Source organism: Abramis brama, assembly GCF_963993115.1.
Source record: "Abramis brama genome assembly, chromosome: 5".
Classification (NCBI taxonomy): Eukaryota; Metazoa; Chordata; class Actinopteri; order Cypriniformes; family Leuciscidae; genus Abramis; species Abramis brama.
This window is the reverse complement of record NC_139967.1, coordinates 21,009,194-21,120,278: the sequence shown is the minus strand read 5'-3', so window position 1 is coordinate 21,120,278 and position 111,085 is coordinate 21,009,194. Positions and strand designations below refer to the sequence as shown.

Genomic DNA, 111,085 nt, shown 5'->3' with positions numbered 1-111,085 from the left:
CATTTGGGCCACCCGCCCTTTACAGAACTCAACCAAACAAGAATTACATATAAGGTTCCCATATGGTCCAAATATTGTTTTTAGCATTTGGCTTACTTTGGGTGGAATTATGGCACTGTTTTGGTTTAGTTCCGGCTAAGAAGTGGACCAGATTTGGGCAGGCAAACACAATCTAACTTGGGCCACACTTCAGCTGTTTATTTGGGCCAGATCTATGCCAAAGCAAATTTCCGTTGCAAATTCTGCAAGTGCAATTTTTTTACTTAACGTGAAATTCTAGATCGCATGGATTCCTTTTAAAATTGCTGGATTGCCTCTGTGCAAATTTACCAAACAACAGTAAATCTTACCACACCTTAAAACACTATAAATTCATCACAATATTCACTGTGAATGATTTTGTTCCTCCCACAAGAAACCAACAGCATTAAAATTTTCACATAATTGAATGCTTTATTTTTTAGAATGTACATTCATATTTCCAAACAGAATTTCCATCCACAATGATAAAAATAAGGGTGATTCTATAATATAATTATATTATAGTTTTTCCCTGATAATGATAGAGTAGGAACTAAATTGGGTTATTGCTCAAATTGGAGTAGGAACTACATTGTGAAACATTGTGGACATAATGAGAGCAGAACCCTTTTCACATAGTCAAGACACAAGGTTTAATTCGGGCAGACTAAGGCCTTGTCCAATGCATATTTTTCTCTCCGTTTTGGCCTTCTGTCCACACTAAAACAGCGTTTTTGTCTGGCAAAAACAGAGCTTTTTGAAAACGCTTTCCCAAGTGGATACATTCGAAAATGCCGTTTTCGTGTTGTAGTGTGGAACTGTGTTCTGGGAAATAGCCTGTAATGTGCTATTCACTTTCACAGTTATAAAAAGATATGTCACTTTGTACACTCTTCATATCATAGATAACAGAAACTGTACTGTCCGCAATTGCTGTCCTGTGACAAAACATGAGAGCAGTTTGATTTTAGACCAAACATATAGCCTAATGGTGACTGAGTGCGACCTGGATGCATCAGTGAATGGTGAGATATCTTGCCAAATAAAATGATCCTGCCAGAAGAATAGCGTGATAAATTTATATCTGTTCCATCTGTATCATCTCAGTGAGCTATTATGAGGTTTTACGCATGCACAGCAAGGTGAATATAGCGTTTTCCGGTGTTTCAGCGTGGATGAAAAACTTTTGGAAAACACTAGTGTGGACAGAGAGCGTTTTGAAAAGAAAATGTCGTTTTCAAATGTATCCGAATTAATATAGACGTGTCATGGCCTCAGCGTATTTCATTGACATTAGGTGAGTGACTGAATTTAAAGCCAAAGGGAATGGCAATATTTGGCAAAAGGTGTCAGTAACCTGCAATAGTACAAAACTACAAGTGTCAACAGTCTATTCCGAGATAGTCCGAGGAGGAGGACGAGCTTGTATTTGTGATGTCATCGCAGCAGTCCTCCGCGTCAGAGAAAGAGGAAGTGTAGTGGAGGCCTGAGAGTCTGTGGTAGTCCTGCTGAGAATTCTCTGGCAAATGGGACATGTCCATCGATGTTTGGCCTCTTTGTGAGGCAGAAACACTCCACATATCAATCAACTGCGTGCAAATAGCACAACCCATTGTTGAGAATGTCGTCAGATACAAATTGCTTAAAAAACTTTCTTCCTAAATGATATAACCTTTTATCAGGTACACACTGAAGCACATGTCTGCAGTGTAGAGGCCTTTACTCATTCAAGCACTGGCTGTCATTTAAAGGAGCTGTATGTAAGAAATGTATTTCAATTAATCATAAAATGGCCCTGATATGTCACTAGACATTAAGAAATGATGTTCATTTCAAATACTTATATCACTGACAACAGTAGTCCGGCCAGGATATTGTCATTTAAAAAGTGAAGTTGCAGCCCTCAACTGATGTTGATGTTGTCATGTTGTGTTTTGGCCTGAAGCGCCACCCTCCACCTATCTACCAATCACGAAGTCAGTTGTGTTTCGGCATCCGGGTTGCCAGCTCAGCTCTAGTTACCACAGCTGCAGCTACAAACGTGTCAGCCTACGTTCCTGCTGGATCCTGCAGCCTATCTGGCAACCTCGAGTCAGGGGGGAGGGGGAGGGGGAGGGGATACACCGCTCTACAGTAATTTGAAAGTGATTGCAGTACCAGTTTTGGCCACAATCTTACATACGGCTCCTTTAAGGATTCAGTTGGAGTCAACATATGATGGCAAATAGAGAGAGCGTGTCTGTGTGAAAAGAGAAAGAAAAAGAGAGCGTGAGAAAGTAAATTTAGACTTAGGTCTGTCTTTCCTAGGAATGCTTTGTTCAAACCCTCGCCTGGAGGTAGTGACAATTACAAGGTGGAGTACAAGCTGAAAACTGAAAAGGAAACATTGAGACAAGAAAAGGCAGAGGGACTATGAGTCAAATTGTTGTAGCATGTGCATTGCAGACCACAAATGGATCAGAGCTAGACTGAGGTCTGCAACAGAATTACTGAAAGGTCACTAGGTTACAAGGTCAATAGTAAGTGTAGTGCAAAATATTGAAACATGGTCAGTAATATTTCTGTCAGATTCTTAGTGTTGGTTAAAAATATGACAAAAAACTGGAATATGGTATCAGTGATGAGTGTTTATCTAAAAAATGCAGTACCACACCTTACTTGCTTTGCTTTGAACTCACATTATCAACAGATAGAATATCAGAAGCTAATAAAGTCTCCATTTTGCCCTAATCAAAGATCAGTGAAGCTGTATTCTCCCACCCTGTGAATCCTGGGTGTGACTCTGATCATTGTCGCTATTGTTGCTGAAGCCTCGGTGGTGTCATGAGTACATCTCTCGGACCATTATCCAGCCTGGGGAAAGAAACATAACACATTCAGCAGTGTCGTTTGATGGCATCACAGATAATCTGCACCTCATAACAATTAACTTTACACTAATGTGGACTGCGGTTTACAAGAACTCTGGGTAAAAGACTTGTATCAAAATACCTAGGTGTGCAGTCAGATGATGCTGACTGTACTAAAAGTCATGCTACAAGTAAATTTGAATGTACAGTATGAAAATTGGATTTGCTGAAAAACTACATTTAACTGTTATTAAATAATTTGTGTTTTTAAAGATAACTTTAGATGACAGCAAATTTGATCTAAATGTTAAAAAGGGGAAAATGAGAATGCACAATTAAACACCCAATATCGACCGATTCAGTCTTTAATATCGATAACATTTTATACTCCATTACATGGATATAAATGTAAATCATTAGATCCTTACATAACTGTGTTTACATGCTCTGAACTCATTGTTAACGCCTCTTGCCTGCATGCCTTTGTGTCTGAGATAACTGAAGGGAATTTGAGACATTTTAGCAGACATTTGAGGTTTGGTGATGTACTTCTGGGAGACCGCAGACTTACCTCCTGATTACATGGATAAGTTGATTGATTCATGCAATTACTTTAAGCAATTAAATTAAATGAATATTGGTGTATTTTATAAGATAAAGCCCATTTCAATACACTCATATATGAATATGAAACTTTCAAAAACAGCACAACAAACAGGGTGTTCACAAGCATCAAATCTGAGCAGAAAGCACAGCAATCTTTTGTTTAGTAAAGATTTCAACTTTATATTAGCCCTTTCTGGATATACCTCTTGAAGTGTTAATAAAGCAGGAGTGTTTTTTTTTTGTGAAAATAGTGAAAATGTTTTTTTTACCTCTGTGTACAGTAATTTTACTCTCATCACATCAGTTTAAACTGGCATTCAATTATTATTATTGTTTTAATGGTTTTATGAACCAAGGCTGTGGTTCACATGCTATTATCATTTAAAATAAGCACACAGTAAACAGAGTCTTGACTAACAATAACCATATCATTTAGACTCAGCAATTCAATATTTATCTATTGTGTTAAATAAAAGAGCTGCCAGATGTTTCTGCAGCCCAGCTAGTACCACACATGCTAATGTTTACAGAACCAAACCAGAAAGATGTTAGACGTCATACACAAAGCATGTTTATTTCCTGAAATGACCCTAATGAAAGCCAGATGCAGCAATTGCGCAAAAACAGAGGAATGATGACTCACTTTGGGCTGAAAATTACAATCCTTTACGGCAGCCAAGACAGCCGCTCAGATGGGTGGTCTGCAGCTCTCCGCATCCTTCTCTCCTCCTCCTCCTGCGCTCCTTTCTTCAGCCTGCAGACAGAAGGAGGACTTACAATGACATCAACAATGATAATGAGCTCTGTCACATAAATATTCACTTTACTGTGAGATTATTTGGTTTATACAAGGCAGTTGAAGCAATATTCCAGGGGCCGTGTGAGGACAAAGAGAGGACGGAGACGAAGGATGGGGGGTTGGGGGCATGCAGGGAGTGGTGATTAAGATGAACAGAGCCTCGAGCATGAAGGTAACATTGAGTAGATGTTCCTCAGCATGCTTAAAGAAAGCCTGGGGCTCCGGGAGCCAAATATGGATCCTTGAACATTTTAAGACATAGTTTGTAACCATAAAATAGCTCAACTTAAAAACTAGGCTTTTTTTTCTTATACATAGTAATAGCAAATACATAATTTTTTTATAGGTAGCTAGTAGAGAATAAAAGGCATTAAGAAAAACAGAAAAAAAATAAAAAATAAAGAGTTTTCCAGTTTATGTGGTAGATTAGTGTCATTATTGTTAACTAAAGCTACTAAACATTTTTTTTAATTGACCATTAAAACTTTAATGATTAATTAAATAAAGATTAAATGAAATATAATATGGAAAAACTTAGAAATAGTTAAGATGAAGTACTAAAATAACTAAAACTGAAATATATAATAAAACAACAATTACAAAAGCACAGCAAAATTACTAAAAACTTAAATTAACATTCAAATGAAAACTGAAAACATAAAATGAAAGCTAATTAAAATGTTAAAAAAACATGTTAACAAACACTGGGTATATTGACAATGTCCATTACAAAACAATTAAAACAATAATAAAAAAATAAATAATAATAATAAAAAAAATATTAAAAAAAATATATATATATAAAAATAAAAAAAAGAAGACGATTATGATTCTGGTTAAGAAACAACTTAACAAGTGTGGGCATGGCTTTAGGTTACGCAAAACGGATCTGAAGTTTATAACTGGATCAAGCTGGTCTGGGAACCAAAGTTATATGATCACAGAACTATATAAAAAGTAATAAAATAAAGAAATAGACACTGTGGAGAAAGAACAGGCTTTATTTCTATTTATTTCTTTATTTCTAAGTCAAATCAGACAGAACTTAACATTTAAATCACTTAAGTTAAAAAGGCATTACATCAGAAGTTACCTTGGAAGTTCCTGCAACAAAATATGTAACAGACCCTACTGTCCTACACACAAGCAGTTCTCCACAATTCTGACCGTTTGCTTATGAGAGAAGAAGACATTCATAAATAAATACTGTTACATTTTTTTATGTAAAAAGAATATGTTCGAAATGACATAGTTAGGCTAGCTTATCGGCATTCTATTAGCATTTCCAACACATCTGATTCACCTCATTGCACGTTCCCTTGGAAAAATAGTTTAGTTTCATTTGAGACTGTGGAGCTGCATCATTAAACCATTGTGACATATAAATGATGCAGATTTCAACAGACAGTACACCAAGCAGTTGAGTAAGCAGTTACTGTAAGTTTTTGCCAGTCTGAGGAAATTGTGAAAAATGTAAAGACCATTTATTAGTGAATACGTCAAACATAGTAGCTTACGCAACCCTGTGTCAGAGCTGGGGCGCCGAGATGGGGATATCCGTGAAGGATTCATTTCCTTCTTTTGGGACAGAGCATGGAGCTATGTCAAAACTGAGGATTCTAAAGTGCATTAAAACAAAATGTAATATTAATGGCAAACACATCCTGAGCTTTTAATATTGAAATCTTATATTGTGTAATGACAGTTAAGGTCGAATTTCAGTAGCATTGAGTAAACAGCGCTAGATTCAACATGAAAAGGCAAATTCACCCATGGCATCACATCCTGTTGCTACTTAGGATGAATTATTTTAATGCCTGAATTATAACTTCCAAAGCAAAAGTGCTGGTACCGGCACATATCTGTAACATCAAATCGTACCCCTCCTGTGTAGTTTCCAGAGAACATGATTTAGTGGCTAGCGTGAACATAAACATTTGATTGTTGAGTATTGATGGAAAAAGTTTTCGTAGATCCCGGAGGTAGGAATGTAAACACAACTCGCTGTAAAATAATGCTGAAAAGATTAAGCCTTCAACATCATCATGTTTCAACTATTCATTAAAAAAAAAAAAACCTCACAGTGCCAACATGCTCAATTTCATCACATTTGCACTGTGAATTATTGTGATATAGTGGAGTTGGGTGACAAAGAAAGCTTCTTTGAACATGCAGATACTAAGTTCAAGCCTTATTTTTCCTAGGCAGATGTCAGTAAAGAGCTCTAACAAAAATTTTGAGTGAGAGTTTGAATATGTCCTGCTTGATGCATCATGTATTTACCTCTGCACTACTGAGAAAGGCTTACGTCACTGCCCTTAATCCCAATGACAACAGAAACAAGCATATCACCAGCGCACATGTATGAAGCTTCTTCATGAATGTTAAATATGTTTTATGTGTTTGTCTGATAATATATTTATTCACCTAATAAATAAGGCCCTTTCCTACACTAGGAGAGCTCTGTCAGTCACAGATAACAGATCCACAGAAATGCTCACGAAGTGCTTGTAAGACAGTAAGCGCAGTGCGTGACTGTCATCCACACGTTGGTCTTCATCACCTACAGTAGAGCAAAGAAACAAACAAAACCTATCAATAACAAGTGAATGTTTCATTCCTGTATTCAAATACATGGGTGATTTTTCAACAATGGTAGTTGTTCTGTCTTCTAGGATGATTTAAATATAAAAAACTTTTTCATGTAAAATCATCTAGGGGACAGAGAAGCTGCAGTTAAACATTTTAAAAAAATCAATGTAGTGTTAAAGGATAAATTATAATATAATAATATGGGGGGCGCGGGTTAAAACCAGCAATGCAAGTTTGAGAGGTGGCGCTCTGACAAATCTCGCGAGAATCACGACTTGCTTTAAGGCACGAAGTCACATGCATCAACAACATATGAAGCAGCCTCTATGGAAGACACTAGCACAGATTTCAAACATGAATTGTGGCATCCGAAATTTTCACATGTTAAAAAATAAATACGACCTCACGTTATGTCAATCATGCTTGCACACTGCCTCCGAAACTTTCGTCCGTCATAAAAAAATTCGGATCAGGATCGATTTTCTGCATTTTTCACATTCGTAGCAAGCATTTTGAACGGTGTTTTGACAATACAGAGCCACCGAATCACAAATACAAAAATAAAATTTCTGACTCAGTGTGCAAGGACCTTAACATTAAACACAAGTACTCCACAACGACTCTAGGGGTCGCTGTTTGAGAAAAACGGAAAATGCATAGTGTGCCTTAACCCTAATTTTTAAATATTTTTAAAAGGTTACTTTTAGATGAACCATTTTTGGCCGTTTCTTATTAATTGATTTTAAAGAAAGATATTTTTTTCTAAAGTGTTTAACAAAACTGTTCATTTCTTGAACAATTTGTATAAAAAACTAAATAAAATAAAAAAAATAACGAAAATTCACTTTCCCCAAAACTACTGCAAAGTTTCTATTTGGTCATGATATACATAAATAAAATGAGTAGAAATGTGAAGCAAGGGTAGCAGACAAACACTATAATCTTAATTTTATATACGTTTTACACTTTGATCTGAGATCAAATCAAACCATTACTAATCCAGTTATTTGAGAATTTAAATTTGTATTTTATTTTCATTTCTGAGGTTTTGTTAATTTGTAGTTTAAGTTAACACAATAAGTTAGTTAGTAGCTTATTAACAAGTCCAAAGCTGATTTCACATTTGTTGAATATGTCACCATAGTCATGTCGTTACAAATGACTAGATTACACATTATACCCAAATCCACCTGAAGCTTCACCAAAACCTTGATCAGATCTTTATTGCACGACATGTGATAAATAATTTCATTAAGATTTTTTTATTTTTTTTTTATGAACTTGCATTTTTCAGGATTTCAAGTAGTAAAAGTGCCCCTAATTGAAGAATCAGCCAAACACAAGGCCGATGTACGTAGATGTGATTAATCAGCCGGTCTGGATCATACCAGTCTGTACCATATGCTGACGAATGTCTGGAATTAATGATGCTTGAGCTTTTCTCAGAACTAACTTCACTTTCTCAGACAAGAGGGTTTATTAATGGTTTACACAGGTTCCACAGAAGAGTAGGTATAGTTCAATGCTTTAACTACAGACATATTCTATATATTCTACAAAATCTATAATAAAAACAAAAAAAGTGTCAAAATACTTTTATTAATTTTAAACAATATATCACTTTTAACCAATTTAATGCTTCTTGGCCCAATCTTATTGGCCCAAACATACATACAAGTGTGGCTTAGTGTTCAAATCGTTTTTTGAGGCCACTCTTACCATTTCAGAGGGCTCTGGTCTCTGCCTCTATCTTCCTCTCACCATGCGTGTCAGTGTCTGGGGGGCTGATGGTTTGCCGCACTGCAATTTCTGGCCCACCGCCATAAATACTTAACAAGTACTGCCACGTTTCTTCAGATATCTGTCCGTAGTCTGCTCCTGCAAACCAAACCGTAGATAATGAACTATATACAAAGACACGCACATGCGAGTCAGACAAAATTTTGACGCAAGATGAGTCAAAGAAACGTCAATTTTTGGACAGGAAATACCCTGTTTAAGCTGGATATGTCCGCCTTTCATTACTGCAATCTTGCTGTTGTCAATGGGGCCGGGCGGCTCTAAACCATCAGAGAGAGAGGGGGGGGGGGAGGAAAAGAATAATGACCTTTACAGTGCATAAGCAAACATTCCCTTGAAAATACAGAGGGTGGTCTTGGCCGAGCTGACAAGAAATCCCGCCATTGGTTGAGTCAATGTTGGAAAGTCAGGCTGGTCGGAACACTCAAACATACAGAGGGATGTTTTGAATGCGTTTCAGAGCCACAGTGTTTAAAAATTTTAGGGAGAACTATAACATCAGATAAAAATTACACACATCACCTAATGTAACATGGACTTTTGTAATGTATTTTACACAAAGTCTTAAAGGGATAGTTCCCCCAAAAATGAAAATTCTGTCATCATTTACTCACTCTCATGTCATTCAACTTGTATGCATTTCTTTCTTCTGTGGAACACAAGAAAAAGATAAAGAAGATATTTTGAAAAATGTCTGTGTTTTTTGTCCATATAATGAAAATAACTTTTTTTGTGTAAAGAAAAAAAGAAAGTCATACAGGTTTGTAACAGCATGACAACACATTTGAGGTAAACTATCCCTTTAAAGTCAGCATTAACTGGAAAATGCAATGGAATTTTCTTCCCCTGTGACGTAAATGCAAGTAAAAGGGCACCTTGAGCAAGAAAAAACTTCATTTTGTCCATCGGGAATTGATTGGATTGTTGCCATTTGCTAATTGCTGCGATTGTTTCATGTTAGTGACAAATTGCTGGAGGGGAGGAATTGAAACTCGTCAGGCCATTGGACAACCTTATTGCCAAGTCCTTGTGCTGGTTTACACGTCAACAGAGAAGAGATGTCATTGTAAGGGGAAGGGGATGTTAATGTTTTTGATTAAAGATTATGAGGGTACATGAATAAAAAAAAAAAGAATGATGTGCATGGATAAATTACTTTTATTGAATACTGCAATTTTTCATTAAAAATAATAAGAATTGTCCATGTTGATTTCATAGTGACCATAGTGACTAGTGGTGCAACTGATCACTAAACTCACGGTTCGGATCATATTACAGTTTTTGAGTCACGGATCGTATCATTTTGCAGATCAGCAAAAAAAAAAAAAAAAAAATATTGGGGGGGGGGGGGGGGGGGGGGGTTGGTGTAATGTAACTTTCCTTTTGATAAATTTTTTTTAATAAATACAATATAACAAAGTTACAAATAAAGTAAGGTCTAACAGTAGTATTCAGCTACAGAAATGTAATCATTAAATGTAAATTAACACTATAGTGTTCACTGTATAGATTAAATATAGATTAATCTTTGTTTCAGATGTGTTTTGTTGTTTGTTTAACATTAATGACATAGACATCAGTAGATTTTTATAGGCTGCTGTCACTTTAAGACCTAATGAACGGATCCAATATAATGATACACATCTGAATTCTTTCTCAACTGTTTATATTCACTTAAGACATAACCGACTGTGTTTACGAGAATACTTGCCAAGACGGGTATTTTAACATCATTTTGTGAGTATGTTTCCGTTCAAGCGCAAGGAGACGTGAAAGAGGAATCAATTCTGTGTTTGCGCGTGGTCTACAATGCGCCTCTCTCTGTGTGTGCACGCTTTGGGTGCGTGTGGCTGTGCGCTCAGAAAACAGTGCATGATCAAGTTTTCTTTCGCCTCTTCTCTGAATGGTTTAAATCACTTGAATGTGTAAACTGTCAAGAAAAAAACACATGCAAATGATAAACTTTCAGTCTATGATGGTTAAACTTAGCAAATAATCCACGTATCACATGCATGCCTAACCGTGAGGCCTGGTCCGTTCACGGATCCATTGCACCCCTATTAGTGACTGTTTTAATACAAATATAATGCTTAAAAATAGCTGTGCAATATAAACAGACATTTAAATTCCTCCCTCAGGTCAGTGAACTAAATGCCACAGATTGACATTATTATTCATTTTGCTACATATATTTTTTTTAAATAATAAAATAAGCAGTATCACATGTTTGTGAGTTTGTATAAGAGTGTACCGTTGTCTTTGCCCTTGACAAAGTTCTCCCATTCTCTGAACCACTGCATGCTGATACACAGGATAACCGTAGGTGCTTCTTCAGCCTGAAACTCTTTATTTAACTATAGACAGACAGAGAAAAAAAGAAACAGAGAGGGATATGACCACTATCACCTTCAAACTCCCTCTAAACAATCTGAGTGTTTCTGTACTCTTTAGTATAACAGTTATAGCTGCATTTAATATTGATGCGCCCGTTTAAAAACTGTTGAGTTTCAAACATGACATCCAAATTTTTCCAAAGCTTCAAAACATGTCTGTTTTAAAGCTGTTGATGCACCTGATAAGATGCTGCACTCCTGATAAGATTCCAGTAACAGGTCACATCCTTGATCTGTTCAGTATGCAGTCTGTTTTTCATCAGTTCTCTGGCTTTACGAGCAGCAAACGCTTCCAAGAACATTATGCTCCTTCCAAGAGGAGTTTCCGCACTACGTTACCTAAAATGCTGTTTATCTGAGTGGATAACCTAGAAGAACAGTATTCAAATGCACTCCCTCCTATCTGTGATTCACAATGAGTGTTGTGGTGATGGACAGCATCTCATTGTTTACTTTTAATTTGGCAACATATTAAACCCGCAAGAGCAAACTAATTTGTCTGTACAGGAACGGCACTTATTTTTGCAAACATTAGAGAACTCTTATCTGTCTGTGTGAAGTCATTTTTTCACCTTGATGAAGGTGTCTATCTCCAGCTTCCGACGTTTGGCTAAGGTCTCGATCTCTACTTGGCAGATGGCACACACATATAAGTGATTCACGGCTGGGCCTCCCCCAAACCTGTGAAAGGCATGAAGAAATGTTCAAAGTATGGCCAGTGAAAAGCGCAAACACATAACTCAACAATGTTTACATTGCACTGCTGGTGTAGTTCTTTAAACATAACATCAGGTGCCTCGAACCGACGGAACGCCATACACATCTTGTGAGTTCAGGGTTGGACTGAGGTTTTGTTGACTTCAACAGATTAAAAGCTCAAAACTAACACATGTTCCACTGAGGTGATAAATGTCCTGAGGACTTCCTAAAGGTCAAAAATGTGCATTGCTATGCATGACTCACCTGTTGTAGAGATATTCCCAAACATTCTGAGGAAGGATCACGACCAGATCGTCCACATAATGGTACTTAGTAGGAGGGATTCCTGTATAAAATCATACCTGAATTAAGTTTTTACTGCTACAGCAAGTGAAAAAGATTCAAAAATATCTACCAATGTGCAAACCATAGTGGGGCATATACTGGGTTGAAAATTAGCTATTTGCGAAAAGTGCGGGTAAAATGAGTAAAATAAAAAAGATTAATTATAGGATTATTATTTTTGCTATAAACTGTATCACTTGTTGTAATATACTTTCTACGTGAAATGTTGTCTCTCATAAAAACATTTACACGGCTAGATTCGGTGGCTTAATGCAAATTAATAGTTCACATATGAGTCATCACATGGAGCTCTAGAAGAGGAAAATAAAAAAAAACTTCAGGCCATCCTAGATAAACTTTGGTGGTCATTTTTCCACTGAGGAAAAAGTTGTAAGAAGATGTGCGAGTTGTGACAGCCACACGAGTCTTTGCATGCTTGCATACAAATTTTAAGACTGTATGTCACTTATGTCAAGCAAAAAAACAAAAAACAAAACTGTGAGGGTCAGATAGGGGTGTGTGATTATGTATTGTCTACGTTAATCTCGTAATTGTTGTTTTAATGATGTGTGAGCTAACACTGTTGAGTATGTCACTCATTTTGCAAAAACCGAACAAAATCGTGCCTTGAGTGTGCATGCTTTCACTGTGTGATGTAGCCTGTTAGAATGCAGCTAAATTGTCAACGAAAATAGTCTAAAACAAAGCCTACCTGAGCAGAACCATTGCTTGTCTCTGAGAACAAGACAGTGGTGTTTCGTCATCGTACAAATTTTCAGTGTTGAATGAATCATTAAAGTGAATCATATGGATTCACCATTTTGAACAAATCCTTTAAAATAATGCAATAATGCAATGGCTCACCCATTAAGTCAGCAACTTACTGCTACCTACTGGTGGTATTTATTTCATATTTAAAGTATCATTTCATTTTTTAAACCATTTCATATTTCATAACTCAAAATGTTATTTTTTAAAATATTACCCTCACAGAATTATTTATGCAATTGTAATTGCGGTGTAAATGCATTTATGAGCTGCATTAAACAGAAAAAAACTTCTAAATGCCACAAAATATTGAGATATTTTTTGTCAATATCACACACCCCTAGGGTCTAGCAATGTAAGCAATCTATTATGTGGCAGTTTACAAACTGCAGCCACATACCACATACTGTAGCCGGTAAATCCATTTACTCACCCACTAAAGTCAATTTCTCACATTCAACTCTTCATACTTACACAGTAATCACAGTACAGAGAAGAAAATGTGTGCTTTCATTAGAGCAGCAAACTTTATGACAGAGTAAGGCTCAGAAGTGCCCCCTGGCACCCCCTAAACTCTTCTGAACCTATGGTCTGACAAAACCTTGATGTAGGTAAATTAATATTACAGTCATGTAATTCATTCAACCTAAATTGGTCCAGTTTGGATAGGTTTTAGATATATACGACAGTATTTGTGTGCGATTATACCTCCATGCTGACAGAGGAAAGTGTGGTTGGCGATGGGTCCAGGCTCAGTGAATGTGTTGAACTTGTTGAGCCATTCTCTGGAAATGTAGAACTGAAGCAGACTGGGCTCCTTTAAATTAGCCAGTGCAACAATCTTCTGTCTCTCTCTCACAGATTCTTCACTGCTCTTCCTAAAAGAAAATTAATATGAAATTACAACCATTTAAAAGTGCACTCAGCACTATATGTCCCAATAGTATTGGATTTCATTCTGATATCTATTGGCATGGAACCTAATGAACTTAGCATACATTGTTTTAGTCATTAAAATTTTTTTTTTTAAATTCTATTAATTTAATTATATGTAAAACAGTTGCAGAGTAACAGAAGTAGCGACAGATCTTTTCTTACGTATCGTGACGTACATACAAGAGAAACAGATTCTCACAAAAATGTAGGCCAGGGACTTGGTTCTATCCATCCGTTGTTGATTGGATGGAGGCAGATCTAAATGTAAGCCTGTGATTGTAAGAAAAGGGGTGGGTTTATGCGGACTAAATGATAAGTCTGGCATACAGTCAGGTCCATATATTTGGACACAGGCAAAATTTTTGTTATTTTAGCCATTTGCCAAAACATATTCAAGTTACAGATATTTAATGAATGGGCTTAATGTGCACACTCTCAGCTTTAATTTGAGGGTATTCGCATTACCCCTTTTCAAGGGACCACAAGTAATTAGACAATTGACTCAAAAGCTGTTTCATGGACAGGTGTGGGCTATTCCTTCATTATTTCTTCATTGCTTAAGCAGGAGTTGATTCTAAGTGTACGTTTACACGACAACGATACGCTTAAAACGGGGACGTTTTTCCTTTGAGTGTTCGGCGTACAGACGAACGGATCCCCCATTCCCCCATTCACACGTATCCGCGAAAACGACTAAAAACCCTATATTCTGCTACCAGGCCATTAGATGGCGATGAAACACTACAGACTGAACACGTAATACATGTGCATGACATCACTGTCTTCAGAGATTCGCGTTTTAGGCTGGATCCCAAATGGCACACTTCATGTGGACTCATGGTCTCGTGGCCTTAAATTGAGCGTGCTCGGCAAGTGTAGTCCGTAGGGTGTCCCATTTGGCATTTTAGCGCTCAGAAGTGTGCTCGCGAGCGCCGCCTTTGAGCCCTTGATGCGGACTTCGGCGAAGCCCGCACTTTCGCACCCTCCACACGAGTTACCTACCCAGAAATCATTGCGAATGCCCAATCAGATAAATGAGGGGAGGAGTTTCGTGGCTGTTTGGCTTTCGGTGGTATGATGTCATCAAGCCTGTCCCAAAATACACTCTCGCTTGCCCTCGTGGACTCGAGGCTAGCGCCCCTTAGGTCTGCACTTCCTGACGTCACCAAGTGTGAACTCGAAGGAGGTCCACAAGGCCGGAGTGTACCATTTGGGATCCAGCCTTTGTTGTTTACACCGAGACATAAAAAGTTTTACGTTTTTAGTTGAAAATGGTGTTGTGTAAACAGCCCCTAAGAGTGGCATTTGCATTTGGATCATGTGGTCAAAGTAGCTCTCCGTGCAAGTGAAACAGGCCATTATTAGGCTGTTTCAAAAACAAAACAAACCTATAAGAGAGATTACATTAGGGAACATTAGGATTGGCCAGCAGTTTGTTACATTCTGAGAGAGAAAAAAGAATGCACTGGTGAGCCCAGCAACATAAAAAGGTGATGTCCATGGGTTCCAGACTTCAGGCAGTCATTTCTCAACAAAATATAAAAAATTAACAATTTATTTATTATTTGTCCAATTACATTTGAGCCTTTGAAAATAGAGGGCCTGTGTATAAAAACGGTTGCAATTCCTAAACGTTTCACATTATATTTTTGTTCAGATATTAAATCTAAAAGTCTGCACTTCAATTTCATCTTGATAGTTTTATGTTAATTCTATTCTGTGGCATACAGAGCCAAAATGCTGAAAATTGTGTCGGTATCCAAATATATATGGACCTAACTGTACATCACCAGAGAGAAGTCTGCCGTTTGACTGGAAGATTGAGTTATAACATTTTGATTAAAAATTATGAGGTCAAAAAAAATTTTTTTTTTAATGAAATATGCAAGGATGAATCATAAACAATAAAGTGCGTAAAAAAGGGTGAATTTTCATTTCAAGCCAACTTTAATAAGAAAAACATTACTGTGTGCTCTTTAAACAAACATTACAAAATCAATAAAATATCACAAAAAAGTACCTGTAGAAAAGGACATACGCTTCAGCATTCTGCACTACTGTCTCGTGCACTTCTGTTACATACTGATCATCAAACTCGTACCACTGTCCATTGATCACATTCTGACAGTACGCTATGTAGTGACCACCTGTTCAACAGGGGGAAAAACCTTTTATTTCACTCAAATAAATCAGACAAAATAATATATTTTTTCTCATCTGGGAAAAGCGCCAGCAATTAACAAATACCAGGCCATTTATCAAAACCTCAAAACTCCAGCTATATTTCACAATATTACACAGAAGTAACTTACTCCCAGCAGTTCCGTGATGACAGATGACAGACAGCAGGTCATAGGTAGTAATCTGCGACGGGCTCTCCTTAGCCAAGAAGGGCTTGAGATCCAAACCCTCCAAAGGAAATGACACATGGCTATTTATCTTGAACGAGTACATGACTTCATGCCTGAAACGCTTCAGGTGAACGCACAATATCTGCAAAGGAGATCACACATAAACAAACAAACTAGGAATACGAGCTGTATTGAAAAGAGCAGATCGAAATGGATGGGTACTTACTTCTGGTAGACGCAGAACTTTACAATATTTCACACCATTTCTCAATCTGGGAAGCAGGTAGAGTAAATTAGCATGTTTCTAAACAAGTAAACCTAACAGCTACAGTATGGTTTTGGCTGTAAAACCATAATTACTATTTAGATTAGATTACATTTTAGCCTTTTTTTTTATATATAAGAAATCTTACTTTTTACATCGTTCACAGCTGTACATGTTGTCTCCTGTTTGGCGGAAAGAAAAAAAACATCAACCAAGGGTTTCCAAACAATACAACATTGTGGAAAGTGAATATTATTTTTTTTACCCTTTGCTGTCACATTCATAATTCCACATTCATAAATGTCAAACATGGTGTGCTTACCTTTCAGCTCATCAGCAGCAAAGAAGGCTGCCAGGCAGTCCTCCAGCGTTACCATTGGACCCCAAAACCAACTAGGAATACAAGACACTACAAACCTGCAAAAAAAAAAAAAAAAAAAAACACACATTAGAATCTTAAAAACATTTTTTAGCAAGGTTTCAACAAAAATACTGAGCAGCACAACTATTTTAAACATCAATAATAATAAGGTCTTGAGCACCAAATCAGCATATTAGAATGATTTCTAAAGGATCATGTGACACTGATGACTGGAGTAATGGCATCTAAAAATTCAGCTGTCATCACAGGAATAAATTACAATTAAAAACTATATGAAATTAGATAACAGTTAATTGTAATAATATTTCACATTGACTTTTTACTGTATATTTGTTCAAATAAATGCAGCCTTGGTAAGCATAAGAGACTTCTTTCAGAACTTTTGGACTGTAGTGCAATACATTTTTCCATTAGTTAATTCTCAGCCTCAACCACACTCTCACTATACCTTCTTATAGAATCCATGATGTAAGAGATCCAGCCTTGTGCCGCATAGGCATCCGTGCAGACACCAGCTTTAACTGGAGCGCTCTGGTGGATAGAGGAATGGAGTTTGGCCAAATCTTCTTTCCCCGGAATAGGCAAGGACAGGTCCTGAAAAGTCTCCACAGTTGTTGAAACCTACAAAGGCAGATATTTTCTTTAAAACATTGCTATTTCTGCAGTCTTACACATACTGCACCATTGAAATATATCCTTCTAGTTACATAACATTTGGTTTATGTGATATGAACACAGTCTGTTTTGTGCAGCTATGAATTGCTGAATTCTTCTAGAATGACCTGTAGTGAAAGTGGAGGACCTCAGAAACCACATGGTGCATCACTGACTTCCCTGCAGTACATTGTAGGTTTGATCATAAACGATTTGTTTATTTTGAACAACTCTTTAAATTGACTCGGGAACGAGTTGCCTCAGAGAGTGATTTGTTCATTTTGTGTTGACCGCACATGCGCAACATCCTATTGGTTCTGTACAGGAAACAGAAATGATTAGTTAGGTTAGTCATTTATTCTTTTGTCACATGACGTGACAGCCGTATTGGATAAAGAAATTAGTTAATTCCCAAACTTCCCTACAAACAAGAGCGTAGTCAGTTTTTTTCCTCTTACAGTTAATGCTGCGTTTCTGGTCTCAAATTGTAGCTTTCTTATTTCTTACAATTTATAAATTTGTGCATTTCTGTTATGATGTTTCTTTTCCATAACATTGAATGTGGTAAAGAGCTGGTTAATGCTTTAAACGTTATCTTTACCGTATGATGGGTAAAATCACTTTGATAAAGCAAAGATACCTACATATAATAACAACATACAGTTACGTGACAAAAGAGCAAACGACTCAAACTCGAAGACTCGAGAGGTAAACTAATCATTACCTCAGCTTCTGGGCTGTCACGGGATGAACGAACGACTTGAATCTGAAGACTAGAGAGGTGAACTAATAAATTCTGTTTCCGGTAGACTGCACAGCTCAGCTTATGGGGATGTGATGTGACAAAAAAACAAACGACTTAGATCGGAGGGTGAGGTAAACTAACTGAATGCTTTGCCTGAAGACCCAGCTAAGCAATAAATTAATTATTTTCTGTTTCTCAGAATTTGGTTGCATTATAGGTTTTTTTTTTATAGTAGATGTGTTGGGGTATTTGCCCATTAACATGCAACATTTGAATTATATTCTGCTGAAATGAACGAAATGAATTGAAAAAAAGGTTCATTCATTTTGATGAAAGAGATTCAAAGATTCAGGTCAGTAAAATGATCCGAACTTCCCATCACTACTGTAGTGGTATATTTTCAAGTGTAATGAATGTGATTTGATGCTTGGTGCCCTCTAGAGACAGAAAAACTCCTTGCATCCTTCCTCACCCGGTCACATGTCAAACACTGAACCAGACTCAGAATGGATCCGTCAAAGGTATCCGAAATAACACTGCGGAAACAGGACTGCTTCTTCTTCTTGGTGCTAAGGAGCATCTGAGCTACAAGACAAACAAACATAATGGTTATTTAGTGTAAAGCAAAATCCAACTTTACAAAAAAAATATGATATGCTGTATTTGTCTATATGGGAGAAGCAAACCTTTCTTGAAAGTATAAGTGGGTCCAGTTCTGAGGGGGCTGGATCTTGGTGGGCTGCTGGAGAGTCTGGAGTGAAGCTCCTGCAAACTGTGAGCGGGGCTAGAAGGATGAGAGGACGGACAGTGCATGGAAGCTTCATTATCAGGTTCTGCAAGAAAAAGAGGGATCAGGAAGTGAAAAGATTTGTTTTCACATCATGAACTCTGTTAACATACTCTCTACTGTTTAAAAGTTTGGAGTCAGTAAAAAGAGAAATTAATACTTTTATGCAGCATAAATGCTTAAATTGATCAAAAGTGACAACAGTTTGTGTCTTTTGCAAGACTAAAGACTTTTGCATTATTCCAAAAGAAATCGAAAAATAGTATCATGGTTTCCACAAAAATATTAACCAGCACAACTGTTTATACATAGATAATAATAAGAAATGTTTGTTGAGCATCAAATCAGTATATTATACTCATTTCTGAAGGATCATGTGACACTGAAGACTGGAGTAATGACCGATGAAAATGTAGCTTTGTCGGAATACATCTTAACAGTTCTTTAAAAACATAATAGCATTTCTTAGTATTACTGTTTTTGCTGTATTTTTGATCAAAGTGAACTCTTTCAAAAACACAAAAACATTAGTTGTCCCCAAACTTTTGTTAGTGTAAGGTCACGTTCACACAGCAGCAGAATACGCTTGTCAGTCCTGTATTTAAGTCCTTAATACGGTTATGTTCACAACCGCATTCTATAACCGAACTCACACCCATACAACTGCATTCTCGGAAAAACCTGTGCTGTGTGTGAACGGAACCGGACTGGACAACAAGTTATCCCTCACATCAAAGAGCCGCTCTGCGCTTCACAAATGTGTGTCTACTGTGTGTTACGGGTTTTCATGAGTGGTTTCGGTAGCTTACAGCGATGCAGATGTGAGCTGTGTGTGATCTGAGGGTTTTAGATCCAGTCACTGTTCTCCAGTGGAGCTGCTCGTATCAGTTTTGTGTTGTACGTGCGACTCAAATTCCCCGCTCTCCATCCAGATATAAAAGCTGCTGTCAGTTAATGAAGATTTGACGGGTGAACTCGCGGCTCGATGGAACTCTTGTCGTGTCAGAAGTGATAAGACTTTTCAGTTTTATGGACGTTGCCATCTTTAATATTACTTTGGTCACTGTCATTATGGTTACTGGTAAGAGAATACAGGCTTGACTCACGTTGCACATTCATACAGAGAGTATTCGAGACGCTACTGTAAGTAAATGTGGTGGGCAATCCCAAAAACTGACAGTGTGAACGTACCCTAAGATTATAAGAACATCATACCTGTATTTCCTGATGTCGGCACAGTTGTGGTTGTAGTGGTTGCCTCTGTTTCTCTCTCTGCCTGTCCCTCTTGTGCGGCCGTATCCACATCTGCATCCTCATCCATTTCCCGTGTCCTCTCTTCTCCTCTTCTCTCCTTCAGCCTCTCTTTCTCTGAGATCCCTCCGCTTCCTCTCACTCCAACGCACTCGTCTTGGATTAGCAGCTCTGCTTCTCCTCCTGCCCTCTCTACATCTCCTTTCTCGCTTCCTGATCCAGAGTCACACGACAGGAACTCGTCCTCAGAGGGGCTTCGGTCTCCATCGACATGGTTAAGGTTGTCAAGGTTGTGATCAGGGTCGACATCTGAGATCACAATGCTGCAGTCGGTCAAAGGCTCCTTCAGCTCCTCATGAAGCTGGTCCATCAGACATCGCAAAAACTCCTGAGTGTCCTAAAAACACAGAAGCAAGAAGTGTGTACTTTATGGGGCTTATATGAGAAACACAACTACAGTCTTGAAAGGTTGCATAGTAATCTCCATATTTACATTTATATTTATGCATTTGGCAGATGCCTTTACCCAAAGTGACTTACATTTAATTTCAAGGTACACATTTACATTCTTATCAGTTCTTGCTTTCCCTGGGAATCGAACCCATAACCTTGGCGTTGCAAGCGCCAACACTCTAGCGCCAACTGCAAGCGCCAACACTCTAGCGCCAACTGCAAGCGCCAACACTCGCCAACACGGCTCCGGTGGGAAGAACCCCGGAAGTAAAGATAAACAACAATGCTTTTGGACTACCAACCTGAAGCTGCTGCCGCGATTTACACTATTGGATGTTAATATCCAATATAGGATATGTATATAGTTCATTCCTGCTTCTTTTTTTACTTTCTGAATTATATAAAAAAAATATTTTATTTATAATTGAATTTCACTGTATATAGTCTAAAGTATGAAAGAAATGTATGTACAGTTTTAGAATTGACACAACATCATTAAACACAACAATACGCCATCGCATTCACGACTCTCCTGTGATTAAAGGCGACACTTCCGGTTTTCTTCCCACCAGAGCCTCGCTTTCGATTTCAAAATAACGGCTGTGTGAAATCAGCGTATAGGAAAGCATTGTTACTGTTAATCAAAACTAAACTATTGTTAATTGAAATAAAGCTAAAATTAAATTAAATAAAAATATTAGGAAAAATGTAAAATATTAGGAAAAACGTAAACTTATAAATATTGAACGAAAATTAGCAACTTGGCAAATTACTCAAATAAAATAAGTTGAAGTTGACGTACTAAAATTACTGAAGTAAAAATAAAATAAAGCTAAATAGAAACTCAATATAAATGACAAAAGCACATAAAAAAAATACTAAAATAAACAAAAATTGCAATGAAAACTGAAAATAAAAAATAATGCCAATTCAATAAACGAATAATTACTATATAATATTATATAAATAATACTAAAATAACACTGCTTTATATACCTGTTGAGCGTAGCCGCGAAACATGGGGTTCACCAGTTTGATTCCATGAAACAGACTAGTGGGAATAACATAGCTTGGCCTAGACAGAAAGCAAAAGAAAGTACAGAAGAGGGAAAAAGAAAACCAACAGAGAACGGTATGGTTCAGATAATTAGGACCAAGCTCAATAGTTTAAAATTAGGCTCGCTAGAACTGGACAGATCTAGTTTAGCGGTTTGGCAAGTCAGTGTTTGTTACCGTTTCTTGTGCCAGAGCTCAGAGATAAGCTTCTGAAAGCTTTTACACAACGCCGGCTTCTTATCCGTACGCACCAACCCACTGCAATCCAGGAAAAACTGAGTCAAAGGAGGACTGAAGAGAAAAATAAAAATAAACAGGAAAACCATCGTCAATTTAAGGGGCATGATGCACAGAACTGAAAAACAAATCAGTTGAATCAGTCACGCTTCCAATCTGTGCTGTCTGGATAATGCCTATTTATGCTGCACAAGTTGTGAGCTCACCAGTTGGACAGGGCCTGCAGCGCAGCGTTCATGTAACAGGAGTTCCCAATGTTCTTCATCCCTGTGAGACCTGAGATAGAATAAAGAGTATTAAGTATAACGAGTAATGCAAACACCAGCCTACAACTTTGCTAAATATTGCTTTTCGGAAATGACAGATGACCCTCAAATTTTGCAATGTGGAATAGAATCTTAGTCATTACACATAATCAATGACAATGAGATTCAATTTAATTCAGGCTATGTACTTCCATATTTTCATATAAAAAAACAGAAAAGGAAACTGACTGGTTATTCGTTCATTATTGAATCCGCACATTTAAGCTGTTGTATAAACAGGGCAAGATACACATCTGTTGGTAAACACAAATGTAGAAGTTTATATAAAAGGTCATCAATAAGATTTTTTTTTATATAATATCAATAATAAGAATTCATACTTTTATTTAACAAGAATGCATTAAATTGATCAAATGCCAAAAAATTATATTTAAAATAAATGCTGTTCTTTTTATCTTTCTATTTATCAAAGAATCCTGACAAAAGGTATCACAGTTTCCACAAAAATACTACGTTTTCAACAAATTGAGCAGCAAATCAACGTATTAGAATGATTTCTGAAGACTGGAGAAATGGCAGCTGAAATTCCAGCTCTTTTAAAATATATATATATAAAAAAAGAGAAAACGGGTATTTTGAACTGTAATAATATTTCAAAATATTACGATTCTTACTGTGTATTTAATCACATAAAAGACTTCCAAAAACATTTAAAAATCATACTGATCTCAAACTTTTGAATAGTAGTGCATGTGTCCCCATCAATGCCCTAGGTGGGTGTCCTGGGATTTGAAATGCCATGCAATATGTACTGGCTTCCTGTCTACATGATTATACCTCTAGGTTTAAGCTCATCCTCCTCAGATTCTGAGCCTTCCTCATCCGCCACTGCGATAGGAACCGCCTTCAGTGGGTGATATGTCTGGGGAAGATGATCCTTAAAAATGAGTGAATTGTGTATTTTGTGTTGTACATGTGCTTTATAAATTCTAAATGAGATCTTCAGACTGATATTAATAATGAAGAAACAGGAAGTACCATCTTAATCATGTTTATACAGTCTTAAACAACAGAAAGTGTAGATTTCTTAAATATTCAGATGAATTTACCTGTTCATGTGGTTTGCAGCAGTGAGCTAATGATATAGGAGTAACAGGTTTTGGTTCCAGAAACACCTCCCTCTCACAGACATAACACCACACCCTGAATGTGGTCAAGTTTACTGTCAGATTGTGTTTTCTGGCCTGGAAAAAGAAGATGCACACATGTACAAAAGAAAAAATATATATATATGGAAGATACCTAGATAGAAATCGAATGAATGCTTAGATAGAAAGAAAGTGTGCACAAAATATTTAAATGATTAAGCAAACTGTAAGAAAGTCACCTGTGCGTGTATAGTACTGTGATCAGAATATGATTCTCCGCAGCCTACATAGGGACAGTCACACTGTGGGCAAAACAGGACAAAGAAATTAATGATTTTCAAGAAATATATGATTTACTTTGAAGTCGACATGAAACAGAAGTTGCAATAGTCTTTTGTTTCTTTTTGTGACGTATATCTGAGTGAAACTGCCTCTCAAAAAAGAAAAATGCAGGGCGGGACTTGATTTTGTCCATCGGTAATTGATTGGACCGTTGTTGTTTGCTAATGCTGCAATCTAATATGAGTTACAGGTTGTCCTGTTTAGATCAAGAGAAAACAACTTTCATGTCAAGAACTTGCTATGCCGAGATCATGAGAAAACAAGAAGGAAAAAATAATAATGCATGGCCTCTTAGGGCTTCCGTAGAATGCCGCTGCCCCAATTCAAGAAGAATCTTACCACCATTAAGACATATGTATGAACTTGGACAGAAAACTTTCTTGTCTGCCATACCATTCCCAACACAGCCCGTTTTGAGTGTCTTTGTTCAGAGAGGGCCAACAACAGCCAATCACAACAGGGGGACATTGTTAATGTAATACAAACAGCCAATCAAAATAAGAGTTCCAGAGAAGGCCAGCCGCCAATAGCATTGTTAACACAAAGGTTTGGAAAACTGATTTGTGTGCACAATCATATTTTTTTGTGCTTGAGTTTGTGATTTGTGATATCTTTAAGTTTTCATTTTACGTGCGAGCTTTTTCACTGTGCTCACACTGCTGTAATTCACTTGTGTCCTGGTGTTCATGCACTTGCTCTGTTTTGTCCATCATTTAAAGCCATAATCAGAGAAGAGAAGAAATGTTGTTGCAAGAGAAAGGGAAGTTATTTTGAATTAAACTAATTAAACAAATAATAATGTGCACGGTTAAATAAGATACTGAAATATTCCATTAAAAATATGAACTGTGAATATTTGATTTCATGCTGATTTTAAAGACATGTTCTGGACCTAATCTTAAAGATTGCATTCATAAATCTTTCTACATGCTTAAAGTCTATTGTGCTTGTATGTTTGCTAGAGAAAAGGCTCCTTACCTGTAGACATGCCCAGAGGTTTGGTCCACCTACCCCACATGACTGACACGTGCCCTTGAGTAAAATTAACATAATACAATTCAATACACAGCACTCATAATACATTTAAGACTTAAATATCAGCAAAAGCAATTCTAACCTTTGATTTCTGAATAAGTTCCTCCTTAGTTACTTCACCAATAAAGTCCAGGTGAGGACAAAGATCCCCGCTGTCAGTCATCTTGATTTTGACGTCACTCTATTACAAAGCACAAAGAATTGGCAACTACTGATACAACTCTGCACAGCATCAATACAATAAACAGCTGTGAAGTTGTGGGGTTAAAGTACACCCCAAAAAAGGAATGAAATCATCTATTTAGCCTCAAATTGTTTTTGACTTTCTAACTTCTGTGGTAAACAAAAAGAAATACTAAGTCAGTCACCATTCACATTTATTCTATGCGCACACACACACACACACACACACACACACACACACTCACAAAAGATTCTGCCAAACATCTCAAACAGAAGAAAGAAAAATAAGCAGGTTTGGAAAAATATGAGGGCGAGAAAATTATGACAATTAAATTGTTTGTTGAACTGTCCCTTTAACCTTCTAAAATAAACTTACACTCTCAATATCAGTGTGAAAGAGAAAATCTGCCATCATTGAATACATTATTTTAAATAATAATTATAGAAGAAAACAGGAATGATACTGATTTCTAGTACATCTGCTTAATATGAGATGGCAATGTGAGTCGGTGCCTGAAACTCTCAGGACTGAGGAGCCCAAAACTGCTGTTTCATGCGCCTAGCACGACTGAATGATGAATTCATCGCATATCACTCCATCCATTGTTACAATGCACAATAATACATTATACAAATAATCTGTAAATCTGCTTTTCGCACGAAAAGTAGCTTTAACTTATCCGAAGAGAAACTGAAAAACAATAATAATATGAACCAGAGTCTCCGTCTTATTAGAAAAAATAATCTCAAAACATACGGATACTTTCTGCGGCTTCGGTAATTATCTTGTTCTTCAACACAATACAATTCCACTAAATGTCATCGTCAGCCACTCAAAAGCTGTTTAACATCACACGATCTTGCAGAATAAACAGGCCATATTTCCACTCGGGCTGTAAGACACTTTTCATACGCTCAGTCGACATGATGTTATCTTGACAAATAAACAGTGACACTTCGCTTTAACCGAAGGAAAGATAAAAACAGTTATTTACCTGTCAGACATAAACAAAAATAACACTCATAGATGATCATTTTAGGCCAATCTGTGGTGTTTGTAACAGAGGTGGGTAACAGTGCACTAAACAGCATCCATACTGAATATAGCAATAGTGTGCGTCACAGCTTTGACCAGAGCCAATGAATGCTTTCAGCTCTTTCATCTGATCAAAAACTATTTTTTATTTACTTACACTATTAAAATGTACATACTTGTTTGGGCTGTTCCTGTTTTTAATTGTTTTTGTTATTGTTTTTACTTCGTTTTTTTTTTGTTTTTTTTTTTTATTCATAAAAGTAGCTGATCTTCAACCAGTCTCTTTATCCTCCACAGTCGCTTTACTCCGTTTAACGGTTATATGGAAAACGGATGAGCTGATCTTAGATCAGCTGTTAATACAGTAATTGTGATGTCAGCGGAAGTTTCGGGAAATGTGGAGAAAGAGGTCCGTCACTTAATACAGACCGTCGACGTTGCGTACTGGCGTGTGAAGGGGTAAAATAAACATTAAATATATAGATTTACATAGTTCTGTGAATTCATGCCGCCGGGTAAGAATTTTAGGAGGAAGAAAGAGGATTCATCCGACGAGGAAGACGATGAGACGAAAGCCGTGGTCAGGTAACGTTAGATATGTTTATCACATTCAGGCCAAATACACCAAATTTTGCCATAATAGCAAAGAGTACAACCGAACTACAGAAAAGCAGTTATTCACGTGTCAGAATTATTCAGATGTTACATGCAGATGCCTTTTTATAAACAATATATAATGTAAATATTTTTAAATATGTTACATTTAAATTTGTTTCCAAGGTCCAAACTGGATGAAGCCAAGGAGCTTCAAAGTCTACGAAAAAGGCAGCATGGAGTGAGGTTGGTCAAGATGTCTAGTCAATCTTAAACGTTTTCACAAGTCTTATTTTTGTACAGTGTTTAATTTCTTATTTTTGTATACAAAATCATTTTCAATTATGCTCAATTATTTTAGGAATAATATATGCTACGTTGTATTCCTCCAGCATTGCAACGTTACTTGTAGGAGAGAAGCTTCCTTTGGATGCTGAGCTTGAGGTATGTTTTTATTTATTTTATTTTAGTCAAACTACATTTTGTAGTACAATGAAGGTCTTGTAGTGTTTTAGTTTGTGTATCTAATAACTAATGAACAAATAATTTATGCTTTGTGCGTTAGGACGACCCATTTAAACTGAAGACGGGAGGTGTTGTTGACATGAAGAAAGTTAAAGACAGAAACCGAGACATGTAAGTGTTATGATATCATGTTCGCTTTTCATTTAAAGTTGATGTTTTTGTATTTTACAACTTAAATAATTAACTTTTCCTCCACTATAGGACAGCTGATGAAAACGACCTGAATCTTGGTACATCCTTTTCTGCAGAGACTAACAGACGAGATGAAGATGCAGACATGTAAGTTCGGTGCAGAGAATGTGTGTGGGCAAAACATCTGCATTCAAGTTTCTGCATGATGATCTTTCTTCAATGGTGTTTTTGCCTCAGTTTATGTTTACATCTTCTCTCTCCTTGTATGTGATTTCATTCAGGATGAAGTACATTGAGACTGAGTTAAAGAAAAAGAAAGGCATGGTGGAGGCAGAGGTGCAGAAGGTGAAGGTGAAGAATCCAGAGGATCTCCTGTACGAGCTTCCAGAGAGCATCCGTGTCAATTCTGCCAAAAAGACAGAGGAGATGTTGTCCAATCAGATGCTGAGTGGAATTCCAGAGGTGGACCTGGGGATAGAGTAAGTAAAGACCAAAACTAATTCAGACGTTTTCCATTGATAGCTTCAGATATTTTTCTCTGTAGTCTGGCTAATTAGACCTACCTAGCTATGGATGCCAACTCCAAAACCCTCTTTTTTTTCAATCCTTTTAAGTGCGAAGATAAAGAACATCATCAGCACAGAAGATGCCAAAGCAAAGCTGCTTGCTGAGCAGAGGAATAAGAAGAAAGACAACGGGACCTCCTTTGTTCCCACTAACATTGCTGTGAATTACGTCCAGCATAATCGCTGTAAGTGTACACATATACTACCGTACCTACGAAAGTTGGGGGTCAGTAAGTTTGTAATGTTTTTGAAGTCTCTTATGTTCACCAAATACTGTAAAACAGTACTGTGAAATATTATTACAATTTAAAATAGCTGTTTTCTATTTTAATCATTTAAAATGTCATTTATTTCTGATTTTCAGCAGCCATTACTCGTCTTCAGTGGCACACGATCCTTCAGAAATCATTGTTGATTTGCTGCTCTAGAAACTTTTCTTATTAGCAATGTTGACAGCAGTTGTGCTACTTAATTTTTTTATATATTTTTTTTTTCTCCAGGATTCCTATATGAATCGAAATTACAAAACATTTTATTTTAAATTGAATTTTTTGAATATTGAATATTTGAAACATTTCCTGTCCTTCCCTAAAGGAGAAATGTTAAGTCATTTTCTGTTCTTCTCTCAAGTCTATCACGAGGATGTGAACGCTCCCCAGAGAAGAGCCCACAGAGAAGAGCCCAAAGCCAGGCCGCTACGAGTAGGAGACACTGAGAATCCGGCACCTGAGCGTAAGATCAGGATGACAACCTATTTTGCTTAATTGACAGATTGAATTGCATTTAATGAATTTAGGTTGATGTTTGTTTTTTTGTTTGTTTTTGTTCTCCAGCCTCACCACCCAACTTCCGCAAGAGACCGAATAACGAGAAGGCCACAGATGACTACCACTATGAGAAATTCAAGAAGATGAACCGACGATATTAATCCTCCACCTTTGTTATAGTCAACTAGATGTACACTTTTTTCCTCTCTGTAAACTGAGTGATGTAAATATTTTTTACCGGTAAAAATTTCCCCATAGCTTACAATCAAACATTTTACAATAAAACTTTCCCCAAAACATTGATCGTTTTTGCAAACTTTTTAAAAGTAGAACATTTTGGTTTAATAGTTATGTACTGTGCAACATGTTAATGTTATGCGTTTCAGTCTGTGTTGCAACAAAATTGCTTGATCACTATATTACTTAAACCTAATTTTTTATTATTAAAAGTTATTTTTATTCTACAGAATTTCCTAATGAAATAAAAGTACAATTTTAATCTCTATTACAGTTTTTGCTTGGAAGTCTTGTAACAACCTAAAATGGAAAGATCACCATAAAGTATCACAGCAATACAATTTTATATATATTTATTACATGGCTTGGTTGAATTCCAATGTAGAATGCGGTCTGTTATTTCTTGATAACACACCGTTGCCATGAAAAACAGAGCGTTGCTATGGACGCGGAACTGACTATTTTCTTTAGCGGAAGCAATATAATCGTTTTTAAATCAATATTTTGTGTCAAATTATTTATTTATTTTGTAGGTAGCCATGTAATAAGCGGGATAATGTATAGCGAGGCGGTTGTTATAGCGAATAACAAACCCCTTCAGGCTTATTCATTCCCGTTCAGCCTGTCGGGGTTGTTATTCGCTATAACAACCGCCTCGCTATACATTATCCCTTACATATATAATTATGTGTGTGTGATTAAAATAACAAAGAACACTTCCTTGGCAGTTATGAAGAGCATTACAGCATGTTTACAAAGAAGTCTTATTTTCTATTAGCATAAAAAAACACCACTTCCATTAAACAAGTTTAATTACAGAATCATTTTAATTCTTTTTTTTTTTTTTTTGCAGAACAATAATGAAAATAATGTATAGAATAGTTGCATTATTACTCAAACTAAAGGCATTAAATGTAACCAATAAACAGATCGAAAGAAAAACACTTTATTATACCACCGTTACCCAGAACTAAGTTACCCAGCTTCAATACTGAAATACTATTTATAAGAAATGTTCTCAGTATTAATTCAGTGTCATTTTTGCAGAAAAAAAATCTCATCAATTCAAGTAGTTCTCTAGATTTGCAGTCTACAGCTGGAGGTTTTAGATGGGGCTTATTAAGATGGAAAGTTTCTTGGCTGTGTAATCTAACTGGTCCATGAAGGAAGCCGCCAGTATTTCACGACTGCTCACTAGTGCTGCTGCCGTGCATGGACTCCTGGGTCCCCAAATGGTCTGAATCCTCTGGGTTGGCATGTGAAAGGTCAGAGGTCGTCTCGGGGGACCCCCAACTGTCCCGCCGATGAAAGGCCTCACAAAGTGGCAACTCAACACCATCCCACTGTCCACAGCTAGAAACGTTATACACACACGTTACACACAAGCACACAAACTAGCATTTCTACTGTCCACTTCTGCCTAAAAACACACTCAGTAAACAATCAGGAGTATATATGAATAATGAACATTCCCAAAGGACACATACACAGACAAACTCACAAAACATGAAAGAACTGGGAAAGGAAGCCCAAGCAGGAAAAGGAAGTTGTGAAAAGCATTATTCAGGATTGCCACTAACTTATTGATTGGAAACGTGTGGTCACATGATGTCCTTTGAGTTTTGGTCTGTCAGATCACATTACTCTTCTGTTTGCTGTGTTTCTGTGCATTGAACAGATGTGTGTAGAGTTTAATAATAGAATTGCTTAATAGATGAAAAGCGAAAGGCTGTAAGCAGTAGAGAATTTAGACTATGAATTCAACAGACAGAGGCAGGACATAAATTCCAAATCGGAGACGAGCAAATAATAGATCGGACACTAAATGCGCTCTCGTTTCTATCTGGTTTATTTATGGAATTTAAAATGGTTTGTGGAAAAACTGACAAATAATCTGATACATTTTAAACAGGCACTTATGTGACCAACACTGTTTCTACTAAATACGTCACCACAAAGAAACAGTATAGTGCGATTTTAAACCACTGAGGAAAACAAATGCTTTTTAAAATGATAAATATTACATTTTGAAATTGACATATGCCACTGAAAGCTAAAATATTTTGCCAGTTGCACAATATTCAATTAATTTAACAGAAAAAGAAAAAAAATGGCATTTATGAATTCTCAGGAAAAAAAAAAACCCAAATTGTTTCTTGATCTTAACCATTTTCTTCCAGTAATACTTAAAGCACCCTATATTTTTTTTAATTCTAAAGTCTGTGAATTTGGAAGCTCATCCAACATTGTGTCCAATCAAATATCAAATGACATTAAAATTAAAAACTATTTCAATTATGAAATAATTTCCATTATAACCCAAAGAAATGTTCTCTTCACATATAACTATTAATGGTTACAATGTTTGCGCTTCAAAGAATGTATCTAAAATCTTTAAATAGCAATAAAGATCCAGATTTATCCTATACTAATCTCTATAAAAAATGTATCTGACCAGCACCATTAATAAAAGTAAATACACATCCTGATTCCTGATTGCAAAATGAAGTAAATCTTCTAAAACATAATTGATTAAGGCACCCGGAGGGGAAATATTTACATACACTTATATATGTATAACAGAAGGGTTTCTTGTACAAAACCAGTTATATGGAAAGTGCTTTATAATGTCTTTGGTGTGACTGCAATATGGATGGATATGACAATATGGATATATGGATTTTACTATATTAGAAGCATAGCAGAAACAGATATGATGATGTCTGGCTTGTTATAAACATGACAAGTGGAATAAAACCAAAAGGTCTACAGTATCTAAATTGTAAGTGAGTCTTACTACATGACTGAGGTGTGTGAGAGGAGAATACACTCTTTCATTAGCTATAGGCTTACCTGCAAGAACGAACACTCTTATTAAGGCACAATGGTACGATATGAATGTGTGTATGTGTATGGAGGACCAAACTAGCAAGATGTAATAAAACAAATACGGCAAACCAACAAGGTTAGCGCATATTATAAAATGATCAATGGTTGGAGCCAATAATTGGTTGTGCAAGTAAATGAAAAATATCTTTACAGACATATTAATGCCTGGCTCCATAAATCACCCTGTGTATGTTCTTATGATGTACATATGCATTACGTTTGTAAGCAATGGAAGGCAGCGGTAACTGCACACGTTTGGGATCACTGGTCTATTTGTACCTGGAGGAGTAATACTCTTCCTCGAGCTCATACAGGTCGATGGCAATCTCATCACGCAGGGAGATGAGCTTCTTGTCGCACTCTTCCTGCAGCGTGCGCAGCTGCTGGTTGCGGAGACTGATGGCCTCGTTGACAGAGGGGAAGTCATTTAGGATGAGGAACTGCTTCAGGTCCGAGACAAGCTTCATGAGAGACTCTCCTGCACGTACCTAAAACACAAACACACTGAAGGTATAGTACACACAAAAAGGAAAATTCTGTTTTCAATTACTCACCCTCATGTTATCACAAACCCATGAAACTTTCATTCATCTTCAGAACACAAAATGAAGATATTTTTAATGAAATCTGAGAGATTTATGTCCCTTCATTTATATGACTCTTTATATGACGAACAGATTTAATTTAGGCTTTTATTCACATATATACAGTACATTGATCAGCGAACGCACATACAGCAAATCAAATATGGTATACGGAAGCTTGACACGCAAGAACCAATGATTTTTCTTCTCGCGTGTAACGCAAGTACAACTGAGATTCGGTTTACCATATATGAGTGCCCTATGTATGTATCTGCTGATCAATGTTTCTTTATGAACATTTTGAAACGTCAAAGTTTTGGGCGATTAGACTTTCAATGGAGGGACAGAAATCTCACAGATTATTTTTTTTAAATCCTTATGTGTTTGAAGATGAACGAAAGTCTTATGGATTTGGAATGACGCAAGCGTGAGTAATTGATGACAGAATTTTCATTTTGGGGTGAACTGTCCTTTTAAATGTGTTAACTGGTATCTGAGGTGTCTGTTTATCACTGTAGATCTTACAATGTTGGCGGCTCGCACATGCATTTCATAGTGGTCCTGCTCAGCTTGTGTCGCCCTGAAAACCTGAGTCTCATCTTCCACCTGATTGATGAGATAACCAGATTATTGTTTTGGAGCTAAATCATATCAATATGAATGTCATCCAGCACAATGCATGCATGCTAACATACCTTGGCGGTTTTGATTATTTCTGTAAAATTGTCTAGAATTGACCTGATGTCATCTTTAAGTCTCTTGTTGTAGTTCTGCAGTAGAGTCTCTTTGCTTTGCGGGAGGACTCTCTGTGAGGTCATCTCTGCACTTTTCGGGTCACTCTCTACTTAGTAAGGATCTGAAACAAAACTTTATTAGAATTGCAATTCATTTTCACATTTTTCATCATTTTATATGATATTGTGCTCTCAGAAATTATGAACAAAATTTGAAAGTATGTTCTAATTTTTAGCCCTTAATAATACTGGTTATTACATGTTTAATACAGTTTATACTGTATAGCTTAGTCGTTAGTAATATCCATATGTAGTCAGTTTTTACATTTCATACTGTACACTTGTAAATTCTGGTTTAACGTTCTTATCTGCATAATTAAGATATCAATGGACAAATAGCCTATGTGCTCGTGATGGCGACGCAACTTCATTTAATAACAGCTCGTCCATCTGTGAAAATGTCTATTCTGGCTATTTTAAGAAACACATAAAAGTGGAACCAAGAGTACTGTCTCTATTCTTCAACACAGTTAACGTTAGATTAATGCATTTGCGAATGTCTCCATTCGAGATTTATTTTTTTTCACTCAAACGCTGTAACTTAACAGCGCGTAAATATTTCTGCGACTGTACATCTCGCATTAATAATTAATGAGTTAAGAACAGTGTAGGTACTATAGCTTAAATATATAAAATCGCTACTTACACCGGCAAGCATTCTTCTAATATCGCTTTCTTCTTCTTTTGGTGTTTTATTGCGGTTGGCAAACCAGCTTATGGTGCAGAGTCCGCCACCTACTGGGATGGAGTGTGAGGCAATGATATCGAAGGAAAAATAATAATATTAAAAGAGGGGGAAAAAGAAAAATCTACCTATATTCTATTATATAACTTTGTTATTTTCAGGAAACTTAGTAAGAGCTTTATAACCTTTATAAGAACTGTTTAGCACATTCTGTAATGTCAGTGAATTTTAATTCCTCTTTTAATTGGAGTCTTTCACTTTCATACGCCCTACAGTTAAGCAGCACATAATCTACTGTTTCTGGAAGTCCACAATAATTACACTGACCGGATTCGTGTTTTTTCTAATATCGCTTCAAATAAACATGAGCTTTTGTTCTGTCGCGTACAGATGATGTCATTACCAATTGTCGCGGTAGTTATATTTCCCACAATCCCCTTCTTCTTCCTTTCCGTCTGAACCAACATGGTGAGTGTCCGATGATTTTGACTTGGAAGCCTTCACTTCTTAAAATCCTTAAGCATCCTATTTTGTAGGGTGTTGTAGGACTCATAGTAAATCGGTTATGGAAAATAAAGCATCAGCGCTTGCTCTCTGGACGAGAATTGTGATCATTTTAAGTATGTAGATGAAGAATTATGAGAACTTCTATAAGGTGTAGTGTCCGCTTTATGTCAGCTAGACGACTCGAGATGTGGCGCATTTAGACCATAAGCATTTAATTGTCCAAAGTTTTAAAACGGTTAAAATATATATATTTTTAATAAAAAATGTATTATTACGAGTAATTCAATAATGGACTCGAACTCTAATGCTAATATGTTAGCGTATTGATTTGTAGGCCAAAAATGAATCGGATCGGCCCGCTGGTGTTTCTTAAACACATGCGTTGTTGTAGTTTACAGTATTACACGCCCGTTTGTTAATTAATAATTTGCCAATTATGATTAATGAAAATGCAGTTTTGGGTAAGCGTTTATATCTGCAATGCTAAATTGTGTGAGCAATTAAGTTGCTAAGACGCATGTCACAACATTGGGTTTTTTTTGTTGCTTTTGCTGTGATGACTTGAATTTCTTCACCTGAACATTGTGTAGAACTCATCTTTTAAACTGAGCAAGAGCTGTAAAGTGCTGTTTCTGCTGAATGTAATGCTGTTTGTGGACTCAAATTAAGTAATGTTGTGTCTCTTCATAGCCTAAGGGGAAGAAGGCTAAGGGGAAGAAGGTGGCACCAGCCCCTTCAGTGGCCAAGAAGCATGAGGCCAAGAAAGTCGTGAACCCCCTGTTTGAGAAGAGGCCTAAGAACTTTGGCATTGGTGAGTAACTGGACCGCTGCTGAGATTTGAGTTCACACAGTTGTTTGAAGTGTGTGACAGTCAAATAAGTGCAGATGATGTAATGAATATTTGCTATCTTAACAGTAATGCTGACAATCTCCCACCAAGATCGCTGATGCACAAATGTCTGGATATCAATAGACAATTTGTTTTGCCATTTATTGCAAATGAAAGTCATGCGCTTTAATCTTCAGGTCAGGACATCCAGCCGAAGCGTGATCTGACCCGATTTGTGAAATGGCCACGTTATGTCCGGCTACAGAGGCAGCGGGCTATTCTCTACAAGCGTCTGAAGGTTCCCCCTGCGATCAACCAGTTCACCCAGGCTCTGGACCGGCAGACCGGTGAGTCTCTTTTGACATTCTGATGCTGTCTGTACAACAATGCATGTAGAGGCCGACGATCGTGGATTTTGCCGATACAAAAATGGAAAATGTGCTGGTAAGATTAGTTTTTAATCTGTAATGTGAAGGAAAATTTCTGCTTAATGTAAAAGTGCTTTACTAGAAAATTAACAATGAATTAACCCTGATAATATAAATAATTCACAATATAATTAAAGGGATAGTTCACCCAAAAATTTAAATTCTGTCATTTACTTGCCCTCATGCTGTTCCAAACCTGTAAGATTTATTTATCTTCAAAACACAAATGAAGGTCTCAATGAAATCTGAGAGATTTCTGTTCCTCCATTGACGGTCTATGCAACGACCACTTTCAAGCCCCAGAAAGGTAGTAAAGACATCATTAAATTAATCCATGTGCCTCCAGTGGTTTAACCTCAATTTTATGAAGCAACGAGAGTCCTTTTGTTTGCTCAAAGCACAATTCACTACTTTTAGAAAATATTAATCTCAGACACGTTCACAAGAGCATCACATGCATGTCAATGTGAGAGCAGATGTTGTGTGAACGCGCATTGGAGATTAATATTTTGTAGATAAAGTGGTGTGAAAAAGGTTTGCGCAAACAGCACTCGCTTCGCTTGATAGAATTGAGAGCAAACCACTAAAGTCACAAGGATTACTTCAATGATGCCTTTATAGCCTTTATAGCTAGTTTATGGAAGGTAGTTGTTGTATAGGCTGGCAAAGGCGGGACAGAACAATCTCAAATTTGTGTTCTGAAGATGTACGAAAGTCTTACGGGTTTGGAACAACAAGAGGGACGACAATTTGGAACTTTTTTATTTTTGTTGAACTATCCATTTTAATGTAACTTTCAAGTCTCATTGTATATCTCAGAGGGAATTCAACCAATTTTTTTTTATAACAAAGAACCAATAGTTCCACCAGTTAATCAGTAAAAACATTGATCGTCCTCTAAATGTTTTATTAGACTTGTGGCATTTTACTTTTTGTGGATGTGCAGATGATGTGAAGAATATTTGCTATCTGAAAAGTTGATGACAGTTTCCACCAAGATCACTGATGCACTGTTATATAATGCTGCCTAGGAATTGTACTTTAAAATTAGTGTTGGCTTAAATTTGTCCTAAATTGTAAGCTTAGAGGGACCTGGCATTGATGCAAGAATTATGATTGCTGAAAAACTAAACTGGCTTTTACATTTACACTTAAAACTGTTTAAATGTAACTTTCTGTAGCTACCCAGCTGTTCAAGCTGGCCCACAAGTACAGGCCAGAGACCAAGCAGGAGAAGAAACAGAGACTGCTGGCTCGTGCTGAACAGAAGGCTGCTGGAAAGGGAGACGTGCCCACCAAGAGGCCACCAGTCCTCCGTGCAGGTGGGTCTTTTTAAGTGTCTCTTCCTTCAAGACACTGAAAGGTACAATCTTTTCCTGAGTTATGAGTTAGTCATTTGTACATGGCATCCATCAGTTGTTCTCAACCTTTTTGACTTCAAGGCCTCCCTTTGTCCAGTGCTAGTTGTATATCATCTTTTTGTCTCGTTATTTCTCAGGTGTGAACACAGTGACCACACTAGTGGAGAGCAAGAAGGCACAGCTGGTCGTTATTGCACACGATGTGGATCCCATTGAGGTGTGTTTCTCTCTTTTTGTACAGAATGGACATCTTGTCATAAATTGTTGTGGTTGTCTGCAATGATGTCTTGAATTTCTTCACCTGAATTCAAAATGAAGATTAAAAATACGAGCTTTTTAACCCTGAGCAACAACCACTCAATGTCTCTCAGGAGCATTTCTGTAACGATTCTTTTCAGAATTGTTTTGGCTTCTGGTTTGATTTGTATGTGTGGGGATTGTCGATTCTTAATTGGTTTAATTTGTCATCTGTAGCTGGTGGTGTTCTTGCCTGCTCTGTGCCGTAAGATGGGTGTCCCATACTGCATTGTCAAGGGCAAGGCCAGACTGGGCAGACTTGTGCACAGAAAGACCTGCACTTCTGTTGCCTTCACACAGACCAACCCGTGAGTAACAAACACATTCATGTTTGACTTTCCTGTGCTGCACATCCTATGGCTATGATGTCTGAATTTCTTCAACTGAACAACCATGTGGTTTCAAAGAGCTTTTTAACCCTGAGCAAAATGATTTGCAGTTTCACACTAATTTGGGCATTATGGACACTACACCTTTGTGGTTAATGTTTTGTTTTTGTCCTTCTCCCCCACTCTTTAGTGAAGACAAAGCAGCTCTTGCTAAACTGGTGGAAGCTATCAAGACCAACTACAATGACAGATACGAGGAGGTCAGTTTGTTTCCTGCTGTGGTTGCAATTGCTGAAACAAATACACTACACTTATTTTCAATTAACTTATTTGACTTTGTATAACCAAATTGCTTTCTGCTAACTGATTTCTGAGTCTAATATTTATTTCTCCCATTTCAATTCTCTCTTCAGATCCGTCGTCACTGGGGAGGCAATGTCCTGGGTTCCAAGTCAACTGCTCGCATTGCTAAAATCGAGAAGGCAAAGGCCAAGGAGCTGGCTACTAAACTGGGTTGAGTTCCCAACTTGTTTAATAAATAAAAATGTTCACACAAGTATCTTGAGTTTGACTTGTTCTTTTTAAACTTTCAATATTTAATTTTTTACATCTTAGTCGATACATTCAACTGAATGATTTCAGGTACTATTTATACAAATTTGTATAACCTTTATACAAATCTCTAAAAATGTTTTATTTAAATTAAACCATCTCATAGAGCTGGGTTTCAACCATAGACTAAAAAATAGGTTTCAGTGTTTATACTCAAGGGCATCCCATTAATGTCCATAAATAACCCTCTGGTGCTCTTTGATTATCTTCGACTGTATTTTTACTTTATCAGAATGGTACAAAACTTGATAAAGGTTATGTGAACAAAAAATCATGGACATGATTAAGAAGGTTATTCTGAAAGTCACTAGTACTGCATTGGAAATGAATGGGAATCTAAATTTCATCTAGTGGAAGCTTTTGGTACTGTGCAAACAATCTTGCTCAAAGATCATTCTTTGAAATATCAAGCTCAAATTTGAAACGCAACTAGTTTAGATCTATGGCTTGATTTTTCTTGCAGTTTGAGTAAAATGTGTTTTGGATGGTATATTTCATTAAATAGTATTGTGAATTTTTCATAAATGTAAAATTCTATAACCTTAAGTTCACTTAAAAAAAATAAAAAATAAAATCACTTCAGGAATATTCTGCCAAGTGTCATCTTCAAAAAGAGACTTTAACAAACTTAAGTCTGTGCTCCAAAGCATTTAAAATTCACAAGTTTAAGTTGGAACTTAGGTTTATGCTCAAAGTGAATAAATGGATTATAACTGCTGCATGCATATAATTTTGTACAGTAAAATCCCCTAAAAATACAAAACAGTAAATTTTTTTTTGACTGCCACATGAAGAGCACCAGAAGGTTAAATGTCCTTATTGGCTAACATAATATCTGTGTTCCGACTCGAACAGTGTATGACATCAAAGTACCACAAGAGCAGTTGCATACCTATTTACTCCAGAATTCCTGCTGGAAACACTTGTTTTCAAACTTTTTATTAATAGAAACAAGAGTTTTGTTTTGATAAAAAAAATTAAAAAAATTGTGATTCTTACTGTTTTTCAAAATGAAAATAAAAATGTATTTCAGTTTACACAATTTTGTGTTATCCTGTGGCCTCCTTTGAAGTTTGCTGAGGCCCCCGGTTGAGAGCCAGTGCTTTAGACGATAATTCCGCATTATAACCTTTGTATCATACAGTAGCATGAAGGTTTCTTTAACTCATTATTTTATCAGACAACAGATCCACATATTTATTAACAGTATTTATTAACAATATTCCACAAGGGCAAAGTGCTGACATTTTTTATAAAGCAATACGCTTGATGAATTTTGCATACCACATGTAGGAGGTGGCAGCACACAGTCCATACCTAAAAAAAAAAAAAGCAATAAATAAATATTCAGTTGTTAACAATAAAAAACAGCTCACCTCAATCAAATAGTTCCTAAATAGTTTTAAAGCAATTTTGTTTCTTTTTCAATTCAAGGGTAAATGCATGAGGACTTAAATAAAAATAATTTGTCATTTAGCAATACAGACAAATAAGGCATGTTTTGAGGCATGACAATGAATGAGTAAAAATGTGTTTAACAAACCATGTGATGACATATTGCATGTGTTCATTTCTCAACGCCACTCTTGTCTGCCCTCCTATTGGCCCACCAGGTATTGTGCATTCTGAATGAAAGAATAGAATAAGACTTTAACTGACTCACATTCATTACAATTGATGTGATCACTGGGCAAAACGTTTTATGGGTTTATACTAGATATTCACTAAAAGCTGGTATATTAAGAGCAGCTCTAACCAAACACAGCATCAATGAAGATCTCCTCAGCACCAGTGACATTCGCCATGGCCTCCAGATCCCGATAGTGCCAACTATTTGCCTTCACGTTGTTTTGAGGGACAAATGGTTTCCGCTGCTCGGTTAAACGCACCACGCCAACAAGATCCACATCCTCAGTCACCTTTTAGAAAATATAAACAACCTCAAAAATTATTTAACATGTAGAAAGATTAAGATAATGTAATAAAAAAAAAAACTAAAGTCTCAGAGAAAAAGGAATCCAGTAAGACCCTGATGCGAGTTGATAATGTTTATGCATGGATTTGATTCAGTAGAGATTAATGAAGACATTATTACCTGTCCCTTCATCCTGGTTTCTGGTCTGATCTTAGCTTTGGGTACATAACCTCTGTTCACCAAGATAGTGATCCTAAAAAATTGATCCAGAAAGTTTTTACGCCCATATTAGAGTGCAAGGCAAGTGTACATAATTCAGTGGAATCTAAATTGATTGTGTTTTTACCCCAGATCAGTGCAGTAGAATGGAGTAATGACATTAGCTCCGCTCTCAGCGCTGGAGGAAATCCTGCCTGCCTCACGGGTCTCTCTCTCAGGGTCCACAGGGGAGCGGGGCAGGACATACAGCTCTTTTGAGTGATCAAAACGCCCACGCACCTTCACTCGCCTGTACTCCAGCTGTTTGATTTCCATAGAACTGACACACACAGATTACATTACCACTTCATCACAACGTCTAAGAGAGAGTATGGCACTCAGATGTGGAGAAGGCACAGACTCACTCTATGGGCAGCGGGATAGGCTCTGAAGTCGTCAGGCTCTGAAGATCACGGATCAGCTGCAACTTCCACTCTCTGCGTTTTAACTACAAAATCAAAAGCTAATTGCAGTTTTAGTTATGATTTTATTTTATTACAGATAAACACCACCCTCATGGCATGCACGTACCTGCCATGTTCCAAGGCCAAAGGTGGTGGCAGGTATTAACAAGAGTAACCACTTCAGGAAGGAGTCTTCTCCTTTCTCTGTTCCCGCAACAGTGGAACTTGAGCGCTGAATAAACCTGGATAGGTTACCTATGAAAAAAATAAAATAATAATATTTAATTATAATCAGATATAATTAAAATCAGAAGTTTTTTTGCAGCATATTAGAATGATTTCTGAAGGATCATGTGACTCTGAAGACTGGAGTAATTCCAATAGAACACAGTTATTTAAAACTTTAAAAGAAAAAACACACACACAAAGTTTTGAACGGTAATGTAGTTAGTCTATTGAGAATTAAGAATTTAGTGAAGAGAATTACACCGGAGCACTGGGGCATCCTGCCGTCTGAATAAACCCTGTCGCGTCACAAACAGCGTCCTCTTGGGTGAGATGAGAATCTGAGAAAAGAACGAATGAACTAAGTTACACTTTAACTGTCAAAAATAAATTACAAACATTTTGATAGTAAATAAACATTATTTTAATGGAAATCTGCTTTATGAGGTGGGGTAAAAAATGAAAATGAACTTACACTTCCTCGAATGATCTTAAATGTATTATGAGAGAACATCAGCATTAATCTAAAACTGCTCATGATAGCTTGGATTGTTGTAACCTAAATAGCATCTGTCAGGTCGACTACATAACATGGCTTGTGCTTTCAGGGGAATGCTTTCAATGTAACCATTTCCGGGGATTCTGAACCATCATGCGCATGCGCAAGATCAAAAACACGTGCGGCATGTTTCTGAATACACATTTGGTGAAGTTATTAGGGCTGTCGCATTCAGTCCACATTTGAAGGCTTTTATCCGATTCAGTGTGTAATTTCTAGGGAGGTAAAATGCCTTTATATTTATTCTCCAGTTGATGAAACACAATTAAAACATCACAGAACGAAGTTGTGCGGCGAAATTTCGACGTTTTTTTATTGTGCGAGGTAAATATTTCGAACAAGTTAAACGCATAATGATACGCTTACTACATTTATTAATTGATGTATTTGTTATTTATTAGTTTGTTTGTAATAGGAATCATGGCCAGCCTTGCTGCGAAGTATGATTACCTGGAGCAGCTGACACGTAAAGTATGTGTGTCTCAGAACAAGGAGCCAAAGAAAAGACCCTATGGTAATGTTCTGCATTGTTAAATGCACATTAATGAATTATTAATATTGAATAGTCACCTGCAGCAGTGAAATTGTTATTGTTGGTTTATTTATTTATTCATGAAAAGTTTGAATTTTCAAGTCAGCCGTTGGAAGAAGCACAAAATAACCTTTTTGTTAATAATTATAATTAATAAAGTTGTATTAATCCCCTTTTAGTTCCATTCCAAGGCAGTGTGGTTAAAGATGGTGTGCCTCCAAAGAAGAAAAAGAACAAGCAAAAGCCAACAAAAGGAGATAATATGAATGCAAGCAAAAATAAACCAGTTTCAAAGAGCACTCAGCCTGCAGTACCTCCAGCTCAGAGAAAAAATGTTCAGAATGGGATTTCAGAGACACAGAAGACGACTGAGGGTAAAAAAGCTGTTTGTAAAGAGAGAATATTAGTTCATTCAGAATACTTTATTTGAACTGATTCATCCCTGTTAGGTGGAACATCACAGGAATTTAATGCTGTAGACATTCTTCGTCAGAGGCTCCACCAGAAGATTGAGGAGTCTCGTGGACAGGTACATGCTCCAGTTGGACTAAAAGATTAAAAACGGAAGAAAATGCCATGTCTGTCAGAGGGATATTAAGTGTTAAAATGCTGAATCTCTTTACTTAAGAGCATATGTTTTCTACGGTCAGAGAAATTGCGTAAATTGTTCATAAAAGCTACATGATAAATAGTACTTGAATTTTTAAATTAAAAAAGTATTACATGAATAAAATAAGAAATGTATTATGTTACACATTTAGGAGATTTTAAGCCAAATAAAATGTGCTTTTTTCAGGGCACTCCTAAAGATCCTTCCTCGGAGGAGGTAAAGAAAAAACGAGAAAAACGAAAACAAGAAAGGGAGCGTCGTAAGAGGAAAAGGAAAGAGTTTCGAATTAAAAAGTTAGCAGATGCCGCAGCATTGCAGGCAGGAGAAGATGACAAAGAAACAGCAAAACCTCAACTGCAAGTCACCTCAACATCGAGCACGCCTGCCAAAACGGAGCAGAGCTTCATCGTCTTCAATAAGATGGATGTTGGAGAAGACTATGTGGACAAAGGAACAAAGCTGATCCTGAAAAAAAAAAAAAGGAAAGTGAAAGGAATGCTGACTCCGCTCACTGGAAAGAATTACAAGCAGCTTTTAACACGCATTGAGGCGAGGAAAGATTACCTGGAGCAGCTTAGGGAGAAGGATGAAAGCAAAGCAGAAAAAGAGGAAGAGAAGATGAGGTGGACCAATGTTCTCTACAAAGCCGAAGGTATGAAGATCAAAGACAATGAGGAACTCTTGCACAAATCATTGAAGAAGAAGGAGAAAATGAAAACTCAGAAGAAAAAGAAGTGGACAAAGAGGAGCCAGCAAGTTGTGGAGAAGATGCAAAAGAGACAAGACAAGAGGAAAAGGAATATTAAGCAACGCAAGGATGCCAAGATAGAGAAGCGCAAACAGAGGGCAAGAAAAAAGGGTCGTGTGCTGCCTGGGGATCTCAAGAAGGTTGACTTATAGGCAGAAAGGGTGAAGGGCGGAATGGGGAGGGGGGAGGACTTTGCCTTGTGCTTTGGACTGAAAGAGACATAAAAATGTACTAATTTTTCACAAAATTTCAATGTGAAGAAATTGTTTCTGTTGTCACTTTTAAGATTTCATCTTTATAAAGAGAATTTGTGTCCATATTTTGTGTTTTTATTATTCTGCCAAGCCAAGGTTGGAGACTTTTATCTACATTTGCATTTATTAATTTAGCAGACACTTTTATCCAAAGTGACTACAGTAGAGGTACATAAGCAAATTGTCACAGAGCCAACACTATTCATGGTGTGCTATGCAAGGATTATTAGAATGCTAGATTGGGAAACAAACAAGAGAAAAGAAAAATGCTGCTTTTTTTTTTTTGTATTAGCCTCTTTTGTTCTCATTTTGTGTGTTTAAACATTGTACATTAAGAATGATCATTACAAATTACAATGTGTACGTTGACTGCGTTAGTGCTAGCAGTCACTGCCCCGCTTACAGCGGTGAACATTCTGTTCTCATTTACTCATCTTCAAGTTGTTCCAAACCTGTACGAATTTATTTCTTCTGCTCAACACAAAAGACGATATTTTGAAGATGTCCTATCTACTTCCCCTGTATCTCCCTTTAAGTCTGCTGCCTGGAGGAGGAGCTCTTTTCGCAGGTTCATTGGCTCAAAGAAGTAAATGTGTGACGTCTTTAATAGCTGGGGGAAGTAAACAATCAAGGTTTGGTGCGAAACAGAAAGTTTTGTGCAATGCATTAGTTTTTAGAATACAGTTAAATCGATATTTACCACATTATCGTTGTTTCGTTTGTCTCTTGAATCTCTAAATCCCAAGGACAAGACTATAACGTTACTGTCATGTCACTGAATCATTGACTGCACGTCCTTTTTAGGTTGACAGTTCAGTTGCTAGAGATGTGGCCTGATTCTAATCTGTTACTGTGTGTTACTGATTTACGGCTTTAGTACATACCTGCAGTAAAGTTATTAGAAAACTGCATGTGGAGAAGAACGGCGGTAATTGGACCTTTGCTGTCAAACAGATTAGCGGGTTTTCATGATAAGGTAGGAGTACGTTTTACGCTCGATCGGTACTCCTGATCATGTTGTGGTTTAGTGGTGTAATGTGAAATCGTTTTGTCTCATTACATTCTTTTCTGCTTTATCACGCAGGGCATAATGCCTCGTAAATTGCACGCGAGAAGGATTGAAGGAATTGACAAAAATATATGGTAAGTAGTACTAGTAATACGAAACGTTTCGTAGCCTATGAAGCAAGTATAAGACTGTATTCATAGTGCTGTACATTCGGCTTACTGCTCGGCATTTACTAACAAGGAAATACATGGACATAAATATTAAGTTATTATATTATCTTACGTAGAAAAAAAATTGGTCAAGCAACAACGAACACTGCAAAATATTCTTATATATGTTTAAAATGTAGTTACACTTATAGTGTTTATTATATTATATATATTTAAAGGTTTTATGCTTACAATATTCAAAGTACTGTCCTCCATTTTTATATTTGGTAGTCGCAATAACAGTTTTGAGTCGCAAGATGGCGCTATAGTATTAAAGGGAGCTGTGTAATAATTATCTGGTTACAGTAATGATAGATCTACCTTACCGTTCTGCATCCCACATATTGAAGTGAAGTAAATTATGTTTATGTTTAAAAATCCATGGTATTCCTTTTGTGTAGGGTGGAATTCACTCAACTGGCTGCCGATTATAAGGCTGTGAACCTGGGTCAAGGGTTCCCTGATTTCCCCCCTCCTAGCTTCATTCAGGAAGCCTTCTGCAAAGCACTGAATGGAGGTTTCCCCATGCACCAGTACACACGTGCTTTTGTAAGATATTAGAAGTAACGATTTGCTTGTTTACTAAATGTACAACTGCTGCCTAATATAAGTATATTAGTAGGCCTAAAGCTTTGTTAAAGAATCTAACAACATGCTGTCATACAGGGCCACCCAAATCTTGTGAAGATCCTGGCCAAGTTCTTCAGTAGGATTGTTGGCCGGGAAATAGACCCAATGGAGGATATCTTGGTTTCTGTTGGAGCATATCAAGCACTTTTCTGCACTTTCCAGGCTCTTATTGATGAGGGTGATGAGGTAAAGTTATCATTGTCAAGGCAATGTTCATGTTCATAAAATTATATTTTATACTATGATACATTGTTAGTAGAGAATAAAAAAGTCACTCAATGTCTGTTTCCTTATGTTCAATATGTGATATCAGAATGCCCCTTTTTTCCTTTTCATGAGCAGGTGATAATTGTGGAGCCATTCTTTGACTGTTATCAGCCAATGGTAAAGATGGCGGGAGGAACAGCTATATATGTGCCCCTTAAACCAGTATGTTCTTATATCACGTGACAAGGTCTGTCAACTTGATCTGAGATTAAAATGTTTCTTTTGAATAATACTTGATGTGTATCGACAGAGGGAAGGCTGTGGTCCTGCTTTATCCAGTGCTGACTGGGTGTTGTCTCCTGAAGAGTTGGCGAGTAAATTTAGTCCTCGTACCAAAGCCATTGTCATTAACACTCCTAATAACCCTCTTGGCAAGGTGAGTCACCAACAAACAGAAGACAATTTTACCCATCCTTATGCTTTATCCAATATATTTTTAAACAAGCGAATTTCACGAAATCTGTCAAGAAATCGGAGGGTTAAGCAGGTAACCCAGGTTTAGGTTGGTTGTGTGTGTGGTGTGTTGACTGAGATATTGACTGTTGACTTAATATTTTGATAGATACTACAAAATAAAATAAAAATTCATGATTCTTTGATGAATAGAAAGTGCAGAAGAACATCATTTATTTGAAATAGAAATGCCTTTACTGTCACGTTTGTTACTGTATGCTGCAGTATTTTTTTTAAAACTGACCCCAGAATGGTAGTGTAATTTATATGCAAATTTAAATTCCGATCATTCAGAGCTGAAGCTGAAAGGTTTTTAAGGTTAACCACAGATACATATGCCTATATGCTCAGCCTAACCCTAACTGGTTTCTTGCAGGTCTATCAGCAGGAGGAACTTCAGGTGATTGCTGACTTATGCATTAAACATGATGTCCTTTGCATCAGCGACGAGGTGTACGAGTGGCTCACATATGATGGAACGAAACATGTGAAGATCGGTAAGAGCAGAACTGTGCGAATAATGCAATATATCACAGTTTTGTGGACTTTTAAAGAAAAATAACTTTTTTTTTTGACAGCCAGTCTGCCAGGTATGTGGGAACGCACTGTCACCATTGGGAGTGCTGGCAAGACTTTCAGTGCCACAGGGTGGAAGGTGAGCTGGTCAAATTCAACAGGGTTTGTTTTTTGCAATATCAATTGTCTATATTTGTCACTCTGTTTTTGGCTGGCTGGAAGTGCCTCAGCAGTAGATTATTTTAGATTATCTCTATTTTTGGTCATCACATTACTTTATTTTAATGTAGGTGGGTTGGGCAATGGGATCAGGGCATATCCTAAAGCACTTAAAAACCGTCCATCAGAACTCAGTGTACCACTGTGCTACAGCTGCCCAGGTAAAACAATGCTCCTGTGTTTTAAATATAAAGTTTGTGTCTTTTTTTTTTTTTTCAGTGGACTGACATTGTCAATTATTGTTTCTTAAGGAAGCCGTAGCAGTAGGTTTTCAGAGGGAATATGATTTATTTGGAACCGAGGACAGCTATTTCCTCCAGTTACCCCTCCATCTTCATGAAAAGCGACTGAGACTGGCAGATTGTCTGAAGAGCGTTGGCCTAAAACCTATTCTGCCCCAGGGAGGATACTTCATGATTGCAGATATCTCAAAACTTAGTAAGTAACAGAACAAGTGCAGAACACAGTATTAAAACAGGAACTCAGATTTAAATATGGATTATAGAAATAAAATTTTCACATCTGTGAATTCTCGATCCATCTGCCTGAGATGAGTAGATTTCATGTTTATTTTGTTCTGAAAATTCTCTTTTTGAGCTTGTTAATTTAATTGCAGTGTTCTTTCATTTTATTGTCTTTTCCAGTAATAATAAAATAAAATATACAAATATAAATGTATATAAAATATAATAAAAGAAAATATACAATATCCATAATTATAAATAAATATACATTATAGAATATTTCTATAATTTTAAGATTTTATACATTCCCAGGCCTGTACGTTTAAAATGTCTAGATATTTCCAGGTTTTCCATGATTAGAGGAATCCTCATATTATAAGAAATCTAAGTACAACAAGGCTACACTCTGTGATAGCAATTCATGTTTTGACATGACTATTCAAAAATAAAGTGATCTTAATATTGCTTTTTGATTTTAAATGTTTTTCTTTAAGATATCAACCTTACTGACCCTAGTACTAAAGATGAACTCTATGACTACAGATTTGTGAAATGGCTCATCAAAGAGAAGGTACAAGCATGAGTATTTACTGTTATAAAATCTTTAATAATCTATATAGCAAAATATGTTTTTAAATTATTAAAGCAAGTCCTTCACTTCTGAATAGGGACTGGCAACTATCCCTGTGTCTGCATTCTACAGCCCGGAACACAGAGAAGAATTCCAGAAATACATCAGATTCTGCTTCGTAAAGGTATTTTTATGACAGAAATGAAACATGAAATCATTTGTAATAGGCATTTTAGAAATAAAATTGCTTAATTATTTGGGATGTCAATGGTTTATGGGATGCCAATTTTATGCTTTAGAGACTGTTATCAAGTTTATTTATCACCATGACTAGTGTTTTTAGTTTTCTTTTTTTTTAATCAACTCTGTTAAACCTTAACAAAGTTAACTGTTAATTTTGACAGCCCTTATAATTTTAGATCCAATATAGGTTGCTTTATATAGGTGAATCATACATTACTGCAGGAAAAGTGAATGCCATTGTGATCTGTAGTTCACCTTGTTAAAAGGTTGTTTATATTATTTCATTCATATTTTCGTTAACATTAATAGGAGGACTCTACTCTGCAAGCAGCAGAGGACATCCTGAGGCAGTGGAGTGAAAGCAAATGAAAATTCAAAATCCTGACAGTATAGGCCTTCAAACAATGTGAAAAGCAAGTGATCACTCGATTTTTTTGTAAAGACATAGCAAAGCTAAAATGAGACTGGTAGCAGTTTGGGATATGAATAGTTATTTAAAAAGCATTTGTTATTAGGGTTAGGGATAGTTCACCCCTAAAATGAAAATTAAGTCATCATTTACTCGCCCTGGTGTTGTACTAATGCCGTATGCCATTATTTCTTTATCGGACCACAAAAGAAGAAATAACAAAAAAAAGTCCTGATCGCACTCGTACATATAATGGCAGCGAATATTGTGACCCGAATCAAGCTTTTAAAAAAAGACTCAATAGGATCATAGTATGGTCCGATGTTTCATGTGTCATGCGTTTCAAATATTCTGGGGTATATGATAGGGTTTAGTAAAAAACAAACCGGAATTTAATGTATTATTTACAGAAAATCCTGACTTTGGCCTTTCTTCTTCTGTGCACGGTGCACATTCATGAGACTCTGATAGGGCCGCAGTTCACTCCGACTCACCCAGAAAAAAAGCACACTAGTTGTTGTAAATCAAGACCTAGTAAATCACGACATGAAATATAATCCATGTACTTTCTACTCTAAGGTGAAATATATCCTTTGTGTTCATCACAAGAACTTATCACGTTCACATCTGTCAACTTGTCATTCTGACTGAGAGCTGGAGTTCCAGTCTTGAGATATTTAGTTCAGTGAAGAAAGTACTTTTTTGGGAATTCTAAGTATTGTATTTCATGTCGTGTTTTTTTTTTTATTCTTGATTTCTCACAACTTTTGTGCATTTTCTTGGCAAGTCGGAGTGAACTAATGAATGTCCTTGAATGTGCAATTGAGAATCATTGCTGCCATGATAATATTCAATAGCATATATTAATTTTGGGCTCAAAAACATAATAGTGGGTGGAATCTTTTTAGTTGGTTAAGCATTGTTGTCCTTTGGTTGTCATGTTCTCATTTGCTGTTGTTTGTCATCATGTTGGAATATATTTGCTGCCATTTGGATTAAACTTTAAACTGCCTGTTATTACTGTCTGGCTCCACTCCAAGTTACAAATGACACATTAATATATTTCTCTTAATGTTAAACTGTTTATCAACATAGCCTACTCAATGTAAGTATTATGTTCAGCCAATTTTCTTATAAAATATTCCAAACTACCTCATGCATTTGCATGTAAAACTTTTTTTTTTTTATAGATGATCTAGGCACTGTCACCATTTACATAAATATGTTCATTGCTGCAGGAGGACGCAATAAAGTGTCATTGTCACACACTGATTTGTTTTAAATAAAGAACACTATATTGATTGCAGCGTAATTGTAATAAAACAAATTTGATGAAGAGCCATTGGACTCAAAATGTCACCTGTGGTGTATTTATTTTTATTTTTGGAGTGGTGGTGTGGCACCTTTTCCTTCCTTTTGAAAAAAATTTCGCGGTTGAGCGCCCTCGTTGAGCTTTTTGCCTGTTAGATGTGCACACTTAGTGTTGAATCTTAATAAAAACTAATTTAAACATACTCCTCTGTGGTAAATTGTCATTTTTTGCGCACTAACTGCTTGCATATAATAAGTAAAGCAGACTGCCTTTATTGTTAGAGTTGTTTCTAAAAACTGTAAAATTCCCATCAGTATTGCCAAATAGAACCATAGAACATTACCAGAGGAAACATAAGATTGTATTTGGGAAGTGATACTTGTAGTGAAGATTGTATTTGGGAAGTGATACAATTCCTTTTTCTTCAAAAAAAATACATTTAACTTACATTTTACTATACATAAACATTTACTCTTACCTTTTAGAATGTGAATTCTGGAGAGGCATATTGCTATACTCATGCATGGGTTTACTTTGCATGGAGGTTTTCTTATTTTAAACTGTTCAAATAATGTGTTCACATGGAACCTGACAAATTGTGCTGTACAAATACTTTTTTTTTTTTTTTTACCATTTATATGTGCCGCATTGATCACACCCACAACACGGACACAGCAGCTAAACACACTAAAAAAATTTTTTTTAAGACAAAACAAGTTAAAAATTCTTTAAATTCTTTCAGGATGTTATCACAACTTAATTTTATCTTGTTCAACCAATTTACTTCTATAGATTTGTGTTTAGATTACATTAATGATTTTTGTTGTGTTAAAGTAGCATTAGAAACTAGGAACAGGATTTCTACTTCCCATCATACTTTGCATGGGGCTGGATACACTGTGAGACATTTCAAAGGTATAACTCTATGTAGTTACTACTGTAATTATGTAATACAGTGCAATTACTGTTAAAAACCCAGGTTAACACTATTGTAATTCCGTGTACTAAATATAAATTAGATATTATAATTTTTTGATTAAAAAATCATTTTATTTTTATCCCACATAAGTACTACTGACATTAAAATTATCTTCTGTTTGTCTACTCTTAACATCAACTCCTAAAACATATATGTAAAGACTGATTGTGTAGATATTTTGCGTGTAGATACTTTACTGACACATATTTTCACCAAACAATGGAATTTAGTGGAACAGTTTGCCTCAAAATAATTTGATTCAATCAAGTTTGGACTGTAATAGAAATTTTTATTCCAGCCAGCATAATACCATACATGGTGTGGAAATATTTACTCTAGCCAGCTTATACCATACATGGTGTTAAAGAAACTGCAAGTTGCATATCATCTTCTTCCTTACTGCTGAAGAACGAGTTCAAAATTACATTTGCAGAAAGGACAGTTTGTTCTTTCTAAATACAGATAAGCTCGCTTGCACTAAGAGCAAATGTGTTGCATTGGAAAATATATACTCAATTGTTTTTAATGATGTGTGTAAGTGTGTGCGTATAACCATGGGGTGTTAGAATTATGAAGGACTAAAAATGACAGAACGAAAAATAAATAAATAAATAAATAAAAGTAGAAATAAATAAATAAATGCAAAAATAATAGTGAAAATAAATACATTTTGGTAATATAAATGGCTATTTCTGTATTTTTACATGTATTTATTGATTTATTTATGCATTTCTATATGTATTTATACTTTTATTTATATATTTATGTATTTATATATTTATTTATATATTTATATATGTATTTATTTCTACATTTATTTATTTCTGTATTTCCACATTTCTACATTTATTTATTTCTGTATTTCCACATTTCTACATTTATTTTTCCCTGCGCATGTATGCCAGAGCCATAGAGAGAGAAGAGTTGCGACACTCGTTGAACTCACTAGCGGGGTGGTCACGTGGTTCATGTAAGCCTGTAAAGTTCCACACACAGGTCGCGCTGTCATGTTCTTCTATGGGACTGACAGCAGCGATTGCGAAATTGAATGGTAAATATAAATAAAACACATACACAAGTCCTTGTTTGACTATTATTGCATATTTTTAAATGTCAGTTTTACATTTGGAGTGGTAGGGTGACAACTGAAAGCTATATAGCCTATATACGGTAAGTATTACTTAGATACGTTTTGGAGGGAAAGCTTCACGTTCGTGTTAGCATCGGTAGAACAGAGAGGGATTAAGAAAGCAGGGTAGCTAGGGTGACCACCATGAAACAAACCAAATGTGGGACGATGTGGAACATTTTACCAACACTAAAACATAAACCACCCCTGTGTTTCTGCACCCTTCAGACTGATTACCTTTAAAGATAGTTTTATTATTATTATTATTATATAATGTCTAACTTAATAAAAACATTTGAATTCTGCCTTTCAGCTGATAAAAATTCTTTGTTCTTTAGTCCTTTCCAGAAAACACCATTAGCCTACATCACAATGTAACATAACATGTCTTTATTTGACATGTCATTTAAATTCAACATCACTGAGCCCAAAGGCAGATCACTATTTTATAAACAGATCTGACCAAGTCCAATTAAAATCCAACAAAATAAACAATGAACAAATAAAATATAAAACATGAAATTAGATCATTGACAGTCTTATATATTAAGAATATATTAAACCAAAACTCTCATATTTTTAGAAAGGATGTGAATTAAAACCACCACAACAAGTTGATAAATTCTGTTGAATTAAATAGTTTAATTTAATTAATTATTAATTATTTAACATTATTTTATTTAATGTTTTCTGACAGGAAACACGTGGAACGAATCACCGGTCCACATTTTGATTGACAGCTGTCACAACCTACTAGTGACCGTGTTTACTCCTTTCCTTTCAACCATTGTATAGGATTTTAAAAAAGGCTGTTGTATTTGTACTTCTGACGAAGCGCTGTTAAATAGCCTATAGGTGAAAAAATACACTGCAAAAAGAAGAAATAAAATGCTTTCTTAAAAAGGCAAAAGAATGCATGCACGTTTTCTTAATATAATAATTAAAAACCAATAGACGGATGAAAATGCGGGACATATTCTCAATATGCGGCGTGTGGGACAAGGGGTGAAAATGCTGTGCGGGACAACGCAAAGCAGGGCGGGTGGTCACCCTAAGAGTAGCTAGCAACAGTCCATTCAGCATTTAGTGTCCAGTCCTTTTCTTCTGATGAGGCATGAGTTGACCACAAACCAAGATAATTTTAAGACTAACCCATACACAAAGTATCAAATATATGTAAGAATAACAACTCATTACGCTTGGATGAATGAATGCAATAGTATTTTTTTTTTTATTAAACAATGAGTGAGACAACAAAAAAAAGACAACAAGAAAAAGTGTGTGTGGTCATCAAGTTTATGAATTTCAGGAGAAGTTGAAGAACATCACAACCACTCTCTGTGATGTTCAATGGTGTCATGTTCATTGGTTACAACTAATATTTTATAGATCAGTGGTCATACCATGGTTTGCTGTGCAGCTTTTGGATGCTCCAATCGTTCTGAGAAGGGTTACCAAATGTATGGCTTCCCCAAAGACCAAGAGCGCAGGAAAAAATGGATGGCAATGGTCAGCCGTCAAAACCTGCAAATGACAGGGTCCAGCTACAGAAAACTATGTCATGTAAGTAATGTTCACACAGGTGACATCACTTACTAGCATTTCAAAGGGCATCATATTTGTAAATGTAGAGAATTAAGACTTTTCAATGATATTTGAAGTACAATGGAAACCGACCTTACAAGCCTACCATACCATGTATTTGGCCTCTCCATTCCCGGCACACCGTCCACAGCCTCCAGTCTCCTCTCATTTCAGCAGCCATCGCCAGCACCAGCCGCCACCACATGCAGCAGAGCACAAATCAGTAGACAAGCGCTGTATTGTAGGTCAATGCGTTTCCCTACTCATAGAAGAAATTAGTCACACTGTTTAATAAACATTTTATTCAACCTTAATGATCCTATAGAAGATTTCAGGCAGTTTCTCTTTTTTTTTTAAATAAAATATTTTACAGTCTTTTATTTCACTTTGTGAAAAGTTTCTGGCTTTGTTCAGGCAAAGATGCACCTTACACTTTTCACAGTAGACATGTGAGAAGAGATTGTTGGTGCAGTGCTTGCATATGTCAGGTCTCCCATGTTGGAAAATGATCAATGCCACCCCATCTTACATAAAAAAATAAAAAATAAAATCACACTGCAGCTTGGCCATTTATGGGATGCTGTTGGATTGATTTATTGAAAGAATACCCAAAATGTATTTTAAGATGGCATTTCAGGCATTAATTAAATCATCAAAATAGTGTGTGGTTGTATTGTGGTGGGAAATATGTAGATTTCATTACAGAAATGTTACATGAAAGTTCAGGGATAAAGCACCCATAAACCTGCAGTATCAAATTTGATACACACATTTTTTGCTTGATTAAACTGTAATATAGAGAATGAATTGTTAGGTAATTATGTATTGTTTCATTACAGAAACTATTCATTTGAAACAATTAGTAACAATAGAAATGTTATTCTTACTGTAACTTCTTGAAAATGAGCAAAGGTTTTCCTGCAAATCGCGTGTGGATGTTTTAATGACGGCGACCATATTAAAGGCCAAAAAAAGCTTTTTAGGCCGTGGGCCAAGTCTGTTTTTCTCCTTTAGTTTTCGATTTGATAGATCTCCTCCAGGGAACTGGTTCATTTTTTATAATTAGCTATATAAATTGTTGTTGAGCACATTACTGCTTGTTTCCAACGTCAATTGTTGCACATTAAAATATAACGTAGATATAATCTCGCTAGCTAACCACAAAATGTTAGCCGGATCAATCAGTCGTCTACCAAGATAAAAAAAATATATAGAATTAAGTTTTGCATATACAAATAAGATAAGTATATGCATTATAAAGGGCCTCTGATAAAATATAGACAGTGGACCATTCAACATTGTTAGTAATTTAATAAACTTACCTCAGAAGTTAGCCTACTCCACGGCCAGCAATGGAAATCTCCACGCGTTGAATGAATTGTTTCGAACTTCCGGGAACTTTACGAGGCTGCATACCCCGGAAGTAGGCGGCAAAAAGCTTTACAACGGAGTCCTATGGGAGTGTCGCCACTCTGTTTTCTCTACCACTCTGATGTATGCTAATTGACCTATGGCTAAGCCACGCCCCCTCCACTCACTCAGACAAACAGTCAACATTCGGTAACAGGCGCTATGGCAGCTGTCACAGTAGGAGACATTTCACAGGAGGCAATTGATGATTTTTTGGAGACAGAAAGATTATATATCACCTCGATGTCACCAAAAGGGCCTTAAATATACATTGGAGGGTTATATTAATAATTTTATTGTTGAGAAGGTCGATAAGCTTCAGCTCCAGACAAAGATTTACAGTTCACAGTGTAAACGCAACTTATAGTTTGGTGCTATTTCGCTTCAAACGCTCGCTTTATACGCGTCCTATTCGCTTTGGATTCAAAATGTTCAAGCGTCGAACTAGACGCGATACGCGCGAATTTGACGCTCTATCTATTCGCGTTTGGTGTGAGCGCAGAAGAACAGGCTGCGATGTCAGATTGCAATGCTGGAATGTGTATGTGTGTCTGTGTGTGTGTGTCAGAGAGCGGGCGCGATCGAACAGTGGAAACATAAAAACATACTCCATTTTGTTCATACAGGACATAATTAAAACTGCAAAGTGTTTAGCCTACTTATATTTGTGTAAAACACAACATTGTGCTTTTGTCAAACTGTAAACTCTTGTCAAACTGTAACCTACAACTGTCACCCAACCAAAATCACACACACACGCTGTTTAAAAGCCAAAATGACAAGAAAAAACATAAAAACGAATAAAAACTGACTAACTGCAATGCATTGCAATGGACGTGGAAGCAGAGAATGACCGAGTGTATTAGGTTAGCTTATTATGCGTACTGTGATTGGCTCATCGCGTTTGGGGGCGTGGCTTAGCCATAGGTCAATTAGCATACACGCGCAGGGAAAAATAAATGTAGAAATGTGGAAATACAGAAATAAATAAATGTAGAAATACAGAAATAAATAAATGTAGAAATGTGGAAATACAGAAATAAATAAATGTAGGAATAAATAAATGTAGAAATAAATACATATATAAATATATAAATAAATAAATACATAAATACATAAACATAATTTTTTTTTTTTTTTTTTCACTATTATTTCTGCATTTTTTTTTTATTTCTACTTTTATTTATTTATTTATTTATTTTTCGTTCTGTCATTTTTAGTCCTTCATATTGAACAAGTGTGATGAGTTTTGTGTATATAAGCTGGGCAAAAAGGAAAAGTCGGCGCGCTTCTCATATCAGACTCTGACTGATGTGTGAGCAGCCTTTCTTGCAAGAAATAAAGATCTTTATAACTTTTGAAATTACCAGCTGTCTTCCAATTATTGTTTAAAGTCTAGAAAGAATTTCCACGACAGGACATGTCTAAGTTTAGTTTAGTTTAAGTTCATTTTACATTGAGTATTTGAGTAGAGATAACATGTTTCCATTGTGTGGAACCACTGACCATTGTTGAATTAAGTTGAGTCTAAGAGGGTTTTTTTTTTTTTTGAGTGCAGAATAATAAAATAACAGATGTGTAAAAAAACGCAGACACAGCATAACGTGTAAAGAAGAGTTTTGTTAGGCTATTGCACAGTGGGTAGCACCGTGGGTTTCCTTACGGTGTTTCGGTGTGAATTGGTGACACTAAAACGTGACTTTAGGTGTGTGAATGTCTGTTTCCGATGCTGGAATAGACTCCATCATCCCTGTGACCCTATACTCAGGACAAGCAGTTTGGAGAATGGAGAATGGATATTACACAGAAAACTCTATACTCTAAAGAGTCTTTATTATAAGTCAGTTTTATTCACAAGAATGCTGCAAAATTAAATTAAAATGTGCAATGTTCCAAAAACTCAAGTAGCCCAACTCACTCTAACCTCAATGGAAAGAAAAGGTGATTTCTTGAATATTGACTACAATAAATACATTTTGCATTTTTTTTATGTTACAAAATTAGTTTTATAATGTTGCTGTATTAATAAATGGACAGAATGGAATAGAATTAAAAATTATTTAAGACAGAATAATAACACAAATACAGTTTTCCTATGTTTGTCTGAGAGTACCTGAAAAAAAAAATTCAGTGCCAACAAAGATGTTTATACATTACACACATAAAAAATATTTGTGTATATAAACATCTTTGTTGGTGTGTGTCTCTGTCAAAAACATTAAGTAGTTTTTCAAAGAGATAGTTCAGCCAAAAATGAAGGCATCACACACACACACAAAAGATCAGCTACTCCGAGACAATATTTTTGGGGAAACTTAACTTTATCTCCACCCAATGTTCCTTAACACTGCAAAACACACACACACACACACACACACATACCAGTTGGAGCTCTTTATAAAAGAGAGCTGAACACTTACAGACATCACTGTGAGCAACTTGTTGTCCTTGAATTGACATGGCGATGCAGAACTACCCAGCAGCTGGCGGGATCCCGATGAAGGACAATAGAGTCGGCACTGCTCAGCCAGTGATACTGTCCATGCCTGAGCAAAAACTCGATGATGATATAGTTTTTTCCACATTCAATCTTCACTTCTGTAACCCATGCTGCCTTGGGTTTGGAGCATTTTACAACTCAATAAAGGTAAGTAAAACATATAGGCCTATTTCATTATATAATTTTCCTGCTGCTTTTCAAATACCTTAAGGTAATATACGTTTTATGTGTGTCAGGCCAGGGACAACAGATTGCTTGGAGACTACGCATCGGCACGGTCTTACAGCAGGAGAGCTCGACGCCTAAATGTTGCTGCCATCATTATTGGTGTCATCTTTGTGATTACCGTCATCATTATCTTTTTCCAGACGAAGCAACAAGTCAAGTTTTAATCGTCTTTAACTCCTCCAAAGAATTAATGTCTGAATGCCTTTTAAGGCTTGTTATTAAATCACTTATATAATTCAGTGGGCTAGCATATTGGTCTTGCAAGAGTAATGAAATATATTAACAAGAAATATGTATGTATGTATGTTAGTATTTATACACACACACACACATCCCAGAAAACACTGAATGTTATGGTCCCCATTTGGTTATTTTGGGAACCAAATAAAACGTTTGAGTAAAGTTGTGTTTTTTGTTGTTGTTGTTTTTACCCAAATTTATTTTTTCTTCCCAGGACATTTTATGGTGGGTTTATTTATTTATTGTTTGTGATTATCTCAAAAGAACCTACATCTTTGGAATCCAATAGTGTAACGTTACCTCAGTAAAAAAAAAAAAAAGCAAATGTTGCCAGTTAATCACTTATTCCAGCTATAATAATATCAATAATAATAATAATATTTAAATCGTTTATTTTAATAATTATAATTAGTTAACATTTTGTAATAATGTCTTCAACATTAATCCAAGTGTTTGGAGCTGGGTATTTTGGCGCGCTCTGCTGTACCGGTAGTTGTCAGTAGAGACGCCGCTCCCTCCCGTCCCCGTCCCGCTGCTGCCTCTCTCAGGTAGGGCCTCTCAGACAGAGCGAAGATGGCGACGGACAAACAGAAACATGAAGGCAGGGTGAAAATTGGACATTATATTCTTGGAGACACGCTAGGAGTGGGAACGTTTGGAAAAGTCAAAGGTAAAACTGTCCCAGATGTTTTGGGTTATTGCTGTAGTAAAGACGGTAAAGCTAAACGAGATGATCGAGTCTTTAAATGCGGATAAAGCAGCAGCACTTGTTGGCTAATAACAGTGTAGCAGCTAGCACTAGTCATGAAACAAACATTAAACAACGGAGCTCTCTGCGTTTGTCGCTGTTGATAGTGTCAGCCGATCGATGCTTCCGTTGTTTTCTGAATAGTCGCACGCATGCGGTATGTTTGTGTGGTTTGTAGATGGATTGGTCGCAGCTAACATGGTTAGCTTCACGGTTAATGGAGTGATTATTGGTGCTCTGAAGTTGCAGTTGGTGGGGACTGATGGATGCGCTCGTGCACAGGCCAAACGTCAACGGCAGATGCAGCTTGTTTCAGAAAGTCTGTCAGAATGACAAGAGAAATTAATTATTTGCCAAAACTCATTTTGCATGCTGTGAGTAAGATGAATTAAAATGATCGTGTTTTTGTAACTTAATTAATCCAGAATGTAGCCTACTGTATGTTCATGCCAGGTTAATTACATTCGTATTAGTCAGGCTAGGTTTATCTTATATATAGGGCTGAAACAACTAATCGATAATAATAGATAACGAAATTTATTATGATTTAATCACGCCTGCGCAGGGAAATCATCCGCCAGTCACGTGACTTTATAGTAGTGAATAACGCATATCTATGGGTAATATGCATCTTTTATTTTGTTTTACTCTATTATGGTGCTCAAGTTTTAGAATGTAATGTGTATATTTTAAACCATTATTTGCACATGTATAACAGCCTACATAAATTATTTAGTTTGCACACTGTTTGAAGGACAACAGCAGGCAGGATGAAGAAAATTTCTTAAAATAATTTATTTTTAAATCTGTTTAATTGAAGACAGAATCAACAGATTAATTTAAATATTTGTAACCCTACTTATGACTAACCTTGCCCAGAAGCACCCAGCAGTTGATGGCATTTCTAAAATCCCATTCTTTCTCAATCGTGTTTTTCTCCCCACAAAGTCTGATGCAATAATGAAATGCCTGCTGAACAACAGTGAGAAAATAGTAAATCATGGCTTCAGGCTTGTTGTGCCCCTCGGAGCAATGCAGTTATTGAATCGTCAATGAATCTTCCTGTATTATGGGGCAATACATGATGCCAACCTTTCAAGAAAGTATGTTGTTTAGGGCAAATATTTCATAAATAAGGGAAACAGAGAAGTTGATACATGTACATTGCTGACAAAACATGGAAACTACTAACCCTATCAATCAAACAAAATAGCCTTCATAAAGACGATTAGGCTAATAGTGCTCTGTTAGGTCTATGGGGTCTAGGACACTCACACACACAGTTCCCTCTGCATGACTGGGTGTTGTGTTAATGCATAACTAGAGCAGTCTAGTTAAAGCAGGCAGGCTGTTTTAAATGTTGCAAGTTGACTGAGACCATATACAGCTTCTGAGAACAGTTCAAACTTCAATGTACAGCTTTCAGAACTTACTAATGCAGCAAAATCCAGTCTTATAAGAAGCTGGTTTGCAAGGCATTTGTCCATATAAAAACAGTTCATGGAAACATTTAATAAATATGCAGCGCACTTTACACATTACTGGCACTGTAATGTTAATGCACGCTTCAAAGTTGTTGACTCCTTTACATCACACATCCTGCTTTTCAGCAGTTTGACAGTATTTTAGTGTCATTTACCCTCAACCCAGGGCAGTACCAAAGTTGTATAATATATAAAAAACATTTTTTTATTTTTTTATTATTAGCATAAACAGCATTGGCTTAACAATCTGAAAACTGATTAGGCTGACAAGTAAAATGAACCTACTATGTAAATGCTTACAACAGCAAACTAGTGATTTACCAGCATGACACAAACACTGGGTGAATTAAAGTATTGGGCTAGTATTAGCCATATTACCAAATGACAGATGAGTTCAATTTGGACAGCAACAGCAAAAAATATACAGGAAATGCTTTTTGCTCTCTTTTTTTGATATTGTATCTATGCATGATTACATGGTTGGTTGCATTTTATTATTGAAAAAAAAAAAAATTTCCTTCTCAGAACAGACATGCAACCCACCGGCATTGATTTTGAGTTAGAGTAAATGGGTGAATCTAGAAGATCTTCTTTAAAGATTGATAGGACGGTTGCTTCTACATTGAATTCGTGTGTCTTTTTCATAAATGCATTGTGAATTTTATTGTATATTTTTCATTGACCTTCTATCTGTCTGTGCAGTTGGCCAGCATGAGTTGACCAAGCACCAGGTGGCGGTAAAGATTCTAAACCGGCAGAAGATTCGCAGTCTGGATGTGGTGGGGAAGATTCGACGTGAGATCCAGAACCTCAAACTCTTCCGCCACCCGCATATAATCAAACTGTGAGTAACATCCATGACCTATTTGTTAAGAACGTGTACCCTTGATCAGGGATGCACCGATGTATCGGCCAATAAAAGCAATTATTTTCACTATCGGTCATTTGTTTAAAAACAGCCGATGATCAGAGCTGCTTATACCCTGTCAATCAAAAGGGGGGCGGAAAAAAACGTGTCAGACTGCAACTCATACTGTGTAGGGTTGGGAATCGTAAGAAATTTTCCGGTTCCGGTTCCGATTCCAGTTCCACCAAACGATTCCGGTTCCGGTTCCGGTTCCCATTCATTAAAAAATATTAAAACAACTAATAAAAAAATAGTAGAAGAGAGAAGAGAAGAGATCCGCCAGTCCGAGTATAAACGCTTATTGCAGGCTTAACGTAGTAATTCAGGATAAGACAAAAACACGGTTTGAAAAATAACATATTACATATTTTGTAAATTCTGAACACACAAAAAAAAAACATTCATGTGGTTTTTTTTTATGTTTTGAAGCATCAGATTTGATGTTTCTACTCTAATAAACTTTTATCTCAGTACTTATGTGATCATTTGAATATTTGTAACATAAATATCGATACTGTGTGATTGTAAAGCTGTTTCATATTGACAACTGCTCTCTCTGGGTCAACGACAGCGCAAACAGATTTGAATGTTCAGGGGTGAGGTTTTTGTAATTTAGGATAAGATCGCGTGGGTGTTTGAATCTCTCTCCGTTGATATCTGACGCAAAACGTAGGCTATTTGAGGAGCGAGAGGGCTTTATTCATTACTATTTTTATGAGGTTAAAGGATAAGCTCCCCAGCACTTCACCAAAACAGCGCACCAGAACCGTTTTCGGAACCGAAACTTAGGAATTTCGCACGGTTCCGGTATTTTTTCAAAAACACTACCGGTTCTGGATAAGAAAATGTCTTGCATTGAATTCTAGCCTGTCTAAGGCTGTTAATAACGCATAAACAGTTCGAAAATATCAATGTTAAACCAGGATCTGTTTGACTATGAATCACCCTTGGTTTGTGGTTAGCCAGGGTTGTCAGGTCCATGGTATTTCCCTACACCAAACATAATTTGTTGCGGTTATAATTCACCCGCAAAAAGCGTTGTGCTCTGTTACTTCTGATAAGAAACAGTCTTAGCTTTCAAATTCTGTCCATTTTATCACAAAATTCAACAAAAAAAACTTTCATCACAATAAGTGTATTGTCAAAACATTTGGTAAATAAACAGAATTTTATTAAGTTTAGTGACAATAATGTTTACATGACTGGTATGCTACTGTTTTTATTATTGCTTGACACAAATTTCACAATTTCAATTCAATTCAATTCTTGAGATTTGATTCTGATCTTGATTCAATATCGATTCCTTTGGATAAATATTAGGTACAGTAGATGCGTTAATGTGTTATGTTAATTTTGCTCCAAAACAAAATATCTCACCTAATGCTGTAAACATACAGAGCCCTGTCAGCTGTTATTATTATTAAAGGTTAAAAATAACATCTCAAATGAAATATAATGCGTTTTTTATAATAACAACGTTATAATACTTTAATGATATAGATATAAATATAATAAATATGAAATATAGTTATCATATTTAGCAAAATACTCCTCTCTATAACAATTTTTTGGTCCAACTAACGTGCTATGGTAATTAAATGGCTTTCCTGAGGTAAATGTAATGTTACGTGACATATTGTTCTCCAGCTGTTTTATGGACCTCTTTCCGCGGTTCAAAAACTGTATCTTTCAAATTACCTATTGATCATTCGTGTTTTTTTTACTGTTAACTAGTAGTAAAGAGTAACAGATGATCGGTTCACGTGCCGCTTGAACTGAGATCTGTCAGCGATCTGTCATGTCACATTTACAAGTGCCAAAACGGTGTTTATTGTTTGAATTTCGTAATGAATTGTAAATTTAAGTGTTTATAAAAACTACCTTATGTGCAACTGTTTTTATTTGAGTGTAATTACTATATATGAAAATAAATACCAGTTCAATATAATAGTTTGGGCTAATTCTAACCTCTAATGTTATAGCAATGTACCAAATGAGAGGGTTCCCTGTAAAGTTTACAGCATTATTTGGCAGAGTTTTTTTTTTTTTTCTCAATCGTATCGGCAGATAAAGTTAGTGTCTGTGCATCTCTTCCCTTGATTTAGAGCAGTGGTTCCCAAACCTGTCCTGGAGTACTCCCAACACTGCACGTTTTCTTTGTCTCCCTAATCAAACACACCTGATTCAACTCATCAGCTCATTATCATATGGGTTAATGAGCTGATGAGTTGAATCAGGTGTGTTTGATTAGGGAGACAAAGAAAATGTGCAGTGTTGGGGGTACTCCAGGACAGGTTTGGGAACCACTGATTTAGAGGCTTTAACTGATTTAGAGGCTTTAGCGGATTTGTTTTTCTCAAATGGATAATTTTTTCCCTTCATTCCCTTTCTCTCTTTTCCCATGCAATGAAAAATCACCAAACGCATTTCTGTTTCCCTGGCAGATTCATTCCCTCTGAATTCTAATTCACAGATAATGCAGTACTTTATTTAGGGGCTAGAATGTGCACCTATTTGACCTACAGATAATCATTTTGAGTTTATTTTATTTTTTATGTACATCTATCCCAGAGTCATAAGTAAAAGAGGAACAAACTTGATGTGCGTGTGAATGAGACCCAGCATCTGTGGACTGGTTTTGCTTTTTTCTTCTTTTTTCTTTTGTGGCATGGAATGAGGCAAGACAGTCACAGAATTAAAGTGGATGGAAAAGAGAAGGAGAGAGGATTTTCATTTCCTCCCATCATAGAGAATCAGTAAATCTTTGTCTTTCATGTTCTGAACAATTATTTTCTGTCTGTCTCCTTGATTTTGGTCTGTGTCTGTGTATTTACGTGTGAGCTGTTTGTCTGTTGAGGTTTTATTTTGAGGTCAGTGTCAATAATAAAGACACATACCTTTACTCTGGCCAGATAATACAAGGAAATGTCGAAGCTATCCAGACTTGCTCCAAAACCATTAGGGATTCATTTACATTTTCCATAAAAATGAATAGTGAATAGTTTATTATTTATTTTATTTTATTATTCAGTAAATATACACAAAATATGCCTGAATTCATCACTTAACAAGAAAGGGAATATGTTTTCTTGTTTAGAGTGTTGTAGATCTTAAAAGCTTTACATTTACATTTCAAATGTTTTCATCATTCAGATGCATTTTGCTGTGACTGCAGAAGCAAACACATGTATTCTTTACAAATTTCTGCTTTTTTTTTGTTGTTGTTGTTGTTTTTTGTTTGGCAGTTACCAAGTCATCAGCACACCAACAGACATATTCATGGTAATGGAATATGTTTCAGGAGGAGAACTCTTCGACTACATCTGTAAAAATGGAAAGGTACAGCTTTTTAATTTGTAGGTTATGATTAAGACTGGAAAATAAATTGCTTTTATGATGATAAAAACAATCAACTGTTCATTTAATTGTTGTATAGTTGAGTCTTTTGTGCTGTCACTGGAGAACCTCCATCAGTGATGCCACTTAAGTGAAGTAAAAAATGCAATACAGTGAATTTTTTTTAAACTTTTTTGAAATGATATCATCTTATAATTCAAGCATTTCAGTTTTGCAAAGCAGAGAGTCCAGGAGGAAGTGAGAGATTCAATGCCACTGTAATTGCTAAAGCATCATAGTTCTGCTGAAAGAGGAAGTACAATCTAGGGATGTGGGCAATGACTAACTCCATCAATGGTGAAATGGAAATTTTGCAACTGACTAGTGTAACCCCCCCTCGCCCCCCGGAGGCAGTCTTTATATCCCACTATTTGAATTAGTTAATCTATGAATGCCACTAAAACAGGTCAAATACGTACTTAGATCACCACAAAAAGGAAGTTTCTGTCATTAATTATTCACCATCATGTCGTTCCAAACCCATAAGACTTCCGTTCATCTTCAGAACACAAATGTGATCTTTCTGATGAAATCTGAGAGCTTTCTGTCTCTCCAAAGACAGCTACGCAACTGACACTTCATAAAGAGATTGTAAAACTAATCCATATGAATTGAGCAGTTTAGTCCAAATTTTCTGAAGAGACACGGTCACTTTATATGATGAACAGTGTGAATTTAGGCTTTTATTCACATATAAACATTCATCAACTCACACATCAGTCTGAGCTTCAACAAAAACCAATGAGGTTCATTCTCACGTATTATGCAGCATGTTTGAGCTTCAGCAAGAGGTTTGTTCTCGCACGTCAAGCAGGTTCGGTTGAGCAAAGCTCCGGTTTATGTTCGCTGATCAAAGTTTATATGTGAATATAAGCCTAAATTCAATCTGTTCATCATATAAAGCACTTGTGTCTCTTCAGAAAAATTTGGACTAAACCACTCAATTCATATGAATTAGTTTTACTGATCTTCAAACTTTTTGAAGCATCAAAGTGGTATTTGCGTAGAAGTCTAGACAGAAAGCTCTCAGATTTAATTTGTGTTCCTACGATGAACAAAAGTGTTATGGGTTTGAAATGACATGAGGGTGAGTAATCAATGACAGAATTAAAATTTTTGGGTAAACTAACTAACCCTTTAAGCATTCACTTAAGCTATGTTAGCCATAGACATTTATTAAAATCAGCTGAATCAATAGGACCAAAAAGTTCAAACCTAATAATCTATTATAAACAGATTTCCTCAAATATTAGTTTGTCCACACAAGTCACTCCGCACATTATGGCATTGTTGTTTGTTTCCACGGCAACCACTTTTTTATTTATCAAAGAATCCTAAAAAAAAATCACAGTTTGCACAAATGTTAAGCAGCACAACTGTTCTTAACATTGATAATAATAAGTAATGTTTCTTGAGCAGCAAATCAGCATATTAGAATGATTTCTGAAGGGTCATGTGACACTGAAACTGGAGTAATGATGCTGAAAATTCAGCTTTGCCATCACTGGAATAAAATGTATAAAAATAGAAAAGAGTTCTGTTGTAATAATAATTGTAATAATATTTCACAATAATATAGTTTTTACTGTATTTTTGATCAAATAAATGCAGCCTGGGTGAACATAAGACTAATAAGAAATAAAAAAAAATCTTTCCAACCCCAAACATTTGAACTGTTATGTATATCAGGGTCCATAAAATCGGCACAGTAAGTTGCAACAGGGGAACATTAAATGAAGAATGTTCAGTTTAGGCCACATGGGAGATGTTAAAATAATACATGGTCCTGTGTCTCTGGTCAGTTGGATGAGAAGGAAAGCAGGCGGCTGTTCCAGCAAATCATCTCAGGGGTGGATTACTGCCACAGACATATGGTGGTGCACAGAGACCTCAAGCCTGAGAATGTCCTGCTGGATGCGCACATGAACGCCAAGATTGCAGACTTTGGTATGTGAACTCTTCATATTTGTGAAACATGGTGGTGGTTTTAATGTTTATATCACAAGCTATACAGACTTCGACTTTTCCTCATGCAGGCTTGTCAAACATGATGTCAGATGGAGAATTCTTGAGGACGAGTTGCGGCTCTCCTAATTATGCTGCTCCGGAAGTCATTTCTGGAAGGTACTTTTTACCTCTGTGGCTGTAATTTTTATTTTATTTTTAATTATTATTATTTAATTTTTTTAAATGATCTTCTCAAAAACCTGCTCTTGTCCTCTAAGATGATGCTCTGTGCAGTTTCAAATGGCTTTGTGAAGTTCATTTAGATTATCTCTTGACGGATCTTGCTGTTCTGATCCAGGTTATACGCAGGCCCTGAGGTGGACATCTGGAGCAGCGGAGTGATTTTGTATGCCCTGTTGTGCGGAACGCTGCCGTTTGACGACGACCACGTGCCAACACTGTTCAAGAAGATCTGTGATGGAATCTTCTTCACGCCTCAGTACCTGAACCCCTCTGTTATTAGCCTTTTGAAACACATGCTCCAAGTGGACCCCATGAAGAGAGCCACCATCAAAGAGATCCGGTCAGAAACTACGCCAAGCACTGTCTATTTCATTTAGTAATGCCATAACTATTAGGATGTGGAGAGTAAGATTTGTAAAAGTTCAAATCAACATTATCTCTCTTTATCTGCTCATTGCTCTCCATTCTCAGGGATGATGAGTGGTTTAAGCAAGATCTCCCCAAGTATCTGTTCCCGGAGGACGCTGCTTACAGTAGTAATATGATTGATGAGGAGGCGCTGAAGGAGGTGTGTGAGAAGTTTGAGTGCACTGAGGAGGAGGTGCTCAACTGCTTGTACAGGTTTGTGCTAATTTATTTATTTTAATCTGTAATGGGCAACTCGTTCTTGACCGTCACATAAATAGGATCACATTCACAAACAAACTGTTTGAATTAGATTTTATTTATTACTTTATTTATGCAGAAATGATTTATTACAAAAATAACACCATGTCAAGAGGTTTAAACAATAACAGGAAAAATAGTAATCCATTGGAGTGACAAACGTCGATAAGCATTAAACAAAAGAAAAAACAGCAAGTTGGCGCAAATGACTTCTCCGGAGAACAGTTCCTTAAGAGGAAGTACTGTTGAGAAGGACACCATAAACTTTTATACTCTCCACCCACAAATCAATCAATTAACAATGAAGTCTTCCACAGGTCCTGCCAATCACATTTCAACACCATATTGTTCCCAGGAGGCAGAATGTGACAAATGGGGCCATAACACCTCTCCTCAAAAAGATTCTGTCATTCCTCTCTTTCTCTGCCAAATAAGACAGATGATAGGGCAAATCAGTAAGAATTTCAGAGTTGTTAAGGCGTCCATCTACTTTCCCCTGAGAATATTCAGCAGATAATTATTAACTGAAAGGCTCTTAGCTATACTGTAAGGTCCTTTAAACTTAGCTTGAAAAGCAAACTTTGTCAAAAAGTTCTTGCATTTTAGTTTGAGATTTACACAACTTCTTTTGAGCAACAGCTTCTGCCTCAAAAAGTCTACAGCGAAACCCACTCACGTAGTCTACAACATTTTCGGGAGGCTTAGAGGTCTGCCATTCATCAGCTAAAATAGCAGTAGGTCATCATACTGTATGCCCAAACACCAGTTCATTTGGATTAAAACCAATGCTGTCTTTGGTTACTTCGTATAGCCAATAACATCCACGGCAGTCCCTCTTCCCAATCAGCATCAAGTTTCACACAATATGATCTTAAGAGTTTTCAAGGTTTGATGAAACCTTTCAAGAGCCCCCTGACTCTGTGGATGGTAAGCACTAGAAATATTGTGGGGAAACTTGAAGTTGATGCAGGGCTTTTGAGAACTCTCGACATACTTGTCTTCGAACCCTTATCAGATTGAATTGCTTTGGGATACCAAAAATAGACAAGTTAGTGAGGGCTTTCAAGATATTAGTATTGATGGACCTTAATGGGTAAGCTGCAGGATAACGGGTAGTCTGGCACATTATTGTAAGACGATAATGATGACCAGTCCTAGACCGTGGCAAAGGACCAACACAGTCAATCTTGTTCTAAAAACTGAAAACTTTCACATAATCCGTTTTTTAGACCCCGGTATGACCAGCAAGTCCTTGATGAGCCAATTGCAATATAGGTTCTCTAAGTGTAAGGGAACTACAATCTGGGTTTTAGGTTCCATCAAAGAATTTCCTACTTTTGGCAAAGTTGACAATCTTCAAGGAAATACGATTCAGAATGATTGTCGGATCCCTCCTTAGACCTTGCTGCAGAAAATAAAGGCTTACGAGTGTCGTCTGTCTCTTGTGCTGTAATTAACTCCTCTTGAGAGATCTGTAAAAGAGGGGTTAGAGAACAACCATCAACATTAGAAAGGGCAGCACAACTAATATTCTCAGGAGTGAACATTAACCTCAGGTGTTTTAACAGATTCGATCATTGCTTTACACTAGATTCTTCCAGACACAAACACATCATTAGATTCTGGTTTGCCTGAACTGACAAGGAAAAGAGGGTATCATTTAGTGGAACCTCTACAACTTGATGTTCAGATAGTTGTTTAGCCATTGATCAAATGACTGCACTAGCTGGAAACATATCAGGGAATTCTTCGTTGCCTTTTCAACCTCATATTTTATGGGTACAGATACTACTATGGGTGGAGCTACCACAATACTCTCTCCCTGAACATTCCCCCCAGCTAAATCATTTCTTAAAATAAACGCAATTCCTGGCCCTGAAAGTGCCAAACGAACACCAACCGCAACATCACCAGATACTATCACTGAGGAAAGATGGATTCTGTGCAAAGGCACTTCAACAAACCCCATGTCAAAACCTTGTACAAATACATGGGTTCTGGTTGTTGTTTCATATACGTGTTAGTTTTTCTAATATGTCCTGCCTTTATCCTCCCCTGTTTTGCAGTCGCAATCACCAGGATCCTCTTGCTGTGGCCTATCACTTGATCATAGACAACCGCCGCATTATGAGTGAGGCCAAAGACTTCTATTTGGCCTCCAGCCCCCCAGACAGCTTTCTAGACGATCTGCCCGCTCATCACTCCGCTAAGATTCATCCTGAAAGAGTGCCATTCCTAGTGGCCGAGTCTCAACCGCGTCCTCGACACACGCTGGATGAGCTTAACCCCCAAAAGTCTAAGCATCTTGGTGTTCGGCGGGCAAAGTGGCACCTGGGAATCCGTAGCCAGAGCAGACCGAATGATATCATGAGTGAGGTCTGTCGTGCTATGAAGCAGCTGGATTATGAGTGGAAGGTAAGCATCTGTGCATGTGGTTTGATTTGGACTTTAAAATTCTCAAATATACAAATTGCAGTAATAAAGGGTGGAGGAGTGGTAAAAATAGATAAAAGGAGCGAATGCATGTCTTGCTATGCATTTTTCCTGCTTATCCTCCTGAGGTTCATGATCTTGGGGTAAATTCCATCTCTTCCTTGTGGGAAAGAGTTTTGGGGCTTCTGGTAAATTCTATAAATAGAAAAGACTTGACCGCTTTCTCTCTTTCTCACACACGCGCACACACACACACACACACACACACACACACACACACACACACACACACGCACACAAACTTACAGAGTAAGCAAATAGAATTTTAAAAACAAACTTTACAGTATGGTATCTTCATATCTTACAGACATTATTAGAAGAGCCTGGAGCTAAAATGTAAACAGAGCCTCTAAAGTATTAAGGACAGTATTTATTCCTGTGATAGCATTTGATAAAAAAAAATTCCAGGATTGTTTGATGAATAGAAAGCTCAAAAGAACAGCATTTTATTTAAAATAGAAATCTTTTGTAATATTGTAAATGTCTTTACTGTCACATTTGATCGATTTAGTGGGTCCTTGCTGAATAAATTATTATTATTTTTTAAAATAACATCAAACTTTTAAATGATAGTGTAAATTAAAGGTACACTGTGGAATTCTATGGTTGAAACAAAATCACAGAGGATTGTTTTGTTTTTTATGTCAGTTATGTTTATAGTAAGAGGAAATCCTATAAAAGGAATATCTATTAAATGTTGTCTAACAAAGTAATAGTGATGGGATTTATGGCTCTTTGAGGGGATCCGGATCTTGGCGATCCGTTCCTTTCAAAGAGCCGTTCAAAAGAACGGCTTTTTTGGCTCTTTTTAAATATTTAGTCAGTTTTAAGAAGCCAGCTTGGGGGCATCTCAGTTTATCCTGGAAATAATCACTGGGAGGAATGATGAGGTGAGATTTGTAGTCAAATAATTAAAACTCAGATATCACACACCAATATCTGAGTTTGAATTATTCTGAAATATTGATTATTACCTCATTTGTCATGTGTGGACTATATTCCATAGGGTTGCACAACATCCCTCTGCTTAGACAGTGACATCACTATTTTGGATTTACCTTTAGTACAAAGTGTGTGTATGTGTAAAGCTACGTTGACTTATGTTATTCATACAATACCTACTCACAAATAAACATCAAAAACAAAGCCGGCTGCAATGAATTTCTGTGCAAAACAGCTTTTACTACAAACACTTCCACACAAGAACATTTTGATAGAAAACAAAAAATATTTAAAGTTTTAAATATATACTGTAGATAAAATTAGAATAAATAAAATGGAAATGTCTACATACAGTCCACTATTACTACTATTACTACTGTAAACTTTGCAAATAGGACATCAGCCCCTTCAAGTCTTAAATGAACAATAACAAAGTGGGCTGCAATGAATGTCTGTGCAAAACAGCTTTTAGTGAAAAATTTCTATACAAGAACAGTATCACAAAAGAACATTTTGACAGATAACAAAAAATATTTAAAGTATTAGACATATACTGTAGATAAAATTAGAATAAATAAAATGGAAATGTCTACGTACAGGGTTTTTTTCCACTGGAGTACTCACGTGAAGGATGCGTGACAACTATCATCATGCTGTTAGGCAGTAGCACCCCTGCGCTGGGTGCGCCCCTCCCCTAACTGTTCTGTCTCGCGGAGGAGCTAATTTGTGTGCATCTGTGTGAAACACGCATAGGAAAAAAAGAACGACAGAAAGAACGGCTCCCCTCCAGCCGCGACGGCTCCCATCGTTCATGTTTATGAGCCGTTCAAAAGAATCGGTTCGTTCGCGAACGTCACAACTCTACAAAGTAATGTATCTTCCGCTAGCCTGTGGCTGAAGGCGTTATATGGTTTGTGTGTCTTAATTCAACTGGTTGAAGTTCAAGCATGTTTGACTGAGTGAGTCATCAGTTTTGGACGGAAATGGCCTTCGTCTTTGTTTATAAGTGTGTTCATTCTTTGTCTTATCTCTTAGCGGCCTCTCTTATCAAGTTGAACAGTGTTCACTGCTGTTCAGGAGTATGCCATTCAGACCTCCTCAAAACAGTGCAAATGTTACAGTGCAATGAACCTGTCGGCACAGTCCTTTTTAAAGTTAAATGCTGGTAAATATGAATCTTTTACAGTCAGATTTGTTAACTCTCCTCTTTTTTTTTTTTTTTCCTCTTTGGTTTGATAGGTAGTGAATCCTTATTACTTGCGAGTGCGGAGGAAGAACCCAGTCACTGGCATACATACAAAGATGAGCCTCCAGCTCTACCAGGTGGACAGCAGGACATATTTATTAGACTTCAGGAGCATAGATGGTAAAATTGTCACTCTTATGTGTAATTTTTAGTTTTATTTAATTTTATGTTTTATTTGTTTATAACTGCTTTAATTTACCAATAACCAATAAAAAAATTAAAATAGACAATCACACATAAGAATATGAATACTGAATAGATCTGATAATAATACAAGTATCATTTTCAGCATGTCTGAACTGTTACTATGTTACTACGTAAAGCTTGTGAGACATCAGTTAGAGTAGTTACTGAATGGTTGTTTATATGACATTGTGTAACTACACATTATGAGTTTTGTAGTCAGTGGTATCTTATAAAATGTTTTTAAATGTAATATTTTTACTTATATGTTGGAGCAATTATTGGATTGCTATTGTGTTATTTTAGTTAATTACATCAGCAAGAAACTTAAAATTAAATTAAAATTTAAATAAAATATTTAATTTACTTCTGATTGATGTCTATTCTGCTAAAATCTCATGATCTGGCAACATGCTGCTTAGGTAAACAAAGTTTATGTAGTTTCTTATTGTAAATAGGGGTTGCACAGACTAGTTGACTTTAATGCTCTGCTTTAAGACTCTCAAGCTTGGCGTCGTCATGGCCTATAGAGTGCGCTACAGGATAATAAATATTTGAAGTACACTTTTACGCTTCGTTTCCAACAGTCAACATGACAAATGCATACTGTGAGTCCTCCACAATACATGTTTGATTATACCATCTGGATGCTCAAAATTGATCAGGTGAATGCACGTTTTATGTATGCACAGCTTATTGTACACGTGAGTTAATCACCGTTCTAAACTAATGCTGCAGTGTTACTCGCGCGCACGCACACAAACAGTAACTCACACATCACATGCAGATCATGCACACAGAAACATTCAGTTTGTTTTTAGTTTGTTTTTAGTTTGTATTTGTGTAATCTAAAATGTTTTGTCAACACTGTTATGTAAAAAAAACTGTTCTGTGATTTATCAATAAAATAGCTTATAAACTGAAAAGTTCTAGCATATAATCTTAGTATCTAAAAACCACAACTTCACTATTATTAGAGACGCTGCCAGGAAGAATTAATTCGCATGCGATCGCTCTCTCATTAATGCATTCATATAAATGTAATAATCATTACTGTGCTACTTTTTCTGTATCTGATTTAGAATGAGCAGAAGTGAGAAATATAACCCAAAGACAAAAGAACTGATAAAAAATAAGCTGTTATGTAGGAGCAATAGTCTTGAGAGCAGCGCTCATTAGACATAGCTGTGCACAAGGCAACCAGCGTTCGAGTCTCAGCTTGAGGTTCAGGCTTATTTGTTCATTCATGACGTCATCAGCGACTAGTCGACCTGACTTTCATCGCATAAATTTAGATTAAAAAAGTCTGAAGTCATTCAACCCCTAATTGTAAATGTTAAGAATTGTTTCTTTTTTTTTAATATTGTTTTATTAACTGTACTAAAAGGAACCAGAAACCATTAAAAGGAAAAATTCCCTACAATTCTCATCCCTGTTGTGGCGTGTTCTGGTGTGTTTTCTGCATACTTCACCATCTGATGTCTTCTGTTACTTTCAGATGATATGATGGAAGTAAAATCAGGGACTGCCACGCCTCACCGCTCTGGCTCAGTCGGTAACTACCGGACTACCCTAAAGAACGAGAAAAACGAATGTGAGGACGCAACAAAGGGCGATGCGTCCGCACCCTCCACACCTCCGATATCTGGAGGGAAAGCGGTGGAAAGCTCTCTGGCTTCTTCTCTTACCTCCTCAGTGGATTCCACTGGGGGAGAGATCCTCCCCCGGCCGGGAAGTCACACCATAGAGTTCTTTGAGATGTGCGCCAACCTCATCAAGCTGCTAGCACGATAACTTGTGGTTCCTCTGATGCCTTTCTCTCTCTCTCTATCTCTATCTCTATCTCTATCTCTATCTCTCTCTCTCTCTCTCTCTCTCTCTCTCTCTCTCTCTCTCTCTCTCTCTCTCTCTCTCTCTCTCTCTCTCTCTCTCTCTCTCTCTCTCTCTCTCTCTCTCTCTCTCTCTCTCTCTCTCGTCTTCCCTCTCACACTCTGGCTTGATTTCTCTTTCTTCTAGAATACTCTCTACCTCTTCATCCTCAGATGTCTGTCTTCATCCACAGCAGTCCTCCTATCTCTATTATTTTGTCTCTCTTTTTCTCTCTCAGTGTCTTTAGAGCAATAAGCATGCAGACAGACTCAAGACTCCATGCATCCCACTTGCATGAACAAGCTGAATGGTCTGTGGCCGTACAGTCGCCAGCATCAGCCTGTTTAAGGGGACTGAGAAAAGGTGCAAAAGGGAAAAGGATGGAGGTTGTTTTTTGTGCCACAGTCGAGGTGTCAGAAAGATTGCTAAGCCACTTTATAGTATCTATACTCTTTTAGAGATGGTTTTACAGTTCTTTTTCGGGTTTTATAGCAAGTATTTCCTTGCAGAGAGTGAGGCATAGAGTTATACACTGAGCTAGCTGTACTGTACACAATGCTGTTGCAATTCTTGGTGGACCAAGAGATCTATAGAGAAAGAGCCCTTGTGGGCATGTGGGCCGACAAGTGAGACAAAGCGCTTTTGCACAGTTTTACCTGCAAGTTTTTGTGGACCAGTGTCATGACTGGTTATCCCATTGACACAGCCTACTGGGAAGGGCACTCGATTAAGAGGAGCCTACTTAAATAGCGGGCCACTGCTGGGACGGGCCAATTTAACATGGTGGGCACTTTAACACAAAGGGACAACTTGATAAGTCAGCCTTTCTTAAGGAAGAGACCAATGTAAGACCCATTTATCCTGAGGGAGTGCAATGTTCTTGCCTCTGTTTCATAGATTTTTGTTTGTTTGTTTGTTTGTCACACCTTAGACTTTTTTTCTATTTGCTCACATTTTACATAAATTTAAGTATATACAGAATTTAAACATGCATTCAGATTTATGTTTATCAGTGCTTTAAATGGGGTTGTAGATTGTACTGAAATTGTGATATTGGACTGGATTTTTTTTTTTTTTTTAAGAAATGTTTGATTATATCGCTGTAAGATGTTTTATTCCATACACTGCTTTATCAAAAACTTTTGTTTTACTATTATTTTAGTTGTTTTACAAAACAATGGTTGCTTCAACTGAGTACTCCTTAAATCAAATGTTTCTGTACCCCCCTTCTTTAGCTTTCTTTGGCTTTCTTTAGTTTTGTTTTAAATGTAGGCTGCAAAGATAAGTGCCGCTGAGGTGTCCAATATAGTTAATCACCACAATGAATGAGTTTATGTATTAACTCATATATGCAGATATCCTTTAAAAAAAATTGACGAACTGTGGCTGAGTGAGCCACATAGTTTTGTCTTATTCCTGTGTTTGAAAACCAGTGTGAAATCTGAAAATTGGAAAGCTCCTCCTACATGCATGTGGCTTCATGTGCCATCTTAAGTCAACATGTCAACATGAATAAAAAAAATATTTTATGTAGGAGCTTACTGACTGGAGAAATCCTCCTTTCAGATCAGTGTTTTATGTTCCACAGAAAGCAATGAAAACAATATGGTTTTTAAATAGTTTATTTGCCTGTCTGGAGCTCCAGCTGGTCAAATTGATTATATAATTAATAGTTTTTAAACAATAAATTCATACTTTTATTTGTTTGGCACAGCTCATTTACAAGTCATGTGATTTAAGCAAGAAGAATGTCTTAATGCACATTCTTACCACAAAGTATAACTTGATTGATGAGGATAACTTGATTGGTCCTAACAAATGCAGCAACATCATATTCTCAAAAAGAAAAGGAAAAATAGGCCTGTAAATCTCTGATTTGAGTGATGGATTTCTTGAGTATTTGTTACATGTTCATGTCTAGTTTCCTATATATAAATTAAAAAAAAAAAAAAAGATTACGTCTTTTTTGTTCAAAACTGCACTTCAGTTGTCATTTCAAATTCTTTATTAATGAGACTTTAAAGCTAAAACTTGACAATCTATGCTTTGTAAGCCAGCTTAAGACAAATCCAGAGAAATTGTTTGGTTTTGCGCTGTCCCCTTTACCTTTTTTCTTTCTTTCGAAATGTATTTCCCCGTGCAAGTAGTCTCATTCAAATGATTACTCTTCCTTATCATTAGGGAACAATTTCAGCCTTTGAAAACAAGTTTAGAAAATATGTTGATGTACTTCTCTTAACTGCATTTATGTTGATTATCTGTGAAGAGATGCACCTGACAGAGGCTTGCCAATGTACATTTACAGAAAATTACTGATAATTTACAATTAAAAAGATGATTTGTAAATACAACTGCCTAATAAAATAATACATGAAGACAGCATTGTTCTGTGTCTTGTGAAAACATGGTGTATGTTGTGACTTTTTATGTATTTAAAAAAAAAAAAGTTAATTATATCACTCTAATATGTACATTACTGAATGTGGGTAATATTTCACAACATTAGTTAATAACAGTAGTATTACATTAATTACATTATATTAATTAAATTAAAATATATTCAACTTAGAATTACTTATATAATCATACAGGGAGGGACATGATATAATGAATGGGATGCAGAAAGCTTTCTGTGATTGGTAGGTTTAGGGTTAGGGGATAGAATATACAGTTTGTACAGTATAAAAATCATTTTGTCTATGGAAAGTCCCCATAAAACATGGAAGCGCTTGTGTGTGTGTGTGTGTGTGTGTGTGGTATATACCCATGCCCAGTAGCTTTTCTGTAGACTTTTGCAGAACATAAGTTACAAGTATATACAGACATGACTTTCTCACTTTCTAAACTCCCCACTTTGAAAAATATTCACTTGAGTAAAAAGTAGGCATCTCCCTTATGCGCACATACTGTACAGGTCTATACTTAAAAATAAAAAACTACCAGCAGATGTCGCTGTAATCTTGAAGACATATGTTATCAGCGTTAACTGATAATGAACCTTTTCTGATTTCTTACTCCTTCATTTTTGTAGAGGATCTGCAACTGTATTGGGCTGAATTTAAATAATTTTGTTGATTAAAAACTGCTATTTTAAATCAAATAAATGGCTCGTAACCATGCATGTAGTTATTTTAGCCTATGTTTAGTATAATTGTTTTCAATATTTTATTATATTTTAGAACTAGCATACTACTCTTAGTTTTTCTTTATATGGCAGGAAAAAAAAATAGTAAAAGTAGTAACTTTAGCCTATACTGCACACCTGCCGTAGTGCGTCATGGCGTAAGCAGCAACTCCTCCATGCGCATGCAGAACAGCATGGTAAAGTTACTCAAGGACTGGCTGTTTACGCTAAGCATTCATTACGGGAGCACTGTTTCCAGATAAACAAAAGTGTTCAGATGTAAACGCAGAAGAAACGCAGTTCATCTCTGAAGTTGCGCTTCGCTCTGGTATGTAAACAACAGACTCACCTGCACAGTGTAGATAAGGATATCTTATTGAAGTCATTCACTGCATTTGTTGTCACTTTGGAAGGTCTAAGAATATTTTGCTGCAGACATGACATGTAGCCTATGTAAATAACAATAATGTTTCATAGAAATGTTTTAAAACATTTTTAAAACAAGTTAAGGTGGAGTATTTATTAGTGCTACCAAAATACACTTTATTAGTTATGTTTACAAGAATGTTAAATGGCCTGTGCTATTTGTTGAGGATGTGGTACAGCTAGTCTCCAGGCAGTGTGTAATCCAGTAAGCCGAAGATATACTGGGCTGTACCAGGAGCAGATTATATCCATTAATGCACACATATTTCCCTCTTAAAACGAAGTAAATCTTGAGAATGCTACTTCCAGTAAACCTAACCAGATTGGTTTATCCTCTTTCATTGAATTCCAACAAAACATCCCTTGTTTGTATTTAAGGATCCAACATATGGAATAAATAAAAAAATGTAGTTGTTCTGTTAGTGTGTAACAGTCAACAACATGGACATTTTATTATATTTAGTAATCAAACTTATTTTTGTTTTTTGTGTTTCCATAGTCTGTTAAGTATATTTTGTACTATAATAAAGGACATTTTGTGCTAATTATATGTATATTAGATGCACAAATTATTAATCAATTAGTAGTTATTTCAGGTCACATTTGTTATTCTGCAGTAAAAAACAAATAAAACGAAACATTTGTAACAAAAAAAAATAATTCTAAATTATTTATCTCCTTTTCTCTTTTTCATCAATCATTTTCTTGGTTGTTATTCTCAGTTTTACTTTATGCCCTAAAGCCTTTGTTCATATACGTGTGTGTTCATGGATCAGTGTGTGTCCGTTCGTGCGTGTTGTGTCGATGTGTCCATGTCCTCTCACTGCCAAGCAATTCAGCTGACACAATGCAGGTCTCATGTTTCAGATATCTGTCTGCAGTGACAGTGTAAGCTTCTCCTGGTTTGCATGGTTTCTCCCCCTCTTCCTTTCCTTAATCAGATGGAATTTTGACATTATGTGGCAGACACATATGGTTTTGCTTGTTGTTGTGTGTCACTAAGCTCTAACTCCTGCTTGCAGCTGCAGAAACTGTAAAAACTATGCATTAAAGGGACAGTTTGTCTTATAAAAAAAAAAAAAAAAAAAAATGTCATGAGTTACGCACCCTCATGTCATTCCATACCCTTTTGACTTTCTTTTTTCCATGTAACACAAAAGGATATATTTTAAATAATATAAAGTTTTTGATTCATTCAAACAAGTTCATTCAAAAGATCCAAATCCCTTTATGTTTTTTTCAGCCTCTCTTTTTTCAGGTGATGTATTGCAGATCTACATGAGACTGCTTACCGTTATCTTCAGTAGGGGGCAGTATATGAAAAGATAAATCATGTGAGGTTCATGATTGAAAGGTTTCCCTTACTTTTATCTGTTAACCACAAATAACCAGACGCAAAATATTTTTATTTTATTTTTTTTAAATCTAAGTGGCATGAATTTTAAATTGATACATGGAATAAAATTAGCAATTTGAACACAACCCTAAATGTACCAGTTTATTGTTGTTATTATTATAACAATTTAGATTATTAGCGGTGTCCTTGATGTAGTATAATACAGTTTCTCAGCTAAACATGTCTTAGGTGATATGTTTAATGTACTCTTGTCTGTTTTTGCTTTTTCTAGTGTTTCCACTGCTGAGAAAGACATTTTAGTGGTGGTATCGTCTATAAAAAGCTGCCATGACTCAGAAAACACACTTCCACCTGAATCAACAAGGTAAGAATCAGCAACTCTGCAGTTTTCTTAAATTACATATAAATTATAATAAAATGGTTTTGACTTGCATGCTGCCAGTTTCTGAATGCAGGGGGATATCTTTATTTATTTGGAAGTTTTTTCAGTGTAAAGGTTTTTTACTTTTCAATAGAAAAGTTTTTGAATGCTTGAGTTGATGAAAGAGAAAGAGAATAAAAAAGCAGTGGGAGGAGAGAAACAAAATAAGAGACTGAAGGCCTGGAAGCGGAGAGCAGAATGAGTAAGACAAGGGCAGAGAGGAGAAAGCGAACAAACTTTACTAGAACTTTTTTTCCTGTGTCTACAACATTTTCATTTTGGTGAAAATTCTAATCTGCAGGTAAGAAAGTTAAGCCTTATTTTGTTTTGAAAGACATTTGCTGCTGATTTTTTTTTTAGTAAGGAATGCATATTTTTATGGAAATCAGATACATTTTGAAAGCTGAGAATGTCACCACTTGAAATGTGCCTGCAATGCTGTGAATATGAAGTATATGTATGTACTATTTTATTCTGAATTTCGAAATATTTTTCATCTTTTTCTTTCCGTCTCAGTTTCATTCTGTGATTTTAAATAGTGTTTTCAGGCATGTTAGTTATAAACAGTCCACAGTCATACATTTTCATGTTCTTGGCTTGGAAGTATATTTTTATCTTATTATTGAACAGTTTTACTCACAAAAAAGTAGACATTCACTTTATAAATATGAACTTTGAATATGAACTCTCCAATCTCCTCTACCAAAATAATTTGGTTTTCTTTGTTTAAACAGACTGGAGTGAGATCACTGCTGACAATTTTCAGAGTAGCCCATTCAGCATCGATACACCATACGGGTACCAGCTCGACTTAGACTTTGTTAAATACGTGGATGATATTGAGCGAAGTGACACCATTCGACGGCTGCATTTTAACAAGCGACCCGGAGCGGCAAACGCTGCCTCTGAGTCGCAACGCATCTTAAACCCCACACACTGGAATTCTTCGGAGTCTTTGTCCTCAGTGAGCAGTGATGAAGCCAAGAAAACGTCTCCGTCTTCATCCTCTTCCTCTTCTTCTGTCAACAGAAGAAGACCCCCACTTCCCCATTCCAAACCTAAATCCTCCTGTCCAAGACCTGAGGTCCCTCAAGACCTAGTCACCTCTCAGAGGTATGTAGATGGGACGTCTGCCCCAGCCACACAACGTCCTACCCCAACCAAACCAAATCCTCTAGTGGAAAAAACTTTGATTGAAACATGCAAACGTCTGGAACACGAGAAAGGCTCGTCGCAGCAAGGACCTCCAGAACCACAGCCACGACGTAGACTGGCCAGTTTTGGTGGTCTTGGCTCTAGTGGTACCCTATCTCCGTATACAAGCTGGAGTGCCCTAAATCAAGGTGCTAAGATGACAGTCCTAGACCAGCCCCGACAAAGTTCCTTGTTATTGGGGAACACCCTTAAAATCAGCCCCTCAAGCTCTGGCCGAGCATCTCCAGTGAGCGGTGTGAGCCCACTCCACCTGCAGATGGTCAGGGATCAGATGGCAGCTGCTTTGCGAAGGTTAAAGGACCTGGAGGAACAAGTAAAGGCCATTCCTGTCCTACAGGTGAAGATTTCTGTTTTGCAGGAAGAAAAGAGACAACTGACCGCCTTGGTCAAGAGGCAAGATGAAGATCAAAAATCAGGCTCTATCATTGACAAAGATTTTAGCAGCAAACCAGCGATAGAGGGTTGGGAGCACGGTGCCATCTCTGGTCTGACGGATTTTCAACAGCTTAGTGTTGAAATGCAACTGCTTGAAAGGAAGATCCAAGATGCACGTCTTGAATCCTCTGCCTTCAAGACGAGAGATCAAAAATCTGTTGCAGTTGGAGATGATAGGTCCATTGATGAAGTTGATGTTATTCATCAACACAAATTAAACTTTTGTAAGGATGTTGCTGTTGGTGCAAAACCTGAGACTCAGTCAGTGGCTGTCAGTGTCACTGAGACTATGCTGGGGGTTGTATCCAACGAAGAAGCAGATACAGAGTTGCAACAGCAAACCATCCAACATTTAAGTGACCGGGTTCAGATACTGGAGGCTGAGCTTAAAGAAGCAATGCTCAAGGCAGAAATGGGCAAGCTAAGAAGTGAACTGCGGGAAGCAGAAGCGAGAAACCATGCCGACAAGAGTTCCTCCGCACAACCACAGGTGAACTGCGTCGCAACCCAGACCGGGTTGCGAACTCGCACTCTTGGGGTTGGAAACCACACCAACCTTGTGCATTCTGCTGTTGGGGGAGGACTAGAGCAGATTTCCATTGCTGTTGGAGTCTCCTGCAAACCGGAGGTGAGGGTTGTTTCATCTGGCCCAGATACACCTATGGAAGAGTGGGAAATACGCCAAAGAGTGGAGCGAAAAGATCAATGTGTTGGAAGCAAGCGTGCAGCAACACGAAATCAAGGTGTTGGGACAACAATGTACATGTGTGACACTGCCACAATTACTTTGGAGACAGTTGAGAAGAAGAAGAACATTTCCCACCAAACGGTGGGCTGTGGTGACTGCACGGTCGACATGGATGTCATAGCTGTCAAATCGCTAATTTCCCAAGGAACTGTCACTGACCCAGTGCGAAGCGTTGACTTTAGTGTAATGGCAATCCCACAGACTTTGTCACAGCGTACCAGCACAGCCTTTTGCACCGTCTCGCGCAGCACCAGCACTTTGCAGGCCTGTATCTCTGAAGCCAGCACCAACACAAAGCACACACTCACCAGGGAAAGACATACCAACACAGCACACACGATCACTCGATCTTTGGCGGTTGGGGATGGGAAGGTTTGCGACCGAATGGCTGCTGTTCAGATGCACTCTGTTGGAACCACAACATGCTTAGGTAGAGACACAAACACCCCTGCTGTCCCTAATGTGATAACACGAGATGTTGGTGTCGGAATGGCAAATATCAATGAGAATATCCTCATTGGTCTCCATACACGAAACATTGCATGTGGTCCATCCCGTCTACCAGATCCGGTCAAGACACGTAGCATCGGCGTGGAAGTGGGGGATGGGAGGATACGCGACACGGAGGGTCAGATGTTTGTGCAGACTGAGCCTGGACTTGATCATTATATAGATCGCATGCAGAAATTACTTAAAGAACAACAGGACCTGTTAACCGACAGCCACCCTGGGTCAAAACATGGGGTCACTCTCCAGTCCCACGGTCACTTAGATGAACAAGTTAAAGGTAAGGATGTGTATATTTGTGTATCTACCTTTTAAAAGCATTTTGGTCCAATTTAGATTTAGATGCTTTATGCGGTTTCAGCTAATTGCTTTCTTTCATTTTCTTTCTAATTTCCAGTCACTGCACAAAGCCAGTCATCAAATGAGACTACAATGGTTAAACAGAAGAATCAAATGGAATTGCAGATGTCCGCTGCTCTTCATGGTTTGTATTTACATGTGTCAAAGGTAACTCAAGTTAGCAAGCAAAAGTATTTCATCCTGGTCAAAATGACTCCACCCGACAAAGAAGTGCATGTAAGATACAAAAATAAGCAGAAAAGAGGAGGCTTTTTTCAGAGCAATCTTTCTGCTGTGGAATTTGAACAGGAGGTGAAAATAGCTCTCTCTCTCTCTCTCTCGTCTCTCTCTCTCTCTCTCTCTCTCTCTCTCTCTCTCTCTCTCTCTCTCTCTCTCTCTCTCTTCTCTCTCTCTCTCTCTCTTCTCTCTTCTCTCTCTCTCTCTCTCTCTCTCTCTCTCTCTCTCTCTCTCTCTCTCTCTCTCTCTCTCTCTCTCTCTCTCTCTCTCTCTCTCTCTCTCTCTCTTCTCTCTCTCTCTCTCTCTCTCTCTCTCTCTCTCTCTCTCTCTCTCTCTCTCTGGTTTGTCTTTTGGCTGAATAAGCCCTACACTTAGAATATTTGGGCTGCTGTTGGTTTGTGGAATGCTCTAATGTCCTTGGTATGTGGCAGACACAGACATGAATAACATCCACACTGGAAGCCTGCGCTGTGCATGGTTTCTGAAAGGCAGGAGTGCTTGTCTATCAGAAGTCCTTATTAAAGAAAAAAGAGCCTTTAGCAGGTGTTTTTGGTGTATAAAGAAGTGTGTGTGTGCTTAGTTGATGTCATTACAAGCCAGGGCCAGGTAATTTTTTCTGGGGTTTTCAAGCTTCTTCATGTCAAGGACCCGCAAATATGATGATTCCCTTCCACAGAGCTTCTTTTCTTAATATATATTAGTTCCAAAGAAGAGGGATGAACATCAACTCTATGCAAATTTGTTTTTATCCTTTATCCATTTCCTTCAGGCTCACCCAGTGATGACCGCTGTCTTAGGTCTATCATGAAAAGGAAAAGCACCACAGATAGTACGAACCCTACGACTGCATCGCTAGGGTAAATAAAGGTTTTCTTTACTAGGTTAAATTACTAATAAATTCAGCTCAGTGTCTCATTGTTTTGTTGAGCTAGAGCTCTTTTACCAGATTGGTTGTGTATTGCATGTCTTTTTGAATAATATACTTTGCTATATGCATTGTACATTTAATTGTACATCTCTCTCTCTGTCTGTCAATATACAGTACACAGAGAGGTATTGTGGACCTCTTGTCTGAGGGTGGCGATTCTGAAAATGAAGAGAAGAAAAAAAGAGAAAAGAGAGAGAAAGAGGGCAGCACCAAAGATAAAGTGAAGATTCCTAAAGAAACGAAAGGTTCATGCTCATAATAACAAGTTTTGTTTTTTCAGTGCAAGATGAAACTGTTCAGCCAAACTTATCATGGTACATTGGTTTTCTACTGTATAGGTATATATTTAGTGAGAAGATGCTTTCTGCCTGCCAAACTCTGGAGGTTCACCTTAATGGTAGCAAGGTCATATCCAACAGAGAACTGGTGAGTTACAGAACAATAACTGAGATCTGTCTTTTAATGTCAGTTCTTTTACCATTTCCGTGTATTTTTCTATACTCTGCATCTGCTTTCTAAGAAGTGTCTGTAACATTTACAGCATATTGTATGAATGTGTTTTGTATGTCCTTTATTATCAGAGATGGATTCCAATACTTTGAATCACTATTTTTTAATAGGCTTGTTTCTATTTTGCTTTGTAATTATTCATTTCACCTACATTGTTAGTGGCTTCTATTTTTTCCGGTCGCTTTGTCACACACAACAACAACATGTGGGACTGAATTCTCAAGGTTCAAAAATATATAACTCAACAACAGGAAAGCAAAAGAAGGGCAAACCAAACTTAGTTTATGATGTATTGTGGCGCTGCATTTCACAGTCGGAAAAAAGCTCAGTTGTTGATGTTTTCTATGTTTACTCAGTCTTCTCCTCCTCCCATAATTACCCACTGGCATATAGATCAGATTGTTCGGTACTCTGTGGGATTTGGGAAGTTTAAAATTATAGCGTTGCTGTATTTTGTTTGTGTTAAAGCCTGCTTGTGACGCCTGCATTCATTTATTCGGTGTCATTTTGTTCTTGGCATAGTATGTCTAGAAAGTGTCCATGTAGTTTACACGAATACTCTACCCAACTTTTTGATTTGTTTTTTCTGCATTTGATCTGTTTGTCTTTGCAAAAGCGCTCCTGTCTAAGCACAGTGCAGCAGGAGTGGTTCTGTGTGTCCAGTCAGAAGAGGGCATGTCCACAGATGGTGGAGGACTTCCTCTTCGCTTGCCGCCATGTCTCGCCAGATGTGCTGTGCTATGTGGCCAACATGGCTGACCAAAATGGCAACACAGCCCTTCACTACAGTGTGTCTCACTCTAATTTCAGCGTAGTAAAGATTCTACTTGCTGCAGGTACCCTGAAACCTATCCACCTTATTTTTCAGTGCAGAAGTAAGCTATTTTCTGTGAATGTTCGAGACTTCTGATTCATTAGCCGTTATAGTTAAATAACTAGAAGAATAACAAAGTGCACTACAACTATTTGTGCTACAAACCAGTGAGTTTATAACCATGACAATACATAAAATTATATGGTAAGAATTACCAGTTTGCAATATCAAGCAGCATAACAAGCTGTTTTGAACAGCTACAAATAACTGGAAGCAGATGACACCGGAAGTCAGACACATTCAATTTACAAATGGCTGTGCTGCTGTTACATTAAAAATAAGGTGGGTTAACACATAATCCTTAATTAATCCAATGTGAAGTAGCACACCAGATTAAACTTCTCTGTTTGTTACTTCTCTATACCTTAATTTAGCTGTATTACTAATATGCTTGCAGGATCTGCATTGAATATTTCACAACCAAACATTACTCTGTCGATCAAAAGTTTGTGGTCAGTATTTGTTTGTTTTTTTTGTTTGTTTTTTAATTAATTAAATTAATCAAAAGTCACAGTAAAGACATCTTTCCATTACAGGAATAAATTAGTATTTAACATATATTAAAATAGAACACAGTTATTGGTTACACTTTGTTTTAAGGTGTCTTTGTTACACTGTAATTATACATTTAAGTACCGAGTAATATTAAAGGCACAATATGTAATTTTCACCTCTTGAGGTTGCTTATTCAAAACAAAGGCGTAGCTTGATGACGCCGTGACTGAGCGTGGAATCTTGGGAATTGTCGTCTTGACTCTTCACCTGTTGCACTGTAGTAATCTAGTTCGATATTAGAATGTCATATTAATAAAAACTGGATGACTTTTGTTGCTAAATGACATGCAGTTAATTTTAGAGAATGGAGAAAGCTCTTCTGATTATGCTATGTTAGCCACTGACAAAATAGTGTCTCTGAGGTAAAAACATGGTACTCGTGAGTCGTGGTAAATCAAGAAAACAACCTATTGATACAATAAGACTAACCGTGTTACAGCTATATAACAGTGATTCGTTTTCTGTTCATAAATGTATCCAAACAGTTGCTCACCTGTCTAATAAAACGCATAACATAAAGCGTCTTTGGTGTTTCCATGGTTTCTACGGAACTCAAGGGTAGCGCGGATATGACATCATTGACAGGCGACACATGGACACGGTCTGTGTCCTGGTTAAAATAGCTGATTTCTCTGGATTTAAAATGTTGGAAACATTTGGGATAATGTAAGTACACAAGTTAACAAAATATATAACATTGTTCTAGAGATTTTTGGATATTTTAATCTAAAAACTTACATATTGTGCCTGTAAGTAACTACATGTATTTTGTTTAGGGGTTATTTGCATGCAATTTGTAATAGTTATTACTATAGTAACTACATGTAACATATGTAACAATGAAACTTTAAAATAAGGTGTTTCCCATTTTAAATTGTAATAATATTTCAGAATATTACTGTTCATACTGTATGTTTGAACAAATAAATGTTGTCTTGGTGAGAATAAGAGACTTCTTTAAAAAACATTTATACATTGTACTGACCCTCTGAATGGTTGTGGTTTGTTTAATATAAATGTTTATCCAAGATTTCAGAGACTAGACACAGAAAGAGTGTTAAATGCATCTGTTTCTTGAGCACAGTTTAAATAAACTGTAATGTTTTGTGGACAAACTAGATGGATAATTTGGTCTTGATTCCTTCTCATGCAGGAGTGTGTAATATTGATCATCAGAATAAGGCTGGCTATACTCCCATAATGCTTGCCTCCCTGGCTGCCGTGGAAGCAAAAGAAGACATGATGGTGGTGCAAGAACTCTTCAGCAGAGGCGATGTTAATGCCAAGGCCAGCCAGGTATCTGTCTCAGTTTATATGAGTATTTAAACTAAGAAAACTGTTTCTCCCTAAGAGTATTCTTTTGTGTTTACTGGCCTATTTTCTTCACAGGCTGGTCAGACCGCTCTCATGCTAGCAGTCAGTCATGGGCGTATAGATATGGTCCGGGCTCTACTGGCTGCGGGGGCAGAGGTCAACATCCAGGATGATGAGGGGTCAACCGCTCTGATGTGTGCTGGTGAACACGGCCATGCTGACATTGTCAAACTCTTACTGGCCCAGCCAGGCTGTGATGCCACACTGACTGACAATGTGAGTAACCACATGGATATCTGACAGAAAAGATTTAATGTGTATTATTCTTCCCGTTTGTGATTTAAATGTGTGTTCTTGTTTAAATGTGTCTATGACATTTGTGTCTGTGTTTTTGTTTGGTATGTTTTGTGTCTGTGTGCTGGTAGGATGAGAGCACTGCTCTGTCTATAGCTCTGGAGGCCGGACACAAAGACATTGCTATGCTCCTCTATGCCCATGTCAACTACTCAAAGAGCCAACCTAGGGTATGACTCTTTCTTATCTATGCCTGTACTCTCTCATAGCATTTCATTTTATGTTACCAATTACTCAAATTAGCAGCACAACTGTTTTCATGCTCATCCACAGGGATCCCCTCGAAGCAAGACTCCACCCGCTTCACGCATAAGCTTTTCTGATTAATATAACATTTTCCCATGCGCTCTTCATCTGTTCATACATCCCCTCTGAACAACCTGTTCAATCATATGACTGAGATGAATATTACACATTATCTCTTCAAACAAATGTAATATTAAAGAGAGCAGTAGTTCTAAAATTGCAGTGCACTAACTGTTGGCAGTTATCTTTCTCAAATATAAAAATGTTATGCAGTTTACTAATAAAAAACTATATTTTAAATTCAACTGTTATACTTAGGAAACTGCATGTCAGAACAGTTTTATGTCTTCATTTTAGGTAATATATAAATTGTATGCATTTTATGATACTGTATACAATTGATTTTACTTTTAAAAGCTTGATTTAATTTCTTGTAATATATATTCCACTTGTTCTATGCATTTCAAAATCTAAAATCTAGATTTTAGCAACTCTTTATAAAAATGAATTAAATGTAAATATCATGATTCATGTTCATATATACGTAAATAAATATGTGCTTACATCACCACCTTGTGTTTATTTAAAAAATTGCATTACCTATCTTGTAGTATTTTAGATCTGAACAGTTATGCCATCTAATGACGAAAAGCTGAACTGCAGGTGAAAAATTTTGCATCTCTGAGGAACAAATTTGCCAAAAATATAATTATTGTTATTATTATTCATAATACAGTTGGAATAACCTATGGGTAAAAAAAACAAAAAAAAAACTACAGTGATCATTCATGAATGAATTATTATTATTAATTTTTTTCAAATGAATCGGACAAACTGGTTAAGGACCTGAATCGTTTCGCGATTCAGTCTAAATCATTCGGACAGCTCAATCACGGACTCAATTAATTGTTTCTCACTCCGTGAGACGGTTAACAGGACAGAGAACAATAAGAGCGCTGGATGAAGTGGATTTACCTACAATTATTAAAAAAACAAACCTGCAATCTATTGTTTGGCATTGATGAAGAAGGTCTTCATCAAGTTCAACACCTGCATATGCGGTGAACGACAGCAGGTACCATAATATTACCATGTAAACATCTATTTGTTACAGTCTATGCTGGTAATTAAACATTAGGGGTGAGAGGGGAGTGTTATAACAAGGGGTCATAGTAGCGTGTTATAGCAGCGGCTCTACGGGGACTCAGGGGCTCAAATGTAAAGAGAAAAAAGGGATATATAGTAGGCTAGCCTAGGCTTATACCGGTCAAAGTAAGTATTGGTACCGGTCAAAGTTTGGACACGTTACTATTTTTAATGCTTTTGAAAGAAGTCTCTTTTGCTCATCAAGCATACATTTATTTGATTAAAATACAGAAAAAAACTGTAATATTGTGATATATTACTATTTAAAATTATGATTTTCTTTCTTTTTACCTTTTATACTTTTTTCAAGATTCTTTGATGAATAAAAACTTTAAAAAGAACAGCGTTTATTTAAAATATAAATATTTTGTATCAATATATATATACCGTTCAAAAGTTTGGGGTAATTTTCTTTTTCTTTTCTTTTTTGAAAGAAATGAATAGGCAAATTATATTCAGCAAGGATGTGCTAAATTGATAAAAAATAAAAAGTGATTGTAAAGACTTAAAGAATAATTTCCATTTGAATTCAATTATGTTCTTTTACATTTTTTAATTCAACAATGAATTCTGAAAAAAGTATCACAAGTTCCAAAAAAAAAAATATTAAGCAGCGTAACTGTTTACAACATTGATAATAAATCAGCATATTAGAATGATTTTTGAAGGATCATGTGACAATGAAATAAATTATATTGTAAAGTATATTAAAAAAGAAAACCATTATTTTACATTGTAATATTTTTTTTTCTGTAGGCTATTTTTGATCAAATAAATGCAGGCTTGATGAGCAAAGATACTTCTTTAAAAACATTTGAAAAAAATAGTAATGTCTACAGATTTTTTTACCTGTACTGTACATACTATTATATATATAGGCCTACTATTGCTGCATAATTATAAAAAATGGTAATATAATAAAGTCATTTTATGTCACCATTCCACTTCACATTGTCCAATGAAATTTGAACTTGTGTCAGATGACGATTGGTCGGTGTAGCTATTATAGGCTACATGACAAACAGGCATCAATTTAAAATATGTGATATGTTGATTTTTAATCACATCGACACACTTTGATTAATGAAGAAAAAACGTGTAAAAATTGGTTTATTTTTCCTACCGTCGAGCCATGTGTAGGCTAGGCCTACTCACTGAAACCATATTTTGGCTCGAGAGCATATTAGGTTCCAACTTACCGAGCAGACTGTGAAATAACTACGTTTACACTAGTGCGTTTTCGTTTTAAAACGCATAACTTTTGTTAGGTTACGCCTGCCGTGTTTAAAAAAAAAGTTCTCAGGTCACCAAAACGCCGTTGTCATGTAAATAAACGTCCAAAACGCATTAAAAGTTTTCTGTTTTCAGTTGAAAACGCTGTTGTGTAAGCGGCCCCTAAGTTAATAACTAACGATTACAACGGAAATGAATAGTTTAAAAACTTACTGGACAATGACTTTCTTCTGCTGCTGTAGCCGACAGCCAAAACAATTGTTGCATTCATTTCCTATTATCACTGTAGCATGCTTTTGAAGCATCTGAATTGTAAAAAGCGCTAGCCTATAAATGAAGGTGACTTGACTTGACTAATGAAAATGAAAATAAAAAATGTAGATCGAAGAACAGGACATGTGACTTTTGAAAACACACCTGGCCTTCTTAGCACAGCCGGTGATGAGCTAATTTTACCAGCCTCTGCTAGTGTCTGCTCACAGGGGAGCAGCTCCCACACCAGACACTGATGCAGTTGCTTAGAATGCTTTTTATAGAAACTGGTCTGGATGTGAATGTGAACCTATGCCAAGACTGATCTACTCTTTTTAACCCCGCATACCACATCTTTGGAGAGGTTACTCGCAAACCAAACTTTACCTATATATATATAAATATATATATATATATATGTAGGTTAGATAGATAGATAGATAGATAGATAGATAGATAGATAGATAGATAGATAGATAGATAGTAGCTTGGAGGATTAATTCCCCATTCATTGTAAACTGCATTCTCCAGTACATTTTTCAAAACGAATTATTTTGTGCTCCACAGAAAAAAAAAAGTCTTACAGGTTTGAAACCACATGAGGTGAGTAACTGATGACAGATTTTTTTTTATTCATTCTTGTGTGAACTAATCTTTCAAATGAAATCCTATGTGATATTAATGCATTCTGCTGCATAATGACAGTCTGCACCCATTTTTGAGGTTAGACAATCATGTTTGCAATTGTTAACATGATAAAAGAGATTCTTCACAAAATGAAGGCCACATTTCTTTAAGAATAAGGAGAGCATAACAAATGACAACAGCTGATATTCAATGCTTGTTATGTAGAATCAGTTCAGCTGTACTGAAAGGGAAAATAGATGGCTGTCAGATAAAAGACAGCAAACAATATCTTGTGGTGAGAAATGAATTTAGAAGGCTGCATTAATTGAGGTTAGGTTAGAAGATTACTTTTTTGTCTTTTGTGTAACATGACGTCTTGCGTGCATGTTTTTGTGTCGGAGTACAGACACAGGATACATCACTTATATACTGTAGATGCATGCATGTAATTACAACTTCATTGCATCTCTTATTTTAGTTCATTTTAGTGGATTTTAGCTCATTTTTATGTAGCTCAGTGGCTCATTGTGTTTGAGAATGTTCAGCTCAGTGTGTCTGTACGACAAAGTGTGTGTCTGTGTTTTGTGATGAAATGCTATAGCATTACAGCTCAGTGCGGTCTGCAGCCAGTAAAACGTGGTGTTGCCATAGTAACCGCCTGAGATGTTTTACCGAAATGCCCTTGTCGACCTGATAGCAAAACATGCATATGAAATGTAAAATTATGACAGCATGTTTTCATACCACAGCACACTAATAATCTGCTCTTCCGTGGTCAAACAACATTTAAATACTTCTCAGAAGCTTGTCAGATATTTGATTACATTTGATAAACTTATTTGATTAATTAAACAATGGCTTCTATAATGAAGCTGTTGCCATGGCAAATATACATGAACAATGTTGCATCTTAAAACTGCATCTTATTTTAAACGGACACTTGAGAGGCACATTTCATTCATGAAAATGATGGAGAATAGTAAAAGCAGGAATATGACTCCATACAGGGATCTCCGATGGCAGATGGCAATGTCACCTCATAGGAAAGGTTGGCAATTTTTTTAAACTGAACTTTCATAATAAATTTAAAATCAGTTTACAAAATAGCACATGGCATTATGTAGAGTGGATATTACTTACTAGTATAACCTATACTTGTAAAAAGTTTATTTGCTGTTATACTATACTGTTAAGATAAAGTTCTAGTAGAAATATGCAAAACACGTGGTCAATTTTTTTTATTGGTGTATGTGACCCTGACACAAATTTATCAGTTTTATCTCAAGGTCTGTTTTGTCTATTATTTATTTAGTTATTGATAAACAGACTTGAGTGAATAAAAATGCATAACATCTCATTTCAGCACATTTTCACACCCGTCCCAATTCAGGCACAGCATTACATCTCTCAGGTCTGACATCAACCGATCATATTTGACCAAGAATAGAATTCTATATATGACACTGCTGACCCCCTACAATAATACAGCATACAAATGATTAAGTATAAGGCATGACTTTGAGCTGAATGTAAAGCTAATTTATAAGTTAAATGTCTCAATTCTCAATGGGAAGCAGACAGAAACGGTTATGTTTTAGACTATCTGGTAATATTTATAGCCCCAAATGATTTCAACAGAATCTCTACGCTCTTTTATGTTTTAAAAGCTACCAGACGCAGATACAAACATGCCATTAGCCAGTGTGTGTGTGTGTGTGTGTGTGTGTGTGTGTGTGTGTGTGTGTGTTTGAGAGTGTGTGCAACACAATATTAACTACCCTGGAATCCTCACAAGATGTCAGAAAAGCTTGCAAAAAACCATCTGCATACAGCATAAAAATGGAGCCCGGTTCTTTTAACAGAGGGGCGTTTAAAAAAGACTGAACAAGAGCATAAAAGAAAGGGAGAGGGGAAAAGGAAAAAAGGAAAAGAAACCAGATTGCGACAGTCGATATTAAAACATGCAGTGAGTGAGAGAGAAAAGGAGAGAGAGAGGGGGGGGGAGAGAGAGAGGAAAACGAGCTGCAGGCCTTTCCACGGGGACAAACTAACAGAAAGGCTTCTCGCAGTTCTCCTTTCTCTCTCTCTCTCTCTTTCTTTCTGCTCTCTCTCTCTCCCTCTCTCTCTCAACATCCTAACGGCAATTGATTTGTGTATGAAAAGCTGGGCGCTTTTCGCCCCCCTTTTGGGCTGTGCGTTTTGAGTGATCAGCTGATGAAGAGACTGGCTGCGCGCTGCAATGCTGGTTTGCTAATTCTCTCTCCTCCAGACTGGAGCCAGCCTGGAGACCACAGTCAGGTAAATCGCCCTCTTGCTTTCTCTCTCTCACTCACTCTCTCACCCTCTCTCTCTCTCTCTCCTTCTCACTTGCTCTCTCTCCTGCATAGAGCACACAATCACACCAGGCTTCAGCACATGGGCACACAGACAGAAAGTGAGAGAGGGAATGTGTGTGTGTGTGTAGGTGTGATCTGTGTCTGCTGAAGGAAAACATTGCCCAGACAAATCGGTTGTGTGCGTCCTGACACCTCTTTTTTTTTCTTTCTAGAGGTTATGGGAACAGGCTTGTGTAGTGTAACAAGGTTTTTTTTTTTGGGGGGGGGGGGGGGGGGGGGGGGGGGGGGTGTTTGTTTTTTTGCATGTTGCACCAAATATAGACTTTTCTGAATGTGCTTTTTGCAAACACCCTGCATGTTTTGTGTGCAGCGGTTCAGTTGTGCGCCTGTGCATGCAAGCGTGTGTGTGTGTGTGTGTGCATTCTGCATTCCATTATTATGCTGTTGATTATTAGGCCTCCTTCCTTCCACATGGTCCCCTGGGGTACGTGTGAATAAATGCTTTCCGTGTGTTTCTCTGCGCTCTCGCGCTTTCACATTTCTCTTACGCCCGTGTTGAGGACGTTTGCATGAAATGCTCGCGTACTGTGAGGGGCTGTTCTCTCACTTCAGTACATCTGCGTATTGTTTTGTCTGATTTCTTTGCATTTTAAGTATTTGAGAGCGTTCTGTGTGCGTGTGTGTGTGTTTGATGTAGACATCAATGGATGGCGCTGCCCGCATAGCGTCATACTCAGAATTCATATTTTCATCCCTCTCATATGCTCTCTGCGCCAGCACTTGCTACGGCAGGAATATCACTGCACTTTAATTGCCTTTGTGTAAAACACAGACTCGGCAGCGCGCGCGCGCGCACACACACAGTGAATTATGCTTTTGCTTATTCTCACACGTGAGGCGTGTGCATGTTCATAAGCGGCGGCGTGGAGCCTCGTCTCGTGTTTACTGGAACACGTTCAGTGGACGCTGTGTATGGTGAAGTAATGTCAGGCGGAGATGGGCATTGTCGTAAACGTCAATCATTTCATTCACAATGGGAGTGAAGTTTAGTGTACCAGCATCTCTTGCCTCCCCCAAAACCCGTGTGTTGTACAGAACTCGTAATATATTGCTAACTAAGTGATGCTTTATCAAATTTAAATGGAGGTTAGAGGGCACTGAAGATTGAAGGCATCTTGCCTGGTGAGACATACAGCCAAGATAATGATGATCTCTGTCAATTTGGACCTGGAAGTGGTCGGATGAAAGGCCAGAAAGTTTATTAAACTGCTTAGTTATTTAATGTTAACTATCTTGGTTTGATTATTATTCACTCTTAAAAATAAATATTCTTTTATTCACAGCTGTGGTTCCGTGATGAAGCTTTTAACATTGAACCTTTCCATTACACAAAAGGTTCTTTAGATTATTAACATGTTCTGAAAACTTCTTTGGTTAACCAAAAATAGTTCTTCTATGGTATTCGTTGCAGCGAATCCCCTTTGGAAACTATTTTTAAGCGTGTTTAAAATGCACCAATGCAAATATCCTAACTCCTGCAAACTTCTACATGTTCATAGTGCATGAATTGCCAGAAAATCTTTAAACTGTGTTATTTGTGGCAATCCATGGCATAATGTCGATGGCACACAGCTAACCAAACACGGAATTAAAATGAACTTCTGCCATGATTATTAATCCCTCCATATGTCTTAAGAATATACTGTAATGAGTTGCAAATTCACATGCGCCATGCATTTAATAAAAATTCGCACAATAATGTCCCGAATAGCTCTTACATGCATTATATCCTAGAATTTTAGAAATCGTGTCCTAAACTGTAACTCAGTAGCTATTTACTTTGCATTTGTTAATGCATTAGGTACCATGAATGAACAGCCATTTTATTTATTAATTTTGGTTAATTTATACATAATTTATACATCTTTATTAAATGTATTATGAAAGAACATGAATTTACAATGAACAGTAAGTTAACAGTCACCTAGATTATTAAATCCTCTCTATGAGAATTATTCATTATTAGTTCATACTTATAAAGTTAACCTTATCTAAAAGAAAAATTAACAAAAAATCACTTCTCTTTCTTGTTAACTGGCTAACATTAAGCAGGTTATTCAAGAGAACCAAGACAATTCTTAGTTAAAGGTATTATTTTATTTTTGATCTTAGAATGTGCATAGTGAGGATACTTTTCAGTTCCAGTTCATGTCCAAATCCCTATTTCTGTCACACCCAGTAGTGCTCAACAGTGTTCCCATGGATCATGTCTTCTCCTCAGTCTCAGGCTATCCAAAACGGAGTGTCTGAGGTTATGGAGGAGGAAAGCAACTTGAAGAAACGAAAAAGCGATCAACAAGGCAACCAGGGCTCTGAGACTGGTCAGGAGGTGGTGGAGAAAGTAAAAAAGCGACGGGGCCGCCCTCCTGCCGAGAAGCTGCCCCCCAACCCTGCCAAGCTCACAAAACAGATGAACACCATCGTAGACATGGTCATCAACTACAAGGACACGTCAGTACTTAAACACACAGACTTAATCGGTTGTTCTGTTTTTATTTCATGACAAATAAATCGTGACGCTAAAACTTGACGATTTACAAAAGACTTCAACAAAGTTTTGAGTTCATACTTTTTCCCTTTAGTCAGGTCAGTGCACGTGTACTTCAGCATGTCAGACAGCACAATAAAATGCGTAACAGCTCTTTTTTTGTGCCTTTTCTTGAATACACCTCCGTTCTACAGGTTGGGCCGACAGATCAGTAAAGGTTTTGTCCAGCTGCCGTCAAGAAAAGAGGTGCCAGAGTATTACGAGCTCATCCGCAAGCCAGTCGACTTCAGGAGGATCAGGGTGAACTTGAATCGTTACCAATTACACAAATCTCACCTTCTGCTTCCATCATTCCCTTTTCCACCAGACCATTCTTCACTCTTTTCCATTCTTATCTCCACATCACTGACACCTCTTTCAGCTCAAAAAACACATTGATTTTGCTTTTGTCACACAGGTTGTGTGTTTTTGCTGATTGGGTTTTAGAGTGATATGCAGGAGGCAGAATTTTTACAGGTTCGATAAAAAAAAAAATAATAATAATAATTACTTTAAATGTTCCGCAGGTGTTTGCATTGAAATGGATAAAGCAGGGAATTTATGAATGACTTTTGTTTCGGTCTTCTGCTCTCTTAAACTAATTACTTTGAATTGATCCTGGTTTTGTTTATGCAGGAGAGAGTGCGTAATCACAAATACAGGTGCATTGCAGACCTGGAAAAGGATATCATGCAGATGTGTCACAACGCTCAGACGTTTAATCTGGAAGGATCTCAGGTGTGCCTGAAGAACATGTTCTTGGATCATTCATCCTTTAAAAATACTTTCTAAAAACATTTCAAAATCTTTTGCATTTTCTCTGCATTACAATAGTATGTATACCCTGAACTTTTCTCACTTGATTAAAAATACCACATTGGTATTTTAATTTTTTTTTATGTTGCAGAAGTTTACACAGATGTTTTATTTTCTGTATCTATGACCTTTTGAGCTATCTATGTTCCAAACCTGTATACATTTCTTTGTTCTGTTGAACACAAAGGAAGATATTTTAAAGAATGTGGGAAACTGAACAGTTGACTTCCATAGTATTTTTTTTTTCAATGGAAGTCAATGGTGCCCCAAAGTGGCCTGGTTACAAACTTTCTTTAAAATATCTTCCTTTGTGTTCAGCAGAACAAAGAAATGTATACAGGTTTGGAATAACTTGAGGAGGGAGTAAATGATGACAGAATTTTGGGGTTTAACACTTTTTTAGTTGTCAATATTCACATTAAACATTAAAACAATTACTTTAGCAGTTAACAAGTGTGATAAATGGGTCTGAATATTTTTGCAAGGCAAAAAACTGTTTCTATCAGTGAATATAGCGGATGAATTGTATCGAGATCGTTAAATGTCTCTCTATATCTTAGATCTTTGAAGACTCCATTGTTTTGAAGTCTGTTTTTGAAAGTGCAAGACAGCGAATAGTGGAACTCAGTGAGGAAGACAATGATGCTGTTGGAAGCAGTGAAGCAATTGGTGGCCATCATTTTAATCTAGAGGGTAATTCAAAACGCATGCTTTGCCTTGTCCAGATTGAGAGAAAATGCTTATTAAAATACGTGGAAATCTGACGGATGCAAATAGATGATAATCAGTGCAACCCAAAAAGACATAAATGCTTGAAATAGTCTCTCTCTTTTTACGACTATGAATCAAAATCACTCAAATTATTAAGGATAAAGTGTTTAAGGTATCATGTAAGTAAAAATGTTTTTGTCTTAAATGCTTCTGTTTCAGAGACGACAAATCCCAAGCTGGACAAAAAAAAGGAGAAAAATAAAACCAATCCTAGTAATTCCAGCCCAAAGGAGATGGTCACAAACAGTGATGAAGACATTGGCCAAGAATGTGAGAATAACACAAGAGGACTATTGAATTAGACCCCAAATGACAGCCTCATATATTGTATGCCATTTTCAGTCCAATTTTCCTTGATGTTTCGCTCAAGGATTTGCTCCAAATTTGACCTCTCATTATATTGGTTGCTTTAAACACCTTTATAAAAACCTTTTTATTCTAAAAACAACATTAGTATTGCAGTGCTTCTGCAGTGAGGATTTTCAAATTGGCATTGTTTTCATGCATTTATATAATGTAAATAAATCATAAACCCAAAACAGATAAATCATGGTAAAGAAGTTCTGTAAGTTCAGACTGCCTGGAAACATTCTTTTTCCCCCCAAGGATGGGAAATGGTGGTATGATATTGTATGATCATTTAAAAAAAAAAAAAAAATGCATTCAATCTTTTAAAATGCGATAAGCTGTGCTAAATTTGCAAGCTATTATGTCTCTGTTTCAGAGAATTTTTAATCTGTGTTTTTTGTGACTATGAGCACTTTGTCATCATCTCTTTGTACGTTTCCCTTTCTTTCATTACCTGTCAACATCTTTGAGAAAAAAAAGTTCAGATTTTTTATCCAGCAGCTCTTTATCGCTCTTTAGTTTTCACAGGATCATAACTATCTGTACATAGAGGAACTTGGGGCATAATGGCAATGTATTCTTTGGTGACAGATCAGATACTGCCCTCAAAGAGAGGCACCTATTGATGATAAACGCTTGTGTGTTCAGTTTATGATGGATGGCAGAGTTGTGTGTTTGTGGACAGATTCTGACATGAAAATGTATGTGGTTTATATGATGTAAAAGGGCAAGGTTTGAGACATCATCTTGAAATAAACATTTTTATCAAACCACAGGCCTAATGAGGTTCAATTTCTTCTCTTGCTTTGTCAGTAATCAAAAGCTGTTTTACGGCAGACTTCGGATTCTTCAAAGCAGGTTTTATAAACTGTGAACTTTAAGCAATACAACAATATGCTAGTTCATGTTAGTAATTTAGTAATCTGGCTTTCTAACAGTTTTTCTCGATTGCTAACACACTATAACTGATTCAGTTGGCACAGTTTCCCAAACCATTCATTCAGTTCAAAACAAAGAATCATTTCTCAAAAACGTTTAATTCATTTCACCTGTTTTCACACGCATTCCAATTTTCTAGATTTCTGCAAAAATCTACACAACATACCCTCCTTTTACACAGATATAACCATGATCTCATTCATAAAGCACAAACATAACTCAAGCACATTTAACCATGAGTAAACATTATAGCAAAACTGATGACACACAGTATAGAGAATCTCAGGATAATAGGGCCAAAGGTGATTGTGCTTTAGAAGATGAATCCTAAAAAGAGAGAACAGAAAGAATCATCAACGGGTTTTATACTTACACGTACAGTATAATTACAGTAAACGGTAAATTTTACTATTCTATGTACAGTAAACTGAAGGGTTTCACTTTATTTTGATGGCCCCTTTAACACATTTTTGTTGACTACGTTGCACCATGTCTACTAACTCTCATTAGAGTGTTAGTAGAGTATTAGTAGACTGGTATAGGGTTAGAATAAATTGACATGTTGCAAAGTTACTTGTTAGTAGAATGTCTGTTGAGGGAGCATCACAATAAAGAGTTAGCAGATCAAAAGGGACCAATAAAATAAAGTGTTACCAACTGAACACATTCTACACCCTCAAACTCGTGATTGTCAAAATGTATTTGTAGCCAATTTTTTTTTTTTTTTTTTTTTACATGTACTGTAAATAAAAAATGTTTAATGTATTAAATTAATTTAAGAATGCATCAGTGACAGTAATGATATATATGTATGATCATCATTATTATTAATCATTATTGATGCAAACTTTACATTATATTGTTAAGGGTTTTTTTTATAAATTGGTAATTTTATTCAGCATAAAAGATAGGAAAATAATAAAGAATTGATTAATAATGTTAAGTTCTCATAACAGTCTCTCCTATAAAACTAAATTGAGAATTGAGTTTGTCAGTTGGTTGTAAATCTCAGAGCATATGTCAATATAGCATTTGTATAAGGCATCTAACTGTATATTGCCTTTATTTTATGTGCAATCTTCACTTTTGATGCAAACACTCTTTGTATTCTCATCTGAAGCTGACACAAGCACAGAAGATGGCCCTCACATATTTTAAGCACAGTCCAGGACAGATATTGGTTATTAAAGCAGGACTATTTTTTGTTCTTCGGTGCAATGCATGGTTATGTGATACACAATGTGAAACACTGACAGTTTTGTACAAAATATTTTTTCTCTGTGACACCTCAGGGCAATGATGTGCAGTTAGGCCTCATTTTCTATGTATTGTGCAAGACATGAAATATAATCCCAGAACAATTGTTTTTAGGTTAAAAACCTTAATAAGAAACCGATTTAACAAATCAGGGTTGGGGGTTGCTAACCTTGTTTACTAAAAAAGTATCAATTAATTTTTTTTTTTTAAATGCAAAGACCATGCATGATGGGTAAAGCCTAGAAAAGGTCAAAGAAGAAGAATATGCATGAACCAGGATGCAAAGACTCTCCTAAAATTATTTTAATGATTTCACACACACACACAAAAAAACATAATATTTTGAGTTTCTGTTGATTAAAATCTCATTCTATTTTGCTTAATTACTTCAAATTACTTTAAGTTAAACCAATAATTATTTTTTCAATATGAACACATTATATCCACTTATTGTTTTGTGTGCAATATTTCTATGTAAGAAAATATTTTTCTTATTAATTGAGATATAAATATATTTGAGCATGTTTGTTATGTATTACAAATATATTTGGTAATCTAATTAAGTTGCTCTGAGGCATAACTAACATTTGATTATGTTTGTGGAAATTTCTTAATAATTATACTGTTATAGCTAAACCTGCAAACTTTAATTTAGTAGGTTTATTTTTTTATTATTTTTTATCTTATTGGGATATAATAATCAAACTAATTATTTTCCTGCATGAACTGTGAAATTGGCTAATTGGCAGTGGCAAAAGTATATCTTTTTTTTAATTTATGATGTTAGCAGGCTGCTAGTGGTATAATTACAAAATGTTGGTCTGGTATTATTGCTTAATGACCTGAGCTGTACAGCAGTGGATATGTACAAATTGTACAACAGAGTACAATAGAGTGAAGTCATTAAAATCTAGAGAATAATTTAAGGTTTCAATTAATTCAGGTTAGAACTGGTGAAGCACAGTGGATAAATGAGCTATTTGTAGAGTTTGTTAGAGCCATTTAGCCATTTGTAGTAATTGTACAATTTACAGCAGTTGTTAATAAGGTTTTATTAACCAAAGGTTTTAATGAAGCTGTTGCTTGGACGTTGTAGTACATTTTTATTTGAAATGTATTAAGGGGGATTTTTTTTTTTTTAAATAAGCTGTACATCATCTTCAAATGCAAAAGTTACTCCTTTTCTAATGTTGACATTAATATGTTACTTATGTTGGGTGTTTAGTTTGTTATTCCTTGGGGGGGGAAAAAGACTTTTCCGAAATGCCTATTTACATTGCTCTGTTCATATAATGATTTAAACACATTAGTGATTTAATTAGGCATTTAATATTTGTAAGGCCATTTTAGTGTTACATCACAGTGCATTACGACCAAAAATGATAGTCTTGTCTTGGGGAAAATGGTGCACTTTTAAAAATAAAGGTTATTTTGATATTTTGCAGCACCTGGAACTAAATGGAACTAATTAATTTTATGGAATCATAATAGACTTCCATGATATCATGCTATAAAACCCCTTTTTTCGGACAATTATTTGTAATTGTTTGTATAATGATGAAGAATATTCCACTAGATGGCGCCAACAAACAAAACTTACAGTAGCTCTTTTGTCAGAATCAAACTTGGCCTCAGATGACAAACAAAACCTAAAAATACACAAACTACTTTCCTGCAGTGAACACTAGTGAGATCAGTTCAAACCACTGTAACAAAAACCTCTTACTAGGATTTAGGAATAGGCTACGTTTGTAGCTCAATGTCTATTACAGTATACAACAAAATAAAAGAGTGCATAAACCATAAAATACAACAATGAGCTTTAGGAAAAATTAATTGCAGTACTGTAAAGTGATCTTACGGTTGATGAAAAGCACTCGAAAAGAAAAGTTCAAATGCCATAAAATTAAACATGAAGCATGAACTCGCTATGCAACACAATACAGTATAGGCTACCTACTGTCAATTACAGTAAAAAAAAAAAAAAAAGGAAATTCAGCATCCTCTGCACCTTCAGCCAAATTTCATTACAGTTTACAGCACTACAGTATACAGTTTCTTGGTCTTCTGACAAAATAAGTTTTCTGCCTATAATTGGCTATAAAATCATGAGTTTGTGGGTGTAGGCTATACATAAAATAGTGAAATTTCCCTCATACAAAGTACTACTGTTTACTGTAATTGCACTGTATGTGTAAGTATAAACCCGTAGATGATTCTTTCAGTTCTCTCTCCAGTGTTAGGATGCATTTTCTAAAGCACATAAACACATGTAAAGCGTTGCTCTGACACAAGGGTGAAGATCCAAATGCATATTTATTGAGGGTAATCCAATCGAAATCCAAAAAAACAGTCAAAGGGTCAATAACCACAGGGAAAACAATCCAAATGATAACAGAGTCCAAAACACAGACAAACAAGGCAGAGTGTCAAAACCATAACACAAGGAAACCTAGGAACACAAACAAGACATTGCAAAGATTGAGTGGAAACACAGGACTTATAAAGGCAGAGCTAAACAAGGTAATCACACACAGCTGAACATGCCCAGACAACAACATAGTGTCAGCCCAGATCCGGCCCACATCTGGTACACGTGGATTCCACATGGCCCAACACTATATTGCTATATGGGTAATCACACATAATGAGTCAGGCTATGGCTGCGTTCGAAACCGCATACTTCCCTACTATATAGTAGGGGAAAAGCAGTAGGCGAGCAAACAAGTATGTACGAATCCTTAGTATTCATAAAAGAGTAGGCGAGTATTACCTGGGTGACGTACTAATACTTAACGAGATCTGGCTATATAGTAGGCCTACCTACTATTTTAGCGCTCGTTAAAGCTACACTGTGTAATTTTTTAAGTTGATTCTTTGCAAAAAACACTTTGTTCTTTCAAAATGATATGTACTCATTAATGTTTATTTACTTATACCAACTAACCAAGTATTCTCATAAGCGTAGAATCTGCCATTTAGAATACGTACGAGCGAGTTGCTCGAATGGCGGCAGCCATGTTGCGCCTCCATCTTGAAAATACATTAGCCAAAGAGGGACATACCTGGAAATTCAAGCTTCGCCTTTCGCGTTTTTACACTCAGTGGCACCGTGACGAATGCGAGGGAGATTACTCGCGACTGCCGGCAGATTTGAAATAATACGTACGTATATTACAAAGTTAAAACGCCCTCGGAATGGGAGGGGCTAGAAAGTAATATTCAGTTGGTAGTCATAAACAATTTCACCGCTAGATGGGAGAAAATCCTACACAGTGTAGCTTTAAGTAAGTACTTATTGAAATTAAGTACCTACTCAATGAGGTAGCAAAGGAGACGGAAGGAGTGCCCTCTGGTGGAGATCATCATGGGCACTCCACTCCAGCTGGCAGATGTGACATCACCTGTGGCCCTATTTATATTATCCTGAGATTCTGATTAGTGTGTCATCAGTTTTGCTACTTAATGTTTATTCATGGATAAATATGTGCTATTTTAGTTCACATTGTGATGCTTCAGTTAATAATATTATGTGTCTGTGTTTTAAAGGTGCTTTAAGCGATGTCACGCGCTTTTTAAGGCTGAAACATTTTTTTGTCACATACAGCAAACATCTCCTCACTATCCGCTATAGCTGCCTGTCCCCAAACGCGGTCTCTGTAGACAGCCTAGGCTCCACAAATGGCAACAAAAACAAACTGGGCCAGTTGCAGCCAATAACTGACAAGAATGATTGGGGGTGGGGTTGGGGGGTTAGTGTGCATGCACATGAAGGGGTGTGTGGGGAGTGGAGGAGAGAGAAGCATGAAGAGGGAAGTTAGCTAGAGGAGAGATGTCCTAGACCTAGACAATGACAATGACTCACGTTAGAATTATATTCTCTTGAATTCTGATATGGCCGACACACGACCAAAGAGACGACGTTCCGATGAACAAATAGCAAAGAAGAGGGAAAAGTCCCGAATTTACACCGGAAAAGTTTCTGTTTCTGTTTTAGGAAGCACGGAAGGGAGGGGGAGGGGACGGGATGAGGAGGAGGGAGGGTCGAGCTAGCCTCCGTTTTGTTTGACAATACTTCGAACGTCAACAAGAAGTGACGTCACCCAACATCGCTTAGAGCACCTTTAAGAATAAGAATACACAGGTTAAACCTGTGTAAATGGAGAGTATTTTTGTGTAGAGTTTTGCAGAAACCATTAAGAAAATTGTAATGTGAGTGAAAACAGGTGGAACGTGTTAATCAGGATTTACTGAAGACACACAAAGCTTACTGCTTTCCCTTTCAGATGCAACATTTCTGGGAAGAAAGTATTTAAATGAATCATACAAGGTGATAAATAATAAAATAAATAAAACTAAATCCATAAAATTATGGGAACCCTGTTATGGGAACCCCTAAAAGGTTCTTTATATGAAGCACCTGACAGAACCCTAAAACCTTTTTGCAGTCATTCTAAAACATTTTGGTCAAGAGGGGGGAAGCACATGAAATAGAAAGAAAATGGAATTTCATGATGCAATTGTGTGGTGATATTAGAAACAGGTAAATAAAAGGAACTGAGACATCAAAATGAAGAGAACTTATGCAATTTCTTTGCCTTGTGCAACGTGTTGTGCAGCACAACGAAGAAAAAAAAAGAGTGAAGGAGTGAGGAGTGGAAAAAATCATGAAGAGGAGAATAATCAACATTATTTCACTTTGAATATCCACAAGCATGAAGGAGATCTGAGACCTAATGGGGTTATAGATTTGCTTTTTTGGCCATTTGGTGCTTTAGCTGCTGATCACCTGCTTTATTTGTGTGGAGTTTATCATTTTTATTTTTAGCATACATAGATCCAGTTAATTAAGTTATGTGCTGCATATTAATACAGAATGTGCTGTTTGCATACATGTTGATCTTCAGTTCTGGGTAGATTACTTAATTAAAGTATTCCCTTACTCTAAATTACATGATGAAAATTGTAGTTAGTAACGTAATCTATTACTTTACATATTCTATGTAATTGTCATGATTCCTGTCTTGCGTTCCCCTTGTGTAGACTTTTGTTATTTCCTGTTCTGTGCCATGTTTTGTAGTCCTTTGTAATTTTTATGTCTCCCCAGCTGTATCTTGTTTCCTCATTATCTAGTTAAGTTGTTTGCCCCTGTGTATTTATAGCCCTTGTGTTTCACTTGTTACTTTGTCAGTTGTTGTACATGTAATGGTTGCTTCTGTCTCCGTGAGCCTCATGGTTGAGTTCTGTTATCTGTTTAATGTATTACTTTACAGCACATTATAGTAATATAATTTGACTTCTTTTTGATAGTTTTAGATTAGTTTTGACCTTATTTGTTTATAACATTTAATAAAACATTTGAATGGGAATTTTTTTTATATTGATATAAAATACAAAGTGAAAGAAACAACATCAAGGTTTCCCAAACTGGGGTTCGGGAAGGAACTGCAGGGGCGTTGAGAAAAGCGAATGATTAATTAAATCATGAAACATACAAAATTAAAATAAATATATAAAAACAAATCAAATTAAAACACTTACTAAAAAATATCAAATATTTTATTTGTTTACCTGCATGTCATGTGACCATTAACCGACCCCCAGAAAACCGTGAATATGTGCATGTGTTGTTAAATTATATTTACATACCACCTTAGGCCTATTGATACTCCTATCCAGAGGTGGACAAAGTACATTTACTTGAGAACTGTTCTTAAGTACACTTTTTGAGTATCTGTACTTTACTTCAATTCAATTCAAATTTATTAAGCCATTTCAACTAAGTTGATAGGAATTTGTCTTGGTATGCTCACATACAGCTTAATTGACATAATACACTGACATTACAACATGTTCCACACATACTTCACAACAACAACAAATACACGGACATAAAAGCCTTATATTGCACATGAGATAAGTTAGCAGAATGACCAGATGAAGGGTGCTTGAAAACAGAACCACATATAAAACATTCTGGGAGTAAACTGATATAAAAGCATTCGGTATCCTAGCCTCAGACCATATTTAGGTGACGTATGGCCTGGGGATAGGTACTGTCTCTGAAGCGTGATGTTCTACTGGTAATGCTTCTATACCTCTTGCCTGATGGCAAAATATTAAATAAATAATTTGCTGGGTGGGAGGAGTCAATGGTGATGTTTCTTGCCTTCTTAATGATTCTAGTGTTGAAATGTGAAGCTATGGAGGGCATACTACAGCCTATGATCTTAGATGCTCTGCTCACTACTTTCTCAAGCTGTTGCTTGCCTTGACTGGTTGCATTACCATACCAGGACAGGATAGAGAATGTTAGCACGCCTTCTATGGCGGCTCGGTAGAAGTGAGTCATGCATTTCTGGCTGACCCCGAATTTCCGTAACTGACGGAGGAAATAAAGTCTCTGATGGGCTTTGTTTACAATGAGACTGATGTTCAGGTCCCATGAGAGCGACTGGTGAATGGTGGTGCCCAAGAAACGGAAGGACGGGACCCTCTCAACAACCTGATCATTGATGGAGAGGGAAAGGTGTTGAACAGTCTTCCTTCTAAAGTCTACAATCATTTCTTTTGTTTTAGTTGTATTGAGGATTAAGTTATTGGCCTCGCACCACTTCACCAGCCGCTCAACCTCTGCCCGATAGTCAGTCTCATCACCATCAGAGATAAGGCCTAATACGGTGGTATCGTCTGCAAATTTTAACAGTTTGACTGATGTTTGATTGGATGTGCAATTATTAGTGTAAAGTGAAAATAAAAACGGGGACAGGACACACCCTTGTGGGGCGCCGGTATTAAGAGTCCTCGTTGATGACACATGATTATTAATTTTAACAAATTGTTTCCTACAGGATAAAAAGTTCAAAATCCATTGACAGAGAACAACATCAACACCCATCGCTAAAAGAGAATTATACAGCCTGATAGGGATAATGGTGTTGAAGGCTGAACAAAAATCAAGGAACAGGATGCGAGCATATGTATTTTTTGACTCAAGATGTTGGAGAATAAAATGAACGCTCAATGACACTGCGTCATCTACACCCCTATTTGCCCTATAGGCAAACTGATGACAGTCCAGTGTGATATGCGCTAGTTTTCTGCAGACCAAGCGCTCAAATACCTTCATTACAGTCGATGTGAGCGCAATTGGCCTGTAGTCATTTAGGCAGGTGATGTTATTCTTCTTAGGCACTGGAATAACCATAGCTGATTTAAAACAGATAGGTACAGTTGAGGAGGAGAGAGACCAGTTAAAGATGTAAGTGAATCATCTGGTCGGTTTCTGACCACTTGACATCAGAAACCGACATCAGCTTGACGTCAGAACCCCCGACTGATGTTGGTTTTTGACGTCAACCCGATTTTCATTTTCAACGTTGGGTTTGGTCTTCTAAATTTTGTCATTGTTTTGGAGCACACTAGCTAATAGATAACAGTAAGGCTAACATATTCATACTGTACTAAAAGCCAAAAAACTTTAAATTGGGTAGCCTATACTATTTGAGGGAACAGCCATTTGGGTGTACGAAACCATTGTGGACGATACGTGCACTCATTCAGTCTCACATTCAATCCCACAACTGGAACTGTGTTCTGAAATAAATTTGATATTGATATGAGGGTAGGTGGACAGACATAGATTCAGAGGCATAAGGTACTGTAACTATTACATACAACAAGGCAACAATAATAAAACAATGCACTGACATTTACTTTTTACTGATAAGCCTACTTAAGTACTTTCAAAAACGAGCACTTCTGTACTTTTATTTAATTAAAAATCGGTCTTTACAACTTTTACTTGTAACGGAGTAATCTGTACTTTACACTGTACTTTCTGTCAAGTAAGGAAGTTGTGTACTTTGTCCACCTCTGCTCCTATCATTATGAGGACATTCCATAGGCGTATTTGTTTTTATACTGAGATAATGACATTTTTCTAGACCCTAACCCTAAACGTAGGCTACCCATCACAGAAAACTTTCAGCATTTTTACATTTTTAATAAAAATCGTTTAGTATTTATTTAGCAATTTGACTCATGTCCCCTACATGTTGCCTGAAACCTCGAATGGACACTATAAGGTCTTTAAGTCCTCATAATGTATGTCAAACCAGTAGCCTACACACACACACACACACACACACACGCGTTGTTTCCATGTTTTATCGGGACTTTCCACAGGCGTAATGTTTTTTTTATTATATTCCCTAACCCAACACCTAAACTTTCTGCTATTTTAGATTTTCAAAAAAGATCATTCTCGGGTGTGTTTCCCAAAAGCATCGTTAGCCAACTATGGTCGCAAGTTCCGTCGTTATCAGCATAGTTCAACGAGTCGGTGTTTCCCGAAACCGTCGTTCCAACGAACATTCGCAAACAGCATGGCAAACTTGTGTGGTAGGAACGACAGCGCTCGCCCTGTGGTTAGAAGCATAGTTTCTAGTTTGCATGACATTCGACCTAATAAATCCTTATTTTGAGCAAAATAAGGAAGCTGACATTAAGTACATTTATTTAGAATACACAAATGTCATTTACGACAGTTTGTCAAGAGATTTTGCGAACGTGCTCTATGTAAGAACGAGCCTATAATTTAATCTGGAAATAAAGCAAAAATTAGACCCCTGTGATTTATAAGCTTGTTTCCTCATGGGGACCAAAAAATTTCCCCACAAGGTCAAAATTTACTGGTAGGCTATTGCTATCCTTCACAGTAAAAAGTGATCAGAGAACCGTAGCTTTAAAATTATTAAGTAAATAAACTTAATGCGTAATTGAAGTTATCTGGAACTGTCAAGTTCAAATAACTTAATTTTTTTCAATTATGCATGAAGTTAATTACTTTTCCTCAGTTATTGGTCATGCATTAACATTAAGCTAAATGTGGTTGTTTTGCTCTCTGTTTAAATAAGTATTGTTCATCATCATTCTGTGTCGCACATATCGCTCTTGTTGGATTTACAGCTAACCATGACAGCTGTTTACAGAGGATTTATTGGCTAATCGTCAGAACAGAATGGACTTTTTATAATAGCTGAACATACAGTAACAAATAAAAGAAAAAAAAAATTATTGCAGTTATTTTGAAACAAGATAAAAAATATTTTAAAATAAACAATGGCATTATGATTAATATGTGTAGTTTTATTTAATCATTTTAATATGAACATTCAGAAATTTTGTACTCATTAACTGTTGAGAGTGTAAGCTAATCTGCATTTTATTACTCCAAAAACTCCAAAAAATCAAATGTAAAAAGGAGGACTTTGCCTCTGAAAAATAAAACATATGAATAATAAATCAAAATATCAGTAAGGCTGGCTGCATGTAGAGCACTCCTCATAAGCTTTATTTTATTGTTATTTCTAGTGATACTTGGTGGTTGCTATTATCTAAAATGAGCCAAACAAGCTGGAAATGTAGTTGGCTCAGACATGTTTTCAATCTGGAACGTGTTTGGAATACAATGCTTATTTACTTTTAAGTCAATGCCTTTATTTTATTATTTATGGATTAATTTATTTTCCTCACAGAAATATCCTTGAACATGTTTTGGTCCCACCACCAAGAAACACAGAAAACTGAAGGCATCACTCAAAGAGAGAAGTGCTCTATCAACATGAGCTTGGAGGTAATCAATCTGGCAGAGTGATCTGTGGACTTCCATTATCCTTTCGCTCAGTGCTGCTTGGGATGATTAAAATTTTGAGTAAAGTAATGATGTTTTCAATGTGTTCTGTGGTTCAGGATGAAATTATCTCTATCACTGTTTTCTCTTTGCCTCTGTTTGTCTTCGTTGATTTATGCGCTACCCTCAACAGAATACAGACACACACAAACACTTTTCAATAGATTTTTATGGCACGTATATTTATGAGAATTATTATAATTTGTCTCTTTGTGAAACACTGGTTATATTTAACACTGCTCCTTGGGTTTTATCATTAACATTTCCCCTGGACAAAAATTGTATGGTGATTGATTCCCACAGATATTTGAGGTGGCATTTGAAAGACTATTTCTCATCATTGCAATGCAATTTCTGCACTCTCACGAATAAATAACAATGCAAACATGATGTAAATACAGCAAGTGGTTCACTGTGCAGTGTAACACTGTCACTGATTATAACGGGAGTTTTGTGTCCAGATAAGTGTCCTGATAAACTCGTGCTGTGTCATCGACAGCTTCAGCCATTATAAAGAGAGCATTCTTCGACTGCTTACTGTATAATTTAATCACAAATTAAAAACACATAAATACTCATGTGTACTTCAAGAAAGACCAGTTGTTTGAAGTTAAAGCGCAACACAAAGGTAAGCGCATTATTATTATTGTCATTAATTTTCTGATCACGATTTACACATTTTCGGCTTTTAAGGTGTGTGCGAGGTTTAAAATCTGTTAATTTCGTCACTGAAAGTTTTTGACAGACTTTAATAGTTTCTACCTGTTTGGGTATAGAATTTTTTTTGTCATCTGCTAATTTTCTTTTAATGTAGTAGCCATGTTTCAGAGTCAGAATTATAATAAATTGAAGAAAAGTTTTACTGAAGATAGTTTGCAGTTTCATCAGCAGAAGTCAGCTTCAAGACTCACACAGGAGTTCGTAGGCCACCTCGCTTACAGTTACAAAGATCACAGCTGTTATACCCTACACCAAGGTCTAAGCTACGTCATTGCTTCAGGTTGAATGATTCTCATTGGCTAAGAAAAAGATAAACATAGTAATTTTCCACACATATACAGATAGACTGAAGCATATCTCCATCGATTAAGCAGCTGACACTCGGAGCCTGAAGTCAGGCACATCGTGACCTTCCAGACACAGCTTTTCCAAGGTTGGATTTGGCCAGGCTCTAACTATAAACAGGAGAGTCCTCTCAAAACATCAATATAATGTGTTCTTTCTCTCAAGGAGAGCTACACTTAAGTCTAACTGGAAAGTAAGGCTTTAACAAAGAAATGGTCCCTTAAACTATAGACTTCAATGACCCCTATGTGTTTTAACATGTTGAAGACCTTTCTCAAACACAAAACC

The 111,085-nt window shown here is 36.6% G+C and overlaps 10 protein-coding genes and 2 long non-coding RNA genes across 26 annotated transcripts; 8 read left to right on the top strand and 4 right to left on the bottom strand.

Annotated features, from left to right (window-relative positions):
• Window positions 1–2,734: 2,734 nt before the first annotated feature.
• LOC311084014 lies at window positions 2,735–4,400 on the bottom strand. Its single transcript, XR_014606408.1, has 3 exons — window positions 4,326–4,400; window positions 4,120–4,230; window positions 2,735–2,874 (listed from the first exon to the last, which is right to left on the bottom strand). It is a non-coding gene; the product is annotated as an uncharacterized lncRNA (long non-coding RNA).
• An 858-nt stretch (window positions 4,401–5,258) lies between these two features.
• On the bottom strand, window positions 5,259–26,310 carry usp20 (ubiquitin specific peptidase 20). 8 transcript variants are annotated; one of them, XR_014606406.1, is made up of 26 exons: window positions 25,959–26,086; window positions 24,863–24,961; window positions 24,724–24,777; window positions 23,643–23,705; window positions 23,365–23,499; window positions 23,093–23,177; window positions 22,196–22,265; window positions 21,930–22,043; window positions 21,693–21,771; window positions 20,208–20,640; window positions 18,892–19,038; window positions 18,678–18,790; window positions 17,255–17,427; window positions 16,747–16,841; window positions 16,573–16,606; window positions 16,386–16,431; window positions 16,121–16,301; window positions 15,829–15,955; window positions 13,581–13,750; window positions 12,024–12,105; window positions 11,633–11,741; window positions 10,919–11,021; window positions 9,282–9,316; window positions 8,859–8,927; window positions 8,587–8,745; window positions 5,259–6,838 (listed from the first exon to the last, which is right to left on the bottom strand). XR_014606406.1 is itself a non-coding variant. In XM_084115817.1 (25 exons), exons 2-24 carry the CDS (start codon window positions 24,941–24,943, stop codon window positions 8,591–8,593), a joined length of 2,733 nt encoding a protein of 910 aa, XP_083971943.1. In that variant the 5' UTR covers window positions 24,944–24,961; window positions 26,176–26,310; the 3' UTR covers window positions 5,259–6,838; window positions 8,587–8,590. The 8 variants fall into 8 exon arrangements, 6 of the variants coding, with proteins under 6 accessions (XP_083971943.1, XP_083971946.1, XP_083971945.1 ...); XR_014606407.1 differs by having other exon boundaries at window positions 23,093–23,192; window positions 25,959–26,082; XM_084115817.1 differs by lacking the exons at window positions 9,282–9,316; window positions 25,959–26,086 and adding an exon at window positions 26,176–26,310 and having other exon boundaries at window positions 23,093–23,192.
• A 79-nt stretch (window positions 26,311–26,389) lies between these two features.
• Window positions 26,390–29,088, top strand: cUnh9orf78 (chromosome Un C9orf78 homolog). Its single transcript, XM_084115822.1, has 9 exons — window positions 26,390–26,584; window positions 26,780–26,839; window positions 26,986–27,037; window positions 27,159–27,229; window positions 27,320–27,397; window positions 27,532–27,729; window positions 27,865–28,001; window positions 28,447–28,548; window positions 28,650–29,088. The coding sequence occupies exons 1-9, from the start codon at window positions 26,505–26,507 to the stop codon at window positions 28,742–28,744; spliced, it is 873 nt and encodes a 290-aa protein (XP_083971948.1). The 5' UTR covers window positions 26,390–26,504; the 3' UTR covers window positions 28,745–29,088.
• A 536-nt stretch (window positions 29,089–29,624) lies between these two features.
• Window positions 29,625–33,802, bottom strand: med22 (mediator complex subunit 22). Of its 4 annotated transcripts, none has more exons than XM_084115823.1 (5): window positions 33,734–33,802; window positions 32,989–33,149; window positions 32,819–32,899; window positions 31,989–32,197; window positions 29,625–30,173 (listed from the first exon to the last, which is right to left on the bottom strand). In XM_084115823.1, exons 2-5 carry the CDS (start codon window positions 33,109–33,111, stop codon window positions 30,002–30,004), a joined length of 585 nt encoding a protein of 194 aa, XP_083971949.1. In that variant the 5' UTR covers window positions 33,112–33,149; window positions 33,734–33,802; the 3' UTR covers window positions 29,625–30,001. The 4 variants fall into 4 exon arrangements, with proteins under 4 accessions (XP_083971949.1, XP_083971950.1, XP_083971951.1 ...); XM_084115824.1 differs by having other exon boundaries at window positions 29,670–30,173; window positions 32,989–33,160; window positions 33,734–33,791; XM_084115825.1 differs by lacking the exon at window positions 29,625–30,173 and having other exon boundaries at window positions 30,652–32,197.
• A 356-nt stretch (window positions 33,803–34,158) lies between these two features.
• rpl7a (ribosomal protein L7a) lies at window positions 34,159–38,079 on the top strand. The gene is made up of 8 exons (XM_084113661.1): window positions 34,159–34,240; window positions 34,970–35,090; window positions 35,306–35,455; window positions 36,718–36,858; window positions 37,035–37,114; window positions 37,372–37,502; window positions 37,714–37,783; window positions 37,937–38,079. The coding sequence occupies exons 1-8, from the start codon at window positions 34,238–34,240 to the stop codon at window positions 38,039–38,041; spliced, it is 801 nt and encodes a 266-aa protein (XP_083969787.1). The 5' UTR covers window positions 34,159–34,237; the 3' UTR covers window positions 38,042–38,079.
• A 1,250-nt stretch (window positions 38,080–39,329) lies between these two features.
• Window positions 39,330–41,570, bottom strand: surf1 (SURF1 cytochrome c oxidase assembly factor). Its single transcript, XM_084113660.1, has 9 exons — window positions 41,413–41,570; window positions 41,200–41,278; window positions 40,840–40,967; window positions 40,674–40,756; window positions 40,397–40,588; window positions 40,231–40,303; window positions 39,892–40,054; window positions 39,679–39,760; window positions 39,330–39,452 (listed from the first exon to the last, which is right to left on the bottom strand). Exons 1-9 carry the CDS (start codon window positions 41,473–41,475, stop codon window positions 39,386–39,388), a joined length of 930 nt encoding a protein of 309 aa, XP_083969786.1. The 5' UTR covers window positions 41,476–41,570; the 3' UTR covers window positions 39,330–39,385.
• Window positions 41,571–41,574: 4 nt separating this feature from the next.
• surf6 (surfeit 6) lies at window positions 41,575–43,706 on the top strand. Of its 2 annotated transcripts, none has more exons than XM_084113658.1 (5): window positions 41,575–41,820; window positions 41,898–42,010; window positions 42,208–42,402; window positions 42,478–42,557; window positions 42,825–43,706. In XM_084113658.1, the coding sequence occupies exons 2-5, from the start codon at window positions 41,917–41,919 to the stop codon at window positions 43,536–43,538; spliced, it is 1,083 nt and encodes a 360-aa protein (XP_083969784.1). In that variant the 5' UTR covers window positions 41,575–41,820; window positions 41,898–41,916; the 3' UTR covers window positions 43,539–43,706. The 2 variants fall into 2 exon arrangements, with proteins under 2 accessions (XP_083969784.1, XP_083969785.1); XM_084113659.1 differs by having other exon boundaries at window positions 41,587–41,820; window positions 41,912–42,010.
• Window positions 43,707–44,025: 319 nt separating this feature from the next.
• On the top strand, window positions 44,026–50,144 carry kyat1 (kynurenine aminotransferase 1). Its single transcript, XM_084113657.1, has 14 exons — window positions 44,026–44,272; window positions 44,518–44,616; window positions 44,725–44,783; window positions 45,260–45,407; window positions 45,525–45,674; window positions 45,831–45,917; window positions 46,006–46,131; window positions 46,585–46,705; window positions 46,787–46,863; window positions 47,015–47,104; window positions 47,195–47,381; window positions 47,902–47,978; window positions 48,076–48,162; window positions 48,531–50,144. The coding sequence occupies exons 2-14, from the start codon at window positions 44,551–44,553 to the stop codon at window positions 48,588–48,590; spliced, it is 1,335 nt and encodes a 444-aa protein (XP_083969783.1). The 5' UTR covers window positions 44,026–44,272; window positions 44,518–44,550; the 3' UTR covers window positions 48,591–50,144.
• A 7,287-nt stretch (window positions 50,145–57,431) lies between these two features.
• On the top strand, window positions 57,432–58,174 carry LOC311082484. Its single transcript, XR_014606135.1, has 2 exons — window positions 57,432–57,691; window positions 57,781–58,174. It is a non-coding gene; the product is annotated as an uncharacterized lncRNA (long non-coding RNA).
• A 351-nt stretch (window positions 58,175–58,525) lies between these two features.
• Window positions 58,526–76,518, top strand: prkaa1 (protein kinase, AMP-activated, alpha 1 catalytic subunit). Its single transcript, XM_084113340.1, has 10 exons — window positions 58,526–58,682; window positions 60,947–61,088; window positions 64,397–64,490; window positions 66,350–66,494; window positions 66,584–66,671; window positions 66,853–67,077; window positions 67,209–67,358; window positions 69,470–69,818; window positions 72,078–72,204; window positions 73,766–76,518. The coding sequence occupies exons 1-10, from the start codon at window positions 58,586–58,588 to the stop codon at window positions 74,059–74,061; spliced, it is 1,713 nt and encodes a 570-aa protein (XP_083969466.1). The 5' UTR covers window positions 58,526–58,585; the 3' UTR covers window positions 74,062–76,518.
• Window positions 76,519–77,431: 913 nt separating this feature from the next.
• On the top strand, window positions 77,432–88,296 carry kank1b (KN motif and ankyrin repeat domains 1b). 3 transcript variants are annotated; one of them, XR_014606176.1, is made up of 13 exons: window positions 77,447–77,588; window positions 79,315–79,407; window positions 80,199–82,649; window positions 82,767–82,853; window positions 83,715–83,802; window positions 83,988–84,118; window positions 84,212–84,299; window positions 85,000–85,219; window positions 85,655–85,709; window positions 86,966–87,108; window positions 87,202–87,402; window positions 87,552–87,650; window positions 87,754–88,293. XR_014606176.1 is itself a non-coding variant. In XM_084114124.1 (12 exons), the coding sequence occupies exons 2-12, from the start codon at window positions 79,371–79,373 to the stop codon at window positions 87,805–87,807; spliced, it is 3,552 nt and encodes a 1,183-aa protein (XP_083970250.1). In that variant the 5' UTR covers window positions 77,447–77,588; window positions 79,315–79,370; the 3' UTR covers window positions 87,808–88,296. The 3 variants fall into 3 exon arrangements, 1 of the variants encoding a protein (XP_083970250.1); XR_014606175.1 differs by lacking the exon at window positions 85,655–85,709 and having other exon boundaries at window positions 77,432–77,588; window positions 87,754–88,294; XM_084114124.1 differs by lacking the exon at window positions 85,655–85,709 and having other exon boundaries at window positions 85,047–85,219; window positions 87,754–88,296.
• Window positions 88,297–88,591: 295 nt separating this feature from the next.
• LOC311083719 (putative global transcription activator SNF2L2) lies at window positions 88,592–98,614 on the top strand. Of its 2 annotated transcripts, XM_084115475.1 has the most exons (7): window positions 88,592–88,801; window positions 90,925–90,960; window positions 95,602–95,831; window positions 96,063–96,168; window positions 96,544–96,645; window positions 97,284–97,416; window positions 97,654–98,614. In XM_084115475.1, exons 1-7 carry the CDS (start codon window positions 88,748–88,750, stop codon window positions 97,794–97,796), a joined length of 804 nt encoding a protein of 267 aa, XP_083971601.1. In that variant the 5' UTR covers window positions 88,592–88,747; the 3' UTR covers window positions 97,797–98,614. The 2 variants fall into 2 exon arrangements, with proteins under 2 accessions (XP_083971601.1, XP_083971602.1); XM_084115476.1 differs by lacking the exons at window positions 88,592–88,801; window positions 90,925–90,960 and adding an exon at window positions 91,414–93,282.
• Window positions 98,615–111,085: the final 12,471 nt, after the last annotated feature.

Bases quoted from the DNA above. Each gene is read 5' to 3' on its own strand.
- surf1 (XM_084113660.1), bottom strand. From the start codon at position 41,475: ATGAGCAGTTTTAGATTAATGCTGATGTTCTCTCATAATACATTTAAG. The intron at 41,279-41,412 runs GTAAGTTCATTT...TTCTTTTCTCAG, and splicing joins TTAAGATCATTCGAGGAAGT to ATTCTCATCTCACCCAAGAG. The intron at 40,968-41,199 runs GTAATTCTCTTC...TTTTTTTCATAG, and splicing joins GGATGCCCCAGTGCTCCGGT to GTAACCTATCCAGGTTTATT.
- surf6 (XM_084113658.1), top strand. From the start codon at position 41,917: ATGGCCAGCCTTGCTGCGAAGTATGATTACCTGGAGCAGCTGACACGT. The intron at 42,403-42,477 runs GTAAAAAAGCTG...CATCCCTGTTAG, and splicing joins GACACAGAAGACGACTGAGG to GTGGAACATCACAGGAATTT. The intron at 42,558-42,824 runs GTACATGCTCCA...TGCTTTTTTCAG, and splicing joins TTGAGGAGTCTCGTGGACAG to GGCACTCCTAAAGATCCTTC.
- usp20 (XM_084115817.1), bottom strand. From the start codon at position 24,943: ATGACTGACAGCGGGGATCTTTGTCCTCACCTGGACTTTATTGGTGAA. The intron at 16,302-16,385 runs GTAAGTACCCAT...TCTCCTTTGCAG, and splicing joins AAGTTCTGCGTCTACCAGAA to ATATTGTGCGTTCACCTGAA. The intron at 8,928-10,918 runs GTACACTCTTAT...CTGATGGTTTAG, and splicing joins TGTCAAGGGCAAAGACAACG to AGCCGCCCGGCCCCATTGAC.
- med22 (XM_084115823.1), bottom strand. From the start codon at position 33,111: ATGACCTCACAGAGAGTCCTCCCGCAAAGCAAAGAGACTCTACTGCAG. The intron at 32,900-32,988 runs GTATGTTAGCAT...CTCATCAATCAG, and splicing joins AAATAATCAAAACCGCCAAG to GTGGAAGATGAGACTCAGGT. The intron at 30,174-31,988 runs GTACAAATAGAC...TAACGTTTCTAG, and splicing joins GAAGAGTATTACTCCTCCAG to CTGTGGACAGTGGGATGGTG.
- kyat1 (XM_084113657.1), top strand. From the start codon at position 44,551: ATGTGGAGAAGAACGGCGGTAATTGGACCTTTGCTGTCAAACAGATTA. The intron at 44,617-44,724 runs GTAGGAGTACGT...TTTATCACGCAG, and splicing joins TAGCGGGTTTTCATGATAAG to GGCATAATGCCTCGTAAATT. The intron at 46,706-46,786 runs GTAAGAGCAGAA...TTTTTTTGACAG, and splicing joins AACGAAACATGTGAAGATCG to CCAGTCTGCCAGGTATGTGG.
- LOC311083719 (XM_084115475.1), top strand. From the start codon at position 88,748: ATGAAGAAGGTCTTCATCAAGTTCAACACCTGCATATGCGGTGAACGA. The intron at 88,802-90,924 runs GTACCATAATAT...TGTGCTCCACAG, and splicing joins TATGCGGTGAACGACAGCAG to AAAAAAAAAAGTCTTACAGG. The intron at 97,417-97,653 runs GTAATTCAAAAC...CTTCTGTTTCAG, and splicing joins CCATCATTTTAATCTAGAGG to AGACGACAAATCCCAAGCTG.
- rpl7a (XM_084113661.1), top strand. The intron at 35,091-35,305 runs GTGAGTAACTGG...TTTAATCTTCAG, and splicing joins GCCTAAGAACTTTGGCATTG to GTCAGGACATCCAGCCGAAG. The intron at 36,859-37,034 runs GTGGGTCTTTTT...GTTATTTCTCAG, and splicing joins GCCACCAGTCCTCCGTGCAG to GTGTGAACACAGTGACCACA.
- prkaa1 (XM_084113340.1), top strand. From the start codon at position 58,586: ATGGCGACGGACAAACAGAAACATGAAGGCAGGGTGAAAATTGGACAT. The intron at 66,672-66,852 runs GTACTTTTTACC...GTTCTGATCCAG, and splicing joins CCGGAAGTCATTTCTGGAAG to GTTATACGCAGGCCCTGAGG. The intron at 69,819-72,077 runs GTAAGCATCTGT...TTGGTTTGATAG, and splicing joins AGCTGGATTATGAGTGGAAG to GTAGTGAATCCTTATTACTT.
- cUnh9orf78 (XM_084115822.1), top strand. From the start codon at position 26,505: ATGCCGCCGGGTAAGAATTTTAGGAGGAAGAAAGAGGATTCATCCGAC. The intron at 26,585-26,779 runs GTAACGTTAGAT...TTTGTTTCCAAG, and splicing joins GAGACGAAAGCCGTGGTCAG to GTCCAAACTGGATGAAGCCA. The intron at 28,002-28,446 runs GTAAGTGTACAC...TCTTCTCTCAAG, and splicing joins TTACGTCCAGCATAATCGCT to TCTATCACGAGGATGTGAAC.
- kank1b (XM_084114124.1), top strand. From the start codon at position 79,371: ATGACTCAGAAAACACACTTCCACCTGAATCAACAAG. The intron at 84,300-85,046 runs GTGAGTTACAGA...CTGTGTGTCCAG, and splicing joins TCATATCCAACAGAGAACTG to TCAGAAGAGGGCATGTCCAC. The intron at 87,651-87,753 runs GTATGACTCTTT...GCTCATCCACAG, and splicing joins ACTCAAAGAGCCAACCTAGG to GGATCCCCTCGAAGCAAGAC.